The 144,179-nt window shown below is 40.6% G+C and overlaps 7 protein-coding genes across 17 annotated transcripts in view; 6 read left to right on the top strand and 1 right to left on the bottom strand.

Moving 5' to 3' along the window:
• Positions 1-24,194: 24,194 nt before the first annotated feature.
• On the bottom strand, positions 24,195-27,401 carry LOC120548084 (arginine vasopressin-induced protein 1-like). Of its 2 annotated transcripts, none has more exons than XM_039784045.1 (3): positions 27,165-27,401; positions 25,575-25,933; positions 24,195-25,470 (listed from the first exon to the last, which is right to left on the bottom strand). In XM_039784045.1, the coding sequence occupies exons 2-3, from the start codon at positions 25,922-25,924 to the stop codon at positions 25,215-25,217; spliced, it is 606 nt and encodes a 201-aa protein (XP_039639979.1). In that variant the 5' UTR covers positions 25,925-25,933; positions 27,165-27,401; the 3' UTR covers positions 24,195-25,214. The 2 variants fall into 2 exon arrangements, with proteins under 2 accessions (XP_039639979.1, XP_039639978.1); XM_039784044.1 differs by having other exon boundaries at positions 25,575-25,938; positions 27,165-27,396.
• A 569-nt stretch (positions 27,402-27,970) lies between these two features.
• Positions 27,971-32,207, top strand: marveld1 (MARVEL domain containing 1). The gene has a single exon (XM_039784046.1). It carries the CDS (start codon positions 28,316-28,318, stop codon positions 28,811-28,813), a length of 498 nt encoding a protein of 165 aa, XP_039639980.1. The 5' UTR covers positions 27,971-28,315; the 3' UTR covers positions 28,814-32,207.
• A 7,550-nt stretch (positions 32,208-39,757) lies between these two features.
• On the top strand, positions 39,758-43,315 carry LOC120548349 (phosphoglycerate mutase 1-like). The gene is made up of 4 exons (XM_039784563.1): positions 39,758-40,053; positions 40,981-41,255; positions 42,048-42,228; positions 42,427-43,315. Exons 1-4 carry the CDS (start codon positions 39,915-39,917, stop codon positions 42,594-42,596), a joined length of 765 nt encoding a protein of 254 aa, XP_039640497.1. The 5' UTR covers positions 39,758-39,914; the 3' UTR covers positions 42,597-43,315.
• Positions 43,316-44,269: 954 nt separating this feature from the next.
• On the top strand, positions 44,270-58,978 carry slf2 (SMC5-SMC6 complex localization factor 2). Of its 2 annotated transcripts, none has more exons than XM_039783995.1 (21): positions 44,270-44,435; positions 45,030-45,064; positions 45,376-45,905; positions 46,041-46,289; positions 48,253-48,298; positions 49,226-50,670; positions 50,791-50,870; positions 50,985-51,098; positions 51,197-51,364; positions 51,732-51,837; positions 51,922-52,009; positions 52,102-52,243; positions 52,370-52,457; positions 52,588-52,764; positions 53,952-54,046; positions 54,180-54,267; positions 54,445-54,567; positions 54,762-54,839; positions 54,963-55,049; positions 57,266-57,334; positions 57,509-58,978. In XM_039783995.1, the coding sequence occupies exons 1-21, from the start codon at positions 44,401-44,403 to the stop codon at positions 58,268-58,270; spliced, it is 4,605 nt and encodes a 1,534-aa protein (XP_039639929.1). In that variant the 5' UTR covers positions 44,270-44,400; the 3' UTR covers positions 58,271-58,978. The 2 variants fall into 2 exon arrangements, with proteins under 2 accessions (XP_039639929.1, XP_039639928.1); XM_039783994.1 differs by having other exon boundaries at positions 50,788-50,870.
• Positions 58,979-60,120: 1,142 nt separating this feature from the next.
• Positions 60,121-71,767, top strand: washc2c (WASH complex subunit 2C). Of its 3 annotated transcripts, none has more exons than XM_039783687.1 (31): positions 60,121-60,287; positions 61,928-62,053; positions 62,285-62,449; positions 62,601-62,669; positions 62,829-63,002; positions 63,121-63,214; positions 63,300-63,361; positions 63,470-63,526; positions 63,622-63,732; positions 64,002-64,086; positions 64,264-64,323; positions 64,450-64,571; positions 64,672-64,762; positions 64,883-64,936; positions 65,025-65,225; positions 65,325-65,473; positions 65,623-65,733; positions 66,214-66,306; positions 66,392-66,493; positions 66,600-66,713; positions 66,811-66,986; positions 67,134-67,257; positions 67,547-67,981; positions 68,101-68,229; positions 68,374-68,475; positions 68,668-68,742; positions 68,947-69,006; positions 69,469-69,696; positions 69,815-70,519; positions 70,626-70,797; positions 70,935-71,767. In XM_039783687.1, the coding sequence occupies exons 2-31, from the start codon at positions 61,928-61,930 to the stop codon at positions 71,078-71,080; spliced, it is 4,392 nt and encodes a 1,463-aa protein (XP_039639621.1). In that variant the 5' UTR covers positions 60,121-60,287; the 3' UTR covers positions 71,081-71,767. The 3 variants fall into 3 exon arrangements, with proteins under 3 accessions (XP_039639621.1, XP_039639620.1, XP_039639622.1); XM_039783686.1 differs by having other exon boundaries at positions 64,447-64,571; XM_039783688.1 differs by lacking the exon at positions 68,947-69,006 and having other exon boundaries at positions 60,122-60,287; positions 64,447-64,571.
• Positions 71,768-72,128: 361 nt separating this feature from the next.
• On the top strand, positions 72,129-87,763 carry zfand4 (zinc finger, AN1-type domain 4). Of its 2 annotated transcripts, none has more exons than XM_039783690.1 (10): positions 72,129-72,466; positions 74,127-74,435; positions 75,519-75,594; positions 76,662-76,729; positions 76,889-77,072; positions 77,805-77,952; positions 78,466-79,704; positions 81,301-81,355; positions 85,911-86,028; positions 86,652-87,763. In XM_039783690.1, the coding sequence occupies exons 2-10, from the start codon at positions 74,252-74,254 to the stop codon at positions 86,785-86,787; spliced, it is 2,208 nt and encodes a 735-aa protein (XP_039639624.1). In that variant the 5' UTR covers positions 72,129-72,466; positions 74,127-74,251; the 3' UTR covers positions 86,788-87,763. The 2 variants fall into 2 exon arrangements, with proteins under 2 accessions (XP_039639624.1, XP_039639623.1); XM_039783689.1 differs by having other exon boundaries at positions 72,130-72,466; positions 76,886-77,072.
• Positions 87,764-93,083: 5,320 nt separating this feature from the next.
• march8 (membrane-associated ring finger (C3HC4) 8) overlaps positions 93,084-144,179 on the top strand; it is an 82,059-nt gene continuing 30,963 nt past the window's right edge. For 2 of the 6 annotated variants that reach the window (XM_039783984.1, XM_039783980.1), the window contains exons 1-2: positions 93,084-93,203; positions 110,039-110,241. In XM_039783984.1, coding sequence (XP_039639918.1) covers positions 110,140-110,241 — 102 coding nt within the window. In that variant the 5' untranslated portion in view covers positions 93,084-93,203; positions 110,039-110,139. The other 4 variants (XM_039783983.1, XM_039783986.1, XM_039783982.1 and 1 more) reach the window with 4 other exon arrangements.

Below are 144,179 nucleotides of genomic sequence, written 5' to 3'. Positions count from 1 at the left end.
CAAAAGAAATAATGAAAAAATTGCCAGCTCAAAACATTGTGTGGAGTGCATTAATTCTATGTAAAGATTATCCTGGCTTTACTATAGCCAAAGTCCTTTTAGGCAAGTCATGCCACTCGGCCGCCATCTTGGCAACGCCTCCGGGCAGCTATTTCGGACTAACAAGACCAGGCTCCTATCTAAATGAATGGGCAGAGATACAGAACTGCATTTTCACTGGTCATCGGGACATAAAAACTACATGTATAGAAACAGCAGTAGAATATGATAAAAATCGCTGAAAAAGTTTAATGACTTTGCCCCAAAATAAGGTTTAAAACGCCTTTTTCCCCACAGGTTATACTGTTACTACGCATGCACAAGGGTTCACAACACCAACTTCATTTAGACGATAGGCTTAAATGTTTCCAGCGGGAGGGGCAGGACATGTGCATACAACCGCCATCTTTGCCGTTACGGTTTTTCCTTATATAGTTGTATTGAGGAAGTGGCATGTCTCTTCTAAATAGTATAGCGTAAATCATGTATTAAATCCATGCCTAACACACTCAGCAAAGCTTTGATGTGTTCTGACCTACTTCTCTAGGTCAAAGTCTAACCTTCACAGGAGACAAAACAGACTAGACCAGATGTGCATATCTTTGAATGTAGGAGATTGCTGATATGATTTCACATCTGATGTTGTCCCCACTTAATCTACTGCGATTCATTCTCACATTGCTCACCAGGTTTCTATTATTTACACATTTAAATATCATTTAAGCTTTTTTCCCCTATTTTGCTTTTAGTCTTTTTATCTCTAGGATCTGCCTCTTTTCCCTGTAAACCTTTCTTGCAAAGAGCTCATATTATTTCAGAGGTATTAAGAGTTTGGTTCATAAAACATCCAAGGACATCCGTGTGTGTGTGTGTGTGTGTGTGTGTGTGTGTGTGTGTGTGTGTGTGTGTGTGTGTGTGTGTGTGTGTGTGTGTGTGTGTGTGTGTGTGTGTGTGTGTGTGTGTGTGTGTGAGAGAGAAGGTGAAGACCAGCATGGTGCTGCAGAGGCCTAAATCTGTCTCTAACTCTTAATTAACTCCTGGGCTCCAATGGCCCTAACTTATTAAAGACCCAGAGTATGTAACATCGACGCACACACATGCACGCCAATGTACTCAAACACTTCCTTAAGCTCACAACATCCCACCTTAAAACTACCAATGATTTAATGCATCTCAATGTTTCACCTTCCGCTGCTGCTTAGTGACCCACTTGCAGAGAAATAAATTATTTCCTGGATTCTTTTTGTACGGAGCCCCGGAGGTGACATGGAGGAAAAAAAAAAAGAAGGAAAAAAAAAAAAACGAAGGAAAAAAAAACAAAACAAAAAAACATGTACTGGTGGCAAACACTAACTCGAGATCTCGACTTTGAAAAAAAAAAATTATGAAAAAGAAAAAAAATTATGAAAAAAAAAAAAAAAAGAAGGAGAAAAAATAAAATAAACACGTACTGGGGACAAACACTAACTCGAGATCTCGAGTTTCAAAGTCGAGATCTCGACTTTCAAAGTGAACAAAGTGATCCAGTCCAGAAGTCAGCGGGAGGCGGAGATTTCCGGCCGGGGGCAGCGTATCCTCCCCCGGGGAGGAACACAGCGTCGCCTCGTTGCTGCAGCGGTCCCCCGGTCATGTTTCGTCCCAGCAGGTAGGAAGCGGAGCAGTGAGCTCCAGATCCTGCAGCCGCAAACGGACTCTGCTGCCCCGGGGGGCAGCTGTGTTCTTGCCCGAGGGAAGAGACGCTGCCGCCGGCAGCTTTGCCTCACTGCTGCGCCGGTCCCTGCTGATCTAGATGGGACCGGACAAAGACACAGTGGTGATCGGGAGGATCGGGAGGTCGAGAACTCGACTTTGAAACTCGAGATCTCGAGTTAGTGTTTGTCCCCAGTACGTGTTTATTTTATTTTTTCTCCTTCGTTTTCTCGTCGCAAACTTCGAGATCTCGACTTTGAAAGTCGAGATCTCGAAGTATGTTGCCACCAGTACATGTATTTTTTTTTTTTTTCTTTTTTTTTTTTTTTCCTCCATGTCACCTCCGGGGCTCCGTATTTTTGCACTCGCTCAAAAGTACTGAAGGAGATTCTGCAGGATTGCTACATAGTGGAGTTTACAGTTTTAATGGAACATGTGCTTTATTACTACACAGCTAAAGTGGCAAAGAGAAAACAGAGATGTAGCGTATGTAACAACTTTGCAAAATATTATTAGAGAGAAATGCAATGCTGCTTACAGTAGATACATTTCTTCAACGTATCATGATCATATCCACCAAAAAAAAAAAAACAGTCATAACCATTTACCATAATTAATTACCATATATAGTACAGGAGAAGCTCGCAGGCAGTTTCGACTTAAAATTGGCTGTTTAAGTTTAATTACTAATGTTAACTAGCATTTTAGTTAGCAATAATTAGCCTGTACCCATGTTATCTCCTTACATATACCTACGCTCTCCATCTCTGCAAGATTGGGAATGATTGAGATTTCTCTTGGCACAGCTACCAGAAGACTTACAACTTTCAGACAGGTTGCTCACGTCACATCTACGTCTTCGAGCTCAGTTGGAGGCTGCGCAGTAACGCTCAGCCAGCACCGGAAAAGTGCTTCTAATATCCTTCACTGGTCTCCGTCCAGAGCAACGGGATTTGTTGGTCCATGTATTGTACCGTCTATGGAAAAACCAGGCTACCAAAGGCAAAAAGCTTATTTAGCCAGCCACAACTCTCTCTTTTTCTATGTCACCCCACTTCCTGTTTTGAAACTGAATGTCACTGTTTAGGTAAATTAACTACTACAGGAATACTTACATATGACAACAACTCATAGGAGACAGTTTTAATCAGTGGCCTCCTTAATCTACCCACAAGAGACACACATATTGGACCTTATGTCATACACTGTACATTAAATACAAGTTCCCTCTAATGTAATAGTGAGCACAGCATGTCAAAATAACAACATCCTTGCATACATCAATTTCCCACCAGCAAAGCATCAATGTTCATTCAAATATCATAGATTCCAACAATCATTGATCCTCAATGTGCTTCTTGACTGTCACTACAAGCTGCAGTCATTAATGACAACATCTCGAAATTGGAAAAAAGAATTATTTGCACACTGCACAACTACTTTACTAGCTGCATGTAATATTATTGTTTTATAAAAATGACAAACTAATCCACAGTCTTTGGTCTACTGTTTAACCAGAACTTTACTACAGATATTGATAATCAGTTTAATTCAAAATAGCTCTCACATTAACACACAAATTAGCCCGCTAAATACTACAGTCTAACTCAACAATTTGAAGGCCTATTTAATCTCATAAAACCGTCCCTAAGAAAGATAATACAATCAAATGAAATCATTGAGAATGCCCGCACAAATTAAATATAGCAGTATTAATTCACATTTGCAGCAGAATTTGCAGCTTGTAAAAAAAGTGTCATGTTCACACACAACTATAGATTTTGAAGAAAATACACACATGTACAAAACACGCAAACTCCAGCTGACCTAGCTAATGCCCACTTCATCTGCAGTGTCCATCTCTCCGAGGTTAATATAAGAGATGAGATTGCCATCAACCACAGATCAAGAACACACAACACACACATATAAACTATGAAATCTGCCAGTGTAAACACACATAGGCTATGTGTGGTGCAAAAATCCACTCAATAATGCTTTTAATACAGGATTTAGTAAATATATAGTAGGCTATTTACTAACTATATGGTAATATAGTAAAATGAATTCAGCTGCAGCTGGTAATCGAGGGAAACTCCATCGATGCACACTAATAATATAATGCATCCATGATGCACACAGTGAATCAACCACCATACATCTGTTGGTGACACCTGTCAAACCTGAATTAAACACAGACTACCAATTAGCAAAGCATTTATCACAGAGACAACCCGACTTTTGCTATTCTCATAAAACCAGCAATACACATTAATACAGTGTAACAGAGTGAGCTGTCTTACCTGAAAAAGGTGTTTGTTCAGTTGAATTTTTCATTACAGGCAGCCGTTAATTGCAGAGCTAAAGTTATAGCATCGTCAGCTCCAGCGTCTTGCGGTTAAAGTTTCTTCCACCGCCTCGCTGCTGCCATAACCTCCTCAGTGTTACAGCTGTACTCAGTTTGTTTCTTCATGGCTGTCTTTTTTTTTTTTTTTTTTTACAATATGCAAGTCTGTAGCTGGCATGTTTTCATCAACTCGGATTTGGTTAGCCCGCCAACTGAAATCAACCGGAAGCGATGTTCTTTTTCCCACTATGGCCACGCCAAGACCCGCCTTTCAATAGCATTCGCACACTACTATTGGCCAGGCGTCCATGCTTACATGTACAGGTCCTATCCCCTGACCAATCCCCTAACCCTAACCTTGACCACTCGAAGTGAAATCCCTAACCCCAACCAATCAAGCTGCTTCGTAGGGCGGGTCTTGGCGTGGCCATAGTTGGATTCGTAATTTATGCTGCGTTCCAGACACAGTTTTTAGCCCGTAAATTACAACTTCAAGTCACGACTCACGACTTGGCATATGACGACTTGGTAGTATTCCAGGCAAAGTCACCACAAACCCTTCTAGCTAGCGTTAGCTAGCGGCTACCTAACGTTGACCTGACGTGAAAACATGGAGGCCATAATAACAAAAGATTTGCTGCGGTTTTCTTACAAACAGCACATCGTCAGGTGTTTGTTTGTGTTATCTGCAGGACAACCAACGGGAAAAGACACGGATAAGGTGTTGGTTTTTTTTATACATAGGCCTATTTATGAATAATTTGAAACATGTTATGTCTGTGTATGTTTCTTGGCAGAAGCGTTTGTCCATAATAAACAGTTTATTGTCATTGAAATATGTTCAGTGACCCAAAGTCGCCTACATCAAACATCAGTTGTCAACAACGCGTCACCAACTGGGAAACTCATGTCAATGGGGAAACTCCGTTAGCAAAATTCAGCCCAAGTTTCCCACCTCTGATTCCCAGAGGAAGTGACGTGAATGGTGGCGTTTTCACTCTGAAAAATGTTTTTCCGATGTCCATGAATGCACGGTTACTACTCGTGAACTCGTACCAGAGCGTTGTATTCCCACTTATAGTTTTGACGTCACACACACATAAACAACAATGTTGACCCCTGTTGATGCTGTACAGACGCCAGTGATTAACAGTGAGAAATAGAAATAAATATACATAAATAGGCAACGTAAAGTAATTCCGCACATTGTAATCAAAACAATACACATACGACTACAGGTTATGTTTATTAAATGAAGCCCAAAATATGTTGCCGACACTAGAAATCGCTAGTATCAGCTAGCGCTAGCTAACGTCAAATGTAGGTAGCCGCTAGCTAACGCTAACGCTAGCTAGAAGGGTTTGTCGTGACTTTGCCTGGAACACTACCAAGTCGTGAGTCGTGACTTGAAGTCATAACTTACGTGTTAAAAATTGTGTCCGGAACGCAGCATTGCATGAGTTGGGGCGTAGTTCTAAAACGTCTCTGGAAAAACACAGGTGTAAATAATCAAATTAATGATGACTGATTTCCATGTAGCTGCTTTGGCTTCTGGGACACTTAAATGGAACAGAGCCATTGTTAATGTAATGAGGAACACCTGTGCTTTTTCAACCATGACAAGTCGTAATGTCTGCTGTGAAGCAAGCATATAATGAGGGGTTTGAATCCCCATTGGCTGATGCCGTAGCAGTCAGCTACTCTTCCTGGGGTCCACATTAGAAAACACAATACATAGGCCTACCCATTACATCACAGACATTCCATTACAAGATATAAAATCACATCGATATGCAATATCACTGATTCTTGAAACTTTGCCAAAAACAGGTTTTAATTTTGAAAATAAAAAGTTGGTTACAACATCTGAAGGTATATCCTTATAGACCAAGGTCTTGGCTGTTCAGCAATGTACCGGTGTCACCTCCCCATTTTGTATTTTTTTTCATAAAATAGACATTTTACAGTTATTACTTTGTTTTTGTCAACACCGTCAGACACAATAAAAAGCAAATATTTTTTTATTTATTTGGTCTAATATGTATTTAGAGTTTTTAAATCATTATCTGGCATTCTTAGTACACATATATGCTGTTAAATGTTGAATATTCACTTTTGTTCCTTTTTTATACTGTTTCACGTGTACTCATTTAAAAGATCTAACATCATACGTTTACTTTAAGCCTAAATAGAAGAAAAAAAACATATATTTGTATTAAAAGGGACTATTACTTTAATAACTCAACAGCACTGAAGAAACATATTGTAAGCATATTCATTTAAAACAAATAAAACTCCTTCTGACGGTGGTGACTTTAGAACTGACGGTGGTGACACTAATCTGTTGACAGTGGTCTCATAACAACAAACAATTCTGTCTGATGGTGGTGACAAAAACCTACTCTTTCACATGATATGCATGAGTTGTTCACATTAGCCATCTTGTTTCCCCTCTATTGCTAGCTACTTCAGACCTCTTCTTAAAAAGTATACATTTATGTCATAATCTAATCTAAAAAATGTTATACAAAAGAGACGGTGTTGACGTGTTATGGTTGCGACAGTAGCGGTGTCCAAAAATATGAACAAGTTTAAGAGAAAATAGCAAACTTAAGGGAGCTTGAGTGATCTTGAAGCATGCAGTAGAGCTGAAGGTTTGAAAATAGGGTCCTCAGGAATGTAGTTGACTTTGTAGTTGCCTGATTTTATTGTTTTTTGTAAATATCTGACGGTGGTGACGAATATGTGGGACACATTTTGAGCAACCACAAAATAATAGTAAATCTTGTTAAAAACTCACTGTTTGTAGTTTTTAAAACTTATAAGAATGTACTATTTCATGTGGTAAAGATATTATTCAATTCAATTATTACTTTATGTTTTTTTAATCAAGTTGAAATGATTATCTCTTATCCGAGGACAACTGATTTTGTAGGTAATGGGCCAGCAAATAATCATTAAATAAAAAAATAAATAAAAATAAACATATAAAAGAACCTTACATATGTGCAAAGGACCCCCTGATTATTACCTTGATTCTTTTTATTCATGAAAATGTTATTCATTTCCAACAGAATGTGCACTTTTCGTGGTGGGACATGTTTTTGGCAAAGTTTCAAGAATCAGTGATATACTAATCCACGCCCACATACATACACATGCATGTGTACACCCGCAAACATACGCACACATACATTTCCCATAAACAAGAGATCAAGCAGTCACACTCAACTATCACATTATAGCCTGAATAACCCACAATCTATAACCTGTTCGCACAGTTTTTTTTTTTATAGAAAAACAATTATAAAACACAATAGGACTGTTTAAAGTGTATTAGTTAAAAATAACCATAATGCAATACATTCTAATGCAAAGGTGTTTTAAAGCCCCCATTTCCTGTATCTTTCAATGGCAATACATTTGCAGGTGATTTTAAAGTCATCAAAACATCATGCCAATCAGCATCTGTGCTTACATAAATCACACTATTTTCTTCAGAAAGTGCCTGTCTAGTTAAAAATTGATATTTTACAGTTTTTATTTGTTGTCTTTATTCATTGACAATGCAAAATAAGAATAAGTAGGCCTCACAAATTTCAGCTGATGCCTTCAGCTGCAAACAGGCTCAATTCTTTTTGCAGTCCAACTTCGTTCAGGTGAACCACATCATTGAAATTAATCAAACACTGATATAAAAAAAAATAGGGCACATGCATGGCAATATGGTATGTCAGACAAGCTATATACAATCTGCATCACATGTTAAAATGATATGATATTAAGGCAAATAACAGAGAAAAAAGTAAATGGAAATTGGAATTTAAATGTAATGTGCCTCATGGTCTTATCAATAATGATCTCAGCTCATTTTAAAAACCAGACTCTAATCTCCATTCCAGGAATAACACAAACAGATTTTAGTATTTATTGAACTTCTGACAGATTTCCTGTCTCCCTGATAAATTACACTTTCTCAATTTAAAATCATAGTCACCAGAGAATGCCAGGCGGCAGGAGGAAGAACAGAGGAGTGTCAAAGGCAAAAGTGTAGACGGAGAGACGGGATGGGTCCACAGGGGAAATTGACAGACCCAAAGATGAATCATCTTTGCACAGAGAATGAGCTCTGTGTGTGTGTGTGTGTGTGTGTGTGTGTGTGTGTGTGTGTGTGTGTGTGTGTGTGTGTGTGTGTGTGTGTGTGTGTGTGTGTGTGTGTGTGTGTGTGTGTGTGTGTGTCATGCCAGTGCTAGAGGAGACATCAGCATTTGCCCTGTGACGAGGCCATGCAGATTAGTGTGAAGTGAGAAGCCAGTTCAGATCTGCGTAGCAGCACTGTGCATGTCACATTGGATCTGATGTCACTGAGTTAAAGGGGAAACAGCGGGGCCCTCACATTTAACAGCCCCTGTGTTCTGCTGATGATGAGGAAGAGACGAGTCCAGCAGCACACTCTGTCCACTAGGACAAGCCAGAGGTATGGTAACCTCTTCACACCTCAAGCTGAAAGAGATCAGAGTCATACCAAATACAATTGTTGAAAGCAGTGGTAAAAAGTAACTAACTACAGCTACTAAAGTAATGAACTTTTGAAGTGCTTGTACTTTATTTTAGTAATTTCCATTTGATTGTACTTTATTATTCTACTCCACTGAATTTAACTGACAGCAAGTTAATAATTACTTTGTAGATAAAGATATTATATACAAAAGAATGTGAATAGTATTAAGTTGTTATAATTAGCTCCCACTCAACCAACAATAATACAATATGTAATACACATAATAACACTTTGTAAAGGGTCTGTAATGAGTACTTTTAGGTTTCCTGATATTTCTGTACTTTTACATACAGATTGCCTCCAGACATGTATGAATATTCTGCTTTAAATAATAACGTGTCTGATGTGTTTTTTCACACAAAAAAGTTCAATAACTCTCACAAATAAATAAAACATCAACTTCTTCTCCCTCTTTCCAGAATCTATGAATGTGCAATTATTTTTTAAATTTTAGGTTAAAATAAAGGGTAGTTTAAATCATTTGAGAGATAAATGTACATCTCCAGTATGTATTACAGGCTTAGCAGTCAAAAGTGCAAGGCTGGGAAATTATGATGCAATTATGTGAAAGCTCACAGCTGTCAGTCATACCTCTGACAGTGAGAAACAGATATTGAGTTGGAGTTATAGGGAGGGAGACAGAAACATGGAGAGAATCTGATCAAAGAGGCATAATGGAAGAGAAAAGAGGTTGGAGGGGACAGAGGAGAGCATCAGCTGTTTTGTTGACTATTCAGATATGTGCAGTGGAAAATAACAGAATGTGAGGCTCTGTAATGAGGCAATGGGCCCTGCTGTAATGCAATCACATGCTGGTGAAAAGATACCACTGGCTCTGCTGGTGTCAATGATCAGTGCTTGAGGACTCAAAATCATTCCGACAGTATGAACCTATGGCATAAGTTCAGTCAGGAAGACTATCCTTTTGAATCCTTAGGCCTCCTGTAGTTTTATTTCTCAGGAATCCTGCCATTCACTCCTTTCACGCATTCTCACTCATCATTTCCTTGGTGCTGTCAATTATGATATTAGCTTTTCTTATCAGATTATCTCATATATCCAATAGCACAGCAACACAAATACATCGTTAGCCTATCATCCTGCTGCTGCCTCTGTTTCAATATGATTCTACCTCTGCCTTAATGCTGCAGGAGGTAGAATTAAAAAAATACAATTTGAAGTAAAATGAGACCTCTTCTTGCAGCTCTCGCTCTCCCCTCTCTGTCCAGCCCCTTCCATCAGACAAGTGGGCATGTGCCGGCTTCATACAGTACCCTGTACCAGAGATGGGGACGCACTTAAGTCGCACAAACAGCTGACTTCAGACTTGACTCGGACTCGACCCAAAAGACTTCAGACTTGACTTGTAACTCGACCCAAAAGACCTCAGACTTGACTCGGACTCGAGCTTCGAGACTCGTCAACAACCTGTTTTCATGCAATTATTGCTTTTTAAATCTAAATTTATTCATGTATTTCTATTTTCTTTTATTGGCACATATACGTTGGGGAAACATATGACGAGCTGCATGTCCCCTGCCCTTTGCCATAATGTGCAACGTAACGCATGCGTTATGCCTTATGTGCGCACACTCACATATAAAAAAAATGCATTGACGATGGCAACACCAAGTCCCTCGTGCACCTTTTTGTTTGTTTTGCTATTTTACAATAGCGGCGTAAACAGTGGCAGTAAGCGAACAGCTACATGCAAGGTGTGTGGCACCAAGATAAATGAGGCCGGATCAACAACATCGAACTTCATCAGGCATCTCCAAACGCACCCAGGCAGGTCAGTCACTTGCTAATGTGAAAGAGACGTTACATTTAGCATATATCGTCACAGGTAACAAGCTAACCATCGCAAATAGTGTTGTGCTAATGCTGGGAACAGGCAAATTGTATCTTTATAGTTAGTAGTTGCTCACTGAGAATCAGACATCCATGGCGCACAGGAGGCAGGACGCACGGATCCATCTCCCCAGGAACAAACGCTGTGTCGGGGGGGCAAACTCATGTGATGCGTAATTGATCCCGTGGATGATTTGTAGGCTATTAAGTGAACAAGGTGTACCCGCTCCACCAAACACTGGGCCGTCTTGACTGTCTTAATTCTGCACATATTTCTGTTACTGAAGTCCTATTTACTATTTCATTATTTCATCCATGCATGATGCAGCGGATCCGTGCACACTGTCACCTGCCGTGGAGACGTTGGCCTCACTAACCTCTCCTCCTCCGAGTCAGGTCTCCCTCGCGCTGGACTCAGTTTCACTGAGCGTACTAACACTTACAAAATGTATAAATTGCATTACATCAGTGAGTTCAAACTGCTTATTGTGCATAATTTGGACTGACACTGAGATGCATGTTGTTCTGTAACTGTTGTGGCGCTGCCACTATTCTCTTGATTTCCACTTCGACATTAGACATTTTTTGTGAGTGAAAGAGACGTTACGTTTAGCATATATCGTCACAGGTAACAAGCTAACCATCGCAAAGTGTAGCGCTAATGCTGGGATTGCCTGGGAACAAGCAAATTGTATCTTTATAGTTGTACCCATATGATGTGAAAGACTTAGGTTAATATTTCACCAGGTCCGAGGGCTAGAGGGATGTGTTAAGTAGACCCCATAAAGTTATCGTACGACTGATTTTGATACTGTACTGTATGCATGGTGGCTACAGGACATGAATTCATAAGATTTAACAATATAGTGTTAGGGACAGATCAGATGGCCAGAGACTTGAGACCTGACTTGGACTCGTGGCAAAAGACTTGAGACTTGAACTTGCCCCTCAAAGACTTGAGACTTGACTTGGACTCAAGCTCAAAGACTTGAGACTCGACTTGGACTTCCAAAAAATGACTTGTGAACATCTCTGCCCTGTACAAGTACTAATCATTCATTTCATTCCGATGGCATGCCGCAATATAGCAGCAATTCTATGAGAATGAACGTTTTGTAAAGCCCTTTAAGATGACATATTGTGAATCGAGGCTCCAGTTCTACCACGTTTACATTTCCTCTCACATCACCTCTGGCGTCTCCTCATTTGGATGGCAGCAGTAGGTGGTGCCGCGGCTTTGACCTCTGGCCCTCGTAGCAGGCTTCATGCTGCCATCTGAACAAGGAAACGCCAGAGGCTGTGTGAAAGGAAATATAATCACGACAAACAAGCCGGCCGGTGTTCCTGCTAGGCTAAAGGCTAACCCCAGCAGACCAGCTCTTCTGACTGTTTTCACAGCAAATGGCTGCTCCCTGGACAATAAACTGGACTACTTTTACACAATTTCTTTCCTTTATCTATGTACTGTGTATAGATTGATCACAATGAAGTATATTATCTAATAGTTTAGCCGCAGAATAGAATTAGCTGAAGCCCTGAGCCTTTAGTTACGATAAACAGAACTTTCACCGAAGGAATGTGCACACGCATCTGCATTGGCAGAACAGCCAATAGGAATGCTCTCTCTCTGAAATGACCTGTGATTGGCCAAAGTCTCCCAAGCTAGCTAGATTTACTAAAGCCTAAATACAAAGCCAAGGGAGAGATGCAGCAGTCTAGTTTTCTCTCAGGCCACTTGAATTACAATATGCTGAAAGATTATTATTATTTTTGCCCAACAACGCCAAAAATACACTGCCTCCCCCAGCTTTAGTAAGCTCATTCATGCTGCTGTTATGCACGGTACATTCACGGCTCTTATGCTATTTAAATCTGTTCTCTCTGTTGTTGTCAGCTGTCATATTAGTGCAAAGCGTTGCAAATGGCAAAGTGCCCCTCCACCTCCCCATAACTGCCAGTCTTCACTCCATCAGCCTCATCAGAATCTTCAGGCACCATCACCACTACCAGTGTCTGGTAAATTGAGATTTCCTGCTCCGCCCAAAAAACCTCCTAGAAACCCTGGAGATTTAATTAATCTTCATTTCCCTCCTGCTGGTTTGTACAGTGTCCCCGTCTCTCGCTGCAGCATCACCTCTTTCTGTTATTAAAATGAAACCTTGTGTGGAAAAACTTCCTGCTGAACGAGGTTGACACACTGTGCGTGCGCGTGTAAAAAAGAACCAGCCTGCGTGCATGCATGAGCAAACTGGTGGATTCACATCACCGATGCTGTGAAAATGAGCCATAAGTGTGAAGGAGTAATTTAAACCCACTTCTCAGGCAGAATTACAATCCTGGAGCCAACTCAAGAACATGAGGACTTTATGTGGTCAGAACAGAAGAAAATCTAACCATGGGATGAAGTTATTAGTCCTTGCTAACATACATTTAATCTGAGTGCAAGGGTTTAGTCACATTATCAATATGCATGTACATCTCAGCGGCTCAGTGCTTCCCACCACATTAGCTATGAGGATAAGCAGAGCAAGAGAACAAGATGAGCAAGTCCCCCCAATTCCTGTCACGCCTCCTTTCACCTGACCTTTCACCTGCGCTGTTCTCACCACCACATGTGATTTACATCCTCTGGATTCTCCCCTGCATCCTTTCTCTACCCTCTCGGCCTGTCACTGCCGTCTCTAGCATGGAACCAGACTGAATAATTGAACAGTGAACAGAAGATTCATGAAAAGATTGGCTGCCAGAGCATAAATCTTCAGAAACTGTGAGAGAAAGCACCAAACTCATCCATATTTATTATGTCATCACACACTCGGGGAGGAAGAGGGCTGTGTGCTTTAATGTATGAAGGTACAGGTCATCCAAATAAAACAAATAAGGCTGTGGTGATGAAGTGATGTTTTGCCTTTATAAGTTTGGAAAGTATCAAGGTAGGCAACACAAGAACATCGTGCATATATATATTATATTATTCCCCTAATATTTTACATTTATTTTAATCACAAAAACGAACCTTTGCATCAAGTGAAACAGGCCCATTGGCTAACTACATAATAAGCTGTTTTAAATTTAAAATGTTCAATGCCTTATCGCGCTGATGTGACAGAGCCCGACCCAAACCCAAACATCATTTCTAAATATCTGTCCAAACCCGGCTTGGCCCGTTGGGCTCGGGTCGGGTATCCATCCTTTAGAACACACACGAGGCAAAAATCAAGCACACCATTCACACAGAATCAGAGAGTATGTGTGTATTTTTTATCTGAATACCTAAAAGGTTAAACATCCAGCAAAACATTTTCAGTATTGTTTTGTTTTGTAGTTTTTTTTAGAGATCAGTGCGGGGCAGAATTGTTGGACGGAAGGCTAATATGAACGTACAACATCTCTTAACTGTCCTTGGGTTTCTTGAAAGGCGCTATATAAATAAAAGATAGTATTATTATTATTATTAATTGTATAAAATTTACTAAAATGGAAACACAAAAAAAAACACACATTTGTTGTTAAGAGGAAAAGACACACACACATACGATTACAAATTGTTGCGAGGCTGATCTTTTTTTTTCTTCACAATAACCAATAAACTTACCAGGTCAACAGAGGACACACATCCCACCAAGAGTAAGTTGTAACACTTGTGATGCAAATACACTCTGTGTTACGGCCGGAGAAAAAAAATGGAGGAGGACCCAAACACAGACAAACAGAATCATGGTGAGGCAGGTAGGATGAAACAGGTAGGACGAAGGTAAACGTGAGGCTATGGTCAGGAAAAGGGTTACAGGTGGGCAATAGGAAGGTAAATCCAAGAGGGAACAGGGGTGAGCAGGTCATGGACAGGCAACAGGTCAAAATCCAGGAGTGCCTTATCTAAAATGACAGGGGACTGGGACAGGTCTGAGGGAATCTGGTGGATGGATGGAGAATGTCAATGCAAGGGCCTGGGGAAGTGAGAGTGTGGCTAAAGGGAGGGGCCGAGGACTAGGTGGTAGTATGAACGTAAAACGTACTGGGGAAAAAAGAAACCAAGCCAATACATCAACAATTCCAGGAACATGGCACCTGTCCCTCGTTGCCTTGTGTATTTAAACTACATTTACCAGCCAGGCCAGCTATTTTCATAAACGGACATTTCACCCTCTTCGTTTTCAAAAGTAACATCGTGCACACCTGTCAGTTTTCAGAAAAGTGTTTGTTTACACAAACCCGTGTTTATATATGCCGTCAAGAGCATGCCAAACCTGTAGGTGGCAGTGTAACCAGAAGCTCAAGCCCACGTTAGCCAATCAGAATCCCGAAAATAGCAACAACAGCAACTAATCACTTCCTCTTTCTCTTTTGAACAAAGATGGTGCCAGGTATCGCGTCGGCGTCAGCTGCCTAAACCTCAGTTTTTCTCAGTTTACATGCAAACGTGCAAACAAAGTTTTCCAAAATCTCCACTCTGGCTGGAGTTTTTAGAAAGAATCGTTTTTAGAAAGAATCGTTTTCAGAGGCGAATTCTCCGTTTGCGTGTAAACGGATGGCACAAACAAAGGGAAATGTCTCAGTTTTTCAAAATAACCATGTATGTGTAAACGAGGTATGAGTCTGTGTGCTCCCTTTGTCTAGTGTCAGATCGTCATTGTACTTTATGTAACGATAAGTTAGCTCTCTCTGCTGCCTCCTTGTCTCCTCTCTGCACTTTGGGTCCAAATCTGCACCATCCTCATAATATGTTTAATATTTCTTCATCTTCTATCTTTAGTGAGTGAGCATGTTAAACTGACAGCTGACTGGCACTGAATATGGGCAAGTCTTTTCTTCCCCGCATTGTGTTTATATTCACGTTATATTATTGTTAATTCTGTTTCAGGCAAAGCGCACAAAGTCCTCTCACTACATTCCATTTTCTTTTCTTTTTGCGTGAAGCGATGTGCGAAAATCATCAATTGTGTTCTGCTCATCAGCCGCCTACTTGTTACTGCCTGAAAGAGGCCATCAATCGCACACTATTGTGTTTCGCAAGGCAATTCAAAAACATTCAATAACCATCACAAAAGGTTCTCTTTGTGGGTTTGTTGAACTGAATTGAACGTGATTGGAGTTTTGAAAATGAATGCGTTTCAGAGGCAAAATAAATTATTGTGCTGTCTGAGGTGGGAACGCAATTATTGCGTGAGTTAATCTGAACACAAAGAGCCATTTTCATAATAAACTTAAATAAATGCAGCATAAGGCTTAAGTGAATAGATATGAGAAGAAGCTGATAACTGCGTATAGTGAAAATCTGTTTGACATCACTGTGATATGGCATCCTCCCCACAGCCCTTCAGCCCTCATCTGACACTATATATACTGCTAATGTCCTGATATCTGAGTCTAATCATTGATTAATGCAGCTCGCTAAGAGCTATGATAAAATAATAGTCATAATTAATGCAAGGCTCTATTAGGGTCATCCTAAAGTGTCAAAACTAAGAGATCTGATGCCTTAAACCAATCCCACAGACCTACTCTCTTTCCAAACAATTCTCTGAATGACGAGAGACTCCTGTGGATCTAAATCCTGATGAAAAACGAACACCGAACTTTCTAACAAGGCTGCTCGGTTCAGCTCCAGCCCTTGTCCGTCAGTTATTTATTACACTGACTTTTTTCTCCTCATAGCACATCAGACCACTCACAACCGATTATGTCTCCTGTATTACACGTGACATTCTGCCAACCTAGGCCCTTTACTGTTGTTTAAAAGCCATTTTTGGCACCAACCACCAACTTGTCTTCTACATCGCATCTCAAATAAGTTCTCTTTCTCAAAGTGACAATGCCTGCGGGAAACTGTGGTCAGACATATTTGAGTTTGTAGCATTTAAATTAGCCCCTTTGAAGAGAGTAATGTGAATGCAAAGTGATGGGGAAGGAGACGTCGGCAAAGGTGCAGGGTTTTATCTGCCACACGCATTCTTTGTGTCCTCACATCGGATCGGGGAGGGCTAGAAGGCTTCAGGGGTCTTTTTCCATTAAGGATCTCATTCGTTTTAGCCCGTCATCATGTTCTCCCTGGGAGCTGCAGACTGACTTCAAAGCTGTTGGTGGAAACAGTCTTAACTGGGTTCTATTCTTGGGTCTCCATCCTTTAAAGTGCTGGCTTAGCTTGTCATGCAAAACACACTCACACTAGTTCTCATTTCTGAAATTAGTGGAAAGTCTGTGAGCAGAACATTCGTTATTATGTAGCTTACCTGCATTTGTGGAATTTACTGCTTAGGAAACAACAAGAATAAGAACCATGTTAGCAGCTCTGTTGGTCTGAGTTTGGGCATAGTTGTAGGTTTAGCTTAATGCTAACATCAGCATGCTAACATGTACACAATGACCATTGTAGCATGCTGATGTTAAGTAGCTTCACCATGTTCGCCATGTTCGCCATCTTAGTTTAGCATGTTAGCATACTAACATTTGCTTATTAGCACAAAACGACCAGCTGAAGCTGATGAGAATGTGATTAGTTAGGAAGTATTAGTCATAAACCAAAGTGTTGGACAAATTCAAAATTTGGCTACATGAAAAATCAGGATCAAAGTTATTACAATTCATCCTGAGGAGGACATTATTTGGGTGTACTAATGGCAAAGCATCCAATAACTATTGAGACATTTCACTTAAAACCACAAATGTGAACCTTGCTAGAGCTAATGCCAGGTCATTAGGATTCATAGTATGGCCACTATACATGTCTGGAACAATTCATTCAAAAGATGTTGAGATATTTTAACTAAAAGCAAAAAAATGTCAACCTGCTAGTGAGTGCAGAGGAAGGTTTGAAGGGTTCACCAAAATCAGTAGACTTAATCCAAAGCCTGACACCAAGCCCTCCCTTTCTCATTTTGTACATTGTCTTCTCATAACTTTTTATTTAATTTTTTAAATATATAAATTAGTTCCAGACTTGCCTAGTTTTGGCCGTGTAACTATGCTCTCTCAGTGGCACCTCAGAGAGCTGTATCTCTGGGGTTTATAGAGGGATTATGAGATCACAATGATGTTGTTAATCTTTCTTCTTTCTCAATTGTTTCTGTCTTTAATGTTTGTCTTTGTCTAATGTACCTCTGACTTTGATGTTTAGACCAGGAAGTTTGAGCTAGACATTAATATCTGGTGGTGTATTAAAATACTTTAGGAGGAGAAGGGGGATAAATGAAAAACAAAATTCTCTCAGGAAGTGTTTTTATATACTTCTTTTCCCATGAAAATATATTGCAAAAAAAGAAGAAAAAGAAGAAGCAATGAAAATGAGCCACCACACTTTATCACTTGTGTCTGCCAGTAAGCACTTTTATTTTCAACTATTCAGCACCACTTTTCCCTATGAAAAGATTTAAATCTTCACACCTACTGAACCACTGCAGAGCTGCTTTTGTACTTACAAGAGTTCATGTTTATGTTTTGGTACATTTTTGTCACTTTGTGCTCTGCATGCAAGCATCCTGAGGTTTTGTGCTACTGTAGATGTGACAGACTGTGAATTTCAAAAAGGTCACTGAACAAACTGCTGTCCTGTCCTGTGCTGTTCTCTGTCACACGTTTATTAACAAGTATCACCCTCCTCCATAGGAGAAAACAAAGCTTGAGGAGGGCTGAACTCTCTTACATATCATAAGGGCGTTTTAGCTGCACGATCCTAAATCTGTGCACCCATGCATGTTACTGCATGCGTGAGAGCAAAAGCACCAAGTCTGCATGCCACTTTCTTCATTAACTCAAGGTTACTGTGTGTATACTGTCATTGGTTCTGAGGTCTGTTTTGAACTGAATTATTTAGATGTGCTTTACCTCTTAGTTCCAACCCAGTGGTACATGTTAATGTGAAATTAGTCCCCCTTTACCCTGCTGATCTTTATGTGCGCATGCTGTTATTACACATCACAATAAACCAGCCCCTGCAAGCAGATCTCTGAATAAACCAAGGTTGCATCATGTCAAGTTGTGTAAGTTAATGGGATACAAGCGCAGAGTTTTCTCCTGATGTCGTTTAAAACTATTTGCACTGGGGCGACCTCTAGCTCACCCAGTGGAGTGTGCGCCCCATGTGGGCTGGATCCTTGGCAGCGCCCAGGGTTCGAGTGCGGCCCACGGCTCTTTCATGCGTGTCGTCCCCCCTCTCGCTCCCCTTTTCTGTCTTCGGGCTACCCTGTCAATTAAAGGCCATAAAAGCCCATAAAATAATCTTAAAAAAACAAAACAATTTGCACTGCACTGATTGCTGCGTTGGCAATGTTTGTTCACACACAGTGAAGTGCTTAACTAGTCACTACTTTATGGTTGAAATTACCACAAAAACAAACACCATGATTTAAGGTTTGTTCTGCTATCAGCCAGCTTGAGCAGTGCCATCCCAACCATAGATACACTGAAAACTTTCCCTCGTTTGTGCTCCCATTATATTCTTTTATCTGTTCATTTTGTGACAAAGGGATTTATTTAAAATTCAGTAATTTCAATCATTTATATCAATCAACTTAGCTGTTATTTCATCCAACTTACTCCATTTATTGATTTATATAATCAATCGATATAACGATTACGAATACAACCAGTGCTACTACTGTAGAATAATACCCAAATTGGGTTAGTTTACAGGTTTGCAATACTTTTTGAGATTGTCTTTGTTTTGTCTTACCAATGCATTGGATGTGACACTAACACCATGACCTTGCAGAGTGTACTGTACAGTAGAGAGCTGATGGCCTATGGCCCATCAGATGTGTTTACACCGTACCGAAACAAATGAATAAATAAATAAATAAATGAGGAAGATGAAATAACTGTCCTATTCATTTATTAGGCCAAAGAATAGCGAATACTGTAGAGGATTTAACTCCCGATTTCATAGTTGTTTTAAAACTTAAAAGGTCTGCTTATATAATTGTTGGTAGTACTTGGATGTGTAATAATTATAATCTATTTATAAACCAGGGAACAACAATGAAAACCCAAATGGGCTTTGGAATATATTCAACATATAAATTGCTATTGTTTGATCTGAAAGTAACAGACAGTTCTGTAACAAAAGGAACAATCGCATCTCTAATGTGGGTTCAGAGAAAGTACAAAGAGCAAAGCAGCGGCACGCGTGACCCTACCTATTAGGATACAAGGGGGCTGCTTTTAAAATCCCTTCCTCTGCTGCCTCTGCAAATGGTTCAGGCTGCTAGTGTGGGCAATACAACGTAATATGTGATGTGAAGATGGCTCTGCTTGTTTCTCCACTGCCCAGAAAGCAGCAAAGCATGAAGGCAAACGGAAAAGTCTCAGATGTGGAAAGCAGCTTGACCTTGTGCATACACAAGGCATCAGGTTTGGAGTATGTTTTATATGTTCATGACCAATGCCAGTATTTCAGCTTGAAGTCTTGTTTTTTTTATATTCAAGGAATTGATCTTTCTTCCATATAAAAAAAAATAAACATTTTTGTTGTAATTTTGTACCTAAGTCCCTTTAAACTGAGTAAACTGTAAAGGTCCTGGCCCCAGCTCAGCAGGACACTCGAATTGTGGTTGTATTTGTGCGTTCACCTCAAAGGGGGGGGGGGGGCTGAAGAAGCAAGTGAGAGCCTGAGTTGTACATTACTGAGAATAAGAACAAAGGCACACAATGACACAGAGGAAGGAATAACAATTAATGCCGTGCCGCAGTGTTGTGTGATTCTAGTAGCACAGGGGTTGTGCGTGTGTGCCGAGTTTGCGTGTTTGGGATTATTATCAGAGCACGAGGAGCATGTACTGTATATATCATTTCACTAATTACTGTTCCGTGCTCTAATTACAATGCAGCAGGGACACATTCGACTCTCAGATCCTTCCTTATGTAAAATCTCCATACGGCTTCTGTTGTCAATCATACACATGCGCGCACACACACACACACACACACACACACACACAACACACACACACACACACACACACACACACACACACCCAGACAACAACTTTGTTCCTTCTTCTCCCTGTCTTCCTTTTGAAAATACAATCTGCTCCATGTGCTCTCCATACAGCTATCACTCTTCTCTTTCTTTATCTTTTGTCAGCTTTACTTCAACTTATCCTTGCTAAAATGTCCGGAAAGCAGTAGCAAAAAAAATTAGATAAGCATATTTGAAATCTGCAATTATAGGTTTCTGTTAAAAGAACATAAAAACATACATCATAAAAAGTTATTGTCTCTCAGAATGACAGTCATTTGGCTGAGTTAGGGGACAGGCAGCAGCATGAATCTAATTTATGATCACCACAAAAGAGGATTTAATCAAGCTCAAAAGCTGCACCTCCACTACAGATTTTAAGGGATAAACCGTTACCTGGGCAGCCAGCCTGAATTTTATTCTGAAGAAGTTGTGCTGCATCTTTCATAACAAACACCATAGAAAGAACCTAATGGAAAATGCATATTTCACTGCACAAACACTGGGAAAAGCCTGTATAACTTACTTTATGTCTCTGTATTAATAGGTGTAAACAGGAAAAACACCTGCAAATACTTTGTCTGGTTTACTTTCACCTAATTTGGCCCAAAATAGCATTTTTTAAACACAAAGAACTCGACTAGACACTAAGTGCCAGAAATACCGGCCATTTACAAAACTATTGCACAGAAACCCCTGTCATTTTTCATTTACTTCTAAATTGACTTCATAATTTTGGAAGCATAAAGACATTCATTTATATGCACATAATTTAGAAAAGTGCTAAGATGTGCATGTTGCCTGAAAGGCAACAATGTAGCACAAAAGAATCTCAGTTTGCCACCGCGGTGCTGTTGTGTACTGAACTATAATAGCTATAAGTACAGAAGTCAGCATGATTAGATTTTTTTCTGCAACTATTATAATTTAACCTAGATTTAGATGCTGCTTTATCTCCATTCAGTGTTTCCCATTGCCACGTTTTCATTTTATTCTACATCTGACCAATAAAGTGATTATTATCAAGCACCATGTCTAAAGATGGTGATTATCTGAGGTATAGTCCACTATTACTTCATCAGGATCAACAAAGGGTCACTGAACATCCAGGTTAACACCCAGAAGCCTGGCTCAAGGTGTGGGTACTGGTGCCCTTAATTGTCTGTGGGTCAGGTTTTCACTAGTCTGAGTCTCTTATAGATTACAGAGTCACTTTGTCTGATCCCTCATCTAAGACCTGTTTGGGTCTCCCCATCATATCCAGGCTTACTGAGGCCCACGAAACTCACCACCATAACAAGTAAAAGTACCACTACTCCAGTACAAGTAAAGGTCCTGCAGTCAAAATCCTATTAAAGTAAAAATTTAGAAGTATTATCAGCAAAATGCTATTGCAACAATGTGTAAGCAGCATTTTAATGTTTTAGCTTATAGCATGTTGAGGTGTAGCTAATGTATCTAATTTTTACACGGTTAGGTAGTTCAGTCCAGTGGTGGTGATATGATTAATGGGATAGAAAAGAAGCAATCCCTCTTTGGTAGAACTGCTAACACTTCATTCACAACCGAAATGTAACAAGAGAACACATTGTTTTGTGTAAAGGGGTCATCTTTAACAATGCATTGTGAGCTTATCATATGTTTTGTTTAATGTAAAATCTGAATTTAGTATATATAGCTGCCAAATACATGACAGGTACAAAATCATTTCCCACTGAACTGTAGTGAAGTAGCATAATATGGATATTCTCAATAGAAGCAGAAGGACCTCAGAGTTTCCACCGCTGACCAGAACAGTGAAGAATGAGCTGAGGCACAAAGCAAACCACTAAATCCGGCTGCAGCTCTATTACTGCTGGATCATCATTCCACATCTATAGTCACAAGATTTATGGAGTGAAGGAAAAGTTAAGATAACCTATATAGGCACTAAAATGAGATTTTCTGTGCAATGAGCTTCCTTTACTCAGCAAGGTGAGCAGCTCAGCGAATTGAGGATTAGCTCAGAGCCAATCTGCTGCTAAGGTTTCCTCACGTTGTAACGCTGCCCTTCAGATGCCTCAGTATCCCACTACTGAGTAGATCCATGATACAGAAAGGACTTTATCTCCCATATCACCTGTGAATAGCTTTGCATCATCCAGAAGGAGATGGAGGAAGCTGATGGGGAAGAGAATATCTGTTGGATGCAGGGTAATCCTAGCCCTAATATCCAACTTCACATGTTATCTAGAAGATAAAGGCCTTCCTGTCTGTCCTGATCTACTCAGTAGGGCTTCCTCATTTCTCTTGTTGCTAACCTGACTGGGCAGTAAGAAATTGGATGGAAGGACAGTGACATTTTTATTGCATGTACAGATCAACGTTGTTAAAATAAACCAAAACAGCTTCTGACGTTGAAGTGGACGGACAGCAGGTCCATTCAGTACATTGTTCTGTTATGACGTGACGCTGCCTGAGGGTGTGGACATCATATTTGCAGTGGGGATAAATCTTTCTAATAAAAACCTTTCTAGACATCACCGCATATTAAGGTGATTTGGGAAACCTGGCAAAAAAAGACACGTTAAACACGACAAGCAAGGATCAACAAGCTCACCTATTTAGTTGTTAAAATGAGTCAACCCACAATAACACATTCTGAATTTTACAGTTTTCTGTGGGAAAGTCTGCTATGCATGACAAGTAGGAATCTTTCCTGACTCACTTTAGTGGTTTGCTTTCCCAAAACAAAACATTTAATGCCATCTAGTGGCTGCAAGCCAAGTTACACTACTGCATCAATTATCTGTGTGAATGATTAGTTTTGCTTTTTGTGTGTTTGTGTAGCCTGCCCAGTTTCCAGGTTACATGGTGGAGAGGACATGTGGCTCAGGTTCTAGCTGTTTGGCAAAACCTGGAAGCTACTTCTAGGGATGCACCGAATCCAGGATTCGGTTTTGGATTCGGACGAATATTGGGCTTTTTAACGGGTTTCGGTTTCTGACGACATTCTCCTGGATCCATATTTTTTTCTATGTACAGTATGTATGTATGTATGTATTGTAAGTTATTATGTTGGTTTATTCTGGACACACAATATATATTGCACATCTGGCCATCCTGAGACTGATCCCTTTGTGACTCTTCCTGAGGTTTCTTCTATTTTTTCCCTGAAGTGTTTTTGGGGGAGTGAGGGTCCCGGGCAGAGGGTGTTGTTTGCTGTAGATTGTAAAGCCCCATGAGGCAAAATTGTGATTTGTTATATTGGGCTATATATAAATAAAATGTACATGATTTGACATCACTACTACATATGACCAATAGAGGACAACATTTTCCCTAATACAGCTGATAGTGCAATTTCTTTGCGCATCATTTTGTAAGAAGCCACTGGAAATGCATGAATCGGGAAAGAAAATGTGCATTACTCTTCTATTCATCAAAAGCGGCTAATGAGGAGCCCTTGAGCAAGGCACTTAACACCCAACTGGTCCAGTGGATCTGCTCAGTGGTTAACAGTGGCAGACTGCAGTGCAAGCTGCAGGTCCTGGGTGTGAATGTGCGTAAACTGTATGTACAAGACATAAGACAAGAGTGAAAATGAGCATCCAAAAACTACAGACTGACGAATGCTTTATTTATATTATAAAAAAGTATATATAAATATGTTAATAAAAACTTGCACATACATATTAAGCCATTTTAGTAAACTGAAAAAATTGTTTAAAATGGTCAGTGTTATAACTGTATAAAGAAAAACATGACAAACTACAAAGACTCAAATCTTTATTACCAGAAATCTAAACATTACACAATATAACAGTATTATCCAAAGGCTTAATCAAGGTTAGTGACATTGACAGTCTTATCATAGGCAAAGTTGGTTTTCACACTGTGATAATAAACATTTTAATATGAGAACATTACTTTTTTAAAGTTTGTCTTTACCTGGACAGCGAGGGACATTTTTAAATTTGGCCTCGCAACTATTATTAATTATTGTTGGTCTTTAAGCAGCATTAATCACCTGAAACTTCACTTTCAAACCAGTAACTGGCAGAGGTTACTCTTATGTGTTGAATCATTAAGTTTGAGTCAACATCTCTGAATGTGCAGTATATGGATATGCATTTCTACATCTCATGACACCGACATTCCACCCATTGCACTCATAGTGTTGTGTAACCACAAAAATAAACTTAAACTTCACATATCTACATATATAGCTTTTTGTGGTACAGGAGGTGGATATAACTCTAAGTTCATCCACAGTGCAGCATATATTAGAATATTAATACTAGTCACTTTAATCATTTTTTAAGTGACTTATTTGCCATACAGTGATCATAATTAATAACTTGTTCACATCCACTGTATCAGTATGCATGGTTAGTGTAAGTGTTGGGATGAATTGAGGAAAACACATAAGGCTGTTGTTGAGAGGTAACCTCAATATAAAGTTGTGAGAAACCAGGGGCCAGTCAGAGGTTTGTGCTACCTTCAGTATCCAGATGGAGATGTGTCTGCAACAAGTAACAGTGCAGTGTGGGTATACAGCCATCTGATCATTTCAATGAGAAGGCCAGACATTATGGCATTATGAGAAAATATTAAATTCTTTCAACCTACAATATACTGTCGTTGTAACTGTTGCCTTTCCCAGAAGTTAATTCAACCTAGCTCCAATTTCCGAAAACATGAGATGTGCGTTCAGGAGAAACGATTAGGCTGTGCAGACTGAAGTGCTCTCACAGACTCAAAGTCAGTTCTGCATCTCAGTGGTTTTGGTCAAGTCAGTGGAGTATTCTGTGGAGGTATCTCTCTGGGTTGTTCTCTCCTCTCCTCATTCCTGAGCTGCTTCTAAGTGCTCTCTCAGAAGTCCCCGCATGGCCCTGGCTCTCAGTTAGTACCACTGTGGCCCCTGTACCTCTTCCTGTTGTCCCTACGGAGGTGCGCCGGCGTGGCTCTGGACTGCTGTGTGCTCCTGCCTCAGGATCACTCTCCTCCCCGGCATCCTTGCCCTGGCTGCTTGAAGAGCTCTCCCCGATTCTGAACAACGTAAATAGTGTTGTTGAAAACAATATGGATGACAAGTCACTATGATTAATGTTGTGAATGTATATGAAATCACATCAGGTCTGCAGTTTTTCTACCTGAGGTGATTGAAGGCTCGTAGCCAGTGTGAGCCCAGTGCCTCTCTCCCGTTAGCCCTCAGCCCTCTCCTGTGACCTCGGCCCCTCAGTCCTATCAAAGCCTGAGCCAGTTCAGCCTCATCTCTGTGACCCCAAACCAGCTGGGCCCTCTGTTCCGCATCCTGATCTCCCGCTGCCCTGAACAGTCTCTGGAGCTGCCAGAGATTCACGTTGCTGAAAATGTTCGCCGAGCCAGCCTTCCTGCTCCTCCTCTCAGCCAGCCGCCATAGCGAGGAAGGGCCCGCCACCACGGATGAAGGAGGGGAGGCGGGTCCGGGATCCATCCGTAGAAACACGCGAAAAGGTGGCATACACTTGTTCTACTCTGTGGAGAAGTCAGTAAGTGTTTCCACTCATTACGGTGTGTATTCAAAGTCATAGACGCTTAAAAAACAACAACAGAACACAACATATAAAGTACATGAGCACATTGTGCGTCACAACACCTATAGACAGCTGGGAGACTTCTGCTCTGATTCCCTAATCCTAGTTTAGGAAGTGAGTGACGCGCTGCGCTTTAAAGCCCATTAAACTGCAGATGGTAATTTTATCTCTCTTTACTCACATATGGTTTTAAGTGGGACACTCACAGATAGGTATTAGCTGAGTGAGTGACCAACATCATGACTGCATGTAGGTCAGGGACCTTTTCCCTGAAAGGACTTTCTTTCAGCTTGACAAAATAATCTTAAATAAAAGGTCCACTTACTAGCTTTCCCCAGAGCTTTCAACAGCAGATTATTTAGTTTACGCAGAAGAAATATCCTCTAATGAAGACCAAGAGTTGAGATCAATTCATCAAACTTAAATTTTACTAAGTCAAGAATGAAGTCTCACATTCTCTTTTAGTTAAGCTTCATTCTGTAAGTGTCAGATCTCTTACTTTCCTGATCAGAATCAGATTTATTGCCAAGTAAGTAACACGAGGAATTTGCCTTGGTGGATGGTGCATACATAAACATGGTAAATATAATATATTCCTAACTACACATTTACTATTTAGTCCTATAAATATCATGTTTTTTTCTCAGGATAGGTCTATCCAAAGAATGTAAACAATACAATACATCACTAATAACTTAATGAGCAAGAAATGACTTTGTCCTGTGCATAAATAACTTCAGTACTAAACAACAGTACTACACAGTAATTGATTTGGGTGACACACCTTTGATGTTCCCCACATATTATCATTTTGGTGTGCAGCTTTTCACAGAAAAAACACTTACACATTCACAGACCTATTCTTTTTAAGTATGTTAACATTGACCAAACGTCACAGGCGTCTCTATTATTTCCACCGGTGTCTTGCCAGTCTACTGTTTGCATAAACCGGATCCCTTTCAAAACTAAGCATACGAAGAGTCCGTGAAAAAATAAAATATGACATCATCTTTGAAATATTCGTGGTCTTATTATAGAAGATTAAATACGATGCAGGCTGAACAACTTACTGTAGCTTACTGTCTATGCTGGGTTTCATTGGCTGTGGCTAACAGTAAACAGGAATCCCGTGAGAGTCATGTTTAAAATGAAAGGACTTCTGCTTACCCGAAGATTAACTGATATATTCGGTGCACTTTGCTCCAAACAGCATATCCCTCTGCATCGCTGTTCCTCATCAATGAAAGCTTCCACAATGGTTGAAATGCAGCAGGAAAGTCTGTTTGTCCAACTTTTCCTGCACCCAATTTCTGTCCTTGAGCCAACCGTCAATCACAAATCAATGTCGTCAAACAACCAATGAGAATGGAGAGATCCTCTGGTCCCTCCTGTCGGGGTTGGGAAACCGCTTAATTTCGACTAATCACGGGTTTGGGGGAGGAGGGGGAGGAGGGGAGGGTGGTGGGCTCCGCCTCCTGGCCACGTATGGTGTGCATGCTGAAATCCATTGACGTCAATAAGCTTAGCTGGCACGAGAAGCGTCTGTCAATTATTTGAGAGGGAAGTAACATGTGAGCATGCTGCGCAGAAAGACGCAAACAGGATGACGCATGGGCTTCTAAATACCATGGTTCTTTGTTGTGTTGTATATCCTGTTGAATAAAAAAAAGTGTATTATTATTATTATTATTATTATTATTATTATTATTACAATTAGGCTATTAGTATTATCATTACAATTATCATTAGGCCTAGGCCTATATAATATGTTTGTTTTTTTTAAACATTAATATTGCCTATAGGTTGAAGCATGAAAACCTTATGATTATGCTTGTATTTTGCCACACATTAACATTTCGTCATACTTCACTTTCATAAAGCCTACTTCTCTTTTCTCAGCGAAAAGACAGGAGGAGAGAGGTCACACACACACCCCAGGGGAAACTACACCATGGAGAAAAGCATGAGCAGATGAGCTGCGGACATGGATAAATCTGGCAGAGGAGGAGCAGGCTTTGAATTACAGGCCGGCCCCTCTCCATCACCCAGCCCCCAACACAGACGCTACATTCAACAGAGGAAACGGAAAAGACGAAACATACAAGAAGGTTTTTCATTTCAAAACCCCGGGGCTGTGGAAAGAACAGAGAGTTCCTTTTTTTTTTAATAAACTTGTCCAGTTTGGGTTGCATTCTCAGACCACAAACCCGGCCTCCCATCACGTTATTTCCCTTCATTTCCCCAGCTGTTTGCAGCTGGCAGAAAGCACCCGCCCTGTTCGGGAAAAAGGGACCGAGAGTGACTGGAGGAGGAGAGAGATGCCACCCCAACCTTTGCAGTCGCAGGTGAGGAAGAATATCCAGAAGTTCCTCAAGAGTTTTTTGGGAATTATCCGCATCCTGCAGATTGTGTTCGGAGCCGGGTTGTGGGTCACCATCGCCGCAAACAAATACGAAGGATCCATCCACTTCGTCCTGTTCGTCGCAGTCCTCTTCTGGCTCCTCACCCTCGCCCTTTTCTTCCTCACCCTGCTGGACAAGCAGGACCTCGTCCCGCTGCTGGGAGGGGAGCGCTGGTTGTCCACCAACCTGGCGCACGACGTGGCCGCCGCCGTTCTCTACCTGCCGGCCATAGGTGTCATGATCTACAAGACGGATCGCAACTCGTACTGCAACCTGGAGCAGTACAAGCACCTCTGTCTGTACAAGGTCTACCTGACAGCTGCCGTGTTCGCCTGCCTGTGCTGCCTGGCTTACCTCCTGTCGGTTATTAATGGAGCGTGCAGGAAGTGTCGAGGAGAACAGACGGTCATCTGATAAGACTGAAGGGGGGTGATGGCAACAGGGAGGCAGGGGGGTATGGGTCCTTTAGTGGGGTATCCACAGCAAGATGATGAATAGTTAACTTCACTGTAATTTAACTCAACAGCTACTCTAATCACAGGTGTGTCTCTCTTGTCTCCCCACACCAAACTTTCCACTTTGGTAGTGAGGCATCCAAAATCATTCTGTCAGTGAATTTAAGTGTAGCTGACATGAAAATACCCAATCAGCTCCTGGTACAGAGGCCTACCCAGGATGGGAATCTGATTGGTGAGATGTGTTAGGAGGTCTGAGGCATTGTACCCCTTTTATTAAGGCATGTGTGTCTGTCTCCTAGTTGTAGTTAAGGCCATGCCTCCACCTCTTACGTTTGTTATCCACTAATTTAGGCTAATGTAATTTTTCTTTATAAAGAATCATTATAATAGTCCAGTAGGTGCTATTATAGTGGCAATATATTCAGTGTTTACAATACAATTGGCTTTACATACATTTGTAGATTTGTGTTGAGTAGCTGTCCATCTAAAACCCCTCATAGGATTTATTTTACAAGGGATTCTTTTCATTGCCCTTTTTTAATGTATATTGTTTTTACAGGTTTTTTTGTACGACAGCAAACTATACTGAACAGTTACTGAAGCGTGGTAGGCTACTCCTTTGGATCAGCTCTGTTTTAGTTTTGTCTCACTTAAAAGCTGCAAACAGGTTCATAAGTGCCTTCTTTCAGAATGCTGTATACTCAACCAGGTTGTGACAACAACATCTAACAATATATATGGATGTGATCGGTGCTACAATGTGTATGCTAAACAAAAATATTCCTCAAGTGTCCATTATGTAAAAGCCAAAGAATAAAGAGCAGTAAGTGAGAGCCGGTGATATGTTTCCTTGGTTATGAGCATGTATTGGTACGCAAAAGTGTTTAAACAAACAGCGTCAAGGAAAACTGTAAAATGCTTTGTTAATTTTGTTTGAGTACTTTGAGTTAAAAGTAGAAAAAGAGCAGGGCCACATTTGGTGTTTTTTTGAAAATGAAACACAGATTCAGAGGGACTATTGACGGAAGCCCTCAGGAAATTCCTGTTGGGAGATAAAAGCTTTGGCCAATCAGCAGGGATCATTTATATGCAATGCCACTTGACCACATGAAAGACATAGATCCTTATCTGTGTCTCTAACAGATGAGGAGAGAGACACACATGCACACACACACGCTGACAATCTGTATGCCTACGCTGTATGATAGAAAGAATGTGTGTGTGTTGCATGAGAGTTAACCTACTTTTGGAAACAACGTGTGCGTGTTGTGTGTAATAATCTGGGAAGAGGCTTGTTCTTACCGGAACAGTCTGTTGGGGTTCTGGAGGTGGGCTGACGTTCAGCCAATGAAAATTAAGCAGTGGAAGATTATTCAGTGTCTCGTCTATTCCAGTCGGCATGCAGTTCTTAAAAACACATGCTGCAGACAAGTTGGTTTAACAGAAACCAAAGCCACGCTGTGACAACTCTGTTTGGATGCCTTCATACAGTCAGCAGGAAAGTAGCATCACTACATGTGAACAGTTGTGTAGCTCTCTGACAAATTTGTGTTTATACTTTGCAAACTTGTTGTTGCTGGCCTGGGGCATATGGTGAAAAATGCTGCAGAATACTCGCACATAAACACACCCTTTACCTTTTTGGGCATTTTGCTTCACTCTTGTTCCGCTGCCAACTGAATGCAATTAGTTCTTCTGGGAAAAGAGCATTAGAGATCAAATGTTGCATTGTCACAGCTCCAGATTCATAATCAAGAATCCAAACAAAGGCAACAAAAATGCGAAAAAAAAAAGAGATTAGAATATAAATGCAGCAGCTTTACAATAAAGTAATGAAAGATAAAGATGTGAGAAATATCTTACAGCTTGCAGGGAATATCTGCTGTTACCTGATTTATACACGTAACTTTGACTTATTTTTTGGTTACATTTCAGAGGTGAAGTGAAACTAAAAAAGTGACCATATAAAGACAGAGACAGATCAAACTGCAAGTAGGGAAACTGTTAAATGCTTTGCCTATTTAGTGTGTAAATGAACAACTGTACAGTAGGCTATATCATCCTCTTGGTCAGCGGCCTTTCTATGCAATGACGACAGGAAAACTACAATGTGTGTGTGCAAGGTGACATCTGTGCCCAGAGTTACAGGAGTGTAGGGTTAATGTTGCAGCTGCAGGATATAAATCTAGCACTTCTAAAGGAGGAAAGGAGCCCCCCCCCTCCCTCCTCTCCCCCTCTGAGATTTCCACAGAAGTGTTGTCCTGTCCACGTGTCGGTGCCTGTGGAAACACACTGCTACACAACCAAATAGAGACAATACACAACAGCCCTGTGTGGTGCATAAACAAAGCAATGAATCCAGGGCTCAGTTTGATACTGAAAGTAACCATGGTGGATCATTTAAGTTTGGGATGACTCACAACTATAGCATATGCTGACAATTAAGGCCAGAAAATGATTCTCCACATTTACCCTGCTTCCCACATTAACAGGCTCCTTATTATTACACAGCCCACAGTTTATAGATGTCGAGTCTTTTCAGATTTGTCAGTTTTGTGTATAAGCCCATTTTGAATTTAATCCTCAAACAACACATCCATGTCCAAACAAGAAACCTGTGTAATTATAGGTAATAACACAAATGTTTGAATCCTACCTCCTGACACTATTAGAAGGGTGTGGGCACCACAAGAGTGAGGTTGTTGTATTTTTTTTCCAGCTACACAGACAGTTAGGAAAACCCAGACAAATTGGTATAAGGACGTATAGAGCCAGGCGCTTCACTGCAGTGCCAACTGTGTGATATTTCTTTTGGCCACTCATCCAAAGAGACATTTCCTGTATGAGCTCTCCCACCCGTCTGCAAGCGACCAACCCAACGTCCAATAGTCATCATAGCTCCTCGAAACGGTTCCTCTGGCGCTCCCTGAAAGTACAGTGTCATGCACGCTGATCCCATGGACTGATGTCACCTCACAGAAAAACTGATACAGAGTTTGCTGGCAGAAAATATGAGTTCTGAAGTCCAAATGTATAACAATGACATAACTGAGACTCATGGCTGTAATTTAATCACTACAGAGCGATTGTAAATCTATAGAGAAATGGTAGGAATGTCTTTTGTCCCTCTCAGTAAAAATTCTGATAAACTTGGAAACTTGTTTTGATTGGCTTCTTGCCTGCCAACATAGTGGTGTACAGAACACAATGTCAGCTGCAGAAAAGCATAAATGGAGCTGGTAGAAACATGTCTTATTCAGATCTATTTTACCAGGCCAGATGATTGCCATCAAAGGTATTTAATTCAAGTATTCTTGCTAAAATAAAAATGTATAAATCTTATAATTACACCACTTGCTTCAAGAGTCATCATTAGTTTTAGAAGAATTGATTGATTGATTGATTGATTGATTGATTGATTGATTGATTGATTGATTGATTGATTGATTGATTGATTGATTGATTGATTGATTGATTGATACACAACACCACAAATATTCACACAAAAAAGAAAAGACTCCTGATCTTAAAGGGTTCATATTTTATTTTAAGTCTAGATCTGTTGCTTAAGTGATTCCAATGTAAGTGGTGTGGGGACAAAATCCATAGTCCATCCATAATCCAAATGCTTTCTTAACCACAAACCAAAGCTAATATGAGACTTAAGCTCACTGAGTTATTCAAATCATTAGGTGCTTTCCAACGTTATTGGCTTTTTCCTTTGTACAAAACTTCCTCTTTATGTTACTATCCCGCCACCAAAGCTCAGCAATCAAATACTGTATAATTTGACTAACTGCTGAAGCCTCGTATTAGCATCAGCTGAACTTGAACAGAGAGTATTTGTTGCGCAAAAGGACTTTTCAGTGTACATATGTCAGTAGTGTAAAACAGGGTTATTCAAGAGCACATTTCAATATTTAAAAAATATCTACACTTTAAAACTATAACCGATACTTTTTGACCGTACACACAGTCCTGACTTTCAACTCGGTAGCCTTGATTTTGCAAGAGTTTACTGAACCAGGTGCATAATTGGTTGGTTAAAATCCAAATAGCAGCTCCCCACTGGAAGAGCCCCGTCTTTCTTACCCACCTAAATCCTGGTTGGGTAATTCCCAGTGGAAGTGCTTTATTCAATGCAAGTGTGTCTGCCTCTTTTGTTTTCCTGCTGACAGTCCTCGTCTCATGTCTTGCTTGGGAGGCTAGATGTATGCACAGACACATGAACACAGCAGCGCCCTTTTAACCCACACTTTTGTCAGCTACTGCTGAGATGCACATTCCACTGCAGATGAGAGGGGGAGATGGGAAAACAGATGGAGACTGACAGAACAAGTGAATGAGCAGCAAAAAAAGCAAAAAGTGATGTGCAAAAATACCTTACTTAAAGATCTAAGCAGGAATCTGGGATTGACATTTCCTGTCTGTGTAAGGCATGAATGGGCGCAGTGTTTCGGCATGCAGGTTGTGTAGTTTGACTCTGACACTCTCCAGTTTATAGTTTCCTAACATGGTGACTGGGATTACTGATTCCACATCTGTTGCCACAGCTTTTCCCCACACAATACTTCTGAATGGCTACAGTGTTCATGTGCTACGTGAGGGCAATGGCAGTCAGTGGTGGGAAAAGATAGCTATTTATAGAGCCTTGAAAATACCACCACTTCCTTTCCTCTGCCAATTCAGTTGAGAGCCTGTTACAGAGTTAATGAGTCTAAAAAGAGAGAAATGAAACTAGTCTGACATTAACTGTTTCTTGAACACTGATTAATGTAGAAATTAGCGACACCTCTGCCATTCATCGCCTGTTATTTTTACCTTACTAAAACACACTGGGGATTAAAACAAACATTCCTTCTTAAGTTCCTGATAACTGTTTCACAGCACCACCCAGATTCTCTCTGTTACATCACACTGCAGTTGTGAGAAAAAAACTGCACATTTAAAAGCATATTTTCCGTTCTAATCAAAACAATATCCCCTTTAGTTTATTCTGGTCATAAAATGAGCAAATGTATTGAAGACCCTGATATTTGCGTTATTTGATATTTACACTGCATTGTCAAAAGCGTGCATTAAAGCAAAATACAGTAAAGTCAAAATAACAATATCCAAATTTCCTGAAGAATAACTGTAAAAAAATAATGATATCTAAAGGTGATTAGAAAATCCTTACATATTTAATTCAATTCAATTCAGTTTTATTTATAGTATCAAATCTTAACACGAGTTATCTCGAGACACTTTACAGATAGAGTAGGTCTAGACCACACTCTATAATTTACAAAGCCCCAACAATTACAGTAATTCCCTCAAGAGCAAGCAGTGCGAAAGTGGCGAGGAAAAACTCCCTCTTGGGAAGAAACCTCGGACAGAACCAGGCTCTTGGTAGGCGGTGTCTGACGGTGCCGGTTGGGGATGCGATGACCAGTGGCAGTAATAGTCACATTAATAATGGAACAGTGACTTCAAATGGTAGTCGTAGTAGTTCATGTCATATCAGTGCGCTGCAGGGTGTTACAGGATGTAGCGTGGCCCAGCAGGGTTCAGCAGGACGCAGCATGACATTGCAGGGCACCGCAGAGCTTAGCAGGGAGTGCAGCAGGACCACGGTGACAGCTGCAACCAAGATCTTGGTTCCAACGTTCTCCAAGGAAATACGCTGGGTGAAAAAACATAAGGACTCCGGGGAGTAAACTCCCCAGAAGCTAGGATTAATAACAAGCATTTCTGGGACGGGATGTACACAAATGGTAATAGAAAGGGAGAGGAGAGAGCAGCTCAGTGTGTCAAAGGAAGGAAGTCCCCCGGCAGTCTAGAACTATAACAGCGTAACTAAGAGAGACAGGTCATAAGGAGAGGTGGCCTGTTCGGGCTTGAAACTCTCCCCTGCCAGATCGGGCTGTGCTGGCCTGCCTCCCTCTACTTTTGTTATATTATTAATCTAATGACTATGAAGAGAAGCATGTGGGCCTGGTTAGGCGGACGCTGCAACTCCTCACTCCCTAACTATAAGCTTTATCAAATAGGAGAGTTTTAAGTTCATTCTTAAATGCAGTGACAGTTTCTGCCCCCCAAACCCAGATTGGGAGCTGGTTCCATAGGAGAGGAGCCTGATAACTGAAGGCTCTGGCTCCCATTCTACTTTTAGAGACTCTAGATACCACAAGTAACTCTGCATTCTGGGAGCGCAGTGCTCTAGTGGGACAATAAGGTATTAGGAGCTCTTCTAGATATGATGGTGCTTGACCATTTAGAGCTTTGTAGGTCAGGAGAAGGATTTTAAATTCAATCCTGGATTTTACAGGAAGCCAATGCAGAGAAGCTAATACAGGAGAAATATGATCTCTTTTCTTAGTTCTTGTGAGAACATGCGCTGCAGCATTCTGGATCAGCTGGAGAGTCTTAAGGGACTTATTTGAGTAACCTGACAGTAGGGAATTACAATAGTCCAGCCTGGAAGTAACGAATGCATGGACTAGTTTTTCAGCATCGTTTTGAGACAGGAGATTCCTAATTTTGGCAATGTTACGACGATGAAAAAAGGCTGTTCTTGAGGTTTGTTTTAGATGGGCGTTAAAGGATATATCCTCATCAAAAATAACCCCTAGATTTCTGACAGTAGTGCTGGAGGCCAGGGCAATACCATCCAGAGTAGCTATGTCTTTAGATAATGAGGTTCGGAGGTGTTTAGGGCCCAGCACAATAACTTCAGTTTTGTTAGAGTTTAACATCAGAAAATTATAGGTCATCCAGGATTTTATATCTTTAATGCACGCTTGAAGTTTAGCTAGCTGACTGGTTTCGTCTGGTTTGATTGACAAGTATAATTGTGTTTCATCCGCATAGCAGTGAAAGTTAATTGAGTGTTTCCTAATAATATTACCAAAAGGAAGCATATATAAGGAGAATAAAATTGGTCCAAGCACTGAGCCTTGTGGAACGCCATGGCTAACTTTAGCGTACTTGGAGGATTTATCATTAACATTAACAAATTGAGATCGATCAGAGAAATAGGACTTAAACCAGCTTAGAGCGATTCCTTTAATGCCAACTAAATGTTCCAGTCTCTGTAACAGGATTGTATGGTCAATAGTGTCAAATGCAGCACTAAGATCTAGTAAAACAAGAATGGAGACAAGTCCTTTGTCTGCAGCAGTTAGAAGGTCGTTAGTAATTTTCACCAGTGCCGTCTCTGTGCTATGATTCTTTCTAAATCCTGATTGAAAGTCATCAAATAAACTATTGCTATGTAGAAAATCACATAACTGATTAGCAACTACCTTCTCAAGGATTTTGGATAGAAAGGGAAGGTTAGATATAGGTCTATAGTTTGCTAAGACCTCAGGATCGAGAGTGGGTTTTTTCAGAAGAGGTTTTATCACAGCTATTTTAAATGACTGCGGTACATAACCTGTTAATAAGGCTATATTGATCATATCTAGTAATGAAGTGTTAACCACGGGTAACGCTTCTTTGAGTAGTCTTGTTGGGATGGGGTCTAAGAGACAGGTAGATGGCTTAGCTGAGGATATCTTTAACATTAATTGTTGAAGGTCTATAGGATAAAAGCAGTCTAAGTATATGTCGGGAATAGTTGTTCTTTCTAGCGGTCCTGCGTTTAAAGGTGAACCGTTAGAAGTTGAGGGCAAAAGGTGATAGATTTTATCTCTAATTGTTATAATTTTATCATTAAAGAAGCTCATGAAGTCATCACTACTCAGAGTTAGAGGAATAGAAGGCTCAGTAGAGCTGTGACTATCTGTAGTTCATTATTACGCAGCTGTCCAAATATAACATTTCACTGCAATCATTCCTGACTGCTCAATATTATAAACATTTATTTAATTTACCCACTAGGAGGTGTAATAGCACTTCAAAAAACATAAATTTGATTATTTCAGGAACAGGAGTCTTTTTCTGCGTCTTTTTCTGCGCCCAGAAAAAGACTGAAATTTGGATTTTGAATATGTATGAATATGTTTTATATATGAATATGTGTGGTCCTCCATGTTTCCTTCTTCAAACTTGCCAGGGCCAGGAAGCTACGATACCCATTAGCAGCATTAGCAGCACCTGTGAGTTTATCATGTGACAACGAAAACGCGAAAGGCGGAGCAGTATGTCCTGTATGTCCCTTACCGGCTAACGTATTTCAAGATGGCGCATGAATATGAAGTGTCTACCCCAGTTCATGTGAATGCAAACGTAAAATTTCAAGCCAAAAGGAATACTTGGAATTGATGGTGGTGGTAAATATTCATGAAAAAGGAAAAAGTTTGTGAACGGGCAACACAGATTTTGATAATGAACAACTAAACACGTTACACTGGACCTTTAAACTCAGATTTCTGACTAATCCTCTTCCCTAAAATATACCATGTAAGCCAAAACAATCTGTTAGCCACAGCATACAAATATGTAGCTTCTATTAAGCCATTGTGTGAGATGAAGGGAGTGGCACAAATTATAATTTAGTGTTAAAGGTGCCCTGCCATACAAAACCGTTTTTACTTGCATTTTTTAAAAATATGTTAGGTCCATATGTGTTATGTTGTGAATGTGAAAATGAACTGCTGCCTCCTCTGTCAGCTCTAGCCACTGAAAAGAAATAAGAGGAGAAATCAGGCCAATCACAAAAGCTGGTCAGTCTGACATCATATTGCCTGAGCTCATTACTATTCATTAGCTTGCCCAGTTGGGCTAGGTAAAGGATTCTGACAGCCAGGCTCTCATTGGCTAGCTGTTAGCCAATCAGATTCAAACAGCTTAGCTTGTTGAATATTAATGAGAACTGGCAGAAATCGAGCTGAGTCTTCCTTTAGGCTTTCTATACCACACTAGAATGGTTTGAAACAAGGTAACCAAGGCATGTTTTCCACAAAAACATGTTATAGAGTCCATGGTAGAACTTCAGACATTACCACAAAGTAATGAAATACGTTTGGCAAGGCACCTTTAAATAAATCTATGTAGCAGCTCATATTCTGTGCAATGCTGCAATGCTATATGCCATGTAATAAAATAGATACGGTACAATAGCTTGAACGAGATTTGGTAATGTGTCAATAGAAGTTAGATAAATAATCTCAGACATGGTGAGAAGCAGAGCACTCAAGTCATTTAATGTTAGCTTGCAACATCAGAACGACTGCAGTTTACACAGAGGCCAACAGAGACATTTTTTTTGTGAGTCATTTTACCTAAGAGGCACTCACATGATTAATTTGCTGTGTGTTTTCCCCATTTTCCTTACTCAGCTATCCTTGTCAAATAGTTGATTTATCTCAGTCTAGTTCAAAAATGAAGTTTATAAAGTCCAGGAGAAAGCTCTAAAAAGGGAACAAGTGGACTTGAGTTGGGTTAGGTTTTGTCAAACCACTCTTTTTTAAAGAAAACCTTTAATTTAACTCTAAGTGGCTAAAGAAAACAGCTGAGAAAGTCCCCATATAACTCTTTTACCCTCTCTTGGAGTTCACCCTGTTTTATCATATAATGGGCTATATTATTTGTTGAGTTGTCTTTTCACAAATGCATGTGACTGCTGTCCCATGCAGAACATCATGGAGTGAAGAATGAATCCTTTCACATTCTGAGTGAGGAAAATGGCCAATGACATCATTCAGACATCATACAGTCAGCAGTACACCGTTCCCAGACGACCACAAAAACAACAACAAAACCCATCAGCATGAAATAGTTAAGTTTCCAGCAGATAAATAAAAAAGAATGATAAGAATAAATAATGACATTACTGTACATTACACGTCATTTAGCTGCAGCTTTTATCCAATGCGACTTCCAATTAAGTGCTTTCAACCATGAAGGGTCAAACTCCGAACAGCAAGAATCAAGCAAAGTGCAAGCAAATTAGCTTCAAATAAGCCAAACTACAAAGAGTCACATGCGAGTGCAACTGTAAGTGCAAGTTTTTATTTATTTATTGTTTTATCCAATAATAAATAAAGATTAATGCAAACATGCTAATATACTGTACATACAGAATTATAAAACTTTGTGTTACAAACTGAGGTTTTGTTTGCCAATATGCAATGCAAATGCAGTATTTAATACTCCAATAAAAGCTGTCCACATAGGGCCAAAAATGCATCCATAAATCTGAGTACTGGTCTTTCCTTTTATGAACCTGTCCCTGCTCAAACCTGGATCTTTAGTGCTCTTTATCACCCCCCATTTCTTATTTCAAATGTAGCTTACTGTTTCTTCTCAAATCTGTGTTTCTTTAGTAAATCTCTAAAGACGTGTTACATTATAATGACATGGTGCTGCTCCTGGTCATTGTAATTTGGTGTTTTCATATTTTTATAGTTACTGGGCTATAGCAACTAAAACAGTTGCAGTTAAATGTTTTGTGGCCAAAGTCACCACCTACAGATGAAAAGGAGGAAAAGCAACAATTGGTTCAGCTGTCCATGTAACAAGAAGTTATAATCACCTTTAAATTATGTATATATACTTTTTCAGATGTCTACTTTCTCACTAGTATTACTTGTATTATTTCAAACTTGTAGATAGATAGATAGATAGATAGATAGATAGATAGATAGATAGATATATAGATAGATAGATAGATAGATAGATAGATAGATAGATAGATAGATAGATAGATAGATAGATAGATAGATAGATAGATAGATAGATAGATAGATAGATAGATGTGGGGTAATCGTAGCCTGGCTCCGCCCTCCACCAGGCTAGGGTAATAGAGAAACACAATGAAAAGTCAATAAAGTGCAACCAAGTGAAACGCACAGTATGAAGGTCAGGGAACAGTCCCCGCCGCTGACGCCCACCGCTGTCATTGGTCGAGAAATGAACGATACGTTCTTTAGCGGAATCTCATTGGATATAAAAAGCAGGAAGTGGGTGAGTAACCAATCCACGGGATAAAGGCAAAAGTCCTCACCGGTTTGACAGCGAACGAGTGGAGTGGACCCGTTTTCTTCTCTGAAGTGGGGAATTGTTAATTTAAGATCTTCGCATAAGTTAAAAATAAATTGGTTAACTACCATTCAGGCATATTATAATCAAACATGGCTGTCTACAAATTAGTGTTGATTCGCCACGGAGAAAGCAACTGGAACCAAGAGAATCGGTTCTGCGGCTGGTTCGATGCAGATTTGAGTGAAACAGGGGAGAAGGAGGCGAAGAGAGGTGGACAGGCCCTGAAAGGTGAGGGGGAACTAATTTAACTTTCTCCTATCATCTACTGTACTGTCTCTGAAATACTGTAGGGCCAATACGATTGCATAATGGCCTCTGCATCAGACCGTCGACCGCCCCCTGAGCGTGTCGGGAATGGAAGATGTGCAAACGTGCAGAAGCGATGCTTAAATGTGGGTGCTCTGGTACAGTGGTAGGGCCGAGCAGGAGAGTTTATACAGGCATAGAATATCTCATAATAAAAGTAGGATCCTTTTTTTAATTACGTGATCCTATTGGTCTATGACGAACACCCTGCACAAAGTACAAAATAAATCCACTGGAAAGGAAATCAATTTGCATAAATACAATTAGCCTAAATGTGTGGGTCATTTTCTTAAATGGACATCACGCAATGCTTTTTCAGCAGGAGAACATAAATAAATCACAAAAGAGACATATAGGCCCACACTGAGAGTAGCTTCATTAAACCAGACTGCAATGAAGCTAGAGCTGCAACCATTTGTTGATTCATCAATTAGTCGATTTTACTAGACTAGAAAATCAATCAGCAACTATGATAATTGATTAATCGTTTCAGTCATTTTCAAGGAAAAATACCAACATTCTCTGGTTCCAGCTTCTCAAATGTGATAATATTTGACAGTAAATTGAATATCCTAGTATAGCTTTTGAGGACTGTAAAAAACAATGATATGATGATGTAAACGGTCTTTAGTTATTCCCCTAAATGCAGCCATGTAACCCCTTGTATTTTGAGTTGGGTTTGAGACTCCGTTGCTTCCTCTTAACACTCTTCATAGTCTCCTTTTATAAGATATGTTTAACCAAACACTGCTGAAAGAAGCAGGCACAGTATCCAAGTGGAATTTTTTATAAACTGTTGCAGTCAAAATGCATTAAACTCCAGTGTCTCTTGCTCCCTAAATCTTACAGATGCCGGCTTTGAGTTTGACATTTGCTACACCTCCGTGCTGAAGCGAGCCACTAGGACACTTTGGCTGGTCCTGGACAGCATTGATCAGATGTGGGTGCCGGTGCATCGGACCTGGCGGCTCAATGAGCGCCACTATGGAGGCCTGACAGGGCTGAACAAGGCAGAGACAGCCGCCAAGCACGGAGAGGCTCAGGTGAAGATCTGGAGGCGCTCGTTTGATATCCCTCCTCCCCCCATGGGCCCAGACCATGACTACTACAGTATCATCAGCAAGGTAAGATATAATATCTACAATAAATACATACAACCAAGAGCTTTGTTGGCCTCTTAGGAAAGCTGTGGTTTTGTACATATTAACCAACTAACTGCATACAGGCATAACAAAGAAGAGGCATGACTATAACTGATCTCTGCAGTCAGGCCCTATAATCAGCTCGGTCACCCTGAATGAGTGAAATCACCAGAAACGACTGGAGTGTTTAGAGTGTAAATAGTGTATAGAAGCTATTTTTTTCCACAGCACAGCTAGCTTGAATAGTTATATGTTTTACACATACAACAGTGCAAATTATATCTGACAGACCCTTACTGTTTGGTAGCATTTCCCCTAATGTCTGTTATCATACCTATCAGTATGTCCAAGGTGAGTTAATATATGACCAGCAGAAATGAGGTCTGCTAGGTTCAAGTTCAAAGTTCAGTCAAGGTTGAAACAAACTGTTCAGAAGTCTGCATGGACAGAGATATTCAGAAGTTAAGATGCAGTAACTCTTAGCTGGCTAATCGTGGCTGTCAAAACTAATTGATCAGCAACGTGTTGATAAGAAGAGTGTCACTAAGGTAGCTGATTCTTTCATTCCTGCAAATGAACACCATATTGCTTGACAATATTGCTTTAAAAGTGACACTCTTACTTACTCAATGCATTTAGGCCCTTTCTATTCCCAAATATGTGTACAATAAGTTTCTACGGAAAATGATTAAAGACAAAGAGATCCAGTATTTTTTTGCTGTCTCTATTCTGTTCTATTATGTTTTTTACAAATTGAGGTGGTGTTAATTGCAGGATCGTCGCTATGCAGACCTGACCGAGGACCAGCTCCCTTCCTGCGAGAGCCTTAAGGATACCATCGCACGGGCACTGCCCTTCTGGAACGAAGAGATCGCCCCTAAAATCAAACAGGGAAAGAGGGTGCTCATCGCTGCCCATGGAAACAGTCTGAGGGGGATTGTTAAGCACCTGGAGGGTGGGTGGCATTATGAGATTTTCCCTGAAAGTTTGCCAAAATAAAATGTATTATTGATGTCATTCACATACATTGCAACAGGAAATTAACTTGGGGCCATGTAGAATGTTTATGTTTACTACTGTGAAATGGTGTATATAGAGATAATTCACTAACTTCTGTATCTAACTGTTGTGTTTGTCTGGCTGCCACCTGTAGGAATGTCAGATGAAGCCATCATGGAGCTGAACCTGCCAACGGGCATCCCCATCCTCTACGAGCTCGACAAGAACCTGAAGCCTGTGAAGCCGATGCAGTTCCTGGGAGACGAGGAGACTGTACGCAAAGCCATGGAGGCTGTGGCTGCTCAAGGAAAGGCCAAGAAGTAAAGACACAGAAAAGCCATCTCTGTGTATGACAGAGTAGGTTGTCCCACACAACTGACAGATTAGTGTTTTTCCTAAATCCTCATTTATTTTGGATTGTCATACACGGTGAGTACACTGTAGATTGTTGTCAAAGGCAACCTCACTCTACTTGCACAGTCAGGGATAGTAGATGGTGAACAATTGCGATATAGAGCCACAGCTCTCAAGAGATTGTAAATAATTTTTGCTAAAATGTGTTATTAATACAACAACTTTTTAAGAAGGGAGCATTGAACTGAAATGGATAGCATTGTTGATAAAGGCAGTGTATTATCTGTGTAGTAAAGATCCCTATGTATCCCTATGTACTACTGTGTACTACATTAAGCTGTGGTGTCCTAGACAGGGATGTTTAATGTCAGGTTAAATGGTATTTAAACCAATTACAGAAAAAGGAGTGAACTTCTCGCTGTGGTCACTCTTCCACAGTCAGTAATAAAAATCCAAGCCACAGCACGTGTTTTGATGCTACACACACACACATCTAAGATAAAGAGTGGGGAATGAGAGTGAGACATGACCCTTGTTGTTGTCTCGGTTTGCTGATGGTGGTAAGGAAGTTATACCACCTATGTGTGTCTGATCATACTGACTTCATCATTACTTGCCCAGGACAAAATTATCTAGTATTACAATTTAATTAAAAAAAAGGCTTTATGAGACTTTTTTTTTTTTTTTTAAATGAAAGGGACTGTGAAGGATGGGCAACTTATTTTCCATGTCACTTCTTAAAAGCATTCCATTGATGAATTTCATTGATGCATTCTATTGATGAAGAGATCTAAGTTTGCAATCTCTTGAGAGCCGGATGTGACAGTTAGAACAATTAAACTAACAATTTGTTATCAGTATTGCACTGTATAAGTGATAAATCCATTATTTGGATTATAGTCCCCCAGTTTCACAGTGCCATTTTGAAACCTGATTAAACAGAAGATAAAAGGTCTAAATTTAATTATTATTTTTGTTACTCTGTTTTGCTGCCTTTGGACTGTCTTTGCCAATTGGTGTGCTTGGTTTCATATTTATGTGCCTCAAGCTCCTATTCCTACAGTAAATGCCTACAGTCTACTAGGATTTTGTTCAAAATGTCCCATTTTTGTCTTACACTATTGACATTTTTCTTTTTTAAATGTAATCCCCTCTGTGTTGTTTTAAATGTACCCTGAAAGCTCTGACGGTAATAAATATACAAATCTAATGCTGTTGTGTCTGCTTGTCTTGTTGGTCATAAATACCCGAAGGTGACAAAATGTATGTATGTATGTATGTATGTATGTATGTATGTATGTATGTATGTATGTATGTATGTATGTATGTATGTATGTATGTATGTATGTATGTATGTATGTATGTATGTATGTATGTATGTCCTAATATTCTTTAAAGAACTACAAAGTGTGATTGATTACTATTTCAGTATCTTAGACAAAATAAATTGAGAAGATATGAGTTTTTATTTATGATCATTTTTATTTGATTATTATTATTATTATTTAGAATATTGTAAATAGTAGATATTCTGATCCACACTCCATACCAGGTGATGGGGGTAATGCACCAAATCGTTGTTTCCCGACCACCAATAAATCTGAAGGAAGAAGAAGAAAAACTCCAACTTCCGCAATGCAATTCGCGTATTGTTGTTCGATCGGATGGGATGCAGGCGGGAGAAGATTATATTGATGAGATGATTTTTGCCTTGGACCTCTGAGTCTGTTATTTTCGCTGTCTGTGGTTAAAGACAGCTGGTATTATCCTCAAAATGAGAAGAGCAACAGAAAATCAAGGAAACTCTCGGTAAGAAAACCTACCGACTCTGTTTGCACTTGTCACTACCCAAGTGACAGCACTCCATTGCTAGTTGAACGCGCGTTAGCTAGCTAGCTAGCTAGCTAGCTAAACAGAGCACTTCCTGAAACAGGAACGACTTGCTAATATTCCATTTTATTTTGTTAGCCAGGCACTGTTAGTAGACTGTTATGTACGCTCTTAAAGTACAAAGCTACGTGGCTGTTAATGTTTGTTTTTTTCTGACAGCGAGTCAAGCACTGTGTAAATACTTAATGGCAACTAATAAGTTAGCACTTTACCCCCTGAAGCTACAACATATTTTCTACTCGACTTGTGCCGTCACTAACGTAGCTTACTATGATTGGCAGAAACGGACTAGCAGGTGTCTGCCTTGTATTGGCCATAGGCATATGTGTTGACTTTGGTAAGACAACTCGTGCTAGGTGTGTCGTTTCTGCAACACTGTGGTTCTTTATCTGACGTTACCGTTACTTATTTGAAAACTGCTCTGCTAAGTTGCATTATTGTCGTCTTGGTAACAAGACTAACTTTTGATGATGGAAACATGATCATTTCCCCTCCTCTCTGGCTTTCTTACAGAACTCTTACAGAATACTTTCCCCCGAGGAATAAAGGTGGGTCAAAGTGTTGTGTCTCGGAAAATAACTGTGTATTACTCCGTGATACTCGCCTTAACGCATTTGTGTTTTTCATGGTGTATTTTAACATCTAGACATGGCAAACAGTGAATGCAACAACATGCAGCTCTAAGTAAGAGTTCTTATGCATTGCCTCCTCCCTGGAGCAGATTCAAAACGGATATAAAATTATGTTGGCTGGCTGACATTTGGCAACATGTTAACCCTGTTCACACTTGATCATTCAGTTGCACTAAAGATATTAGGAGACATAGACCATAATTCACAAATGTTTCTTCTTTTTTTAGTGAAGGACCTTATATTCCAGCAACGCTTCCGACCCCCTTTGCTCCAGGAGACTCCAATGAAGCCTTCTCAGCTCAACCGGCTGTCTTACCCACCTCCTAGGAGAATGTTGCCACTTCAAAGCCCTGAGCTGCGTCACAGGGGCAGACTGTGTCCATCAGGGAACCCTCCTTATCCTCCGGGACCAATCCATTCATCAGGGTTTGTTCCAAGCTGCCCAACTAACATTGGCCCTGTAGTGAATAGGTTCAATCCCATACCAAGGGGCAGTCTGCGTCCTCTGCAGCGCCAACACCATCAACCTCCAAGGTCCTCCTACTCATCGTGGTTTGCTCCAGTCAGCCCAACTAGTAGTACTACAGCTAATAGGCCTCCCTGTGTCTTTTACCCTGCATCCCCTCAATTCAAGAAGGATTTAAGCAACCACTCCCCATCCTCTCACACCAGGAGAGATCAAGGGACTGAATCCAAGGTTACTTTGTCCTACTCAAGATTTAAAAATGTAACAGCACAAAGCCCAGAATCAAACAAGGTATTGTTTTCTCTTTTTTAATATGGCCATTAGTGAAATCAAGATTTGTTTAAAAAGTGTTGTTTGTTACCTGTACTACACTATAGCAATTTTGTGATGCTGAATTGTTGTGGCTTTTAACATTTACTTTGTTAGGCTCAATCCAGCGACGTGAGAAGTCCCATACATACTATCCAGCTCCACAGGCCCCCCCTGACCCCATCATTCTGCACCAGTGCAGTTCAAGACGTTTTCCCACAGCCCCTCTCACAATCAAAAGATTGGAGTCCTGAGAAGAGCCAGTGTCCCTCGTGGGGCTACCAGCCTTCTCTGAGTATCCAGTCTTCTGACAGGAGTAGTGGTTCCAGTTTACCCATCGTGCACGGCCCCCTTGCCCCTTGCCAGGTAAAATTTGGCACACGTTTTATAAAACCTCTAGTTCAAGTTTAGAATTTTGGTAATAGAATTTGAGCTGATCATCATTACTTTGCAAGCACAGTCTCAAGCCAGGCTTGTGGTACTGGGGCCAAAATAATGTTCACTTGGGGAGAGCATGGTCTGTTGTTCTCAGCCTTTGAAATATGACTTTTTAAAACAGAAATTCAGGTGATCTAGCTTAAAGAGCATTTGCCAGGTGTTTAGTAAATCAGTGTACTTATATTTATTTAACTGAGTGTCTCTTGTAAACAGTACAGTGTGAAAATTGAACAGCTAGTTATTTAAATTATTTACAGGGTATGTTAACTTACTCTGTTTGGTGTTACTTGAATGTTATACAACGGTACAGGTAAGGTTGACATCAGTGTTTTGCTTTATGCTCTTGACTGTGGAATTTGATGTAGTTGTCATTCCATATTAAATGCCAGATCTAACCGCGTCTGCTGTCTAGCATGGATAAGACTGAATGAGTAATGGAGGACTCGGACACATCATGCAGATAGAAATGGTTGAAAGGGCACAGAGATGCCCAAGATTCCGCTGTGCAGATGTCAGCGACTGTCATCCTTCTGAGGACGGCCGTAGATTAGGATAACACCTCCGTTATTCTTGTGCGTGGCACCGGCCTCCATAGATGGTGCACGTTATGAGCATGCACGGAGATGTTTATGTGCTCAACGCCTTGTTCGTTGCAGTAGTCTCTGAAACGCCAGGGGTGGGGTACAAACAAAATAACCTGTAAGCAAAACGTAGTCGAGAAGAAGAGAGACAACAGTAATAAACACATTCACTTTAAACAACGACGTATTATTATTATTATTATTATTATTATTATTAACATTCAGTCGTTTTATCTCCAAATTGAAATCACTGTCTGCCTCTAACTAGGGCTGCCCGATTTATAAGGAAAATATCTCATTGTGATTATATTGACTGATATTGAGATATGATTCACAATATTGGAGGGAATGATCATTTATGTATCATTATTTTCATTAAATTAAAGAATTAAAAAAATGTGAGGATCGGTACCAAACAAAGATTCTTTTTTTTTTTAGTCTACATACAATTTGTAAACTGAGATGTCTCCGCAGCACCACAATACTTAATTCAGAATGGTTTGACCCCCTGCAATTTGGATATTGCACTAGTTCATATTGCGATTTCAATAAAATTGCGATTAATTGTGCAGCCCTACCTCTACCACGGTTAAGAATACTTTCTTTTTTACCTTTGACAAAGCTCATGTTTTTTTACACTCTCCAGCAAAATGCCTCTTCTTTTTCCAGTGCGGTGTCTGACCCCATATTTAAGGCCGTTTGGCTCCCTCTTGTCTGTACATAAAAAATAATACATATGTTTGTACAGGCGAACCTGGTCAGCCAGTCTTCCCAGCCGACCATGTTGAATGAAAGCATGCACCAAGTTACAAAAACTGAGAGGTGCGCGACCACGCACCGCAGAAAGTTGCGGAGCCTTTTTGCACTGGAAATGACAGATGTGGTGACCTCATTTTAAACATGCCTTTACAATTATCAGCACAATGTTTTTGTTGAGGATACATTACACATTCACGTTATGAGATGCCCCACCTGTCGACAGAGCAGGAGTGCCCTCTACAGGCAAAAGAAAATTAAGAGTAGCTCTCTTTTCCTTATACAGAGTCATCTTACATTTACTTTTTCCTTGTTTGTTACTACTTTGGACCAAACTTGCAGGCTGTGCGTGTGGACTTGGATGAGTCCGCATTTTCATACTCTGTGTGGTCGCTAGGACGTTACTTGTTCATGTGAAAGTCTTAAATTTAACTTAGAGAATCCTGGGGGTACCTAGTATTTAACTCATGACCCAGGTGTAGCTCTGTCTTTGATGGTATGGGATGCAATATAACGCTGTTATTGCTGTTTTTTCACTGTTTTCTTTTTTTTAGGACCAACAACCTAAACAAGCACCTTCAAGTGAAAACTTAATTCCAGGTAATATTGTCAAAGTAAATTTTTCCACATTTCACTCATATAGCTGCGATCTTTTAACCTTGTTTGCATGTAATGTTTGCACTGCAGTGACAGGTATGGAGTTGCATCAGGTGTTGAGTTTGTGATGAGGTTTACATCTTGTAGTTTGATTACACTGAAATTGTCATTGACCGTTATGTTAATTCACTTTACTTGAGTGATGAAGATAGGTGGCTCTGGGAATTTTTTATTTTAATTTTTTTTTAAGCTGGAGTGTGGAACTTTTACATATGAGTAATTATCTGTTACATTCAAGCCCTTGCTAAACAAGTTCACGCAATGCTGATTAAACCTATCACTGCCAGGGAAAGCTCTCTGTATTTCTCAATATACCTGAGTTCTGGTGGCTGTCGCAACATTCCCGCACTGGCAGATACAGCTTATTTGTACTCGGAACAACATTGTTACATGAGCAGTAAACAAAGTGCCGTCAACCAACCTTGCTTACTAACTTGCAGTTCTTCACAGCGTAGCTGTTTTTTCTGGCTCTCTGATTGGTTACACGGTATGTCAGTCTACTTGTATGACCCAATACCTTGACAGGCAGGATGTGGGAGAGACCAAAGCAACACGGCATTATTATGAATCCTACTGCTTTGACAGTGTTTGTTCAATTACTTTCACTGCCAGAGCGGGGGGGACTGGCACTTGTACTCTCTCAAGTTGCTAAATACCTGGAAATATAGATGTGAGCTTCAACTGTTGTTAGTTACAAAAGAAGCTGTTACTTTTACATCCACCCATTGCTCCTGGTGAAAAAATGGCAGTATATGGGTAATTGTACATGGTAGAATAGTAAAATTCAGCTGAACACTGACATTGGTATTTATACTTGTGGATAATATTTGTAAAAGAAAGTATGTTTTTCATGTCTTTTTCTATTTCCAGAAGTGGTCTCGAATTGCTCATCTCAGAAGAGGTGCAGGGAGTTGGAGGACTGTGGAGACAGTGCCAAGAAACTGTGTCTACCAGATATAAACTCTGGCAAAGCACAGACACCAAAGCCCACTGTTGGCAGCTCACTCAGCACTTCGCTGTTGTCTCAGCCGTCATCGAGGCATTCTTTAGGCTTGAAAGTGTCACCCAAAACCACAGATAGCCATCTGTGCACAGAACCAGCACCTGGCCAATCAACACACTTGGAACTGTCTTCCACATTTAAACCCACCCAGTCATCCTGCGCGTCACTGTCACCAGAACCTTGTATAAGACGACCATCAATTGGGGCAAAGCAAGCCTTTATAAATTCCACCCAGAATCACAGTTTGAAGTTACTAGAGTTAAGACCTTCAAATACAGGTGAAGAAAGGAAGAATATAAATGAGGAAAACGATAAAAGGGATAAATCAAGCTCTTTCTTATCCTCTGAGGTATCCCAGAAGGACACTAGTAGCTCACGTCATGTTCAGGTAGGCAGACACCACGATGGTCATACTCACCGTACCTCCGTCTTACCAGTCAAGACCCTGAGCAGAGGTAATCATGTGGGGGAGAGCAGAAAGTCGGACAGTAGCACTCCCAAACCAGCCTCAAAAACAAATTCAGGTTCTCGGAGTTGTCGTACGGTAGAACGGAACAAGACTGCCCGCCCACGAAGATCTGTTGCAATCCCAAATGACATAGATGAGCTTTTCACCCCTGATCCCATGACCTATGTAGTTGGCCCTTTTCATAAAACCGCAAAGCCCAAGTTAGAGGGGATCAAATCCCCCACCTCGGAGAAAAGTTGGTCATCCAGCACAGTGACCAGCTCCAATACCTCAGTTGCTGGGTCCTTGTGTCGCAAAACTGGTTCTCCTCATGCAGTGGACGCCCCAGTCTCTTCCTTGCCATCAGCACAACAACCACAATTCTTGCCTTTTGTGGTTTTAAAGCGGGTAAAACTTGAGGACTTAAAATCTATTTGCTCTAAGAACAGTGATCTCAAAAACGGCCCTGTCAGTTCTTCAGGAAGGCAGTTTAAGGATGAGAGTGTTAAATCTGATGAGAAACGCACATCTCTCCTCCCCAACAATGAGACACCCTGCACTTTAGAGACTGGTGCAGAAACTTGTACATCTCATTGTTCTCAGTCTCCGCTCCTGGACAGGCAGGCAAGTGAAGGGCATACAAAGCTGGTGAATGAAGAGGATCCTATCGATGTAGAGGTGGACCTAGGCCTGAGCTTTGCATTAGATTTGGATCTAACTGAGAGCTCCCATAGCAGTGAGGAGGAGCAGCTACTTTCTTTGCAGGAGATTATGGAGCGTGTTACTAAGCCTTCAGATACGCCAGCGAAGGGAGCCCTCTCAGAGCCTAGTACACGTGGACATCGCAGCTGCCAGTCAAAAACTGTAAGCTTTACATGATTTGTCTTTATTGCACATAGAGTTATGAATGTATGATCAGCAACTTGCTGAGCTAAAGGACCAGTAAAACCCGTATTATCGTTTCGGTTGTATTCCCCACAGCAGCCATTGCCATCCACCACAAAGTCGGGCATCTACAAGAACAACCTTGACCAGATACTGAAGGAAATAAACACCAATAAAAAGTATATTATGCAGAAAATGTCACTCCCATTACCTTTTATAATATAAAGCTACAGTAGCTGCACATTAGATAATTTTGATGAGTTAATTTTCTCCACTTTCTTTTCATCCATCAGAGTGAAAGAGATTGAGACGCAACTTCAAACTGCATGGAAAGAGGACCTGTTGAGATTGGCTGAATACGAGGAGGCTGAGGAGAACCAGGAGGAGGGCGTCTCCGCTGAACAACAGTAAATCAACACACTGACCCATTATACCTCGTCGCTGGGACACAGGCCTTGCACAGTAGTTAATTGTAATCTGCATTTTTATGTAATTTGTTTTCTAGGGAATTCCTGCAGCGCTACTCTTTGATGTCCAATGCAATCAGGGAAGTGCCTCCAGGAGAACTAGTGTTCAACCTGGAGAAATTTGGCCAGATCTTCGACCAAGATACACTGCAGCTCAGACAATGCATGGTCAATCCACAAGGGACAGCACAGAAAACGCTTCTTTGGTGAGTTGTATTTGTGTGTGGATCCACACATGAAGGTTCAGAGCAAAGTGTCTCAACAACTGAAGACGTGATTGTCATGAAATTTGATATTGGTAATTATGGTCCTCAGTGATGTGATAATACCACATTCATGCTTCCCAGAGGATCAACATTTTCTGCCTCGTCACACTGCTGGCATTTGTAGCATAGTGTCGCGGCGCTCCCATTGCAAAGAATTTAAAAATATGCTGGCCTTAGAAACAAAAACTGCTTCGGTGGACACAGGCGCTAGATTGATTATTAGCAAAGCTTTAGACTGTTAGTTTTGAGTTAATTTGAGTTAATAATGAATTCCTCTAAGCTTTCTCTCTCCACTTACGTTCCCCAGGTCCAGCCCTGCTCAACTGCGATTACATGTAAATATTGGATTGTTCCAGGAAGCTTACGACTGTCGCTCACCCTGTCCAACTCAGGTTACCCGTTTCCTATTCAAGGTAGGCCCACATATGAAGCATGTCAATAGGGATTTCTGTCCAATTGTCTGAACTTCGGCAGTAATTCTTTGTTGATCCTGTTAGATGATGTCAGTCCATAGTGAGAGGATGATATCTGAAAATATACTACAGGCCCTCTGTGACATTGCGTACACTGCTGCGTATCAGATAGGTGAGTTCCCCCGCCCACCCACCCACCCAAGCTTTTGGTATTTTCTCATTATTGGTTTAACATGTGTCTTTTCTGTGTGTATGCTTTCTCAGTGAAAAATGGAAGCCAGCTGTTTAAAGTGTGGGTGCCCAGTTTGGCGGATGTGGCGCTGGTCCTGATGAATATGGGAATTGCGTTTGTTACTCTCTTCCCTTTTGAGAATCTGCAGCCTCCATTCACAGAGGGAGATTTGCTGTGAGTAGTGTTCCTGTTTCATTCATTGCCTTGTTTACTATGTAAAAGCTTACGTTGTGAGCTGAAAGTTGTTTATTTGATGTTTTTGTTTAAATCTCATGTAGTCAAATTTCTGTGTTTGTGTAGGGAGGACATCTACATCAATAGTGAGAGTCCTTCCAGTAACAGGGAACAGCGCACTTTCCCTGAACACAACTGCAACAACATCTTGAAGGTGAGTTGCAAAAGGAAACCGATGTCTGATAGGAAGAGTTTGTTGTCATGTCTGTGAGAAAGAGTTTGGCAGAGAGAGACAACTTCACCATTCAGATCATTCACAACTTCTCCTGTGTTCTCATCTGCAGTACCTGTCTTACTGTATGGGCCTCTGTCCACGGGCATACAGCGACGACGAGCTGCTGTTGCTGCTAACTGTGGTGGGAAGATTGGGCCTCGACACACGGCTCATCCTCCAGTCCAGTGTGGAACTGTTCCCTCTACAGCACAAAATTGTCAAGAACATCAGGGACTGGGACACCATGGTCAGTTCAGACATGCCTCGGATTCCTTAAAAGTCCTAAAATTTGCGTTTTCCAGGCTTCGAAAAGTTTAGGAAAAACATAAAATTTATAGCATACCTGCAAACTAGTTGCTTTTCGTCGAAAATCGCCGTTTTGAATGGGAAAATGTCAGCCACGTGAATCGTGTAGATCTGAAGAGTTATTATTTGGGGGTGGGGGGGCGTCCGAGACCCGCTGCTAATACGTCACTGGTGCCTTAACGACCGTTATCTACCGGACCGAATTGCAACACGGATTTCGGTGCCTTATTTAGGTGCCACTGAAATGCCTGCGCTTCTCTCTGATGCTAAAACATCGCCGCATGTCACGCTAGTTAACACTATACTTGGCAGCAGGTAACGTTAGCCTACCGTTAGCTAGCAGCTGGAGTAAACACGGTTAAAATGCTGACAGCTAAACGGTGTAAAAGTGTGTCTGTATTTCACTGTAACGTATGACAGTGTGCAGCTGCTGTTTTCGGAAAAACAACACAGATGTTGCGTTCACTTGAAATTCGCCTTGCCAGCCTCGTGCTGCATTCAAAGTTATTGTAAAATACCCTTTTCCCATCCAGTGGTTGTTTTTGTCATTTAACAGGAATTTAATGATGAAATAAGTTAGTTAGGTGACACATTTTTAGATAGATAGATAGATAGATAGATAGATAGATAGATAGATAGATAGATAGATAGATAGATAGATAGATATAGAGTCACCTTTTTCAGCCCTTCTGAGTTTGCAGGTATGTAATAGGAATATTTTTCCAATATGTACCATTACGTGGAAAATGGGCGCAAAATCATGTAAAATTATCAAATTGATTTAGAGTGAAGTGCACTGCGTGCCACTGTTATTCCTAACAGACAAAACTGTAAAAAGAGAAGAAAAAAAAGTAGTAAACGTGATATGAATGTATCATCACAATACACTCTCACTGGCAGCTGATAATATTGACTTATCGCCAATTTCTACTGTACAAAAATGTACTTGGGAATTGTTGTGGTTAATGTATTGCATGTAGTTTTTGTGCATACACAGAAATCGCAGAATGTTTGGACATGAAAACTTGTTTAAAGGCATGGAAATCCACTGGCCAAAATGTGTATGTACACTGTTCACCTTTTTAATTCATAATATCATGATTCTTTTTTTTTTTTTTTTTTTTTTAGCTTCCCAGAATTTGTCTGGCCCTTACTGATCTGACAGATGACCACCACAACATGTGCCTACTAGTTCAACTGCTGCCTGAGGACGTACATGGAAAGTAAGTCTTTTTTAATCAGTTTTTCTCTCGTCTGCTCGTCTATATTTTTTTCCTACACGATGAGACATTGTTTTCAGAGATTTGATTTCATGGTATTGCACATTGAAAAATGTATTCACTTTTGTTTATATAGGAGACTGCGTGGACATCTGAGCCTGTCCATGATCTCAAAACTGTTGGATGGAAATTGTACTTACAAGCCCAGAGAAAAAGAGTTTCAGGTAATGATCTAAAGGAACTATATAGGTTTAGTTTACACACTGAAACCAGTGTGTAACCTAAACCTATATAGTTTCCTTTAGATCCCAGCAGTTGAAATATGTAGTCTAAATGACCATCACAATGTAACATCTTCAGTAATCTATAGTTCTCTGCTCCTTGTTCTCTTCCATGCTTAGCTCTCTGACCTGAGGCCGTACCTGCCTCGAATGCAACCCTCCACCCTCCTCCGAGGCATGCTAAGCTCCTCCGGCAGAAGTCCGAAAGATAAAGATGAGTACATGGCCACCCTCGACCAACAGGTGAGCATGCCTTAAACTTCAAAATGTTCCATCCTGAAATTAATTTGATCACTCATGTCTTGTTTTTTATGTCTAGTTTTTTATTATGTTTTAAGTAATCACAGAATTTTAACTGAATGAGTTTGTGAATGACTTAAACACAACATATTCTTTTTTTCTGATGCAAGTTTCTTTCCACTTATCCTGTGTTGCAGTCCTACTACCTCTGCTATAGCCTTCTGACCTTGGCAAATGAAGCTTCCAAATTTCAGTTCTTCCCAGCTCATCAAAAGGTATGACTTTTTTTCTGGTCTCAAGGGGTTATTTATCAGCTGTATTATCATGGGCTGTTTTGATGTCTGAGCCTTTTTAAGCGGTGTGTCAAAGTTGTCTTGCCTTTTTCTTCTGGCTCTCAGGAGCAGCTGCTGTTTCTGTGCTGTGAGCTGGAAACGCACATCAAGTGTGACATCAGAGAGAGTGAGAAATGTCTTTACCGGAGCAAGGTGAGTTTGATTTAAAAAATAACTTCAGGTATGTGTATATCAGTGTGCATTTTGGTATAGATCCAGATGCAGTATTAAAATGTCTACATTTTCTACAACACATTTAAACGGGACATATCATGAAAAACTGACTTTTGCCGTACTTGTGCACATACATGTCGGTATCTGGAGTGCCTACCAATCCATAAACTGTGAAATAAGATAACGGCGTCAGTGTTGTGTGCTGCCTAGGTCAGAAAACATGGGATTCAGCAAGCCCTTTATATGTCACATGCAGGCTCATTAGATTAGAATATTCTGCCCTCCATTTGAGTATCTCAACCCACGGCTTGAGAACTACCTTTGCAAAGGTGCGCCATATTTTTCTCGCAAGCCAATCAGAGCAGACTAGGCTTTTTCGAGATGGAGGCTTAAAGAAACAGGAGCTAAAACGGAGTGTATATAAATAATAATAATTATTAATAATTGATTGTATTAAAATATTCAGACTGATTACATCGATGAACATTAAAGCATGTTAACGTGTTCTAGTAGAAAACCTTAAAATTATCATAATATGGGACCTTGTGCAGCCTTGAGAGAGGTTTGTGCTTTCTGAATGCTTTCAAGTTTAAACTCTATTATCCTGAAGGAAATTTGGTTTGCAGCCAGGCATTAAAGTCCAAATTCGAAGGGATTTATCAATACACAGCAGAAATCTATAGTCAAAAACACACCAGTAGTATAAAAAATGAACAATTTAAATATTAGGAATATTAAAATATGTCAATAATAAAACATGTATAGGTTAGAAATAAAAACAGCCAATGATAGACCCACTTCCATCCTGGATTAGTGAGCCAAATAAAGTGCACTTCTTGGTAAGGTAAAGGTGGAGGGCAGATGCTGCAAGTCTATTTATTGTATTAACAGATTTTTGCCTTGTAATGGCTACAGGGATAAGATGGAATCTAGTTATTATGTTTGCAAAATTTGTGTACAAGATAAGAAGGATGGGAGACAGAATATAACCCTGTGGAGGAATACTATTCACCCTAACACCATCCAGTCAATGAGATTTACATTTATTGCGATATAGAAAGCAGTAACTATGGCTGGGTTGTGTTGAATCCTGAGGAAAAGTCAATGGATAGGAGCTTAGCGTTGCTTTCGGGGGCCTCCAAATGTACGTGAGTGTGGCACCTCAATACCTCTACCTGCCTGGTAAACGAGATGAAGTGCACCTCCCTGATGTTCCTCCGGCCAGTATCTCTTGTTTAACCAGTTTCTCAAGGCTTTCCATTACCAACTAGTCTGAGGTAATTTAGGTTAAAAACCTTTCCAACGCTACATTGATGTCCGTAGCAGCAGTGTCCCTGACAAATTCAGTTTTATCACAGACATAATTCCTGTTAAATCTCAAGTAGAAGCAGTTTGAGTCAGAAGTAACAGAAGGGATTCCTCGTCAGATACGGAAGGTCTTACTGATACAGACCCTAGTTTCATGTCGGGTTAACTCATTTGTTCGCCGTCTGTTATATTGAATGTGACATTATTGTTGTTATATTGAATGTGACATTGTTGTTATATTGAATGTGACATTATTGTTGTTATATTGAATGTTACATTATTGTTATATTGAATGTTACATTATTGTTGTTATATTGAATGTTACATTATTGTTGTTATAATGAATGTTACATTATTGTTGTTTTTTGGTCAACAGTTTTCATAAGAACTGCAATTGACCATTTAACCAAATTACATTTAGAAGAATACAGTAAGGTTAGAACTGATAGACATTTAGTGCTATCACAAGTCCCATTTATATGTACATTCTGTTCCCATATCTATATATGTATAAGTGTAGCACACAAATAATGACCAACAGTTTAATTACTAAGAATTGAAACCTAAAACCTTTCTCTATCATTTTCTCTAATATTCCTTAGGGCTGCAACTACATTTTCTTTTTCAATTATACTGTATATTAATCACCTGATCATTTTCTTAATCAATTAATTGCTTAGTCTAAAAGAAAAACTCACACATTTCCCAGAGCCTAGATTTTGAAGATTTATTCTTAAATAATGACATAAACAACGAATCAATTATATTTGTCGATGATACATTAATCAATCATTGCGGACTTGATTTCAAGATGCAGTCATGCAAGCCAATCATTACAACTAGAAGCAGTGTGTTTGACAACGTCTAACTTCCTCCTCTCCTTCCAGGTGAAGGACCTGGTGGCCAGGATCTACACCAAGTGGCAGATGCTCCTTCAGAGGACCAGGCCTCTCTATGTACAGTAGTCTTATACATACTTTTATATGAATATTTTATTTAGTTTTTTTTTCCTTTTTTAAAAGATAAAAGCAGTATTCAGTTAAAGAAAGCTTAGTTCAGTTTAAGAGTCTTCTAATAAAGTCAAAAGTTTGTATAATTCTCATATGTATTTCTATGGTTTCCTCCCGTAGGGTAAGCTGTATGACTATTGGCAGCCTTTGCCTGTGGATACATTGACAAGCAGCCAAGAAGAGCAGGAGATGGACAACAGTAATGATGGAGAGGGGCCTGTGATGGAGGAGTATGAAGAAGAGGAAACCAATGAAACTGAAGATGTTATAATGACTACTGAAGACAAGAAGAAAAAAGAGGGAGACGACACAATAGATGACACAAACAAGAATGGGGACAACATGAAGCCAGAAGGAATGGAAGGAGACGGTTCAATAGATGACACAAACAAGACGGGGGACAACATGAAGCCAGAAGAAATGGAGGGAGACGGTTCAATGGATGACACAAACAAGACGGGGGACAACATGAAGCCAGAAGAAATGGAGGGAGACGGTTCAATGGATGACACAAACAAGACGGGGGACGACATGAAGCCAGAAGAAATGGAGGGAGACGGTTCAATGGATGACACAAACAAGACGGGGGACAACATGAAGCCAGAAGAAAAGGAGGGAGACAATGCAATGGATGACACAAACAAGACAGGGGACAACATGAAGCCAGAAGAAAAGGAGGGAGACAATGCAATGGATGACACAAAGGAAACTGAGGAAGCGACAGAAATCGTTCATGGGGAGTTGAACCAAGAGATGCCAGAGACGGAACCTCAAGTACACGAGCTGGAAAAAGAGTGTACTGAGGCAGAGACTGAAAATCTGGTTGAGACAAAAGAAATGTCTCATCACAACCAGGTTCCAGCATGTGATTTAGTGTCATAGAGATTTGTATTTATCAGCTTTTGCCTTAATGTTAAGCTCAATTTGCACTCAATCTGCGTATCCTCCTCTATCCCTAATCCCCATGTTTCATTGTCAGTATAAATACTAATTGCATATTTATGAAAAAACTTTTTTTTTAATAACTTGATGTTAAAATCTTATGTAAATGACTTCTCACTGCACCTCTGTTTACACTTCTGTGTGCATTGTGTAAAAATGTGGGTGCGTATATGTTAAATACATTACTGTATTTGAGTACCCACAAAAACCTGTTTAATTGGAGGGACATTTTTACATCCTTGTTGTCTTTCGGCTATGTTCATTTGTTAAAATTAATAATAGTTAATAATTCAGTCTGAGTAACTGAAAAGCTGATGTACCAACAGTATGTACGATATGCTGCAAATCAGCCTCAAGTGGAAACTTGACACAATGCTCAAAATCTACTTGACTATGCAACATGTTAAAAGTTTTAATCTTAAGAACATTAGCTTGCAATGATGATTCTCATTATTGTTTAATTACCTACAGTAGTTTTATAAACGATAGGCCTTTTTCACAGTAGACTGGTCATAGTAGAAAAAGCACAGGTGTTACAATAACATTAACAATGTCTCGGTTCTATTCAAATGTCTATACACCTGTGCTTTTTTTCACAATGAAAAAGGCCAGGCCTATTAAATCAACATTCTAAAAGGTTTCCAGATACATACTTTCTTGTTTGTTGATTTGTTATAATTGTATTGAATGTTTGCATTTTGTTAAATTCCCCGTTTGGGAAAATATTTTTCTAATGATAAGAAATACTTTTTTATAGCTGTTGCCAAATAGCAAAATAAACTTTGTTTACAAAAGTCTTTGTTGCCTTTATAAACCAACACTATTAACTGAATAGTGTTGACTGGGTGAAAAAGACATTAAATAAATCTTAATATTACCCAAATAAAGGTTGTGACAAGCCTTGAACCTTTGCTATACAAAACCTAACACTGTCACTGAGCTATAGGATCACCACACATCCAGACTGTTATTACTGGGGAGAGAGAGTCCCCTGCTGGATATCTGTGTATATATAATTTCCAAGCAGTCAAGCGTTGTTTGCATTAATTTATTTTACAAACATATTTTCATTATAAGTTAACATCATTCTCAATAACTGAGAGGTTATGTTCTTCCAAAGTTAACATAACTTTTGAACAGTTGTCTATTTAACACACTGCAGTGACCATTGGCATTATTATCCCGCCTGACGGCGCCTATAGCCTATAACAACTGATGCATTAAAAACGCAATTCAGTATTGCATTTACGTACCAGTTCCTTTTCTTCAGACACTTCATGATCAAACAATACCACATAATATATGTTGTGCTGTTTAGGCTAGACAGTGTGACTTCTATATAACAGTGGATTTGACATATGTTTTCTCGCATTTAAAACCCTCTTTACGAATAACAGTTTAATATAACTTTCGGATATGCTTATAAACACAGCAAAAAAGAACTCCAAAGAGTTTGCCCTCAGATATATCGAATGATTAATCAAGGAAACCTTGCAAATTCAGACCAATTGTATCAGGGAAACGCTACTCAGTCTGACTTCAGTTAATTTATTACCATTGCCGAAACCCCTAAAAAAATCGTTTGAAACAGTAACGTTACTTTAGCGTAGAAATCATTACAATGTCTAGTAGTTTTGTGCACTCTCCCGCGAGCCGTATGCAAATCGCCAACAGGCTCAAATCGGCACAACAGCTTTGCCTATTTGATTTTGCCCGATTTTGCCTCGGTTGTTGGCATAAACAGGTTGTTGGTCGGTTCCACTCACTCCGACTCCGCCCCACTTTCGTTTCGTTGCTAGGCGACAGTAGTCAGGTGACTGTCTGCAGACAGAACATGGCTGACCTGTCAGAAGACCAATGAGAGAAAGGCCAAATTTAGCATAATCGATCTTATTTTTTACGTCGTTTGTGACCACAGTTGACAGTCGTGGACAGCGATTGACCAGAGGTATTCAAGGTAAGCACGAGAGCGCTCAAATTCGGGTTGATATATTACTCTGTGTTGCTTGGAACAGCTGTAGCTAACGTTGGTGTTGGCTAGCTAGCTAGCTAAGTTAAGCTAGCTAGCTACTAGCCAAACAGTCCCCGCTTTCTCTAGCTAGCTAGCTAGTCTTTCGCCATATCTATGGTCTTTCGCTAGTAGGAGGAAATAATTTATGTGGACGCAACACGTTGTCTTCCGCAATTTTGTAACTTTATTGCATTGCCAAAGCCAAAGGTAGTTTGTTGTATCGGTAACTCCAGTGTAGCAGTAAAACTACAAAAGTTAAATGGAAGATAACGTTACAAGTTAATATGTAATTTATCGTGTGGTATTTCAGTGACCCTTTAAACTAAAGTCAATATCTGCACACACAGACAGTCCCCCCCCCATGAGAAGGAAATCAGATCAGCTGTGAATTTATTGTCTCATCGGTTAGTTTTCCTTTATTTTTATTCGCAATGAATCTGACTCTGTGGGAAATGTCTTCCAATAGAATGGGCTCTGTCATACACACAGTAATGACAAAAAAACATTGGGATGAATGATTTTTGTGCCTGGTTTATTTTACAGAGTGGAGGTTTTAAACCTTTGACCAGAGGGCAGCACTTCATACTGGTTGTTCAGTTGGTGGGAGGCATCTTTTATGATTTATTTGTCCTGTTTGTGGAGTAATGTCACATAACTTACTTTGTATGCCAACTATTGGACTTGTTATGTTAGGGCTAAATACAGATTGTCAGAAATATGAGCCGAGATGACCAAGTTTTAGAATGCTTCCAAAGTAGGTTTCTTTTTTTAACTGATGCAGTAGTTTGGTGTTTGCACAGTGTTTGTTTTTTTAACACCTAAATACAGAGCATCCATAAGAAATTGTTCCTATATCCTAGTGATCTCACCATCTGTACTGTGACTAGAGCTGGGCAATATATCGATATTATATCGATATTGTGATATGAGACTAGATATCGTCTTAGATTTTGGATATCGTAATATGGCATAAGTGTTGTCTTTTCCTGGTTTTAAAGGCTGCATTACAGTAAAGTGATGTCATTTTCTGAACTTACCAGACTGTTGTAACTGTTCTATTATTTGCCTTTACCCCCTTAGTCATTATATCCACATTACTGATGATTATTTATCAAAAATCTCATTGTGTAAATATTTTGTGAAAGCACCAATAGTCAACACTACAATATCGTTGCGGTATCAATATGAAGGTATTTGGTCAAAAATATCGTGATATTTGATTTTCTCCGTATTGCCCAGCCCTAACTGCAGTGTCCTGAGAGTTGTTCCAAATGCTCCATGACTTGTTTGTAGATGTCATCGCTACATCACTACACTTTATGGTTTGGGCTTTGGCAATATTGTTGCAAATTTACAAAAGACATCTTGTTGTTGCCTTTTAAAGTTACCTAAATGTTATTTCCTCCAACAAGCTTCCACATTCAAATAGTCTCTCAGCTGTTTACATCCAGCAGAGACTGGTTCAAATATACAAATTGAAACAGATATGTGAGCTAAATTATTACACAAGAAGAAAAAAATCTTTTAAGTTGGGTTTTCCCTTAATGATTTATAAATTCCAATAACAACAAGGGATCTGATTGCAGATGAGCGGGTTGCCGGAGGGAATAGCAAATGGCCCAAGCACGAGTGAACAGATTTGGGAGAGACCCTGGACTCTTGAAGAGATGCGGCAGAGCAGTGCCAACTGGTCCTTGGCAGCCGACTCAGGGGTAAGGGTCTTTGTCCCCAGCTCTGTAATAGGCCAAGTAATTCATCATAATCTGTTCTCAAATAGTCTGAAACATGCTGAAGGAATCTGAGTAGTGCGCATTCATTTATTTTACAAAAAGATTTTCATTACAGGTTAGTGGAGGGCAATGTCAAAGGTGTTCTACTTTGGTGTAATGAAAGGAACTCTGCAGGTGTTGCTGGTCTTTATAGGTCTTTTTCTTTCTTCACAGCTCTTCCTGTTCCTCCAAGACTTCTCCCAGAGAATGCTGTCAAAGACGCATGATATTGAAAAGCAGTTGGACAGTCTGATCCGTGACACCAAGGCCACAGATAGCTGCTTGCACTCTGTTTTCAACGACTTTCTCATGCTTTCCAATACACAGTTTATAGAAAATGTAATGTATATAATTACACATTGTTTGTTCTACTACAGTTTTGCTTGTTGTACTATAACTGTGGCAATTCAGTCTACTTGTTTGTGTACTTTTGGAACTAAAATGTTTTAGTTTACATGATGTAATCTCTATCTGGTGTGTCCTGTTACAGAGAGTGTATGATGAAGAGGTAGAAGACACTATTCCCAAGGCTGATACTTTGGAGAAGCGGCCTGAGCAGGTATAAATAATTCATCCTTCCTGCTCCTAACTTTTGATGGCATGGAGTACAACACTGACCAACCAGTATAAAACTGCATAACGCTTTTCAGTATTATTATTATTATTATTTCAAGGATAATATGGCCAATGTCTTTTTTTTAAATTTTTTTTCCTAAAGGAGAAGACGCGAGAGCAGAAGGAGGCTGAGATGATTCCTAAGATGCAGGAAGCTGTAAACCATGGTCTGAAAGTGCTGGAGTCAGCATTCGAGCATCTGGACATCAAAGCTGGAAACTCTGATTCAGAGGATGAGGAGGTCACAGACCGAGTGGAGGCCATCCTGGAGCCCAAGGTGTGCTCTTAATTATGACGCAGTAATGTATGATTACTGCAATTACTGGAGAAATGCATGTGATACCGCATCTTTACATACATGTACTTTATCCTGTGTGTCTGTTTTTGTCTTTTAGGATCTTTATGTGGACAGGCCACTTCCATATCTGATTGGTTCCCACGCCTTCATGGAACATGAGGACGTTGGACTTGGTGACCTCTCAAGTGATGGTAATATACTTATGGCAGCTTCTTCAGGCGCTACTACATTATACTGTAAATTTTCTCATGTATTTGTATCATTTTTTTGTTTTAGAAATGTCAGTTGACAGTGACAGAGACAGTGTTATTGAGAGCGAAGATGGCAAAGAAGCAATTGTAAGACCTTTTTTTTTTTTCTTTCACTGTATTTTTCAAGGTTTTTAATCTTGAACAGGAAAATAAAAACCTCCATTGTGTGTATGTATTTATTTATTTATTCAACAGCATTCAGATGAGGACTTCAATCAAGAGGAAGATGAAGGTCACAATAATATTAGAAAGGTAAGCTTGGCTGCCTGCCTGCCAAAACACCTCAAAGATTACATTTAAACTAAAACAACTTTTTAACTTTGGATTCTCTTCCCACACTCACCTAGAAGTCATCCATGTTAAGTTATGAGGAGGAGGAGGATGATGAAGAGGAGGAGGATGACGATTCTGACATATTCAGAGAATCAGACAGGGATGATGATGACGATGACACAAAGGTATACCTGTTACAACTTTGCTAGAGTAAAGCGGCTGTACGTTGCCTCTGCGCAACAGTTCCCCAATACGTGCAATCTATATGTTTTCATGGCCACATGCACTACCGGACCGGCTATCAAAACAAAAACAGAGCGGCTTGGATTACCACACACACTGAGGGAGTGTGACTCTTTTGTGAATGGGTTATTTGTAATTTCAGTCTGAAATCATTCAGATATGATGTATCTCAGGGACATTGTTAATCTGGTTGTTTTTATGTCACATTCAGAACACCGGCCCATCGTCTTTTGCTGATGAGCTGGCAGCGCGAATCAAAGGTGAACCACTTAACAAACCGGAAGGAGATCGTGCATGTAAGTCATAATCGACGAACTGATAGTATATCATCTCACTTTTGTTACTCCCACTCTTCATGTTTAATTTAAGGAAAACACAGCATCAAAGTTTACATTTGGGATTTAAGTATTGTTTTTATTGTTGCATGTGCATGCTCATGGCTTTTGTGTTTCCATCATGTCATGTCTTGGAAGCATTGACATCTAAGAAGAAAAGTAAAAGCAGGAAAGAACCAAAGCCTTCAAAGCCACAGGGTAGGACTTTCATTCACCAGCAGTGCAATTCAAACATTTGGTTTAATTTTGCATTAGTTATTTCCACAGCTTGCCCATTGTTCCCAGCTTGCTCCTCAGTATTATTTATGTACATTGTAACAGCAGCTGAAGAGGACCGAGATGATATGTTTAAGCCACCGAAGATGGATGATGACGACTTTTCCCCATTTGGAGGGAAAGGAGGCCTCTTCAGTGGAGGGAGAGGCCTGTTTGACGATGATGACGAGGTATACTAAACTAAATGATTTTTTTAGAGCTTATTCATTCCCATATACTCTGATCTTCAGCAAGGATTTGATTTGTGCTGTATTATGTTATGCCATTCAGGGTGATCTTTTCTCCGATGCACCAAAACCTCCTGTGTCCAAAGAGAAAAGGGTGCTGAAGGAAAGCATAAATAGCCCAGCTCAAACTGCAGGTGAGACCTAACACAGACTTTCTAGACAAATATGTACAAAGACTTATGGATAAGATGGGTACAAACGTGCAGAACAAACTAGACTAGCAGATGCCACATAACTTTTCTTTTCCATTCAAGAATCTGACAGACCTGGAAAGAAGATTCCAGCAGGTGCCATTTCAATTTTCCCAGGTAGTAGCATTTACTTGTATGACAGCTAATATCATGTCCTTGTCTGCTTTATCATCCTCCACCAAACCAAATCACTTTCTCTCCACAGATAACAGCCTCTTCACTTCAGGGAATGACTCTGGTTCAGTGGAGAGCAAGGAGAATGGGACTGCAGCTCCTAATACCAATGCTGCCTCCAAACAAGTTCCTACAGGAGCTAGTCTTGGTGGAGGAGTAGGTGGACTGTTTGATGATGAGGATGAGGATGATGACTTTTTCAGTGGTAAAAGCCTGAAAAAGTCTGACTCTGGTAAGTGTGTGAGAATAAGCACTTTAGTTCAACAGTCCAGGTTCAGGTGGGATCCTCACCCTCAAACCATGTGTTGGTTGTTTTTCCTTTTTTTTTCAGCTGGACAGGAGAAACCCAAGAAAGCTATTGACCTTTTCGACGAAGACTATGAGGATGGGGATATTTTCAGTGAGAAGTTCAGTGTGCCAACTCCAGCCCAGAGTAAGAAGGAGGTATTGGAAGAGCAGGTTAAACAACCTGAGAAAAGGGTAAAGATCAACATTCAAGTTTCTCAATGCGGTTGAACAACAGTATTATTTTTTTTAAAGTTGTATGACATATTTTGTTTGGTATATCTACATAGTGTGTTGTGGCCTGGAGAAGCGTTGCTATGCTGATGATTCATTGTTATGTTTAGATGCCGGCAGGGGCCATCTCCATGTTTGGACCCGGGACTCAAAGCTTGCTCAGTGAGGGCCTGAAAAAACGTCAGCCGTCTACCAGCGAGGAGTCTGAGAAATCAGAGGAGGTCTGAATAGATCATTGTGTATCAATATACTCCTGACAAAATCTAATTTGCTGTGTTTTCACATGCAAATTGGCAGTTTTTTTACCAAAAAGGTTTTGCACTGCCTCCTAATACACCATAAACTGGTTGAAGGCCTGAAGTGTATTTTCATTTGTTCATACTCTTCACTTTTTGTTTTGAGGTCGTGCCTGCTCCTACATTGACTCACAAGCTCAGTTATCAGGCATGGATGCCATTAAATGAACAGACTTTGTTGCAGTCATTATATTGATGTTTACTCAGAGTATTTAAGTGCAGTCTGATAAAAGGCCAAATTTGATTTAGTTGAGACTGCACTGCTGGCCTTTACTCCCGTTGATACAGTTCAGTTCTCTTTGCCCTTTACCAGTATTTTCTTTCAAGACTAAAACTTTATACTTTCAAAAAGGAATTTAGAAAGTTAACTACCTTACATTTTGATCTTCGTGTTGTGCATTGCAGAATGGGCCGGCTCCGGATGCTACGAAGGCTGCTGTCAAGCAGACTCAGAAACCCCAGACCAGAGGCCTCTTCTCGGATGATGAAGACACCCAGGTAAGGCTCTGAAACTTCGCTGGAAAAAAGTGATAACAGTAATAATACATTGTAATTACATTATATATGTATTTGCCTTCCATAGGGTTCTCCAGCCATCCCTAAGAGCCAGTCTAAGCCTGAACCTACGAGCCAGGGCAAAACCAGCAAGGCCCCTTTGTCATTATTTGATGATGAGGAAGAAGAGGTGAGAGTAATAAACTAATATTTCACACACTTCTGAACACAACTGAATTAGGTTTGTTTGTTTTTGATGGGAGTAAATTACAATAATCTGGTTCTTCACCTTGCAGGATCTGTTTGCATCTGCAGCTAAATCTAAAGCGAAACCTAATCAAGCCAAAGCCTCTACACCGCAACCCAGTCTGTCCAAGGCTGTGTCCAGCTCCCTCTTCAGTGATGATGAGGTATGAGAATAGAAAAAGTCATATTTTACTGCTGCATACCAATATTAAATGGAGCATACCACATGATAGATTATTCTCCTGAATATTTGAATGCCAGGACCAGTGGTTGGGTTCTAAAAGTAGTGCGGGGAGATCAGAGGTCAAGACAGGAGGGATGAAGCCCAGTGCCAGTGCCCCCTCCAGTCTCCCCAGTGCCAAACTGTCTCACAAAAGCAGCCTCTTTGACAATGATGACGATGTGGATGACCTGTTTGCTCCAACAACACAGTCAAGGTATGTACACTTGTAAGGAGGAACAGTGCAAATGCATGTCTGCTCACTGTTTCAATTGCATTAAAATCACTTTCACGATACTTTTTAAAAATGTTGTATCGCCAGGAATTCTTACCTATCCTCTTTATTCTGTCGCTCTTCATATAGTCAAAAGAAGTCTCAGAGAGTTGCTCTCTTGTTTGAAGATGAGGGTGATGATGATGAAGATAAAGGATCCCTCTTCGGCATCAAACCTGCTAACAACATAAACACTGCAGCCCCAGCTGTTAAAGTGAGTACACTAAATAATCTTTTGTATTTTTACATTTCTCATGAAAACAATCTCTTGTTTTGAAGATAACCTCCAGTGGGCTTTAAAAAGATTTAATAAGCTCAAGGGGTGAAAGAATTTCCCTAAGCCCCTACAGGACTAGTTTAGATCCTTCAATTAAACAGAAAACACCAAATTTGAAAATCAGGTTGGCACTATGAGTTTGCCCACAACAGTGATATTTATGTTATAATTACCTATATTATTAACCTATATAATATTATGTTTTTGTAATACCTGTACTCTTCAGAAACCTGCTGTGGCCTCTCAGTCATCGTCCCTGTTAGAGAAATCAGAGGAGGTTGTAGTTTCTAGGACAGCAGCAGAGGACGAGCCTTCAGAGCAGGAGAAGCCAGCAGCAAAGAGCCCTGAGGTGCTCCAGTCGGCGACCCCAACACAGATCAGCGCAGGTAAAAAGAAGCCTGCCGGAGCGGTCGATCTTTTTGGAGGCATCAACGTTCTTGCCAGCAAGCAGACAAAGAGCCCGTTGGATGAAGTTGACAATGACGACAGCTTCCTCTCTGAGGACAGCCCACCACCAAGTGTCAAGAAGAAGGAGGAGAAGAAGGAAGAGAAAGTCAAAACAAACGCTGTTAGTCTATTTGATGACGAGGAGGAAGATGATTCTGATTGGAATGAGCCGATATTCACACCCAGTAAACCCACAGCGAGTAACACACTAAAGGTGTGTGTCATTTACAGTAAACCTAAGAATAGTGTGACAAAATTATTGAATTGCATTCCTATGCTGTTTTTCCTGCAGTCGAGGTATTAAAATGTTTGTCTGTAAAAACATTTTTACAGCCAACAGAGGAGCGGCCACAAGCAAAGAGCACAGGTGTGTTCCAGGATGAGGAGCTGCTGTTCAGTCAGAAGCAGCAGAAGGACAATGACCCAGATGTTGACCTGTTTGCCACCTCTGAGAAAGCTGCGGTCAGTATATTAGATGTGCTCATCTGTTTGAAGATCTGTTTCTCTTCTCTCTGCAAGCAGCATGTTTTCCTCAACTGCATGCTGTGTCTAAATGCAGATGTCTTTCACTAGATGGTAAGGATACATCACTGTTTTACTTTTTAGAGCTCCAAGCTCAGCTCAGTGAAGCCGGCAGCACAAAGTCTGTTTGCAGATGAGGATGAGGAAGACCTCTTCAGCTCTATCAAGACAAAAGCTCCTCCTCCGGTAGCAATTTGATTATTTTCTAGTGATTACAATTATGCTGGAACGTTTAACTCTCCTCAGATATGACTTGTCTTTGTTGTGCTTGAACTGCCACTGACAGCTGTGTTAGTCATAGATTTGAACCACACATGTTATATCAGCGGGAGAACTTTGATCCCTCTCTTATTTTTCCTCTTTCAATTTCATTTTCAGAAAGTAGCAGAGAAGCCCAGGACACCTAATGACAGTGCACCACTAGCAAGTCCAGAATCTTTATCAGAGATTCAGGTGAGTCTACAGAAAACACATACTCCAATAATATCATGGGCTGTTTTGTTTCTTTGAGCCATAAACACACATACCTGTGTGTCCATGCAGTTTTGATTTAGGGTTTGCTGTAATTAGCTGTTAAACACATTGCTGTTTCTAGATAAACACAAGAAATGCCTTCTTTGGATACAATTCTGAATCTGCTGTAATCTGACCACACAGAAACCTGCACCAAGCCCTGTAAAACCTAAAGATTCCTCATCAAGGATTGGGAAACTTCAAGTAATATTTCTGTTTTATTTAATCAAAAGTCTTCATTCCTGTCATTTCACTCTGATTCCTCCTGAGGAAAGACTTTTCTATTCCCTCTTACACCTTTTTGTCTTTTAAGGTGTCTTCTGTCTGGGCTTTTTCATATTCCGACTTAAAAGCTTGGCTACGATACACCAGCATGACTACCAAAATGAAGATAATTATCTGTTTTATTTCATTTTGCTAAACTGGGAGAATTTGCTCGCTCTTTCTTTCAGTGTTATTGCATCTTGCTCTTGCCTCATTTCCATCCACAGTCCTGTTTTGTTTTTGTTTTTTTCTCTGAATGATCTGCTGCGTGGAACTACTCTGACAAACGTCAGAGAGTAGAGTAGTTGGTAGTTATAAATGTGTAGTTAACTGGGAAAAACTCCATGGTGTCTTTTTAGCCTTGATAAATTGTATTGGTGCCTCTGATCTTATCATATTCAGGCCAATCTGATGATCAACCCCGCTGCGTTGCTCCCTGGTGCTGTCCCCAGTACGCAAGGAGCTGTAAGTGTACTCCCTGGCATGGTTTTTAGTTCCTCCTCTGGGGTGTCCAGCTCCAGCATGAGCCCCAGCCCCGCCACAACTCCTGTAGAAGCCCAGACAGACTGTGAGAGAGGAGTGAGCTTCGACGCCCCAGTCCAGGCTACAACACTGCAGAGCGCACACAAGGTGAGTTTTTGATCCCTGGCTTGGAGAATAATATAGGTTATCTACAAGTCTTTTAGTTGCTTTTCCATCCCTTGGATTTCTGACGTGATATCGTGAGTGCAAATCTTCTGTCATGCAGAGTCGTGCCAAAGGTTCTGTACAACGGAGACCCCAGTCCAGAGCAGCGAGGCAGCAAGCGGCCCAAAGAGCTTTAAAGGATAAAGAAGAGACTGTGGGTGGAGATGTTCCCGGGCCGAACCCCAGTCTGTCTGGTTTAGCCTTACCGCCACCAGACAGGTCCAGCCAGACACGTGCCAGTCCGACACTACCTAACTCAGCTGCACCCGCAGCCTTGCCCGCCTCCTTACCTCAATCCTCTCTCTCTGAAATCTCCCCCAGACCCTCTGTGCTGACACTGCCAGTATCCACAAACGCTGGAAAGAAAGAATCCAGTAAAGACAGCAGCAATACCAAGGTGCTGCCGTCTTCTCATGAGGATGACCTTTTTGGCTCTGCCGGTCTGTTTGGGGCCACATCAGTCCCTAACACATCCTCCACCAGACAGACTACCAAGACTACACAACCTCATGCCAGTAGTGGGGTGGGATTGAAGAAAGACAAAGACAAAAGCACCCCCCCATCCATTTTTGATGCCAACACTGATGACCTTTTCCAAAAGGTCAAACCAAGGTCAACTACTAAGAAAGCAATGGCCTCGTCCTTTTTGGAAGAAGATGAGGATGATGATGACATCTTTAGAGTGAGCAACAGCTCCACTCCCATATCACCAAGTAGTAAAGAAATCAAGAACAGCAGTAGTTTTTCAAAGCAGGGCATCTTTGAGGTACCTTTTTATTTTACATTGATGGTAATACTGTCAAGGTTTTATTTGACATCATTAAGAACAGGTTTCATTTCTTTCCTTATTGGCTGAATTTCTTTGTTCTCAGGATGAAGTAGCCACTGTGCCTAAAGTTCACAAGAAGCACAAAGAGAAGACCCTTGATGCCAGCTTGTTCGATGACAACATAGACATTTTTGCTGACCTGACGGACACTTTAAAACCAAAACAGAGGTCCAAGACGAAGGGAGAGACCAAGTCAATATTTGATGATGACATGGGTAAGAAACAATAAAATGCATGCAGGCATTCTTTTCTTTTTTTTGATACTGTCTGTCCTATGCTCTACCTTTTTTTTTTTTTTTTTTTAATTGGCATATTTAACCAAATATTTTGTCCTTCTCTCTGTTCTGTAAAGATGACATCTTCTCACCAAGCACAGTTAAACCAGTGACGAAGGCTGCCCATAAATCAAAGAAAACACCACTGTCTCAGGAGACCAATACAGCAGCGGATTCAAGCGACATATTTGATGATCCACTTAATGCTCTTAGTGGAAAGTGAACTGTTGTTTCTGAGAAGCCAGATTTGTACAATTGTGGATTCATTCTTTTGTTATTTGGATCGCTGAAAGATTAGAGATCAGATACAGTGTTGATAGAGTATTTATTCATATGAATTCATATAAATACTGGGGCTTATTTTTGCCAGATAAAGACTCAGATGAAAACTAGTCCAGTCATCTTCTGACAGCACTTCCAAAATCATCTCGGCATCAGATCATATTATGTAACATGTATTATATACTGTTAATCTTTATTATACATAATAGCACTTTATAAGCATATCCTATGCTTACGCTCAAAGCCTGCAGAAATTAACAGTAAATTGTTTTGTTTATTTTGAAGATGTTTATCCTTTGGCTTGATCATGTTGAGATTCCATTTCTTTTGGGTTTGTGCCATATCATGGTTATGAGAAATCATTGTGTTTACTTACTGTCTTAGGCATTTTGACAATGTTTTTATTAATAAGAAATTCATCAATTTCTTAACTTTGGCTGTGATGAAAAATGAAAAATTAATTTTTAAAAACTAAAAAGAAACATATTTTATGCTATCTGAAATGAGTGTGATTATTTCCAAGTCACTTGTTTTCATGTGCGTTTTGTCTGTCTAGACTTAAGATATCGATCAGTGTCTGATGAGCAGGAAGCCCATTCCGAATTAAGATCTGTGATTATTAACACCATTTCTGTTTCATTTTTGTATGATTAAGCTAGGGTTAGTGTTTTTGCTTAGGTATTATTAAAGTAAAAAAGGAAGAATTGAAGCTGCTCCCTTATTTGCATAAGAGAAAAAGAGAAGAGAAACCCACCTGGCTGCTAGAAGTTATATATCCTTCCCCACAGTAAGTGGGACATTAAATTCTTCCGTTTGTGCCTTGAACATGATATTATCTTTTTGCTGGCACGGGGATACAAATTGGCACGCATTTGAAAACAGACATTTTGACGGTATATCATTTTTTTAACGTGTACAGTAAAAACGGCTTCGTGTGAACAAGGGGTGTGTATTTTCCGCGCATCCCCACCATCCCTGGCGCTAATTGGTTCCTTTGTCTGTCAATCAAATGAGGTGACAAAGGTGTTGTTTAGACGCCTTTGACAGGTATGTCGCCAACAAGGGGGCCACGGCGACCTATAACGGATGACATGTCTATTTTGTTCCGTGTGTAGTTTTTAGGGTTAAACATGATGAAATGCTGCCTAGATGTGAAAGCAACGTCGACAGCTAACGTAACACCGGACTGAAGCCCATGGATGTAGCATAGCAGCCTGCTAGCCAACCACTGAGAAAGGTAGCCATTGTTTGAGTTGTTGGCTAACATGGCAACGGAAGCTAACAGCAGCTAGACGGGATTCACTGCCGTGTTACTGGTAAGATACTGGTAAGCAGGTTTTAATAATACGGTACCAACGTTAACCAATGTTTTAAACTACTTCGTGAAAATTGGGAGGTATAGCTAATTACTGCTTGTGTGACCTTTCTTTGCTAACGTTAGCCGGATTGAGGCGACTAAGAACTCCATTCACCTCCGTTGTCAGGCAGCTAGCTAGCTTAATGGCTAGGTAACGTTAACCTATTTAGTCTCTTTTCGCCGACCTGGCCTTTGGCTTCTACTGTGGTGGTGCGGTCAACCACCGTTGTATAAAAGGTTAAATGTAGTCAGAGGCAATCTGCATAACGTCATTTCGTCGCCTGTAACATGACAACCTAACCGCTTTCTTCAGAGACAGGCCTGTTTTGACAACCCTTAATTCTCTGAATGGGTTCACCTCAGGCCTCGTATGCTAACATTATAGAGCCAACAATCAGAGAGACAGTTCATCAATAGTGTTGTAAGTTACGCATTTTTGGGCATAAGTGGTTAACAGTTGAGCTCCTGTCAGGCCACAGTGAAGTGGAATATCTAATTTTAAAGGGTTAAATGTGGAATATAGCCTATGGTCTAGACAGCAGCTTGTGGACAACTGTACTCCAAAACACAAAGGGACAAAATCATATATAACGTAAATAGCTAATCAGTCACACACCCAGAACATATATATAATGGTTCCAAGGAGAAAAACTTAAGTTAATTAGCTCACTTAAATGTAAGTAATGGAAGGACACATAAACTAAAGTGTCGTGGGTTGTATGACCTAACATTATTTCAAATGTTGAATTCAGCTTGCTTCTTTTTTCAGAATAAATAAAAGCATGATTGGATTAAGCTGCCTCTCACATTCAATTTTGTAAGATGTTGGTGAGTCAAGTGATCTGTCAGAGGCCGCGGTCAGGCACAGGACACTTCATACCACTGATAGGCTTATGTAACACACCTGATCCTCTTGAATTTTGGCCAAGGCCTTATATGCTTCACTGAATTTTTCATGAGAGGATTGTGCATGTCTGTTGCCACTGATACATGCCCTTGTTCTAAAATAATTGCTCCTCCATATATTACAAGACAGTTTCAGTCTTGTGGACAGTTGTTTTTATTACTATGAGCATATTTTTGTCTATTACCACTAATAATAATAATAATAATAATAATAATAATAATAATAATAATAAATTGAATTCATGTAGCGCTTTTCACAAACTCAAAGTCGCTTTACAGGGTAGGTATAGATAATAAAGACAAACAAGCAAAACAAAACACTGGTCCATCCGAATTGCGTTGCCTACAAAACTACCTCATCGTGTACATAGCTCAGGCTTTAACATTATGTTATTCATTTTGTCAGTGCCCCACACGGGTGTGCAGTGTTTCCCATTTATAATTTGCCCAAAAATATATTTATGTCAGCAAAAAAATGCAGTTGCATACATGGATTTATTGAAAAGTCTGTCAAAATGGTGCATTTCATGTACAATCAAAAATGACTTGGCTATCAGAGGTTAAGTTTTGAATGCTATGTGAATTCTGAGCCGACTTCCAAAGCGTAGATTATCACAAATAAATTCCTCGACCTGTGGGAAGCTAGTTTGCAGGGAATGGTTAAACTAATCAAACCTTCTAAAAAGTTCTGATAATCATGCAGTGCTTTTGTTTCTACTCACAGCTGTGGTCATCCTGCATGATGTGTGATGGTCATGGGGCTAGTGAGCAGTGCCTGTCCCTCTCTCCGTCTTGGGCCAGCCCTCCCATTTAACCATATCCCCGAAGTCTCTCTCCCATCCTGCCAAGATGACCGACCGGAAGGAGCCACCCTTCTTTAATGACGACAGTGTGGGAGCTTTTCACTATAAGCTCCCTTTCTATGACTCTATGGAGCTCTTCATAGAGACCCTGACAGGGACCTGTTTTGAGCTGCGCGTGTTGCCCTTTGAGGCTGTCATTTCAGTCAAGGCAAAGATCCAGAGGCTGGAAGGTACAAAGCACACCAATGTGTAGTTTGCATGTTTTAGCCTACTGGGAATGGTGTCCATACTTTATAAGTCAAGGTATTGCACTGATTGAGCCAGCAAGCTGTATACATTTTTCGACCGACTAGGAAGATGAGAAGTAATTTGTTTGACCATTTTGTATAGTCTATTCAGTCTCTTGCCAGTTTTTCAGTCATGTGTGTTGCTCTGTGGAGTCAGTTTTGCAGCACAACTGTATCTTCTCAAAGTTTTAAGTTGTTTGTGCTGTTGACTTGGAGCAGAACTACTTACCACACTTAATGTAACATTGTGGGAAAAACAATAGATGCAAAAAAGTGGCAGGAAACTCATGGTTACACTCTAAATTAAGAGCACTTAGACTTATTGTCACTATACACCTTGATCATTGTTAGGGCTGTCGGTTTTTATTTGTAATTCAAGCTGTTGTGCGTTGGTAAAAAAAACAAAAAAACATTTGGGACCTTTTCATATCGTTTTCAGTTTTGATCAGAAAGGCCTCTCTGTGCTCTGTGTGTGAGGAGGTGTGACAGCCAGGCCAAATGTGTTTGTGATGGAGAAAACCACTCTGCAATGAAAGGACCAATGCTCACTCACTAACACTGGCTCACCTCCAGTGCCGGGTCAGCCAGTTCACTCATTGTGGGGACAGAGAGCTTCCTGACTACACATACACTCCATCTCATTTCAAGGAGTAGCTCTATAGAGCATCTGTATTAATTAGGCTGTCATCCTTCAACTGGAGTCTTATTATTTTAGTCTAATTTGCAATATTAGATACATTTGTAGACCTATAATAGTCCAACCAACCTCATGTATTTTACAGTTTTAGCTGTAAGATAAGCTGTCTTTATCGTGAGATAACACAAGATCATTTTTTTTTTTTTTTTTTTATGATTTGCCCTTTTTCATCAATTAACATAGTTCTGTCTTTAGGGGGCATACATGAATCATATTTAGTGATGTATGGATGCTTCTTTTGGCAGCATTCACAACTTGCCTGTCTGTCAGATTAGTGAACTTAGTATATGAAATATGAACAGGTCTTTGTCAATTTTGCTTGTTTAAAGGTATCCCTGTTGCCCAGCAACACCTTATCTGGAACAATCTGGAGCTGGATGATGAACACTGTCTACATGACTATGGGTAACTATATTCCTGCTGAATCTTTGCTGAGGCAAAATCACAAAGAAAACAAGACCAATTACTAGCAATATGTTGGAAAACACCTTGTGTACATTAAGAGTAATTTACATGTGCACTTTTAAAGCCTTCCTGCTGCAGTGGTAACTCCGTCTTAATTCAGTTCAACAAATCGTAAATGAGCCAGAGATGTAGACATGATGCGGATGAGAAATGTTGCATACTGGTCCTCTTTAGATAACTTGCCCCTCCACTCTTGCCAGTTCACGGGATGCAGACCTCACCCTCCAGTCCTCTGCTGACTGCAGATGGTGGTGTATTGTTATGAATGCTTGTCACTTAATTCTCCACATGAACAGCCTCTGGTGCTATCTTGCTAGACTCACCTAACACTATGCAGCATGCTTTTGATTTGATTTGATTTATTTGGATCTCCATTAGCTGGGGCCGTAGCCACAGCTATTCTTCCTGGAGTCCACCCACAACTTGTGCAGCTATACATTGACGTGCATCATTACATTAAAAACAACCACCAAAAAACAACATTCAATACATACAAGAAAAACAACGAAAATAATAACAAGACATAACAACATTCAACACAACACAGGACCTAGTTTAAATTATTCACAAACCGTAGAGATGAGATTATAACATTGTTCACTAATAATATGACCAAGCAAATGCACACAGAGAACCCTCAATGATACTAACGGCATTCATTAAGTATTATCCAATACAGAGTTCTGCTCAGCTAGGAGATGTTCTTTAAGTAATACTTTGAATTGAGGTTTTCTATTTTCTTGAATGACATGACTAGGCATTGTATTCCAATTAATCATGGCTCTATATATTACAGTGTTTTTCCCTTTTGTTTGTTCTTACTTTAGGTTTTTAACTTTTTGAAGTTTTAGAATCAAGAGGTGTAGAGTAAGGTAATGAAACAAGAAACAAATGTTTCAGAGGAATTCCCAGTTGTGCCAGTTACAATAACAATAACACTGGGGAAAAGGTTACAATACTCTTCACTTATTCTGCTGTATTGATCGTCGGTCTGTTTGTGTTTGCAGCATTGCAGAGGGCTGCACTTTGAAACTGGTCTTAGCTATGAGGGGAGGCCCAATTAATACCAGGAGAGGTAAGGAAACTGGAACTGTACCAAGGAACTGTACACTCACATGGCAGCTGGACATCTGTTGTTTACCATTATATCAAAAGATTTTTCATAAATTCGCTAACACATTTGGGAATTTAAATCGTTTTAACCACAGAACCCTCTCTCTTCTGTTGTCAGTAGCCATGGAGGATCCTATCAAAGAGGTGACTGACCTGATGGAGAGCACAACGGAGGAGGGATGTGAGAAAAGCCTGGCTAACAAGCAGGTTACATTTGTGGTCTATCGTGAAAATGACCAGCTAAACTTCTTCCGGGTGGTCGACAGGGGAGATGGAACCCTGACCCCTCTGTCTGAATCTCTGAGGTTGGGATATTGTCATACTGTCCTTGTTGTTGTTGTTGTTGTTGTTTTTTGTTTTTAAATTGTATTTTTATTGAGCACTGATAGTACAGCATATGTACATAGATACATTCACAAAAGAACTATGAACCAATGCTCACATCGTTATTTTGTATGAATTATTGCCCCCCCAGAACACATAGGACACCTATCCAGAAAGTAGAAAGGATAATAATAGTAACAATAATAACAATAATGATAATACTAAAAAAGGTAAAAAAAATATATATATACACACACACAGACACGCACACAGACACACACACACACAAAATAAAAACAAACATAGGCTCACTATTGTTGAAGTTGTGTACTGTCCTTGTTGTTTTTAAGCACAAGTATTATATCATTGTATTATCAGTCCAAATACTAAACTATGCATATAAAAGGAATTGGGCCTGGGGTTAGCTCACATTGGTCATCATTAAAAATACAGTAACATATGAAATATAAACTAGACTATTGCATTAGGTTCTGAGTACTCAGAATGGTGCAAAAAAAGGCACAAATAGGAAAAAACTGGATAAATAAGTATAAATAACGAATTATACATCTAGTGTGGAGTTGAGTAATAAACATTGATTATCCAGTGGTAGTCGTAGCACTGAGTTAAGTGAGCAGGGCCACTGAAGAGACTGCCGACGGCTTTGTTCAATCACTAATCGGAAGAGTGTTTTTGCCCCTCATATTTTCCAGTGGTGGCTCGGTGTACAATGTGTGTGCAGAGGAGGAGGAGGAAGGTGCGAGTTCTGCAGTTGAACAGCAAAGCCTTGAGAACTCCATCACCATGAACAAAATTAAGCTACTCAAAGCCAAGATGGAGGACATGAACCTCAACAAGAAGGTTGGAAGAAACTGCGATCACAAAAACCTATTAAAATTGTACGGCCTATCAGAGAGGGCAAATGTGGCCTCCACACATTATTTATTTTCACACCATTTTGAATGTAGGCATGCTATGAAAAACGGGAATTGTCCTCTTTCTGTGAAAGCCATTCTTCAAGCCATTTTTTTTTTTTCAATTCCTAAAATAATAAAAACCAAATAGAATCCTGCTTTTCATAATCATAGACTGAAAATGGTAGCCTGCAACAATTTTGCATAATGCAGATGTACTGCGTCAAACAATAATTTGCATATGTTTGTAAGAGGATAGATCTTTTCATGATTATAGGCTCTTTAAAGATTTTTTTATGCTTTATAATTAATTTATACAAGCAGCCTAAATCAAGTGAGGAGATAATCACTATGATTTTATAATTTTACAGAACGGGGAAAAATACTGAAAATGTACAGTATGTTTGAAAGGGTGCTGTGGTATAATCTAACTGCCTCTGTCTGTGTCTCTGTCCTCCAGCCGAAGAAGTCGGCAAAGGTAAAACCACGGCCCCCCGTTAGCCCACAACCCTGCGGTGGCTCTCTAGGACTTTCCAACACACGTCACCATCATCGCCTCTTTCGTTCCCACCCCCAGATCAACCAGCCGTGGCAATCAAATGCACAACTACCTCCAATCACAGATCATGAATCTATAGACCCCTCCCCACCGTCTTCTGCTGCAACCTCTGCCCCTTTTTCTATCCCTAGACGACCCCCTCCCTCTTTGTCCTCGCCTTCTTGTTATATGCTTCAGGAGGAGGAGCCATGGGAGACATGCCCACCATTTGCAAAGATCCGGCCCCCTCCTAAAGTGTCCCGGTTGGACATTGGCAGCACCAGATTGATGAGGGACTGTGTGTACCCTCAGCTCCCTCCGCTGTGTATCAGGGGGCCACCTGAAGCCACCTTTGACCCCGCTGAGCCTGCAGGGGAGGCAGTCGGGCTGAGTTTATTAGAGGAAGCTCCTGGGCTGGTGGTGCCAGCACAACCTGGAGCTCCATTTGGGGAACTGTTAGACCCTCTGGGTCTGGATGTGTCCACACAGCCAGAGGGAGGTCGTCGGTCCCTCGAGGTTGGGGCTCAGCACCAGTTTCCGCTCTCCCCCTCCCCACTCAGTACCTGGACACTTGGGACAAGTGATACTTTCACCAGCAGAGGTCAGAGGACACAGCTCGGCACACCATTTCATATCAGCCCCCCCTCTCCTTTGCCCGTTTCCACCTCATCATCCACTTCTACCAGGCCGCTGCCTCAGGCTTTTGATTCCACTCTCTCCTGTTTACAGCCCAACCTTCAAGCACAATCCTCAGCACAAGTGAAGCCAGCCAGCACATCCCCTCATCCCTCCACCACCTTGTCAACTCATCCACCACGCCTTTGTGGTGTTAAAGTGGAGTCACCTGGCAAAAGGCCAGAGCTTATCTCGAAGAGGGAAGCAAGAGGCATCACTAAGATAGCCAACCAAGCATCGAAGGAGCCACTGGGTACCCTAAACGACTCTGAACTCTTAGCGTCTCTCTCCACAAGGGCTGCAGATAGCAGCAGCAACAGGAAGGATGGCTTTGGAGAGAGTCTGGGACTGGCATTGCCCCCTGCCACTGCCTCAGGACTGAGCAGCCTTGGCTCCAGGCTGCCATCCATCCCAACTAACAGGCTTCTTCAGGATGATCTGATAAGACAAATGTCACCTTTACACCGAGCAGCAGCCTCTTACATGGTGAGTACAGAGAGGTGTCAGTGTTTGCTGCTCAGATTGGATCTGTGGAATAGTTTTTAATCCTCAATTTGTGTTTTATTCTCCGAATAATTTGAGTGTTTAAGTATTTGTACTGTTCCAAGGCTACGCTAAGCTGGGCTCGTAGAACAAAGCTTTCCAGGGTCCTTCGTCAGCGTCGGGACTCCGTGAGCCCGTTCTGAGTTCAGGTTTTAAAAGGTGTATTTATAAAAAAAAAGAAATTCAGTTTTCCAAAATGTTTGTCTCCAGCGTGTGTGGCCTTTAGCGTCCGTCCGCTTCAGGCTCTCCGCCTCTGCTTCCTGAATCAAAATCCCCACACGCCTGCAATGGCTGGGTTAAATCAGATCAGCTACATCACGCCCCCTCATGTGACGTGTCAGTCTGACCCTGTCCATCAGCTAACCACGCCCACTTCTCTAAAGACTCTACACTGATATCATAACAGTACTTTTTTTTCTTTTTTTTTTAAACAATGTATTCTGTAAAGTGCATTCACTAAATATTAGTAATAATGACTACCAGAACTTATACTATGCTCATCCCAACCCACAAAGGTAGCATATGCTTAAAAGTAAAGTAGGAGTGGTTGATGTGAAATTCTTTTTGATATAATTGTCACAGCAATGTCTTGATATGACAGTCACTGAATTGTTGAAGAAGATCGGAATCAGTTTAAAGGTCCCATGACATGGTGCTCTTTGGATGCTTTTATATAGGCCTTAGTGGTCCCCTAATACTGTATCTGAAGTCGGTTTATACCTATCACCATTTCTAGCCACTGGGGGACCATAGGCAGGCTGGGGAAACTCATATTAATGTTAAAAAACCTCATAAACTGAATTTTTCAGGCCATGGGACCTTTAAACACAGTAACTCAGATTGCTTTATTTTTTTAGTAGCCCGAAATAGATTTTTTTTTAAATCCAACTGTCATTTAGAGATGAAAATTGTCGGTCGTGATAGGAGTTTTGCCCCGAGATGGGGTGATAATAGAAGCTTCAAGCTCTAGAGCAAAAAGAAAGAGAGAAAATACCCATACATAGCTTTTCATTTTAAATAGGTTATAAAAATGCTGTAGTTGGACTTCATCAGACATTAACCCATATGTGACACGGTATACTGCATGTAAGGTTCAATTGATACAATGTGAAAATGTAATGTATCAAAATGTATCAAGCAATATTCACTGCCTTGTAAATAAGTTTGATGCACAAGGAGAAATGCAAATATTATGATTCATGGGAAATGGCTAAGGTCTATCAAAAATAACCTTTGAGTCCATCTTGTAATGATCTCCCCTTCTGTTAGGAACATCAGTTCTCTCACAACCATATTAGTTTTCTCAGTGTCTTTTTGTGTACATAAACACCTGTGTATAATTCAGATGATATACACCTCTTGTTATGTATGGTTCATCCCTAGTGATACTTTGTATTACTTCACCAGTAATAGTGACAACTTAAAGCTCTTTTCCAGCTCAACATTGAGTAAAACATTTAGATTTTTCTCAAGAAAAAGCAGTGCTATTGTTGTATTGTTTTGCTCTAAACATATGTCATGTTGCTGTTGTTTTCTCAGGCCACCAACACTCTTGAATCAGCCAGGGGAGTTATGACTTCATTCGGGAGATTAGGTAAGGGAGACGCACAAAGAAAGTGTTGAATTGTGGTGGTAGGATTGCTCATTTTAGTTGTGGATTTTACAGCCATCTGCTGTACCAGAGTGCATTGTAGCCAAATGGTTCTGAACTAACGATGCAGGTCTTGAGAGGTGCAGTCGCATATGGAAAGGATGTTGTTATGTGAAATCCTTCAGTGCATGATGTGTGAGCGCTACAACAAAGCACCGCAGTGGTTTTAAATATTCATTATTGCTATAACTGCAGAAGCAGAACAAACAACAGAAGGTGCCAGGCCTACACACAAGCACACTCACTTATTTATGTCATCCACTGATATGCTTAGGCTATAAATTAAATTTTTTTATTTAACCTTTACTTATCCAGGTAAGTCGATTGAGAACAAATTCTCATTTACAACGACAACCTGTCGCATTTACACAGTTACACATTCATACCTGGAAGCTGCCCAGTACAACCACAGTCTGATCTACTGGCCACTGAAGCGGTTGGGGTTAAGGGCCTTGCTCAAGGGCACCTCAGTGGCGGTAATGAGGGAGGGACAAGCGCTGCTCTTTTCACTTCCTTACCCAGATTTTATCCTGTCCTTGGGATTGAACCGGCAACCTCCCGGTCACAAGCTTGCTTCTTTAACCTTTAGGCCACTACTGCCTAAAATATATATCAAGTAGTGAGTCAAGCTACTTTTTTTCTAATACTGGACATTTGTTTATCAGTGTTTCCCTCAGGCTGAGCATTTACAGTATTGATGGTGTTCAAAGAATCGACTCAACAACCCAACTAAAGAAACTATGTTCAACTGCATTTACACACAGAAAGGAATAAATGATATCTACAGAAATTATTTTGGTATTTGAGTGGCCTTCCAAAAGACATACCATCTATCAGAGCCACTAAGTATGCTGACTATGGTATTCACACCTCAGTGGGTCATTAAAAATAGATTAATTTAGTCCTTAAAAGATTAATTTGAAACTCTTGGCAGTAATTACAGCTTCTGGTCTTTTTGGGGTTACCGTTCCTCGCTTTACACAGCTACACTGTTCTCTCGTTCTTCTACATATTGTAGATGCTCATAAGCAGTAGGGGTGTAAGAAAAAATCGATACACTTGAATATCGCTATATTTTATTTTGTAATACTGTATTGATTTTCAAAAAGGCAATATTGATTTATTTTTTTAATGTTCAAAAATATTCATGTAAGACAGTGCTTCACGTTGATGTTGTGTTTAAACCCCCTAACGCTAAATGGCTATGCTGAGACACACCACTAGTGTCCTTGCCTAACAGTGCCTAGCAGTGCCTGACTTTTTGCTAGAAGCTAACAATGTAGCTATGGCTGATCTTTAGCCTACTTTAGCATATTCAAATTAGCTCACTAAGAACCTGTGAACCACAATCCCAAACTGGCAGTTTGATTTTCTGTGTACGAACATAATGTCTTTTTTTAAATATTAGTTTTAATAAAATTATGCTTAAAAAAAATCCCAATATATTGCCTTATGCACAGTATCGAAATATATTGAATCGTGACCCATGTATCGTATGGCCAGATTCTTGCCAATACACAGCCCTAATAAGCAGTCAGAAAATGTGGGCATTCTTGGAAAAACTCAATATATATTTTCAGTGGGGTTCAAGTCTGGACTCTGGATATAACTCTGGCTCTCCTTGAGTGGCCTCTTCACTCTGTTATTGCTCTGACTATGTTGTTGTGCTGATAAGTGAGGCATCCCTCCACTGAGATTTTCATGTGCTCTCTATTTTTTTTATATATTGTAACATCATTTATGGTTTCCTCAGTCAGGACATAGTCCACTTCAGTCTGATATAAGAAACATCCTCATAATGATGATGCATGATGTTCCGCTGGCTGTTTGCCAGTTTTACACTGTGGACATAATAGCACTTGGCATTCATTGCACCAGACCAAAGAGTCTTTTCCTTCATACTTTGAGTTTTTTAAGTACAGCTTGATAAGTTGTTTTAGTGACTTCTCTAGGATAAAACTAAGGAAAATAAAAGGAAATGCATCTAAGATCAATCTGGTCATAACAATCTGAATGCACACATTATGTAAATGAGACTGGTTTTGTTCATAGACTGTATAATATTAATGGACAAAGCATCCAGTTCAGCGAAGTGCTGCAATGCGGAAGTGCCTTAAACCTGCATTCTATCTGAATTCCAGCAGGGGGCGACACGTGCGGTTGCAAAAGGAGTTCGGTTTCTGTAGAAGTCTATGAGAAAGTGAAAGTGATCCACTTCTCACTTGATTTATTACCTCAGTAAACATTTTCATAATGGGTTTATGGTCTCAATAGCTAGTTTTAAGTCTCCTGCAATACAGAGTGATGTAAATGTTTTGAATTTTGGTCTCGTTGATTTTAAAATCGGCGCTAAAGCAGGGGCTCGATGGTGTTTTTTGCCCCCAACTGCTCCTTCCAGGCAGCGCTGCGACCGCTGCCTTCAAGGCACCTAACCCTAACCTGAACCTTAACCCTAACCCCAACCAGTGCCTCCCAACGGCGCCTTCCAGGCAGCGCTGCCTGGAAGGCGCCGTTGGGGGCAAAAAACACCGATAAACAAAGCAGGGGGTGTTTTAGGGCATGGCTATGATGTGATTACCAGTGAAAGTGTGTAACGTAACAGAGTGTAAACAGCTCCTCCCTCACTCTTCCCTCTTGTCTAAAATCGTCACATCTGCAACCAGGATGGCTGCGCCCGTAACGGCAAACTTGACGACTCATAGCAGATTTCCACAAACCGATGGGTAACGTCACACATGCTCTGTCCATTAATATTATACAGTCTATGGTTTTGTTGCAAAAATGGGTTCTCCCTGTGTCACAATTGGGTAATGTCTAGGTCAAATCGGGATGTCCCTAACTGCTCTGCCAAATCTAGTTGGTAACTCTTTATTTTACAAGTCTGTTTTTACCATAATAATTTCCCAGCGTTTTCCTGAAACAAACTGTATAATTTGGTACTAATTATAGAAAAAATAGACACTGTGTTCAGTTGGATAGTTTCCATTAGTAAAGAAATGAGAACTGATTATTTACATCGGTTTAAATGGAGCTATTTCAAGGAAGAAGTTTTTCCCTAGAATAATTACTACTTCGTAACTTCCTTGGAAATTATTAGAAAATGCAGCTCTATTGTTCATAGAAACCCATTGTGCTCCTGGTACACCAGCTTTGACAAACTTCTCAATTAGCTCCATTAAAACATTGGAACCTTTTCCTATGTTATCAGTGACTGAACTGCAGAGCAACACAAACAAAACACAACCAGGAGTTTAAATGAAGATATCAACATTGACAGCAAGTGTGACACAAGCTGGGGCGACCCCCTAGCTCACCCAGTAGAGTGTGCACCCCATGTAGGCTTAGTCCTTGGCAGCGGCCCGGGTTCGAATCTGACCCACAGCCCTTTGCTACAGCCCTTTCCTGTTTTCAAGCTATCTTTTCAATTAAAGGCCATTTAAAAACCCAAAAAATAATCCAAAAAAAAGTGTGACACAAGCTGAGGTACCTTTTGTCTCTCAGTGCACCATGTCCCTACAGTGCTACTGTGCACATATCAGAACAATCCTAATCCAACTCATTTAATACGGAGGGTATTTAATGAGATTAGGATTGGGAGCAAAGAAAACGTGATTTGGACAGCCCTTAATAAAAATGTAATCAAATTCAAGTTAAGTCAACTAAATGAGCATGTGGAAAATGGGCTTGGGTTTGAATGCATTTGAAACCACTGTATTGAGTATGGCTGCAGGTTAAAGTGCACAAAACAAATAAAAATCCAATTCCACGCCCAGCTGCTTGACAGCGAGTTTCCTGTACCTTCGTCACAGAGCTGTCAGTTTTTTCTGTACGTTCCCGTATCCCCACGGCTCACAAACCCTGCCGAGCTGCATGCTTCCACAGACACGATTATCACGGGTACAAGCTGACATAAGCCAGTGTTCCCTAACGTAGGAAATTAACATGTTTTCTAAAATATTTTCTAACATTATGACTAGTAATTGTTCATATGAGGACATGATGACGTCACTAATTTACTGCTGTTTACATCTAATTTAGTTGACTACAATCATTTTAAAATGTGCACTGTATCATAAACCAAGCTTGAAATTAATTGTCAGAACTCACAAGAAATCCTAGATGAAAAGACATGAATGGGACAGTGTGAACACTTTTTGACAGATTATTTTCTGGCAGTTTTTTCCCTGTTGGTGTCAGGTGACAGACATTCATTTTTTTTAATGGCTTCATGATTTCTGTGATGGATCTTGCATGAGCAAATTTCTGTCTGTGAAATGCTAAAGAAAGCACAAATGAAAGCAAAGTTTGTATAATGTTCCTAAAATCTCCAGTTATGCTGTGTGCAGACATCAGGGGCCCTTGAAATTATTTTATTTTTACAGAAGAGAGCCAAGTTACGTGACTGGACTGTGTGTACATTATTACAAACTTTTTCACTACACGATCAGTAATTCCACACTGACTCCTATGAAGTAAATATTTCTATTTCTATTCTCAGGCACACCAACATACCACCTACCTCCAGTCAAGGCTCCCACAGGCAGCAAGAAGAAGAGCTCAAAGCATTGCTTCCTCTGTGGCAAGAAGACTGGCCTGGCCACCAGCTACGAGTGCAGGTACAACTGCCTCCAGCATTTCCACCTGCACGCACGCACGCACTCACTCACTCACTCACCCCACTCGCTGCCTGACTCTAAATCAAATCTCCCCCTATTTTTCATTCTTGTCCTTGAAGCAGCCATTTCAGTAGAAAGTGGTCTTTTCCTAGTTCATCATTTCGTCTATCTCTCCAGTGAAAACGCTTCTCTGTTATTAACATTATCAAAGTTTCTCTCTACGACATCCGTGTGGATCACTTCCCCCTCTCGGGCCTCGTCCTGGGCACACCCTGAATCTGACGCAACAGTGTGTAACGTAGAGCTCCCAACTGTGTTCAAAAGACTAACTCTGATGTTTCTGTGATAAAATGAGTAATGTAATTTACTCAATATTAGTGCCCATAAATGAAATAAATTACAGAATGTAAGTAATAGAAATAGTGTTGCACACGAGGAGGCTTTCAGTCTGTGAAAACCTTGCAATGGAGGTGTCCATTCATGCTCAGCAGAATAGCTGGATGATTGAGCAGATGATGTTTGCTGACTGTGAGGTCTGTCAGGAAACACACTATAAATATACAAAGTATTGTTTCTAGATCTTTGCATAAATACCAAAATAACTGTTTATCTAAATCTTTCAGGTGTGGTCACAATTTCTGTGCCACCCACCGCTACGCAGAGACGCATGACTGCACTTATGACTACAAGAGTGCCGGACGGAGATTTCTGCAAGAAACCAACCCTCTCATTAGTGCTCCCAAGCTGCCTAAGATCTAGACCCGACAAACACTCGCCTCTTCATAGAGGAAGACCAGCCTGAAGAAATACAGGTCAAACCGACTGAATGGAAGAGATTCTGCAAAATCATTTCTAGTAGAACGAAGGAACTAATTCACCACTGTGTGCTTTTTTTTTTTTTTTTTTTTTTTTTTTTTTTTATCTATCAGCCAGGTTTGCTTAACATTTTAATAAAATAGTCTGTAAATCCAAGTGTGAACTGACACGTAGACTGAAATGGCAAAGACCTAATGATCTCTAATTGAAAATGTGAAGATGTTTATCATTTTTATCTGTTACCTTGTTCTTTTTCTATTGTGTCAAAACAAAACAAAAAATACTGTGCTTGTATGTAGGTCGTTTTTGCTAAATATATCTGCTGCACATTTTAGTTTTGTCAGCCTTTTGTTTTTAAAGATAGGCCCGCTGATGACTTTTCATTCGACAAGTCTTTGACAGATGCACTTTAGAACTATCATATTTATACGTTTGACTTTCCTTATTGTGGGGGGAAGGATACTTAAATTTCTGTTTGTGTTATGAAGTGTTTAAATTGTCGTCATCCAGATTGTTATATTCTTCACCTCTAAATGTCTTTCTTACATGGGCACATACATACCGACATCACTAACAATATTTCCTAAAGATAACAGTACACCCACTTATTGATGAAATACTTAATATTTATTATTAATAAATCGTACTTATTTAAATTTAAGGTTGGTTTTAAAATAGCAAGTATGCAATGTGTGTAGGTGTGAATGTCAGTTGTAATCTGTAATCCTATCAAGTAAACGTTATTAGGATTGGGGGGAGGGGGTGCTTATGGTATTTATGTCTACAAGTAAGGTGGTTGCCATAAAAAAATCTTTTTTAAGTCTTTTTTTTTTTTTTTATTGCTCAGCTGTTGCAAAAATGTTAAATACTGTTTATAATATCTACAGGGGTTTGATCTAATAAAGTTTCTTTCCATGCATACTGTACATCACTGTGTTTTGATCCAACACCTGTCTAATTTTATTTTTTATTTTTACAGATAGCCCTGCACATTGAATGTTTGACCTTTCCTGCTGCTAGCTCTTAATAGTTGTCATACATGTATCGCTGTGAAGTAGATGAGAAACTGTTTATCACAGACTCATTTTTGCGGCTTGTTCCTTAGCACCAAGATTAAATTATTTTTGCACCTGTTGAACATGTAGAACCTGTAGACCCCCCCATCTGATAGGACTGTCCACAGGTAGATTGATCCCAATAGGCCTTATGCCAATGGTTCATTTGAAAATGCAGTCGACATATTAATAGTTTTTTCAGGGAGAGCACAGGTGCAAAATACAAACTAATACAGGAAGGTTGAGTGCATATAATGTTGCAATCAGTACATTTGAGCAACACTTAGAAATGTAAATATTTTAGTTTTCTTTGCTGGTGAGTCACTGAGTAGAAAGGTTCAAATGAGCAGTAGAGACTTTGCTCTCACTTTGGATGCTGTTCCTGTGCAACAGACAAACCCTGACCTATGTCACGTCTCAGTGTTTGTGGCTTTACTTTTTCCCTTCATGTTGTCTGGCTTTGATCCAAGGTAATTGGGCTGTGCAGCATATACAGCTGAAACGCTGCCTTCTCTCATGGCAGATAAATGCACCTAAACATGGCAGGGGCTTCTTTTTTTAGGAGTGAGTTTATAGGCATCTACAGATATTTTAGAAAAATACATCATGCTGATTTTATTTCAAACTCCTCAGTGCAGCAGCAAGAAGTACTATTTTTATTTTGCAAAGTTTCTGTCAATTTGAAGGATTTGTTTTGACAGCTTGTCAAGTGGCCTCTCAAAAGTGGTGAATATATATTTAAAAAAAATAAACACCATGTCAAAGTAAATAATACTATAATAATTCTAATAAAAGACTCCATGGTGACCATTGCCACTATATGGGAAAGCCTGGCCACTCCATTGGCTATCACACACACCAATGCTTTTCGTTTCAGTTTGTCCAATACTTTGGTTTATAACCAAATACCTGCAAAACTAATGACATTCCCATTTACCTAAGATATACTTTGTGTTTAGTGCTAATTAGCTAAGCATGCTAACGTGCTAAACTAGGATGGTGAAAATAATAAATGTTACATCTGCTAAACATCGGCATGTTAGCATTGTGAGCATGTTAGCATTTAGCTCAAAGCACCACTGTGCCTAAGTACCACCCATAGACTGTATATAATGTATATAAATGGTAAAGTATACAGAGCAGCTAGCATGACTGTGAATGATTTTCATTTCCCCACAAGATAATAGGGGCTTATTTTAGATAATTTACCCAAATGTTGGCATCCTCTAACCTTTGCTAATTCAGGGTTACATCAAAAAGCCATTAAAGCTATGTATGATTCCTGATGGTGAACTTGGTGCTTATCACTGTTGCATGAGTGAATGAAAGAGTGAGTGACCTACAATTGTGACTATGCTGGCCTCCGGTGCTGCACCACACAGAAAAACACTGAAGACACAAATGTCTGTGCTCCCCTAAACACTATTCTCATTTTGGCCGCCCCTGTAAAAGTTGTTCATGTCCACCTCTGGGACAACTCAGCCTGTGATAAGAGTTGCTTACAGTTTTCTGTGGCTCAGCAGGAGCCTTGTCAAGTCTGACGATACAAGTGGCATCAAATATGTCTTAGCTTGCTCTTGGAATCAACACATTTTTAACAAAGCCTACATTATAAAGGGAGACCTGGAGTTGTGTAGGATCCAGTGTTTTTGGAGCCTGAAAGTCAGAATTTCTCGACTTTTGCTGCATTAAGAGACACCCAACTTTATGAAAGTGCAATACTAAACCAATCTTTTAAAATTGAATTATTTTTATTCTCATAACACAGTGGGATATATACAGGTTTTGTCTGAGTATTTGATTTGGTTTCCTTGAGCTCTTTCTCTTCTGTGGAACAACTGTTCTTTTGCAGTGTGTCATAACAAGCCAAATGCCTCTTTTCTACTTTCTGTTTCAGGATTATTCTGCTTGCCTCTTGCAACTCTGCCAAGTTCTGCAAGTCTATTTTTCACAGACCCAAAAACAATGCCTTTTTTTTCTTTATCTAAACATGGCTTTTAGAAGAAATCTATACAGACTAAAATTTGTAGTGCTGTAATCAGAATCTGCAGTCATAAATAACCACTAGATTGTTTCATGATTAAAAAAGAGCTAAGTGAAGTTTGCATGCACTGGCATAAACAGGAACAGTGACCACAAGTTGAAACTAAACCTACATGAATGTGACAAACATAAAGTAACCAGAAGTTATGACAGATACATAATATGAAACATCAAAGTCCTTTTTCATCAATTATTAATAGTATTTATTCCAAAGGTATCTCGCACTTTTTCTGGAATCGAAACACAATCCATTACCATTCAACATTGTGTGTTTATCTGTGTTTGTATGAAATGAGAGTGTCAAAGCTACTGAGTAATGTGTACACAGGGCTGAAGGGATCAAAACACAAGACAATCCAGCACTACCAGTCGGACAGGTTCACTACTCCAGGTAAGGAAGGACACACACCAAGAAAAATACTTTGAAAACAGAAGGCAATCTTTTACCATCTCCCCCTCTCTTATTCCTCTCTGCTTCCTCTTTCTGAACCCTATCTTGTATTCGTGTAAAATTCTTGTGTATGGGACTTGACATGTCAACATCCTGCTCTTATGTCTTCACAGTTAAACTAACACGCCATGCTCCAATCTGTTCGGGGTAAATTATTGTTGGTAGGGTTGGGTACACCAGTAATTCCAAAGAAAAATTAGCATTTCTAAAGTCCTGTCAATTTGGTGAAAATGCTGTTTTAGTATCACCAAGACAGCTTTTTTTTTTTACTTGCCTGCTTCTCTGCACATTCAACACAACAAATCACACCCTAATCTTTCCATGCCACGCAGCAAGACAGCCTGTAGCCTATCTCGCTGACGCAGAGACACATGCATGACAACTTAGTAGACTCACTTCTGAGGTGCCCACTTTGTCCAGACAGAGCACAGAGGCTCCGTTGTCCCACCCCAAGGACGGAGTGGTGGACTGAATCAGTAATAAGCTCAAACACAATGACAGGTTTCAGAGATAGAGCCGAGGCTTTGAGTCAACAGAGGATACATTCCCTCGTTTAATAAGCAAGCCTCTCCCAACATACTGCACTGCTCTTTTGGTGTAGTTGCAGTACATAGTGTGATATACTAGAGTCATAGAGTACACTGCAGGCCATTCATAATCTGAAATAATGACCATTGTAGCAACATATATTATTACATTCTGACTGAATTGGAGCTGGAGTTGTTTTCCATAGGCTAATAAAAATCTACTATGTAATTTCCATAAATTCTACTGTTATACAAGAAATGTCCATAATAATGAATTAAAAAAAAACTATATATAAAAAAATTTGGGCGGTCCCCTTCCTTCAAGCTCAATCCTCTAGCAGAGGCCTGGGAGCCTAAGGGTTCTGGGCAGTATCTTAACTGTTCCTAGGACTGCACTCTTCTGGACAGAGATCTCAGATGTTGTTCCTGGAATTTGCTGCAGCCACTGTCCCAGTGTGTGGGTTACAGCCCGAGTGCTCCGATTACCACTGGAACCACTGTTGCCTTCATTTTCTACATCTTCTCTAGCTCCTTTCTAAACCCTTGGTATTTTTCAAGCTTCTCATGTTCCTTCTTCTTGATGTTGCTGTCGCTTGGGATTGCTACATCTATCACAACCTTCTTCTGCTGTTTGTTGACCACCACGATGTCTGGTTGGTTAACCATCACCATTTTATCAGTCTGGATTTGGAAGTCCCACAGGATCTTAGCTCTGTCATTTTCTGCCACCTTTGGAGGTGCCTCCCACTTTGAACTTGGGACTTCCAGCCCATACTCGGCTCAGATGCTCCTGTACACCATGCCAGCCACTTGGTTATGGAATTCCGGGTATGCCTGCATTTTACGTCATATGCTGGACTGTCTCAGGGGCATCTTTACACAGCCTGCACCTGGGGTCCTGTCTGGTATGGTAGACCCCGGCCTATCTATTCATCTTGTGCTCAGAGTTTGTTCTTTCATTCTCGCCATGCAGGGGCTTGTCCTTCCATGATGGTTCCTCCTCTCCCCCTGCCTGCCTCATCATCACTGGGTTTCTGCTGCCTGATATACTGTATTTACTTAGCAGGTAGTAATAATAATAATAATAATAATAATAATAATATAATAATAATAATAATCCCCCGATAATAAACACTGGCCAGTGCACCCTAAAACCTTATATAATTTCCTTTACATAAATAAAGACATTTGCACCATGAATTGATGCAGAAAAGGCCCAAATTGTTAACCTGACTCCGCCAGATGGATTGCTTCGCATTTGCTCGGCATATCCATCTGGGAACTTTCCGTTGGAGAACTTTTGGGAAGGGGCGAAAATACTGGTTAGCTGATTGGATAAACCATCTGTCTATCACCTAGCTATGATAGACGGGCCAAATCAGATCAATGAAGCGTATGAAAATACAACCACAAGCCCCTGCTGCTGCAGGCAAAGCATACGAGAATTTACGAATAAAAGGCACCCTTTCAGGTTCCCGGTCCATATTCCAAAAGAAGGATCCAAGAGAAAAAAGCATTAGCTAGCAGCTAACAGAATTAGGGCTACCGCTGGCTGAAAATACTGGTTAGCTGATTGGATAAACCATCTGTCTATCACCACCTAAACCCAAAACCAACGCTGATTGGCCCGGTCGTTTGGCGAACGGCTCAAAATTTTCTCTATCTCAAGATGCCAGACTGAGCTCGCAAGATCAGGACGGTCTCACGAGGCTAACGAATTGTAGCAGAACATTTTTACTAGAATGCAGAAAATGAAGTAGGCCTACATGTTACACTTTAAAACATTCTCAAATCATCTCCAGGAACTCCTGAGGGAAATAGCTTTCTCTTTTTACTGAAAACAGCTGGAGAGAGTGGTAGGCCTAACACTGAAGTAAAACCAGTTAACACACGTTAACGTTGATTTAATTTAATTTGGGGAACTTCAGATCTGGATAGGCCTAACGTTAATGCTTTGTAGTCTGTTACTGCCATCAACACATTACATTTCACATAGTCACGAGTAGGCAAATTCATGTAAAAAAAAAAATATAAAATGTGGAACTTAATTAGATACTGGTATTACATTTTATCTAACGTTTTGTCATCGTCCTCATCATAGGCTGCTATTTCTACCACTCCGTGAGCCCGCGTGCGCCGCCTGTCCTTAAAAGCATTATTTGCCTTGCATTTTTTTTTTCACTCCCATCTTAACGCGGAAGTCAGTGACGCACCACTACACACAGCTGCTCAGCGGGGGCAATGAAATAAACAAAACGTCGTCATTCTGTGCCAAACACAGCGGTGAGTGTCTTCTTTTTTCTGTAAGTTGGAATATGGAGCAACATTTGGTCCAATACTATGCGTCCGTTCACACTGAGGCTCCTCTGTCTCCCCTGCGCCTCTCGCTTTATTAAATCCAACCGCTGACGGTCGGTCGGACGGACGTGCGTCTGGACTGTGCTGGGATGTGAACGTGTGACAATTTGCTTTTTTTAATTTGTTTTGATTGCCCGCTGTAAAAGCCAAGAGTCGGTCCCCAGCGACGGTCACCGTAGCCTGTTGTGATTAAGGTAGGCTATGACGATTCAGTTTAATGTCAGCGAGTGGTGCACTCTGCAGCAAAAATTAGCGACGCGTTTGTGTCAGCTCAAATCTCTACTGTTTTAATGTTAAATTAATACATTGCTTGTGTTTGTCCGTTCAGCATTTGATTGTGAGTCAAGAAAAGACGCAATGTTGACCGCGTCGACCAAGCCTTTGTTAGTCTTCCCCAAGCCTTTTGTAACGCTCAATTTGATGAGATATGGGACACCAGGTCATGGAAAGCTCACAGCTGCTTCCTTTGTCTCCCAGAGCATCTGCTGATGTATTCCTACATTTAAGCCTATACTGTAGCCCTCCGGTCTGAGGCGTCCGACCGGATGATCCTAGCCAAGCGGAGCGCTCTTGCTGCACTGCTTCCACAGGCTACAGCTGCCGAAAACATATCAACCGATTCATCAGCTTGACATCAACAATTCCACATTAAGTTTAAACTGTAAAATTGTGCTTTGCCTGATAAGTAGTGATGTTTGTACCCTATTCTGCCATCATTAAATTGTTACAGTGGCTCTGACATTAGGCTACACTGTCTTCTCATTGGCTGCAGGATCAGCTTTCCTCAGTTTGTTCCACCTTACACTCCAGTCCTGCTGTGTGCCATGATACCCACTGTATAGTCCATGTGTGCGTATTGCAGTTGGAGCTTGTTTACATTATTATTATTATTATTATATATATATATATATATATATATATATATATATATATTTTTTTAAAGCAAATTGTACTCTTGTATACTCGAAAGCTTTCTGTTCTCGCTCCCACTGTGTGGATGCCTCTTGTGGTATGTATTTTTCAGTGGGAGGGCAACATTTTCACTCCTTTATTCCATGTAGTGGCGTCATGTCAAAGATAGCTTCTTATAAAACCACCTTCATCATGATGCTACTGTCAGGGTTAGAGGAAAAAACATAGACTGAATGGAAAGAACCAGCTGTGTCCTTGTGTTACATCACTATAGCCTTTGGTTACGTTTTTGCTAGTGTTGTGAAATACTGAGGGCTTGTTGTGATAAGAAGCCTCATTGTCCCGTTGGTATCTGGGGAGTGTGCATGCATAAACTTGCAGATAACACAATGCAAATTCTCTCTGTTGTGCTGCTGTGTAACTAATCCTGCCTCCTCACATGGGATTACCGCAGAGACCATATAGATTGGCTTCTTTTCTGCACAAACGCTGCTTTTAAGTTTGTGACACAGTTGAGTGTTTGAACAATAGTGACAGACGGTGCCCTTTTTGTAGGCAAGCAGTTTTAGCTCTAATCTGGGTTTTGTTCTTGAGTTGAACAAAAGAAATATCTTGACTTTGAAAATAAATAAATTGGGAACACATTTAATCTACAGTACCAGGGGAAAAAAATAAAAGCAAAAAAGACAAGTCAGCCTTTTTATTTATGAGCCATTTTCAACTTGTCAAAGTTTTCATGTTTGAGTGCGCAGATGTTTTTTATTTTTTGTTAAATTATAGCAATGATATCAAATGTTTGATTTTAATCATAGGAGACCATAATAAGTAGGAAACCATATAAAGTGACTTTTAAAGTGCTATATTCAGGTTTTCCACACGTTCAACTGCAGTTGCACAAACTTATTTGCTGTATAAAATCCTTTCATATGACCACATCCTACACAGTCCACTCCTCTACCTCTGGTTTTCGCTTCCTGGCATGGTCTTCTGGCATGACTGGCTGACTTTGTGCCCTTTGACAGTGAAGGATTTTGCAGGTATCGGCAAGCATTCTGCGGTTATGAGAAATCCCATCTATTCAAGACCCCGAGCTGTCATCAGACTCTGAAGTCGTCAGTCGTCCTGTCAGGACTGACTGCAAGGAGAAATGAGAAAGTAAGCTATGATTATGATTCCAAAAGGGAGAAAGAGGGTGACTGAGAATGTGTCTGTTAAGCTGCTCAAACTGCGAGTGAAGGAGCTTGCAGTCTTAATGGACTGGGCCATTGTGTGCTTGCAAATTAACTCCTACTTTCTGTCTTCAGAGATAGGTTCTGAGGAAAGTAATTGGAGGGCGGAAAGAATGCAATCAAAAGTATCTGAAGGCTCGGTTGTAGCTTTCTGCCAATTAACTGCCTACATTGTTTGACACAATTGGTTGTGGGGAAATGTGCCTCACGCAGTATTTTGCAATATGGAACACAGGATGTGTTTGACAGCCCTTATTGTTCTATTATATAGAGGTTACATTTTTTTATTTAACGCCCAAACACATTTCGACTTGCAGAAGAGTTTTAGAAATACGTTTTTAGCTCTGGTTCAACAAGAGTAATCCACATCTTTATTTTGCCTAATTAATTTGTTCCAACAGCTGATGTCAGTCCTTACTAATCACATACAGCATGTTTCACATAGAGCTGAAAAAGAAATATTTTTATTTGTGTTGATAATTATTTCAAGCCTGACTTTTTGTTGTTGTTGTTGTTGTTAAAGCAAGCAGTAATGCAGTTATTTTTATTTGTCACATTGTTTGAAGTAAGTAGATTATCACACACACACACACACACACACACACACACACACACACACACACACACACACACACACACACACACACACACACACACACACACTCACTCTCACTCTTCCTTTTTTGTATTTCCTGTACATTAACTCTGGAGGATGTGATAACGTTCTAGTTAACCACATCACATGTGATTTGCGCCCATACCAATCAACAGCAATCCTCTTTAGTCTCAATATATTTGAATTTCTGTTTTTAATGTCAACCTGTTTCAAAATGGCACTTGCAATGCTGTTCTCTGCCTCACTCTGCATCTCTGTCAGCTGCTTACCCCTGTCTCCTCACTCTGGTGCTTGATCTGTTAAATAATATTGATTGCATTTTGCAAAGAGACAGGATATGGATCCAGCCAACAAAAATCAGTCTTCATACGTATCCTGATCCCTTTTAGGAGACTGTGTGCATGCGTTATTCAGGATGTGCGTTTTCCTGAACTTCTGTGACTGTGCGGAAGTCGTGATAGTGTCAGATCATTACCTCTTTTTACCAGACTTCCAGCATAGCAAGTTTTTACTTTTGTTTTCTTTTGTTTTCTTTTTTTATTGTTTCTCAGCTGAACTAATTAAAAGTCTATTGACAATATTATCACCATATGGCAGCTGCAATCGTACCACAAGGTTTCCAGTGCCTTGTAGACTCTGTACAGCTGTCCCATACTGCATGGTTATCTGATCCTGGACTATAATTGTATGAACATGTCCCCTGCTAGTCTTGTTGTATCAGCGTCTGGCTGAGCTGTAATCTAATAACATAATAAAGGTATGATACTGTGTTGTTTCTCTTTGCCTCACAGTTGGCAGAGCAACTCATTCCTGGTCTGCCCTGCTGCTGTACCCCACTGTGGCTGGTCTTCATCTGTAGGGAATATATTAGAATTTTATTGATCCAACCTAATGCCTTCCTCTTCTGGATGATGTCATACACCCCTGTTTACTTAACCTTACTGGAGTAATACTAATGGCAGTAGTTAAAAAAAGAAACACATTGGTTATAGGACAATGGAACAGTGTTCTTACAGATCTTAAGTAGCCTCTCTCACTCAGGCAGTGTGTGCGGCTGTATATGTGTGTGTTGTGCATTGAAATGATAATGTACCGGATGAAGAGGGGGAGTGCTCGACAGCTGCTATACATCAGCCGAGCAGAGGTGCTGGCTCAGCTCAATAGACTGTCGGATGGCACTGCTGCAGGTAGTGGGCTATGGTTGATGATGTCATTAGGGCTTTCATGGTCTCTCAAGGTTTCTGTCTGTTAATGGCAACGAATCAAGAAGATGGTGTGGGGAAGGAGACGCACAACAGTACAGTACTGTGTGCTGCCAGACACAACACACCCTTGTACAAATACAATGGATTTGATCCTGTTTGGGGTTTTATATTTGTATCAACAATCCAAACATTCCAAATATGGTTCGGAGTAATTTCACCCTAGGGTTCTTTGCACCATGACCTCGAGCCAAACTTCTGGTGTACTTACAAACTTTCCAATCCATCGTTTTATGAGTGCATAACCTATTTGTACTAGTGTAGAAGTTTGGTATCATTTGGTACCATGTACACACTGTTGTTCTAAATCGAAAGCTCTTTTGTCTTTCATAGGCTTATATCAACATTTATAATGTACTAGAGAGAAAGTAATCTGCTGAGAGTGGTTGAAAAGTGCACTGTGAAAAACAATGTAATGTTACAGTAAAACAGAAAATATTGATTGGGCAGAACATTACGTTTGTAAGAGTAGCACAGTGTTGTATACAGTAGCATGAAACAAGAAAAAAAAAAAAGTACAAACATATGTAAACCAAAGGTATAATTTTTACTATAATGTGTGTGTGTGTGTGTGTGTGTGTGTGCTTGTGTGTGTGCTTGTGTGTGTTTGCTTGCGTGTCGGGGTGCAATGCTGAAATAGTCATTAGATGGTTGCATGCCTGTTCTCATTTCTGAAGGTTTGAAGTATGGAAGCCACTGTAAAGCTATTCAAGATGGGCTTCTCTCATTGGTGAATCTGTGGTTGGTCACATAATGAATAAGTGTGACCCTGATCTCATCAGAGATGACTCTCCTTCTTCCTATTCTTCCCTCCTCCTCCTCCTCTGTGCGTGCCCTGGTAAATAAGTGTAGCATTTTGTGTTAAGAAAAGGAAAGCAAGTCACTTCCTGTTAGATTTTTGTGTCTTAGGTAGAGAATTGTGTGTAATGTTTTGAAAAAAGTGTTTTATGCAATTGAAAACTGAGTGAAAGACTGAGAAATAGCTTATGGTTTTGGAGATTTGCTGTGTAGTTTTGCAATTTGAGTGAGAGGTTTCAAAAATCGTGTGACATGAAAAGATTTTGTGTGTAAGCAGTTGGAAAAAACTGTATTGTAATTCCTAGCATGTTGAACTTTACGGTTTTCCTGAACTTAGATTCATGTGAGCAAAGCTTATCTGAGCCCCCTCTTAGTCGACTAAGATTGCTGAATGACTTATTTCCAAGAAACTAATGAGCACATCTCTGGTAAATGCAAGATTTAAAGGAACACGCCGACTTATTGGGAATTTGTTCAGTCCCCAGACAAAGTCGATACATACCCTCTTCTCCGTAGTGCATAGGTTAAGTTCGATCGTCTCCAGCATTAGCTTAGCCCAGCACAGATCCTGCAGGTAACTGGTTCCAACTAGCCTACTGCTCGAATTATGACAAAAGTGACAAAATTATTCGCCAATATATCCCTATTTCGTGATTAGAATACACGGGTACAAAACAAAACGTAACATGGAGACAGCCGTTTTATCCGTAAAACAAACCGGGAACTATATTCTCAGACAGGCTTGCTGCGAGCATATCACTCCGCTCAAGCACTATATTCTTCCGCCTGTGAATATAGTTCCCGGTTTGTTTACGGTTAGAAGATGGCTGTGTCTCATGTTATGTTGTTTTTTTGTACACGCTGTGACTCTACAAATCACAACATGTAAATAGGAACATGTTGGCGTTATTTTGTCACTTATTCGGAGCAGTAGGATTGCTGGAACCATTCACCTGCATGTTCTGCTGGCCTGATGCCGCTGGAGCCGTCAGACAGCGTTACAGCACGCACGGAGATGAGAAGGGTATGTATCGACTTGTCTTACTCTGGGGGTTACGGTGAATAAGCTAAATTCCCAATAAGTTGGCGTGTTCCTTCAAAGTGGTGCTTTTGCATGATTCTTTGTAGAGAGTCAGTTTTACAAATCTGTCGATTGAATCAACTAATCGATTAGTCGACAAAATCACGAGTGTTAATGGAGTATGAAATTATTTAGTCAAGGACAGCCCTAGTTTGTAGTCTTTTATACTGCATGCTTCCTTACATCTCTATCAACTAGATGTACACCAACGACCGCACCAGCCCCTCACCCGCCAACACCTACCTCAGTACTCAGACGACACTGCCATCCTCGCTCTTCTAACGGACAATAGCTCCGTATCGGACTACCACAACACTGTCGCACATTTTCCCCAGTGGTGTAAGCAGAACTTCCTCCATCTCAGTGTAGCCAAAACAAAAGAAATAGCAATAGGTCCCCCATATGCCCAGCACCCCATTCTCATCAACAACAAACCAGTTGAAATGGTTGACCGCTTCAAATACCTTGGACTCACACTAGACAACAAACTCACTTTCGACCAGCACACAAAGAACCTTCAGAAAGGTGTCATCAAAGATAGTCAGCCATCCGTAAACTCAGAGGACTGTGTCCCCCCCAAAAAAATCTCCTTCTACTGTTGTATCAGAGTATTGTCCAGCCCATCCTGCTCTACTGTTACACCTGTTTCTTCAACATGCTTTCTGTCACAAACCGGGTCAAACTGTATGTGTAACCAACATTGCTGCCAAATTAATCGGTCTCCCCACACCCACACTCTCAGAGCTCAATTAAACCCTCTGAGGTCTAAGGGCATTTTCACATATTTTCTTTAATTTACCTTTTTTAAGGTATATTTGCATATAACTAATCCCCATGTGTTTCACATCACAACGTTCAGCACAAACTCAACCCAAATCTGTCCCAGAGCATTGTGTAAGGAGATAATTTGGCACTAAAGCTGAAGCGTTGATGTTGGCTTTTTGAAATTCCCACAAATTTGTTTTGTGAATTGTTTCAGTGCTTGAAATGTGTTTACGAAACTCTTAGGTTATGATTAAAACAGTAGATGAATGTCTGAAATGAAATTTTATATCTCTTTTTGAGTTGGTGTTTTGTCAAACATTGCGCGCCGGTGTGTCTTTTGTCCTCCGAGGGTTAAAGGCCTTCACACACATCGCAACCACAATAGCGCAGGAGAACACACACACTCAACTGCTATTTCACCATTCTGCTCTCTGGACGCAGGTTCAGGTCCCTGAGGTGCAAGGGAGCTCGCGATGGCAAAAGCCTGGTGCTTGCAGCCATAGCAGCCCTTAACAAAACACCCAGATTAAAGACATCGGTGCCACTTCGTCTGTGTTATCGCTCTGTGTTATTTTCCTGCATGTCATTCTGTTATGTTTTCTGTTTTTCTGTAAGCATGCTACCCATAATGTACAATGTTGTGAAAAGATTTTCCCCTTGGGGACTAAAGCTACTACATATCGTATTTGATTATATTTCTAAAAGCCAGTCAGCCGTTCATTTTCATTCTTTTTGTTGGAGTAAAAACTCTAATGCAGAAATGCTTTTGATAGCTAATCCATCAGAGCAAACTTGCTTCCAGAAATTAATTTTTGTCAAAGCTGCAACTTAATTGATACACACTGATTTCAAAAGTGTTAGTCTTCTGGTGTATTCATGTGGTAGTGATTGCCTTACAAATGCCTGTCCACATTAACTTTTTTTTTTTAAAGCGAATGGAGTTGACTAATTGTTATCTTTGGAGTAAAGAAAGTATGGGATGCTTGATTGATAATCTGTGACCTTTCTGTGTAAATGCATTTCGTTTTTTTCGTCTGTCCCACTGATATTATGCAGGAGCGACTCGTCCAATATGCATCTCATGAAATGTATGTGGAGGATGCTGGGGCGCTTTAGTCAAACCAACCTAACATCTTCATTTGTTCCATTACCTTGGACATGGCTGCTGGGAGGCATATGGTGGCTGGGAGGCAAAGTGGGAGGATGAGGGTCTAAATCAGCAATGTCTTGATGTCAAAGGTTGTATGATGAATAACTCACTATGTGTGACTGCACCGTGTCTTATTGCCCCAAACATCCACGTCTGATCTCCAGAGGCACATTTTCCACATACCCCGAAGTTGCATGTGTTCAAGATGTTTTGGAAGTAGAGCTGAAATAATTTGCTTATTAATCAAGTGGCCAGTCAACAGAATATTTATCTGCAATTATTTTAATAATGTAATCATTTCATTTGCAGGGATAAATGTGGAACATTCTCCTGTTTCAGCTTCTCAAATGTGAGGACTTGATGCTTTTCTTTCTTCTTCTTTTTGTCATATAGGCTGTGATAACAAACTGAATATCTTCTTGTTTCAATGAAACAAGCATGTCGAATTTGTCAACCTGGCCTCTGAGCAGCAGTTATTTCACAATTGTCTGTCTGACACTTCAGAGACAACATGATTAATCAGTGAATCGAGTAAAGACCAGATCAGCAGATTCGTCAAAGATTATAATATAAGTTGCAGCCCTAAATGGAAGTGAATGGCTTTTTTGGCATATTTTCCTGTTCTTGCATAGAGAAGAATAGAATTGACAGGAAATGATAGAGAGCGGGGAATAACGTGTAACAATTTCCTCAGCCAGCCTTGAATGACATGGTCAGCTTTTAAACCCTAGGCCACGAGGATGTCCTGAAACTGCTTTCTTATGAAGCAATAGTCCCTATAAAAAGTGGTTAGATACCACTAGCTGTAAGTGAGAAAATAGGTCTTAATAACTTTAATGTAATATGGGTGAACTGGCCTTTTTAATATTAAGACTGATTCTCTTCCACCAGTTTCAATATCACATTTTTCTAAATTTAGTGTGTCTATTAGTTGTGGGTGAATTCACCATTAATCCTCAACTAAGTTGTGACATTTTTCATTTATGGTTCTGCAGCTTACCTAAGTGGCATGAGGTTTTGTGCGCTGGTGTCTGCGTCGTTTTAGTGTATCTCTTTAAGAGAATAGCAGAGCCGGCGTGTGTGTGTATGCTGGGGAGTGTGTGGTAGAGCGAGTGAGAGAGTGACAGGGATTAGCTTTGGAGCGAGTACCGACTCTTGAGGCATAGTGAGAGAAACAAAATGTCTCCCCTGTGCCTTCTGACCACGGTGGGAAAGCTGTAGCAGGAAAAGTTAACCTTCTTGATTTCATGTTTATGGAGAAGGAGAACCAGGAAATGAGTAGGGGGAAATGCAACCCTACCAAGCCACAGCCAAGCTGACCAATTGCAGTTGTCTGCCTCATTGTGATGTGTAGTTTATATTTTTTGAGAGGTGCTTGTCAGGGTACGGCGTAGGGTCCGTATCATCACGTACGTACCTACGCCGGGGATTTAACGCAGTTTACAAAAGTTATTGTAAACTGTATTAGTAATCTCTGGCTGTGACAAAAGAAATGGATCGCTGTGACTCTTGTTTAAAGCCTTACAGTGAGCATTTAGTCTTTTACTGTATCCTCTTTATAAAGACTTGAAGAGCTTGGAGGTTAACAAATGGCTATGCAGTATGGACATAATCTATCTTGTTTTTAGAATGTTGTTTTCACATACTGTAAAATCTAACGTTTTCCTGGGTATTTCATATGACCGACACCCCCTTCGGAGTGAAGCAATTCAGCTGCACAAGCAAAAATGTGAAAATTCAGGAAGCAAGTCCTAAAATTACAGCCAAATCAACAGAGAAGGCGCTCAGTAGTCTAGTCTTCAATGCTGTTGCGAACATGTGTCAGTAATGAAAGCCACTTGCTTTTACTTTTGATTACATTTTATTTTCTTGTGCCAGAGAGAGAAGTGTTATCGGGGCTGCAAAAAAACATTTGCAGGTTTGACTTTCGCAACAGCTGGTGTTCAACATCCAGAGGCTGCACCTGCTCACTTTCCGTAACTCAATTTGGATCTCAGCTTTGGCTAAAATCCCAACATGTAAATGTAAATCTGTGGGTTTAACCTGTGGGTTTAAGTTTGCATCTGTACCTACCTGTGTATGTGTCTGCCTCATGATCACATAAATGTCCTCTTAAGTACAAGCTAATTGGGATTAGATGTGCAGGAAAGAAAATCTTTTGAAATTGAGGTCCGTATGAGGTTAATCAAGTTTGCCTACATACAGTTTGCATCTCTGGCTTCCTCTATGCTGTGTTCTACTTCCCCTTCACAGTAGCCTATTACATGTAAGAAAGATTACAAAATATGTCTAGTTAATCTACTCTGTGTGTGTTTTGTGGGGTGTATCTACAATGCAGGTGTTTTTAACAATTTCAGTTCCTGATTTTTTTTATTTTTTATTTTATTTTATTTTTTTACTCTTTAGATTTCCAGATATATTATTCTGTTACTTCAGCAAAATCCGTACGCATCCTTCTTGCATTTTCTGTACACACACACACACACATCCACATCCACATCCTGTCAAAACTCTAATCCAAGTTCTCTTTAAGTCTGCCTTTTTTAAGTATTTACATTTCTTTTCTGCCATGGCATCTTGTGAGCATATCAGAGAGAGAATAACATTTCCCCGTGGATAAAAAAGGACATTTTCCTTTCCAAGAAAAATGGCAGACAGAAAGAACCCTACTTTTCCTGTTTGACTTACAGCTGGTCTGGTGGCATTATGCCCATACTACTGTACAATCTTCTGTTTGCCATGTTGTGTTGTAATGGTTAGGGATAGGGTTCTCTAACATTTGATTTAATCTGAATTCAAATCCCTTATCAAATCTATTTAGGTTCAGCTTTCAGCATTTCTGTGGACGTGAAGGCATACACTGCAGTTTTGTGAACACAACAATTAACAATAACCAAACTTTCAGTTTGGCCTTTGGGTAAGGTACTTAGGGAATTAGTGTTGATCAACTACAGGATGCAGCTGATATAATCTGCTGCTGGCAAGGTTTGTCATTTCAACTGGTGAAACTGACATTGCCGGTAGAAAGGCCTGCGACCTGACATTTTGGGGAAATCCGTCTAGTTGCCTTTTTGTCGAGATAAGAAGATTGTTACATTGTTATCAATAAGCTTAGTTTAGCAAAAAGGCTGGAAACAGCCTGGCTCTGTCCATAGGTAACCAAATCTAGTGACCATCACCCTTTTTAAATGTTCACTAATTAACACATATGTTGTTTGCTTAATCTGTACTAAAAATGAAGAGCCGGGTTTTTATTGGGAGTAACGTAAAATGTCTTTGGCAAGCAGTGTCAACCTAGTGTCTCTGCTGGCAGTCCAGGAAGTCACTGTTAATGGGATGGACCAAATGCTTTACATGTAGTAATAATAAGGGCCCATTCAGACCAGAAAAGAAGTTTCACTTAAATGGCCCATTTACGTGTCTATGTTGTGTTCTTTAACCACCAAATGTGGCACAATTAGACTTTATATTTCACAATTATTGTTTTCTGTCAGATCGTTTATGGATCTGGACATTTCCGACCGCACTTGAAGGCAGCTTCATTTCACTAAGAAAGTGAAAAAGAAAAGAGACGGAGGGACTGTGCTCAAGCTGGAGGAGTGGCTTAATGAAGTTGTATACCTGCATGATGGTATGCAGGTATACAACTTCTGTCTTGTGTCATGCTGACACAGAAACTTAACGAATGAAACCGCTCTTCTCTGGCCTTTTGGGAAATCGATGGTGAGCTGAATTATGAATGATTGAACTGCCTTCAACCATTTCTTCGTGTGTCTGGAAGTCTCTTCCCGGCACTATCCTAATCTGGGGAATTCAACAAGGATTCATTGAAAGAATTGCTCCACATTGACCCGGAGTCACTTGTCACACTCTGTTGGGGACAGAGAGCAAGAAACTGATTTCTGTGCACCCAGGGCAGTATCACTGTGTCTATTCTGGTAGCGGTACTGAAAATGAAACGTTTACTGACAATGAAATGTTTACTGTAAATGAATGAGTCCTCCTTCCTTTTTTTGAGATTTACAGTCAAAGAAGTTTAACAGGATCTAATGTGTATGTTTGGTAATACCGTGTCATCCCTTCTTGGTCTATTTTTGCTCTAGCTGTCCTTCACACTTCCTTGGCAGTCTAAAAAGAGTGTAAAAAGTAAATGTAATTGTGTTAAATGTTGGTAAAATCCCAGAGATGTTGGCGTGTGTAGAAAGCATCAGCTCTCGCGTTTCCCCAGAGTCTGTTCAGAGCTCATTTAGCCAACCACACAATTAATCACATCCAAACTGGGACTTGTTAACGTATTATCAAATGGGACAGTTAACAGAGGTATTATGAATGCAGTTAACTGAAATATCATGTGCTTTTGATTATTCCTGCATATAGGGTAAATAGGCATGGAGACCTTTAGGAGGCAGATAAGAAGTAAATAGTCAAACCGCACTGGTGCCGATGTATGATGCAGCTACATTTGAAATGACAATGAGCTAAAAAAAGTGTGTGTGTGTGTGTGCGTGTGCGTGTGCGTGTGTTCTCTTCAACCCAATGTTTTTTATTCTTTAATCTTTTTGATTTGTGTGTCTCTTTCATAACTCACCGATGCTCTGGGGAGGCACCCCTTTAAATCGAGTGTATAGTTGTAGTACAGTAATGCTAGGATTGATTGGTACACAGCCAAGTTTTTCTGCCTGGTTGCGCATCAGAACCAGAGAATTGGTTCTCAGCCATATCTCAGGTCTGATCTGACAGCAGGGACACAGAGGGGCTTCTTGGCAAACGGAGTAACAGCAGAGCTCAGCTGAGCAGAACGTAGAGACAGGACTGTCATTTACCTGGCGCAGAGGTGTGGGAGAGAGTTGGCCAGAACGGCGGAATTGTGTTTCTTTAGAATAAATTGACTTCAGTGGGATAATAGGAGCTCCTGTAATATTTTGATGGGCTTGTCTCTCTGTAGACCTTCTGTTGTCAGGACTCTCCTCTGGCAGATGTTAATGATGTTAACCTCTTAATGATGATTAACTAGGGCTGGGCAATTAAATGGGCCCTTAACTTCAATATAACTATAACATAATAATAATAATAATAATACCGGATGCCTGTATTACCACAATACAACTTGACCGCCATCAGTTTGGTCAGAGATTCAGATGTGTTAAGCTAGCAGCAGACCACCATCTACTGTAGGTGTAATACACTGGCTGATGGATAAGTACCTCATACAACCCTACTTCAAAAATCCGAACTATCCCTTTAAAACCACCTTCACTCTTAGTTTGACAGTTTCTTATAACCAGTCAGCTGTGCATCTGTTTATTTGAAGCTGTTGTCTCCTAACAGCTTAAACTGACCCCTGGAGATGCTGCCATGGCAACAGGTTAGCGTCAAATTGGAACCACATGAGGTCTTTGATTGGTTGGAGTGCAGTTGGATTTGTAGCTATTAATATTGTTGCAGTGAACTCTTTGACTGGCAGCAAGCCTGGAGGACGCGCGGGCGTGTGCGCACACACACTAAACTGGTGATCTCACATCCAAGGGACCTTCTGACAGCCTGATTGACAGCTTTAGTTTAGCTTTATTAATCCTAAAAATATTCTCGATTTAGCACGTACAGGTGTGTGTGTGTGTGTGTGTGTGTGTGTGTGTGTGTGTGTGTGTGTGTGTGTGTGTGTGTGTGTGTGTGTGTGTGTGTGTAAAATGTATGGAGAAAGTGTAATCCTGACGTCTATTACATCTCTCGCCTCCATTAGTGCATCCCCGGAGTTAAACCCTGAGGCTTGAAACACGATGCCAATTAAGAGTGGAGAGTTTTACTGCAGTTGTTATTCTTTCAAAGCACATTAACGACCTCTCTGGCGCAGCAGCGGTCAGTGATGGATGTTGTTTCATCGGACTGCCGCAAAAACATTTGAGTGAACCACAGCTCTGCAAATGTAGTGCACATATACATGACCCAGACCTTCTTGCTGTATTTTGTTTATCCCTCATATTTACTTTAAAATCTAGCTCGGGAAATGACACATGAATGACCACTGTTAATTAATACAAACCTTTTTGACGGAATACAGTAGGAGCGATAATGATGTGATGATGCTCTCAGGCAGGTAACTTTGGCCCCTGACCCACGCTCATTTACAGTAATTTTTGAAGGTCTCTGCCTTGTCTCGGAACCGACTGCATTTACTTGGTCTCGGATAAAAAGGACTCAAGATTTTATTTTAAGGCCCGTCAAGACCTGGCTGCAGGGATTTCGCTAAATTGCCTGTGCATTGTCTGAATTAGGCCTATGTGTAACTAAATGCAACTAATAACTTGACTCATATCTTTTTTGAAATTTTGTTACCGTAAACCCCTCTCTCCCTGCCCCCACGCACTCTCAAGAATGTGAATGCGGGACACAAGAGAAGCTCTGGCTGTGTAACACAAATCTGGTCTTTGTCTTGACTCGGTCTTGCCCTGCCTTGGTCTTGGTCTTGACTCTGTCTCAAACCCTCAAAGTCATGGTCTTGTTTCGGTATTGATACACTCTGCTCTTGGTGATGACTTGGTCTTGGTTTAGGTGGTCTCGACTTCAACGCTGGTGCTCTATGTCCATCAAAGTGACCTGTATTCTGCAGCCATATCTTACCAATTCACAGTGAGGTCACACTGATGATACAGATGGAATTACCAAAAGGGAGTAAATTACTTTACTGGCTTTGCATTCAACTCCCAAAATCCACTTCACTTTCACCGATGGCTTCGGAAGTAAGGAATCAAGACATGCAGACAAAAGAGTTGAATAATTATAGACTGGATGTGAACAGGCCATCCCCAGGTTTTTATTGATTTCTAGTTGCCAACACATGCAGCTACAGTAGCATCATAACACACTTCTTTTTCCTTTAGGAGACTGCTGTGTAACTTAGTTTGTGTTTCACAACAAACCAACACACTGTGGGTTTTTACTGTCATGTGAAACGCGGTTAAAGACATACAGACAGACAGACAGACAGACAGACATATTTCGGTTTTGAGTAAACCTTGCTAAACAATTATATTAGCTACTTTGTCAAGGTTGATGTAGGAATGGGTGACAAATAAAAAAAACACCACAAGCATCCAGAAAAGCTTAAGTGCTCCTTGGCATACACTCTCAAGTCTCTGAAGCCGTAAACCATTTACTAAATAGTTATATACCTCCCATAATTGGTATGAGATAGGTTTGGATAAGAAAAGCTTTCATCAAAAATATAACCAGATTAGATTAATTGATAATTAAAAGAAATGCTAATTAGTTGGAGCCATAATGCATGCAATTTCCACTGATAGTGTTTTCATTTTTGTTCCTTTTCAGTTACCAACAGGATATTGCTGGATATCTAAAGGCATCATCAAGGAGTTGTTTTCAAGTCACGTTGTATGAATTCATTCAGTCTTTTTAGTAGTCTGTGAGGATAATCAAAATTTGATTTGATAAAATGCTTATCTGTGAGCAAACAAAGTGGTGACTAATGCTCTGAATTAACAAAACTTATTCTATTTGTTTTAAATTAGTTTTTCCTGTGATGCAGTTTGTGATTCTCATTAACCCTTGACTGTGTGCCTGATACTTCCACCGTGTAATCGACTACTTTACAATTTAGGTTGAATGAGAAATGTATTTGAGTGCTGAGGTGCTTTATGGTTGGTCTTTAACACATGATCCCCCATCCTCTTTGGCACCAACCTGAGACTGCCAGCTTTTGCACAAGAAGCTCATATGTCCGCTAACTATTTGTGTTTGTGAGATTGTATCCGCATAATCATCATCTTGATAAATACCGTACTTATCAGAGACAGATGAACTGAGGTGGCAGCTCTGACTGTGCTGGTCGGAAGCTTCTTAGTGGCCCTGTGTGCCCCCCCCCTCCCGCCATCAACGCTGGTTTGTGATTACTGCTGTTTCACTGACCTCCCATCTGTCTGCTTGCTTTTTGGTTTCTTAATCCTGTGATTTTCATACTGCGGAGCTTGAGGGTTTGCTTGGCAAAACAGATCTTCGTGCAAACACACACACACTGCCTAGTGGTGAGAAGGAGCTAAAGCTTAATTGCTGTCATTGGTAGTGCAGATGGCTGCGTTAACTGAAGTTAAGACGACCCTTATGTAAAACCTCTTGTGTAACTCCCCAGGACAGCCCCATACTGCCGCAGCTTTCGTGACTCTTGTCTGTCTGAATCTATCCAAGAACAACAGGGAAATCATGTGATCAAGGGATCACCATCCCTTTAGTGGAAATCATGGTCCTGAATCTCCAGGTTGTTGGAAACAAGAATTCCTGCACACACATATTCACCTCCTGTAGTGATTTATTACACACTTTGGCAATCACCTCTGTGATAATTTATTACAGTCTGTGCTTGTGCTATTCTGAGACAAACTTCTGCTCTCCTGTGGAAAATCGCATGCATTTGGTTGTTTGAGAATGGCTCAAAGTTTTCTTACTTACGTACTGCAGGTCAGCACCAGGAAATGTTCATGGGCTTGCTTTTGTAGAGTTTCTAATGTGATTTAAAAAAACAAAAATTACTCATTTTGTTTATTTTTTTGCAGACATTCTATGCATCCATTTTTATTTTATTTTTTTGCATTTCTTTGCATTCTTAAACTGTTACCCCACATGTATGGCATCCCCCTTTTTTTTATTTATTTATTTATTTATTTTTTTTTAAGCCCAAACTCATCTATAACTCTGACTTATCATTTTGTCAATTTTTAACAAAGAATAAAGCTGCCAAAAGAAAAACAACCCAGGCGGCTATACATTTTTCATGACTTTCATTTCTTGTTTCTTATTGTGAACTTCCTCAGTACATATACATACATACATACATACATACATACAACATACATACATACATACAGTATATTCTTATTTGAATGTAATTTCTATTCTCTAGTAGCTAATCTGTCTGTTCTCTGTTCCTCCTCTTTAGGGCAACGCGGGCAAGGTGTCACAGTTCAGACCATCATGCCCTTTGCTCTGGCAGCAGGACAGGAAGTGTGTGTGTAAGCGCCCCTGGTTGGCTCTGCTGGGATGAACATGCCACTGCACCAAATCTCTGTCATCCCCCGTGATGTCACCTCATCGCGGGTGTCAGGCAGTGGGAAAGCTAAGGACAAGGACAAGGACAAGCAGGTATGTGAAGAGTTAAATGGCTGGGGACACAACGGATTATTATGGGGTGGTTTCATCCCATAAAGTATAGTTTTGATCTTATAGGGATCTACAATAGCAAGGGGGTTCTGATCTTAGGTTTGCAAACTGAGTTGCAGGCTAATCTTATGCCACACACATTTGTTTACTTAACATCTGCACATGCCCCAAACAAATCCAGTAGAGTTTTGTGCCTTAACCTAACCATAACCATCACAACCTCAGTTTTTACCACAGCAAAAAAAATTCAGTTAGATTTTTGTTTTGTCATTGTTTCAAGTGGCAGAAATGATTCTTTTCGTATCCGCTCCACATTAAGTCATGCTCTGCTTACTGTCACTCACACCCACAAGAACAAAAAATTTGCCATATGCCTAAACCTTTTAATGTCTCTTCCTTTTTTTGTTTATTTTGTTATAAACTCATTTTGACAGGTCGAAATTTGTATTAAAAAAAACAATTCTTTGTTTCCTAGAAAAAAAGAACCTATTGAATGCACAAAGATCAGGGGAAATGTCAACTAGATATAGACAAAAGCAAAAAGCTTTAGATCTAAATTACATGAGTTAAATGCAGGTGGAGAAAGTTACCCCAGCTGTACTGTAGTCATTCACCAGAGAACAATTAAAAAATAAGTTCTTTTTTATTTTCCAAGGGTGTCAATCCTAACACAGCAATATAAATTCTGCATTACGATGTTTCTCTCACGAACAAATTATGTCTGTTGCCTGTGGGCTGAGCAGAGGTTTTGCATCTAATGAGGCTGGTCAGAGTCTGGTCTGCTTTTCCATTTGTGCCTAAAACCGCCTGTAGGCCATCTGGTTGCAGTTGAATAGTGGGTAAAATACAGGATTTGGTACTTTTTTTTTTTTTTTGCTGCATTTTGTAAATCGTTTCTACTTCAAATTTACAAAACTACTCCGTAAAATCACCAAAGCCAATGAGAGCACTTTTATTTTATCATCTCTGCTGCTTTTAAAGTTTTATTTTACACACTCAGGATAGTCGCACACAAAAACCTGTGATTTGGAAACCAGACCTGCCACATCTGAAAAGTTCATTTGAGCCAATCACAGATTTCTGATTTTGAGGAGGATTTGACTTTTCTCAGAATTAAAAGAATTACTCTCAGAAATTCTTAAACCTTTCACATCTGAATGTCGTTATGAGTTATCAGGATTTTTCTAATGTCTGAGATTGTTATCACTTTTGATTTGTCAATAATAACAAAGGTCAGGTGCAAGATCATTACCAAAATCTGTACTCAGTCTCACAAGCAGCTCATCAATCTTTACTTTCTTTCCCCCCCTCTCGGTCTCTGTACTCCAGCAGCATCAAACTCCACAGTGAAGTGCTCTCAGAGTGCAGTTGCTTTTTTGAGCTCATGAACAAAGCAAGGTGCTAAGACAATATGTCCGTGGCCTGCCCTTTTTACTCTGCCTCATCAGCTCACAATAGATCCTGGGTGCTAAGTGTAACAGCACAGGTGTTCTTAAGAGGTTTCTTCATGTTGCATATGGTGCTGTGTTTCAGCCTCCTGTGCTGTAGAAGTGATAGTATACACAAACTGTAAACTGCCACTGACATATGTGTTTTTACTTTATATACACACACACACACACACACTCACACACACACACACCCACACACACACACACACACACACACACACACACACACACACACACACACACACACACCTCACCAGTGATTCATGTGCTAGCCTAATCTGTGTTCACTATGAAGTTCAAAAGCATTCCTTGTCATTGCAGAGGTGAAATACTGAACTGGGATTCACTTTTAACTGGTTTTATTTTGTACAAATTCCGAAGTTATATAAAGGTGTGCATTTGTGTTGCTGAAATACCTTTTTGTACAATGCATGGTTAACAGGATTAAGGGGTTTAAACTTTGAATGCAGTTGTAGCAAGGTTACCTTAGTCTGCTGGGGAATAAAAGTGAAACTATAAGCTGTATAATGTCTGGAGGGCATTTGGGCTCCCTGCCGCCATGTTTGCTAAGTGTAAAGATCCACCCCTGCATCTCCTGCTCAGAATCACTCTCTCCCTCTGTGTGTCTCCTGCTGGCTGGCTGAGCCTCCTTTTCCCCCCTGAGGAATAAGTGGATAAACACCAGCGACTCCCGTCTTCCCTGTGGAACCATCAGCAAAGTAGAGGTGTGTGTGTAGGTGTGTGTGTGTGTGTGTGTGTGTGTGTGTGTGTGTGTGTGTGTGTGTGTGTGTGTGTTCCCTCAAGACAAAAAGCAGCACTATTTAGAATTCTGAGTTAGTCAGCTGCTCCTTCAGAGAGCAACACATCTTTAACTGTTGCTGGCCCCTCACTAGCCTCTCTCCTACAGCTACACTCAAGTTCATTTGTCTTCTTCGAACTCCTCTTTGGGTATGTCCTAGTGGGCCACTATGGTTCCTCCACTTTGAACTCGTGTTTGGATAGATAAATTGAGGTTTAAGAAATATTTATAAAAATGCTTCAAAAGGCTTGGAGAGGAAGAGTTTTATTTTGTGGAAAAAAAGAAAAGTTCTCTTACAGTTCTTAGCTTTGGCAAATAATACGGTCAGATTTATTTGAGTCTGGGGTTTTTGATAAGGCGAACAGTGAATGGATTATGCATGATTTGACAATAAAGTAAGCTCTGGCAGATAGGGAAAGAGTCTTGTGGTGTGACTGGGAAATGCATACTGAGCTGCCAGTGTTTGATTATCATACATCTTTAACCCCATCTGCAATGTCACTTGCTGGTGTCTTTTACTATAAATATAGTTAATGACATTAGCAGCATGTGGTTAGTGTTGAGAAATATAGCAAGGTTTCAGTGGAAACAGCTGTAGCTTTTATTTTCACATAACACGTATTCACACCAACATGCATGGCCTTGCTTACAAGGATATTATATTTAGCAGTATATCTCGGTGACTGTGCACGTACTGAACACTGTGATACTTGATACCCGCCTTTCTGATGCTGCACGTATTTTTTATGAAAGCACAGAGAGCGCTGAAAGCTTTGTCCTTCATGAAGCACGTGTCAGAGTCCAAGGACAGTCAAGACTCCCTGTCTCTCCTCTGATGTTTGGTGGTTTGATAATAACTGCCGCCGTAGAGCTCCCGGGCACTGATTTTGGACTCCACAAAGCCCGGCTCCCCTAAAAATTGACCACCATAGCTAAATCTTTGAACACAGCCTCCAGGCTGAACAGGGACTGTTTAATGTTGCTTTCCTTGCAGGATTTTAACAAGGCACTTCTAGTATAGTGACATTACTGGTTTACTTTAAACAGCGTTCTTGCACTTTTGGTGTAGTTGAAGCATTTTGGCTGAGATGGCAGATAGCCGTGTAGCCTGCTGGTTTACACCCAGTATGACTTAATCTGTAAAATATTTTCACAAAAAATACTGTTTGATAAAATGTGTTTGAAAAATATTTGAAATACCTTTCTTAGCCTTGAGACAGAGACAACATTTTCCAAAAATGTTGTGGCTCTACAGTAAATTGTCCAAATCAGTTCCCTCCAGATTGCTGTGCCGAGGGGCATGCAAATGGAAATGCCATCATAGTCCCACAGAAAGCCTTGGAGCTGGGTAAACTAGGCATGACATTCTGAATTATCAGCAAAAGAGTGTTTACATGTGTGACTGGAGTACATAAGGTGGTCACTTCTAGTCTGAAGCAAAGAATGTGATCGGTGTATTTTGCAGACTTAGTACAAAAGAGTCATCTTTGTGTTTTCCCTGCCGCATGTGTGGTACATAAACAAATTATCCAGTGTTCCCAGTTAATATTTATGTTACACAAATGTGGACATGTGTGCACATCATTTCTCTTTTTCTTTCTCCCACACATACACAAGCGCACACAACCTGTATGTTGATGCTGGTGTAGATGTTCTGAGGCCACACATGTTCCCCCGGCCTGTCTACAAAGCAGAAGCTGGAGAGAGAAGATAACACTTACGCAGAATGGGATTCTCTCTAGTCTGGCAGATGTTTTCATAAAGGTATGAATGTTGTGTGTGTCAGCAAACTAACCTACTTTGCATATGCCACTCATGGAATCCTGAAAGATTTCACAAACTTGGCAAACACCCTGTCTTTAGCTGCTTATACAGAAAATACGAAGTCATTACTGACTGAGAAGTGCAGAAAGTTAAAGATTAAATGTTTTTCTGTGGTGCTTCTGTGTACTGGTTTCAGGCAGTAGGGGTATAACTATATATTAGTGTTTAAGATATCTTTTATCTTTGTCTTTTATCTTTTTGATTTATATTTTAGTCTTTTTTTAATTTCAGAAACCTAGTAAAAATGCCCATTATGATCCCAACAATGATAGATACAGTGAAAAGCAACAAATTCTCACATTTGAAAAGCTGAAACCACTAAATGTTTACCATTTATGTTTTATAAATAACTTTAATGCCCAACTAGTTCAAGTTATTTAATGCAACAGAGAAGCTGTCATTGGCAATAAAAATCTAAGTCTCAGGCTCCCCCAACAATGCTAATTAAATATGTATGAAAAAGAAGAATATCACAAAAGTATCAAACAAAACGAGAAACTAAACATAAAATAGTGCAAGTTAAAATAAGTGCTAAAATATAACAAATGCAATACGTACTATAAATCATTTGCAAATTAAGAAACTGAATGTAAAAAGGAATGTACAGTACAGGCCAAAAGTTTGGACACACCTTCTCATTCAATGCGTTTCCTTTATTTTCATGACTATTTACATTGTAGATTCTCACTGAAGGCATCAAAACTATGAATGAACACGTGGAATTATGTACTTAACAAAAAAATTTGAAATAACTGAAAACATGTCTTATATTCTAGTTTCTTCAAAGTAGCCACCCTTTGCTCTGATTACTGCTTTGCACACTCTTGGCATTCTCTTGAGCTTCAAGAGGTAGTCACCTGAAATGGTTTTCCAACAGTCTTGAAGGAGTTCCCAGAGATGCTTAGCACTTGTTGGCCCTTTTGCCTTCACTCTGCGGTCCAGCTCACCCCAAACCATCTTGATTGGGTTCAGGTCCGGTGACTGTGGAGGCCAGGTCATCTGGCGCAACACTCCATCACTCTCCTTCTTGGTCAAATAGCCCTTACACAGCCTGGAGGTGTGTTTGGGGTCATTGTCCTGTTGAAAAATAAATGATGGTCCAACTAAACGCAAACCGGATGGGATGGCATGTCGCTGCAGGATGCTGTGGTAGCCATGCTGGTTCAGTATGCCTTCAATTTTGAATAAATCTCCAACAGTGTCACCAGCAAAGCACCCCCACACCATCACACCTCCTCCTCCATGCTTCACGGTGGGAACCAGGCATGTAGAATCCATCCGTTCACCTTTTCTGCGTCGCACAAAGACACAGCGGTTGGAACCAAAGATCTCAAATTTGGACTCATCAGAACAAAGCACAGATTTCCGCTGGTCTAATGTCCATTCCTTGTTTTCTTGGCCCAAACAAATCTCTTCTGCTTGTTGCCTCTCCTTAGCAGTGGTTTCCTAGCAGCTATTTGACCATGAAGGCCTGATTCGCGCAGTCTCCTCTTAACAGTTGTTCTAGAGATGTGTCTGCTGCTAGAACTCTGTGTGGCATTCATCTGGTCTCTAATCTGAGCTGCTGTTAACTTGCGATTTCTGAGGCTGTTGACTCGGATGAACTTATCCTCAGCAGCAGAGGTGACTCTTGGTCTTCCTTTCCTGGGGCGATCCTCATGTGAGCCAGTTTCGTTGTAGCGCTTGATGGTTTTTGCGACTGCACTTAGGGACGCATTCAAAGTTTTCGCAATTTTCCGGAATGACTGACCTTCATTTGTTAAAGTACCGTATTTTCCGGACTATAAATCGCAAAGACAACTGAGAAAGAAAAGAGATAACAAACTGCAGGTAGTAAAATATGCAGCCGAAAACTGTAATCGAGCAGCAGAAAGAAAGTTTGAAATGAGGGAGAAACTTGTGAGGGACTGGCGAAAAGGTGACTCTTACTGGAGGAATGAGTCGGGAGGGGCTCGTCAACGGTGCAGTTACGTCTCCACGCCTTTTAATACATCCATGCTCCACGCCCTGGTAGCTAGTTGTTCTGTGTGCTATTGTATAGTTCAATAACTGTTAATGTGTTACGTTAACAAACCGGACACCTACCGTATTCAGCCTGTTGTTCTGTGTGCTATTGTGTAGTTGACAGATGGATTTATTTATTCTAAATAAATGTGACTTATAGTCCGGTGTGACTTATGTTTTTTTCCTCTTCATGACGCATTTTTTGACTGATGCGACTTATACTCCGGAGTGACCTATTGTCCGGAAAATACGGTAATGATGGCCACTCGTTTCTCTTTACTTAGCTGATTGGTTCTTGCCATAATATGAATTCTAACAGTTGTCCAATAGGGCTGTCGGCTGTGTATCAACCTGACTTCTGCACAACACAACTGATGGTCCCCAACCCCATTAATAAGGGAAACAATTCCACTAATTAACTCTGACAAAGCACACCTGTGAAGTGAAAACCATTTCAGGTGACTACCTCATGAAGCTCATTGAGAGAACACCAAGGGTTTGCAGAGTTAACAAAAAAGCAAAGGGTGGCGTCTTTGAGGAATCTAAAATATAAGACATGTTTTCAGTTATTTCACAGTTTTTTTTGTTAAGTACATAATTCCATATGTGTTCATTCATAGTTTTGATGCCTTCAGTGAGAATCTACAATGTAAATAGTCATGAAAACACATTGAATGAGAAGGTGTGTCCAAACTTTTGGCCTGTACTGTATATGCATAATGACAAGTGATGAGCTCAAAAGTCTTTATAGTCCTGTTGGATTGAGCTGTCCCTGAGCCCGGTGGTGCGGGACCCGATGCTGCGGTACCGTCTGCCGGACGGCAGCAGGCAGAACAGTTTGTGGCTTTGGTGATTTGGGTTTCTGATAATCCTGTTGGCCTTCTTACTGCACTGCTGGGTGTAGAGGTCCTCCATGGATGGCCGCTGTCCTGGTGATGTGCTGGGCAGTTTTCACCACCCTCTGTAATGCCTTACGGTTGAAGGCGGGGCAACTTCCATACCAGGCGTTAATGCAGCCAGTATTTCGATAGAAGATGAAGAGTATCCTAGAATCCTTGTTTAAGTTTCCCGGAGGACCCAGCTGCGTGAAGCCACTTGAGGTTGAAGCGCTAAAACACATAATTAAATGTGGAAGGGCCGACATGACGGACGGGCCTTTTGATTGCCTTGACGGTTGTAAGGAAGGACAATGGTTCACCTTTTTTTCATCCTTTTTTTCATTAGCCATTGTGATGACTCCACGGGTTATTTTACTTTCTTTGGTAGCTGTGTCACTCTGTGCGATATTAAGTTTTTATTTTTTTTATATATGCGATTACCTGCTCTATATTCTACTGTAGTAGACATGGCATAATGTTGCATGTTAGTCGCAGTTGAGTTTGCTTTGTCTTCAGTGTGAGGGGGCACTGTGTGTGTATTTCAGCACTTGGTTTTAAAAGAGCAGCTTTTAGCAGAGGGGGAGACATTCAGAGGAGATGGGGTCGTCTAATTAACCCCTGCCCCATCGCCCTCCACCCACACTTTCACAGCTCAATATTAACACTTTTAATGTTAAATAAGAAGACTTTGCTGTTTTCAAATGATCGCATAATTTACATAGTTTGTAGGATGTTGTATAACCTAATCTGACAGATGTATAGCTATTAATTTACTAACCGAAAGTACACCTGAACTCAAAAAAGCTCTCAGCTGTGAAAGCCACCAATTTTGCCAAAATGAATTTAAAGGAACTAATTTATTTTTGCGAAGGTACATTTCTCATATTTTGAAGGTCTTATTTAAAGGAGCGACTGTAGTTATAGTGCACAGACACGAGACCCAAGTGAAGAGCCTGCAGATAACCAGAGACAGAAATGTAGAGAGACGGAGATGGACAAAACACAGATGAAGTTAATGAAGTTATTTCCAGGAGAGAGCACGCTGCTGCCTCAGTCTTTGCTATGTTTTCCATCCACAGTGCTTTTTTCACACTTCTGTTCACTGTAAGGTGTCTCTGCGGGGTGTCTTTAATTTCCAGTGACTTTCTGACCTGACTCCTGTGACTCGCCCTAAACATTCAGCCACTGCCAGCCAGATCAATGGTGGAGGCTCTTTGGGCTTTCCCACAGCGGCCACATTCATCTTCCTGAGAAGACCCTGCCGATGTTTCCCCCTCTGCAGCCTGTCTGGTTCTGTGGAGTCTGACGCACAATGGCTGCCTGATGTATGCTATTCATATGCAGCCGTACACCCCAGCTGTATAATGAGTCTGATATGACTCATAGTTCTGCCATACTCCATTGTGGTGGCCAGTATGTGGTGAGAGCGCAGGCACATAATAAGTCTCTTGTGCATTCAGTGAAAAATAGTGGGCAGTCGGACACTTTCCAATAAGATATGATAATGAGATTCACAATTGTTGATCATTTTGAGGAGGATGAAGTTTAGGCACAAATATACACTAGAGTCTTTTAACAATGAGACTGCATCAAACTTTTGTCCAATCACCGTCTCCTTAAATATCTCTCCCATATGTTCTCCTTCTCGCTCTCCTCCCACCACCTCCTCTTTTTCATCCTCCATCATCCTCCATGGTGCTGTGCAGTGGAAGATTAGCAGTTAATCTCTCCGCCTATGGATTCACTCGTGTGACCACACTGTGAACTTCTCCTTATTGTTGTCTGGGGAGGCAGATGTTGACTCAACTCAGACGAACTTCTCTGTATAAAATGCTATGACTGCTCATACTGTAATTGTGCTGCCATGAGCTATAGTGAGCACATAGTGGGCTCATCACCTCAGTCAACCCATGCTCGTGTATTATTTTGTTGTAAAAAGTGCCATTTTAGTCACCTGACCTGTGTATGAGGAAGAACATTTTAGCCATGCCAGAAGCATGCCTCTAGATATGGCAATGTCGGTCTGTTGATCCTAGTGACTTTGGTGATCCACTGACTTTATATCTAGCGCCATCATCAGGTCAAAATTGGAATTTTTGTTCAATACTTGGTTTTATGACCAAGTAAAACCAGTACCTGCAAAACTATTCCTATCCGCCTCAGCTGTACTTTGTGTTCACTGTGACTCAGCAAATGTTTGCATGCTAACACGCTGTACTAGAGATGGTGAACATGGTAAACATTATACCTGCTTGAGACATTAGCATTTAGCTCAATGCACCACTGTGCCTATCCTTACAGAACCATCAGTGTGGCTGGTTAAAGAATAAATCTGGTTCACAGTTTTATCCATCATTTCTATTGGTTATGATAGAATCAGCTCACCAAAGTTACTCTTGAGTTCTGGGAACACGGCAACATCTGTACAAGAAAGTCTGACGGGACAAGATACTAGTGGTCAGATCATCAGACAGGTTGGCAGTGTTTAATATAATTCTTTATTACAAAAAATGGTTTGAATGCACAACCATAGCAAGTAGGGCAGCGGGTCAAAGTTGAATCAAATGGTTAGTTGATGGAAGACCACTCTTTTACCATTCACTTTTGTTTTCTCCAACAAGAAAGTTTGGCCAACCTGCCCGCACTATGGCTTGTTTCTGGTGATGTAAACAGATCTCAACAATTAAGGTGATGAGTGTGATTATTATTACCGAAACAAATGATGGCCAGAACTAATCAAATGAGACTCAAGTTGTCAAACTGTTTCTGCCTCAGTTTTTTTTTTTTTCCCACGTGTATGACCAGAATGACTTGACTGTGACCTTAAACCACAGTACTGAGAGCCTTAAATAGCACAGTGGAGTAAACGGTCATTACATTTGATTTAGGCTTTAAGGACTTTTTCTCAGGATGGAACAAAATAGGACAGATTTGCTCCAGTTGTTTATACTGTAGCCAGAGAGCCAAAGAATGAAGGCTATAATGGGCATGTCCAGACTCTGTCTGAGAGACTGGAATAAGGCCTGATTTAGACATATTTGAATTTCAAGATATCCCTTAAACTTAGCCCGATGTAATTCCCATCCTCCGAGTAAATTAGCACATTGTCTGTGTAGGCTTCCACGTGGGCGTCACAGATGTACATTATACTCGACTTTTGTCAACAAGACACATTTTCAGAAGTTAAGGTGCAACTAAAGTCTGGAACTATCCAGTCGGCTTTCTTGTTAAAGTGTTTTTGTCTGTTGTTGTTGTTGTTGTTGTTGTTGTTTTAAAATGGGGAAAAAAAAGATCTTTAAAAAAAAAAACAATGCCACTATAATAAGTTGCCTAAAAATAAAACCAAGTTTTTACACGTCACTAAGACAAAAACACTGCTGTATTGATTTCCCTCCTGACAAGACATAAAAGAAAACCATACAATACAGAGGGTAATATTTTGCCAACTTTTTAGGATGTTCTGCGCGTTTGGTTTTTGTATTAGTGACTCCTATGCTATTTTAATTGGTTTGTTCTGTTTTAGAAAATGAAACCATCAAAGCTTTAAAAGCTGCACAAACTTTTTTTCACTTTTGAAGAATATCTTCATAGGCGTAGTTGCTTTCACTCCCTTTTTTAAGTTAAGCTGTTTGATCTAAAAAAAAAAAATTATATATATATATATATATATATATATATATATATATATATATCTCACATGAGAACATGGTTTTGGAAGGTAATATTAAATGATCTTGATCAGGGTTGGGAACATTCCTCACTAGAATTGCCTGCTTGCGCATTTTATGTTAATTTACAACTTTAAACAATTGTGAAAAATGTCACTACAAAGAATTATTCTCAGGGACATTGTTGCCCACCTGTGCTGCGCTGATCTTAATCTGGGTAAATTAGAAAGTTTTAAGTTTTTATAAATGTGTGAGATCAGATGGGAGAGCTGCTAAAGAGCCAAATAAGCATTAATCCCTTTCAAAAATGTTGAAATCCTCTCTGATTTAAAAGACAGACCATTGACAGATCCATTAGTTTTGTTTCAAAATCAAATAGAGCCCAGTGTACACAGAGAACATTGAACTAATGGACAAGGCTGCTACTTTTCCTCTATTTGCTTTACAGGAGGGGGGAAATCTGTTCTTGTTATGTTGAAAAGAAAGAAGAAAGACAGCATTCACAAAGAGCTCCCATAGGCAGAGTAGAATACCAGATGTTTGTTGCTTGGAAATGTCTGCAGCTTGAAGCCCAGAGCACATTTTGAAATCTAACGATCCATCTTCAGCAGGCGTGCAGCAAGTGTCTCAACAAAGATTCATCTTATGAGGCTTGTTTAGGGAGAAGAAATCTACTGTCTTAGATCGGTGCTTTACTTTCAGACATTTTTAGACGTCACGTAGAGGTTTTTATGTCAAGGAATTGCTATTGCAGGTATAATGTCGTTTGAGACAAATGTTGCCTTTTAACCCTGGGAAGTGAATATAGTATTTTGCCATTATTGCACCGCTGGACCAGTTCAAGACAAGAGTTGCTGATAAAGATAATAGGCAGCTAGAGTCATGATGCCATGTATCACGGGTCATAAGCCACTCTTGAACCCATGAAATTGTGTTCGCAGTGCTTATCTTATCACTCCTCAGCCTCTGGATGGCACAGCTGCATGAATGCACTAGTAGCTGGAGTCTTGATGAGGCTTTCAATGAGCTCTGCAGAGTGCAGAGGACTGCAGCCCGACATTGACATTCACCTCCGTCTACCATGAGGAGAAATTGAGTACTGGTAGAGTGCACTGAACAAGCACAGCGAGAGGGTCCAGGTGAGAGAATAAAAATATAAGGTGAAAGAGAGCACAATTACACTCTGTTGTAAACAACTTGAAAGCGAGTGAGGAGCATGTTGTTGCTGTAGAAACGGAGCAAAGGCAAGACTGAATAAGAGTACTATTGGCAGGACCGACGCAAAACAGGCAGACTGTGGAGAAGCCTGCTGTTGACCCCAACATGCTTCAACTTTGCTTCTGTCAGAGCTGTCAAATAGTTTACGTGCCAGGAGAGCTTTGGTTTTCCATTTTGCCACATCAATGAGTATTCAGGTAGTGGCCCCTCCGAGGACCAGTGCCATCCACCATTTAAACCAATGTCCTGATCTCAAGCCTTTTGCAATGGTCACCTGACTCAGAAAAATGTCTTCTCTGTGAAATCGAGGTGAAGCCTATTTGTAAGAGCAGGAGCTGTGGATTTTCGCTGTCAGTCCTCCGTCATTTTGATTGATGTGTTTATTTGAACCCACAGCACCTTCCACACCTGCCTAAGGAGGCTGGTAGCTACTCCATTATCCATTGCCTCAGGTCACGCTGCCAGGTATGACGGCAATCAGACTGTCTTTTGAATGCTTATATGCACAAATACTTTTTATTTTTTTATTTTTTTTTTCTCCTGTAGGGCTGTGGCCTCCCTCAGGCTTAACTCCCAAGGACTTTGTGAAGCTGCTACCTAAACCAGCGTTGTTTTTATCTTTTCACCTCACACCACAAAGACTCCTTTTTAATACGTTTCATGGAACAGACTGCATCTCTTAACCATTATGCAGTTTAAGGTTAACGGACTCAGATTAACTATAATTTGTTTTTTTTGACACACACACACACACACACACACACACACACAGACACAGACACAGACACACACACACACACACACATACACACGCGCGCCGAGAGCGAAAAGCACACACACAGGAAGAGAAAAGCACACACACTGCTTATATTAGCACTAATGTCCGGGAATTGTTTGTTTCAGCGTTGTCTACCAAACAACTTGAGGCCAGGGTTGCAGTTGCTCAGCTTCTTGGAAATACAATCACGGGGCAAAAACATTTTTGGATGTTTATGAGAGAACACACTTGTCTCTTAACTCTGACATTGTCGGGAAATGATTAATCTGTTAAAGCAGCACATGTTGAGCAGTATCTTCAAAGCACATAGACCCAGAGTCTTAATTTAAATCTTATGTTAGTGTGATTTGACGGAGATGACTGGCTTTGTTTAAGCCTGCACGCTCCAGGAAATGTGCAGCCCTGGGTAAGGGAAAAAGATTTTTGGATCGGCAGAAAACAGTTGAGCATGCTCACAGCGTGTAAATGTTTGTTACACATAAAAACAAAGCCAGCCACATGATTGAAAGCTGAAACTGCTACGCTATGATGGACTAAAATGATATGATGATGCAGAATTAAGTGAGGACAATGGTGCATTAGTGGCTGCGTGGTCAACAGGAGCAACGCATCAGATCCTTATCCACCAAAGTACTCTGACTGAATACAAAACGTATAGACCGCTGTTGGTCTCCCAGGGAGTTGGATTACTCCGCTCAACACAACTGAAACTCTAGCTACAGAAAGGGAGCACTTTGTATGAATGAGGAGAATGTTAAAGATGCTGCTTCAATACAAATGTTATCCCTCTTTTCCTGAGGACATTTGATACCTTTATTAGCTGATTGATGTCTTTTCTCCCTGCCATCTCTCACAAATCCTAAAAAGATGCTTATGTCGCTGAAATGTGCAATACAAGCCTGCTTATCTAAGTAGAATGAATGTGTAATCACCACTCAGTAAATTTACTGTGACATGTAAATAATGCATTTTTGTTTTTTGAGCTTGGAGCAGAGCAGTCCAGTCAGTTTAAGTTTTAGCATGAAAAGTAATTCCTTTGTTTATTGAAAGCCACTTCACTCATATAACACTGTTGACTGAGGGCTGAGATATAAAGCAAGCAGCTCATACTTTCAGGAAAGGTTGTTGAACTTGTTGTAAGGCCTCTAGTGTCCTGAAAGAGTAAGGGATGATACAAGTGGTGGAGAAGTGCTGTAAAAGCCAAAAGATGTCATCAGGAAAGTATCACCATCTGCTCCCTCTTTGAGAGCTGATTTCAGTCTCCTTTCATTTGGAAGCGCGCACAGACGGAGAGCTGACCAGACAAATATTGACAGGGTGGGGGGAAGATTGTAGCAGTGATTGGATGGAGGTTTGAGTAAGTGGAGAGTCAGTGGAAAATGAAGATGAAAACTAGAGAGAGAAAATGTAGAGGAGGATGAGGAATCTCAAAATGTGTTTCAGATGGCAGCAGTGGGAGATGGAAATGAAGAAAAAGTAAAGGTTGGAGTGTGGAGCAGCTTGGAGCGATGGGATTTTAACTTAATGCTTATCACTTCAAAAAGCTGTAAAATGCAGTCTGCTCCTTTGCACACCTTCCTCCATCTATCTCTTCCTAACCCGAGGTGACCCTTTTGGAGAATGTGAGGCCTAATAGTTTTGGTTTAATATGCTGTGCAGTTTTCTTTCACATGCACAACCCATGTCCCGGGGAGCTAGCTCATTCAGAGATGCATGTAAGCTTCAGCTATGCGCTCCCCTCTACTTACTGTGAGCAGCAGTGGTCATGGATTACAGCATTTTTTGAGTGTGACATTGCTGCTGTATCAGTTGAAGCAATCCTCCAGGGGGACAGGTGGAGTTTGAGACCATCAAAATGCAGCATATTGGTTTCAAATCCGGCTTTGTTTTTTTTTTTCACTCTATGATGTGCCTCTCATCCATTTCACCATCACAGCTTGCTGCAGCCTCATTGTGAGCCCTTCACAGCTGTGTCATGTGGCACGGACAACCCTGACCCCGTAAGAGTTTCAGCCATATGGAGATGAAAATATGGGGCACACTTGTTGATGAGCAGTGGGCTAGTTGGCCAATAGGGTTGTAGTAAAGGGATGTTAGTGATCGCAGCAAAGGAGAATGATTAGTTTAGAGAGCATGGAAGCATCTGAGAAGCCAACATGAGTCAACCGAAACCATCAATGCTGTAATCATGTTGAAATAACTGAATTACATTACATTAGTCATTGCATTTCACTCTTGAATATGCTATTTTTTCGTTAAATCTCTAATAATTTCCTACCTAGTTTTCTTAAACAAACTATTTAATCAGTCACACAATTCATTTGTTCACATGTGTGAAGAATATTAAATGCAGTGTTCTTTCAAAGAAAATTCCTCTGTAAAATAACAACTTCTTTTAAACTCCACTATCTAAACAAACGAAAATAACAGTCTCAGACCTTTGTAACTATTATTTCTATCATTAGTCCCAAATGGTATAGTTCTTTTCAGGAAACCTTCAATAAATATTTAGAAGAATTATTAGGAAAATAATTGGCCCATAAAATAAAAAGTTAGCCTCACTCCTTTGACCCCAAAGAAAGTTGTATTGTTTTGTTTTTGAAGTTGAGTTGAGGGTATGTGCAGGACCAATAGGGGTCAGCAGGGAGCAGTAGAGCAAACGGTGTTATCTGAGCTTAGAGTGCAGCTTCATGTCCCACTTTATTAAACAAGAATATATAACAAAGACAGACATTAGTATTTGACAAGGCAACTTCTCCTCTCATTGCATTCCTACAAGCCTTAACGCAAGACCGGTGGTTTTGAACCAGGAAGTGCCTTTTGATGCATCACAACACTCACTTGTTTCATCTCTCTTCTTGTTTTCAGTAAAACTAGCTTGTAACCAGCCTCCAAACTAGTACAATGGGTTCTTAATGTCTGTGGTGCAGCCTCAAGAGAGATTTTGTCCTCAAAGTGACCTGTTTCCTATTCAAACTTTGTGAACTTGAATCTAACTTGTCATTTTTGTGTTAATTACAAGCAATAACAGCACTCAAATTCAAAATATTTTATCTCTCCGGTTTCCCCTTCTGAACTTTTGAGCATTTTTAGGTATTCAAAATGCAAATGTACCTTTTCAGTAAATTGCAGGCATGAGGCATGTAAGACGAACAGTCTTTAAATGCAAATTGCTGCTGCTGCTCTGGATCGTATTTATCTGGGAGCCAAATGAAGCTGGACTTTAAAATGCAATTGGAATAGGTGGGTGGGGGACAGATTTATTGTTCCATCCTTCATCATCAGTACACAGAGGGGGGAGAGGAAGAGGCTGTGTAAATTCAAGGTTACTCTCCTCAGCTAGCTGTAGTGTAAAGGAGTGAATAGTGTTGCAGCCCGCTGGTACACAGAACATGTCTGAAGAGTTTCTGTTTACTGTAGCCTTTTGTACATCGGCAAAACAACACACCTCTGAGGATGCTGTCCTCTGATGGTAGCTCTTAGAGGAATTATTTATACTTCCTATTTGTGCAGTTTGCTTTTGTGTGAAGACATGCATGCTGTGTTTCTATTCAGCTGGATCAGAGGTAAAGCAGTTCAACTTCGTCACTGTCATTAAACAGGGTCTAATAGCTAAGACTCTTCACTTAAGTTATTTTGACCTGTTTGCTGTGGGTAAAGGCACAGATGGAAGGTTTAGATGTGAGAGAGGTAGCTTTGTAACCCTAGGGGTGTTTGTGTGCCAGCAGCCCCCCGCTTAGGGTTTGAATACTGCAGAGAAGCTGCTTACAACCCCAAAATCCTGATCAGCTCTTTGAAGGACAGGAATAGTGCTGCTGTGGTTGAAGAGGATTTTGAGTGTATGACAGTGTTTAAAATTCCCTAACCTGTAAATTTGCAATGCAGACTTCTCCACCTGTCCAGGGTCAGTAATGGGGCGCCATCTGTTTAACAGCAGGTGATGGTTGATGATGTCATAGCTAGTGGACAAGGGCCAAAAGTGAGTGAGGTGGGTACTGAGGAGGGGGATGCACTAGTGTTTCTTATTTATGTACATATATACTTGAGGTCATTCCTGCAGTGATGCACATTTCTAGCAAAAGTTCAGCACAAATGATGGATCTAGAGTTTTTGAAGAGATTGCTGGATGGAGTATGCCAATCATTTTCACACAGCCTTTGAAAAATCCTCTGTTCTCCTTTGCTGCAAAGTCTGAACAAGTCTGGGAATATAAACACCAGAGTCTAAAAACTGTTATTGCTACCTTCTTATCTGAGAAAGACACGATAGCAATCCTAATTACCTCCATCAGGCTGCTGATGTTTATAGGAGACAGAGCTAAAGCCAGACGCTAGAGACATTGATTTTACTTCAAAGAATGCATACAACTACTGTAATTACTTCACTGTCAGTAAGAAGAACTTAGCAAACTGTGTACGGTTGTGGTCATTCAGTTTTAAATTTGAATATCTGTGCTGGTGTTTAAGCCTGTTCTGTTCATCTGTGGTTAGAGACGAATTGTCTGATGCCGGAGACATCAGGTCAGCCAGGTCGAGAGTTGAAAAGCACAATGAGGTCTGCCCTCGTGGCTCTATGCCACTGTCTGCATCTCAATAGCTTTTGAGGACTCGTCTCATCAAACGCTCGCATGCACACGGTGGTGGTTTAAGTAAGTGACAGAGATTCTCGTCCTACCTAGTAGCACTCTGCTGCAACTTGAGAAGCATTTAGGATTCATTGATCCATCCTGCTGGGAGTGTTGCGCACGATCTACGTCTGTCGTCAGCTTCTGCTGTTGTCCCGTGTTCCTCATAAAGCCTAATGCACTGGTAAAATACTTATCTAATTTAGAAGGTTATCACTAGCCCCATGTGCTGATGTGGAGACTGATATGCTGATATTTCAGTCAACACAGTGAATGCTGAAGGTGCTTTTTTTTTTTAAAAATGCTGATAAACCCAGATGCTGTCAGATATTAAATAGAGGGCTGTTTGGCTGCTGGCTATTGCACATCTTCTGTGTGTGTGTGTGTGTGTGTGTGTGTGTGTGTGTGTGTGTGTGTGTGTGTGTGTGTGTGTGTGTGTGTGTGTGTGTGTGTGTGTGTGTGTGTGTGTGTGTGTGTGTGTGTGTGTGTGTGTGTGTGTGTGTGTGTGTGTGTGTGTGTGTGTAAGGAAGTGCATATTAGATAACAAGCGTGAGCCAGTACATCAACTCTATGTAAGGAAATCATTAAAGAACCCAAGATCAGTCTTTCAACGATTGACCATCAGTTTGTGGTGCTTTATACCCTCTATATTTGCTGCAGTTTACAATACATCATACTGTGACTGAAGCAGCAGGATAAATGTGAGATATTACGGTTCAGTCACATGCAGTCTCTACTATTGTCCCACTGTATTGTACTACAGCTGCTGCTCTGATAGGACATTGACCCTGTCTATCACCATATTAAGTACAGTGTGTTCTGCTTGATGACATGACAGTGAGTCACTCAGTGATACAGAGCTTCTTCTGCATTAACTCTGCATTATGTCTGATATTTGCAGATTGCGCTCTCAGAGAAGAACACTGCGTTCATATTTTCCTCAGAGTGGACTGATTGGGCTCCAGTCGTATTAAAACAGTATGCCTGACATAATCAGATGTGTTTGTGGCAAAACCAGGAAGTGAGAGATTCAAATCCTTACTCCTTGAACTCTGTAACTTATGCTGACCTGATCAACTGTACAAACATCTATTTCAAACCCTTTTTTAATTTATGAAATCTTTATTTTAACACAAAACAATTACAAATGTAAATTGTTTTCTATCATGGCCAGATGTTGATGCCCTGTTGGCCCCTCTACCTACCACATGCCTTATCACCTCTAACTTTCCATTACATCCAGTATATCCGGTACTGAAATAAAAACTTAATTTGTGTTGGAATGAGGTAAGTGGATTAAATACTGCACAACTTTATTAGGATTTTAGAATATGCATCATGTGAGCACAATCTAGTTTTTTTTTTTTTTTTCATGGATAATACAGTACATACGTACAAAACTTGGGCTAATAAAGTTTGGGTTTGGGGGAATGACACTCTTGATATCCCCCTCTTTTACCCAATTCAAATAATTTTTTTAAATCAATTTATATAGCAAAGCTCTTTTTTTCAATTTCCCCCATGAATAGGCCATGTAGATTTTGTTATTATTGTAACTTTTACATACACATGAGTGCCTGAAGCTAGTTACACGTTTGTACACCCTCAAAGTTACCCTTTGAGCACACCTCTATCTTTCTGGACTTCAAAATGAGTTGGCCAAATCAAGATTATAATTCATCTTTGAGTTGTGCAGTGTTTCATCAGCTTGATTAAACTCCCCACTCTTTTGCTTTGATGAATCATTTATTGTGAAATTTCCATGGGGAATTGTAAACGTGCCGCTCCATATTGTTATGATTCCCTCCTACATTTTTAGTTATGGTTTGCATGTGTGTCCTCTTGCCACCAGTGTGAATTCCTATATTGTGTCTGTTAAACAGTAATTGGGTCCATATACTGGCACGCTCCACAGTCTAGTTCCCCGCTGAAGTACTCTCATCCCCATTCTACAAATTCATCGGCTTTCACAGGTCAAGATGGATGTGTCCATTGGGTGTCAATATTAAAGAGATGGTGAGATATTGGGCAAGAGGACAGTGGGTGGTGAGGAGAGCCACAAATCAATAAAGCTACTTCAGTCACCCCCTTGTTATTTTGGGATGGCAAATTTCTGGCATTGTGCCGTGGTTGTGCTGCTGCAGAGACGGCCCACTCAATGTTTCTGCTTGTGTATTTTGGTCTGCAGATTATGTACCATGAATACACAAGGCTCAGAAACCATCCTCCGCTGCATTACACAGTGATATGTAAATGAAAAGCAAAGCTCCAGATCAAAGCGTTGTATACAGTTACAGCAGATAAGTAGCAAAGGATCCCAGTTATTCAACATTTTACAGAATATTAAACAAGTAAAACTGCTTGAAAGAATAATGAATAATTTCCGAAGAGTTTTTTGATTTTTCTCATGGACCATCTCTCTCCTTCTTTATTTCCGTCTCTCTCCCTTCATCTAATTCTCTTAATTTGAGGTAGATTTGATTGAAATGTGCAGCAGGCAGACAAGCTGTAGTGTTGTAGTTACCAGTATGCATGACTGTATTTGAATATGAACTGAGAAGGCTATTACAGCTCAATTTCACGCCCTGTGGGATATCTTACATGTTTCTCCCTCAGTAGAAATCAGACTGTCAGTTTTCTCTTTACTTCTTTCTCTGTCCCTTCACACTTTACCTGAAATTTCTGTCTTTACCCCTCCATCCAACTTTTAAATATTTCACCTCCTCTCCTCTCAGGTCTCTGAGTTTGTACGGCTCCGCTTTCCTGCCTTAAAATCAGACTGTTATACTTAAGCTGTGATTGATATTTTCTGACAGGGGCGGTGATCGGTCCAACTGCTGTTCTCAATAACCCACCTTTTTCCGTAGCTATACACTAGAAAGCCCTGCAGTGGTGCTGTCAACCTGTGCTGAAAGATCATCAGCTCATTATGTGCTTAGCTGGCTGAGCGACCGGAAAGCTACACTGGCATCATCTGTAGTTATAGCATGCGCTCACCTCAGTTTAACAATCTCTGCTTTTTTTGTCCTGCTTTATTCCCTTGATGGCTAAATCATATTAATTTGTCTTCAAACATGCAAATTATTAGTTTTGCTGAATCAACAAGATTGGACACATTTCTTCACCTTTAGAAACCATGTCATTCTGAATGGATTCAGAAGCTAGTTATACAAACCTCCTCACTCGGGTAAATTAGTAGCTCATTTGCTCTCTTTTTGCTGACTGTTGCTTCATCACTTAACTGCTGCCTGGGTCCAATTTCACACTGTTCATTTACAACCACAAACTGCCGGGGTTTGTACCAGCTCTCGTTTAGCTCATGAGCTTATGATTTTGAAGTACACCAGAGAAAATGGCATGCTCGAATACCAGAGAGAGAATTTTGCTTTGTGCAAAAAGGCTTGTGTAGAGTAGAGTTGCAAAGATCGTCTGGATCTGTATCGCTGCCGATACTGATCCTGTAAGGCAGATTGGTTATTTGTCAGACAAGGCTGTTCCACATCAAATACAGTTTCCTTGTCAATGTCTTTGAAACATTCAGTGTTTTGACTATCCGTTGCATTCATTAAGTCAAACATTATCCAATAAGTTGTAAGTAATGTTGTATACTAGGGATGGGCGATAGGGAGAAAATCAGATATCACGATATGCTTGACCAAATACCTCTATCGATATTGCAGCGATATTCTAGAGTTGACAATTGGTGCTTTAACAAAATAACTTCACACTTAGATGTTTGATAAATAATCATCAGTAATGTGGACATAATGTCTAAGTGGGGAAAAGGCAAATAATAGAACAGCTAGAACAGTCTGGTAAGTTTAGAAAATTACATCACTTTACTGTAATTCAGCCTTTAAAACCAGTAAAAGACAACACATATGTCATATCACTATATTACGATATCCAAAATCTAAGACGATATCTAGTCTCATATCACGATATCGATATAATATCAATATATTGCCCAGCCCTATTGTATACATAAGGCATTTAACATTTTGGGAAAAGAGAGCATTGATATTATATCGGGAATCTGTATCAGCAGAGGTATTGGAATTGGTTTTGGGGAGAGAGAGTCATCAATTGTGGAAAAAATATTAAGATGCTTTACTGAAGTAAAAGTAACAACACTGCATTTAAATGTATTCCATTACAAGTAAAAGTTCTGCATTCAAAATGGTACAGAAGAATTATAAACAAAAAAAGTTAAATTACTCATTATGCACAAAGTGTTTTATCATATTACTGATAAGTGTTACTGAATAGCATTTCAATAATTTGAAGTTCAATAATAAAGTTCAACTGGAGCTCAGTTGAACTTTTTTAAACTGACTATATATAACTTTTAAATGTTTCTGAAACTGTGTAATTTTTCACCATAAATGAACTGTAACCGGAAACGAGACTTGCAGTGATAAGAACGCTATTTTTATATAGTTTATTAGTGCCTTTGCCTGGGTCCGATTTAATTTTTTAATTTTATTTTTTTTCCCTCCCACAAAGTCACAAAATTATTTATGGCAGGTAGACGGGGCTACAGAGCACACATTTTGATGAAAAGCCTGTGTTAGTGAGTATCTAGCCAGGTAAAAGGTAGCAGGAGATTTCTTTATATAGGCCTAATTGTAAATCAAATTTTATTTTAGAAGTTATCTGATGTTGCTATGGCTGATACTGGGGCAGGACCATCACAGAAAAAAGGAAATTAAACGAAGAACAACTAAAAGCTAAAAGGGAAAGTGAAAGACAATGGCAAAACCCTGCGTCTATCCCGGTCGGGCTTTCAACAGATGGAGACAATTACGGGATTTTAAATGATTCAAAAATGTCCCCGAATTGACCCTCAGGTATGTAATAAGTCTATTTCATTCATAAAATAACTTTACAGTGCGCAATGTGGTTGTACTATTTTCTTTTCCCCTTGTCCCCCTGTACTTGTGTAAAGCATCTGTGGGTTTCATTAACTGCGCTATATAACTCTTAAGTTATCATTACATTCGTTGCTACAACAATCTCACAGCAGGTGTGGTAAAAACACTACCGCTTTTGTCCAAAGCGGCTGCTGGAATCAACACAAACTGAAAATTACATATAGCCACTTTAAATACTGTTGCAAAGTAAAGTTTAAAATTACATAATATCACAATATTTTACACACTGTAGTATTTTATATACTGTTCATAAAGTGAGTTAGTAACATAAGTAAAATCATTATCTGCAAAGTAAGTAGTAACTAATAGCTGTAAAATAAATTAAGTGGAGTAAGAAATACAATATTTCCATCCAAAATGTAGTGGAAGTATCAAGTTGCATAAAATGGAAGTAAAGTACAAATACCTCAAATCTGCATTTGAGTAAATATACTTGGTTACTTTCCACCACTCAAAGTTAGATTCTAGTATAAACACTGATGTGGCAGTTGTTGTTGTGTTTAAAATGTAAAATCGCTTTGTTGTGTTAGCTGGCCAAAGTCCACGAGCCAGTGGACCTGCTGTAAGACTGTATTTAGAGGCCAAAGCCGTTCAAGCAGTGTTACTCAATGAAAGTAAAGTGCTGCTCAGCTCATGATCCAATTGAAGTGTGTAGATAGAAAACAGCAACTCTCACTGCTTCATCTGTCTTTGGCTATAAATAACATAAATCGAAGCAGAATGACCTGGAAAAAAACATCAGCTGTTAAAATGTCAAATAAAAGATTATCCATTGTCACTAGAGAAGAGTGACCTCATCAAGGACAAGCAAAAATTATAAGATGACTTTCATATCAAAGTCCTTATTGAGCATTCTATGAATCCAAAGTTGTTTTTTATCATCAATATTGACCCTTCAAACAAGGTCAAAACTGTAAAAAAAAAAAAAAAATACTTTATACTCCACAATAACCCAGGGGTCTGAATGGTTTCTTCACGTGCCTGTACATACTGTATGTGACGTGCTCGTGGCCAGGGAATGTTCACGTTTCGGTGTGTTTAACATAGACGGCTGCAATTAACACACTATGTTTGATGTTTATCTCTTTCCTTCATAGCAAACATTCCTATCCATCAAAAGTTGGTAGAATCTTGCTCCTTATCATCTTACGCTCGATGGTGTTTTAAGTCCCCAACGCCGACTTCAAAGCAGGACTGCAACCGTCGACTTTAAGGAACCTAACCCTAACCCTAACCATTGCCTAATCCTAGTGCCTTCCAGGCAGTGCTGCCTGGAAGACGATGTTGGGGGCTTAAAACACCAAACACCGTATCTTACTTTCTTAACAAACAAGCATAATTATCCTAAGTGAATTATAGCTGTATTAAAAGGTTTAATTGTTTCGTTTATTTGTGGACTTCAGCCTGTAATGGCCTGTAGTATTGCTCATTATTTGAGCGATTATGCTGTGCTGTTACTTTGCCCTTGAATACAGCTGTGAGGATGTGTGTAATTAATTACTTAATACTTATCTCTGCTCCACCTTGTGTCCCTCTGTTCCTGCTGGGGATTGGTGGAGCCAGCAGTAAAGGCCTCTCTGATTGGTGGGCAAGGTGGCTGACTCGTTGTCTTAAAACATCCAGGTGTGGGTGTGTGGGTGGGTGTTGCAGGACAGGCTTAAGTAGGGTTAGGGAAAGGTACTTTAAAGTTAAGCTCAGTGTGCAGAGCAGAGGGAGTCTATTTAAAGGACACCACCTCCCTCTCATGAATGATTCAACAGTTTTCCCCTCCCCCACCTCTCAACAAGATCAGCTGGAGGAAGTGGTTGCTCGGCGAATGAGATTAATGTGTGTGTGTGTGTGTGTTTGTGTGGGGAGAGCAAGCCTGGACAAGTAGCAGCAGCAGCAGCAGCTCTGCCCTCTGTTTTTGTGTGTGAAGAAAATGTAGGGCAGCTGCTTGTTCTCCCTCCCTCTGCCATTTCTCTCCCTATCTTTTCCTGTGTCTGTCTTTGTTTCCGTGCTGTGCTGCTGTAGCTCCACTTCCGTATTGGTTTGTTATCTCTCTCTCTCTCTCTCTCTCTCTCTCTCTCTCTCTCGTTCTCCGTCTCGGCTCACCTCGAGGATTTACAGAGGGGGCATGTAACCTCCCTGAGGAACCATTGTCTGCGTAAGGGTGTGTGTGAAAGAGAGAGAGGTGAGGTGGCTTCAGGATCCAGACATGAATTCCTGTTGGAAAATGAAGATTCAGGTACAGATATTTTGTTCTCGATTATGTTGCTCTTGTGGATGTTTGTTTCTTGTGTTTGTTGATGGTGCTGATGTCGATGTTGTCATTGTTGTAATTATTTTTAACGCTGCAGGGTGTAGGCTCTACATCATGTTTTAAAAAAACAGCTTTACATCATATCTAGATGCATAGTCAATCCTATAGAAGGCGTGTATGAAGAAAAGAAGATGGCATTGAAAGGAAAGGGGCTCATTGCTTTTTCCATTCAGTGGTTGTTATGGTGAGGCCTTCTGTCTCCGTGGTGATGGCAGAGCTCTTCTGGTGCAGTAGCCGAGAGATGAAAGAGTTGCCAGGAATGTGTGGTAGAGAGCGAGAGAGCGAGAGAGAGAGAGATGCAAAATGAGCAGAGATAGTAAGAAATGGTTGTCTGTCCCTCCTGTCGAGCAGAAGTGTCCGTATCACAGTAATTTCGGAGGTTATGAATGTGTTCACATTATATTTGTTTTGCAAAGATGCATATCTGCATGTGTCTTTGTGTATTCTGTGCTATTTATTGGAGGTAGTTTTTTGCAGTCAGTGCATGTGCCTGGGCGTGCATGCATGACATTATTGTACATGTTTGTTTGTGCAGTTCAGAGGAGCATCTGCCACCTCTTCAGTGTGAAAGGTTGACCCACTTTCTCCTGTGCCTCTGCCCTTTGTTCGGGATGTGTGGGGATAGAACAGAATACTGTATGTGACTCGTGAACTTGAACACCCCATGAGTATTCTTGTTTTTAATCTCTTCAGGCTATTTGCGTGCTGTCATAGTGACAGATTGCTAAAGTACAGGACATTCTAAAATACCATATCTGGTCAGATTCAGCGCACATGAACTCACCAACCCATCTGCTCTGTCATCTTGAGTTTTTTTCTATTGTCTTTTTGCTCATGTGCTCTGGCACACAACTCTACTTCTGGTGTGAAAGGGCAACGTTTTACATGCAGTTTAAAAAAACGAATATATTTGAGTTAAGGCAATACCCCGGTTTCTCAAACGCCATGTATTCACCTTACCCCAGTTAAAATCAGAGTTCTCATAACCCAGTTAACAGACCTAGAGAACTCCTTTAGTAACCGGGGTATTCCTGCATGTATATACCTTAACCGGAGTATGATCCAGTTAAGCGCCTGCGCATGCTTTGTACTGCCCCTCGTTACTCTGCTGGAGTGGATTTGACTCTGAAATAATCCGTCTGTGCAACCTGTTGCTATGATGCAACAAAACAGCATTGCTCAGATCAACAGCAGCGGCAGCCTACGGTCCATCCGCCGAGCAGCGGACACCGGGAGACGGCTAAGCGGATTGTCAAACGCGGTGTCCGGCAAAGAAGTGGAGGGACCGACTACCCCGATGCGACCGCCGGCTAACTTATCTGGCTTGAGCCCTGTGCTTTCCTACGCTATTTCAAGAGTGTATGAATGAAACATTAAGTTGTTAAATTTGACTAATTTAGTGGCCAGTCGGTGTAATTTTCACATAGATCAACCGGAAGAAAAAGCCTTATTATTCTGTTGTGCGTTGCCAGAGCTACACCTGCTATACCGGAGGTAGAGTTACAGCCGTCATTCTTCCCATTCTTCTCCGCTCATGTATACGGGGAGAACTGGCATAACCTGGTAATTCACTTAACCTGCAGTGCATGTAAACGCACTGTGTGGAGTGTGATTGTCTGCTAATGGGTGCACACAGAAACACACAAGGCCTTAGTGGCAGAGTGACCTGATATTAATACATTTTCCCCTCTCGGGTCTACGGCTTGGCATATCACATCATCGACTGATGCACCAAATCACAGAGCTTTGTGTCAAATCTGCAGCTGGGGGGGGGGGAGATTAATGCAGTCACATGTCATGGCAGAGCTTAAAACCTGTTGGAGAGGGGAGGAGGTGAGGACAGAGGGTGAAATGAGAAAGAGGAGGGAGGAAAGAATGAGATGTGACCGGACAGGAGCAGGAGTTTGTGATATACTAGTGCAGTGCCCGTTTTGAGTGCGTGCCTGTTCAGAGAGGGCGGATTACTTGGTTTCCAGTATTTTTCCCCCCACAACTTTATATAACTAAGCACGGTTCACTCAGTCACAGCTCAGCTGCGGCTCATGTAGAGATTCGGCATGTCTTTTGTTCTGTCTAGCCGTCGCACATCCATGTAGGCAGCGATGTGGGCAGGGGAAGGAGGGAGCCTGGCTCAGCCTGCTGGAGAAGCCGCTACAGCACGTAACTATGGTCCGGCAGGTAGGGTTGGGTACTGTGCACAGTTTTACTGGTACCTGAAATTCGGTTCCAGTACCCAATGTGTAACTACACTTGCAACCACTTTACCAGGATAGCCGTGACTCAAACAAACTGCTGAGGCGACGTAGCTTTGCTCTGTCCGCACCTCTGCATGTGTTGGAGCCCCACTCTCTGCCAATATGCAGAGGACAGAAATGCTTGCAAGTACTGCGCATGTGTGGGGACACACACAGAGAGTTCCAGATTTATAGATAGATGTTTTTCCTGCAGCCCTATCGAGGTTTCACTCAGTTGGGTATGCAACATGCCCAGAGAAGCATCTCCATTAACAGTGTTCTCGTCGTCGTCTTGTTTTTCCTCGGAAAGAGTTCACTTTTAAAAAGTGGTTTTAACATCCAACAGTGCTGAGAACTCGGTTAGTATTCAGCACGCTAAATGCTGAATATTTTATTTATTTTTTTATTTAAAGAGGAACTTGTTTCAAATGTTCCTACACTTCAGATAGGGTGTTCATATTTCCAGAGTGTGACAGAGCTAATGCTTCTCTAAGCAGCTGCTGCTAGCTATAAGAAGGGCTCAAGCTCTTGGTGGGCTCACCAGTTAAAGGCCTCAAGTTGTTACAGAAAGGACTAGGGTTGGGTACCGAACTCTGTACTTTTTTGGGTACCGACCAAATTACGTCGGTACTACCGAGGACCATCCATCCATCGTCGTCCACTTATCCAGGGTCGGGGGGGGGACCCGGTCATACGCCTTCTCCAGATCCGCAAAACACATGTAGTATGGGCATACTCCCAGGATCCTTGCGAGAGTGAAGATCTGGTCCGTTGTTCCACGACCAGGACGGAATGTGCATTGTTCCTCTTCAACCAGAGTTTCGACCATTTGCCGAACCCTCCTTTCCAGCACCTTGGAGTAGACTTTACCAGGGAGGCTGAGAAGTGTGATACCCCTGTAATTGGCACACACCCTCTGGTCCCTCCTTTTGAACAGGGGAACCACCACCCCGGTCTGCCACTCCTTTGGCACTGTCCCAGACTTCCACGCAATGTTGAAGAGGAGTGTCAACCAAGACAGCCCCTCCACACCCAGAGATTTCAGCATTTCTGGACCGATCTCATCAATCCCCGGGGCTTTGCCACTGTGGAGTTGTTTGACTACCTCAGCGACTTCCCCCAGGGAAATCGACGACAATCCCCCATCATCCTCCAGCTCTTTTAACGTTGAAGGCGTATTAGTCGGATTTGGGAGTTCCTCAAAGTGCTCCTTCCACCGTCCTATTACCTCCTCAGTTGAGGTCAACCGCGTCCCATCCTTACTGTACACCACTTGGATGGTTCCCCGCTTCCCCCTCCTGAGGTGTTTTCCTTGGTGCCGACCGAAAATCCTTCTCCATGTCTTCTCTGAACTTCTCCCACACCCGCTGCTTTGCCTCTTTCACGGCAGAGGCTGCAGCCCTTCGGGCCCTTCGGTACCTTGCAACTGCCTCCAGAGTCCTCTGGGATAACATATCCCGGAAAGACTCCTTCAGTCGGACAGCTTCCCTGACCACGGGTGTCCACCACGGTGTTCGTGGGTTACCGTCCCTTGAGGCACCTAAGACCACAGCTCCCCACCGCAGCTTCAGCAATGGAAACTTTGAACATTGTCCACTCTGGATCAATGCCCCCAGCCTCCACAGGGAGGCACGAAAAGCTTTGCCGGAGGTGTGAGTTGAAAGTCTGTCAGACTGGGGCCTCATCCAGACGTTCCCAATTTACCCGCACTACCCGTTTGGGCTTACCAGGTCTGTCCAGAGTCTTCCCCCACCTCCTGACCCAACTCACAACCAGATGGTGATTGGTTGACAGCTCCACCCCTCTCTTCACCCGAGTGTTCAAAACATATGGCCTCAGATCAGATGAAACGATTATAAAATTGATCATTGACCTTTGGCATCCCTATGTTCGAACATGGTGTTTGTTATAGACAATCAATGACTATCACAGAAGTCAAACAACAAATAACCACTCGGGTTTAGATCAGGGAGCCGTTCCTCCCAATCACGCCTTTCCATGCGTCTCCATTATTGCCCATGTGCGCGTTGAAGTCTCACAGCAGAACTATGGTGTCCCCCACTGGAGCCCCATTCAAGACTCCATTCAAGGTCTCCAAGAAGGCCGAATACTCCGAACTTTAGTTTGGTGCATATGCACAAACAGTCAGAGTTTTCCCCCCCACAACCCGCAGGCGTAGGGAGGCGACCCTCTTGTCCACCGGGGTAAACTCCAATGTACGGGGGCTTGTGAGTATGTGGGTCTGGTCCGTCAAGGCCCCTGACCTTCACTGCCACCCGTGTGGCACTGATTCACTTTAAATCAAACGGTACCAAATTTCGCTACCTGATCTGTCCTCTGCATATTGACTAGGGGTGACACGGTTCATGAAAAAACAGCCGAACCGGATGGTCCACTTGTCTTCGGAGCGTGTGTGCGTCACACGCATGCACAATGTACCCTTGTGCCCGTCAGGTGCCCGTATGTAACCTCAGACTGTGTGTTTCCCTTTAGTGTGAAAGAAGAGGTGTGGACAAGTCCAATAAGTACTTTATCAAACCGTATGAATGTGTGTCCCGGCCCAGGCCAGGATAGGAAATTAACTAACAATGTAAAGATCAACAAGCCACTGACAGACATGTTCAAATTTGATTCATTCAATAAATTATTTTTGTCTTAAATCCACCAGCCATTTTCCAACCATTATACCAACATTTACAGCATCCTGAGCCTTTTTGGTAAGGTTACTAGGAAAACTCCGCCTAGAGTAAATGTATTCTCCCCCAAACAAGTTTAATTTTTATTTTTAAAGAACCAAAAAAAAAAAAACACAACTTTCTTTTTTTTTTTATGTTTTCTGACTTATTCAAAAGACAGAGCTTTAAGAGTTCCTCTCTTTTTCTTTTAAAGAATAACATTTTTGTAAGAGCTACATTAAAGTTGGCAACTTGATAAAAGCAAGTTATTTCAATTGATATTCTGTAATATTTCAGTCTTTGTGTGCTAAAAAGGCACATAACTTCCTGTAGATGGCAATACACATTCTCCTTTTTTTGCCAAATAAATAAAAAGCATGTTGAAATCATCCATGTCTTCCCTCTTGCTGTATCAAAATCCCACCTAGCTTTCCTCAGAGATGGTCCCAATGTGCTTAAAGTCAAGTCAAATTCGGTTTGTGCAGGATTACATGATATAACTACTTTTTAATACTGTATCCTACATTGTGGATAATTAAGCTATATATCATATGCTGAAGTACATTTCTGAAATGTTAAAAATGTAAAAGAAAAAATAACAAAACCTAAAAAACGTGACCCTAAAACCGTGATACGAAACGAACCGTGGGTCAGTTAGTTCTCTATTAGTTCAATGTTGACAACAGGGCAGTCACCAAGTTTATTGTTAAAGGTTTGTCATTATGCAGTTTGCACTAAAAAAGTCTGTTTACATTCCTTAGCATTTTAGTTAGTTCAATATTAGCCTGTACACAATGTCATTTGATTATTTATTTATTTATTTATTTATTTATTTATAATATGTAGGGCTGCAACTAACGATTATTTTAATAATCGATTAATCTGTCGATTATTTTTTCGATTAATCGATGAATCGGATAAAAAAAACAAAAGCATTAATTTACATCAACTCAATACATACATACTTGTTGTTTTAGTTAATAGTTGTGTAAAGGTAAGTAACCCAAATAGCAGATACAGAGAAGACACACACACACACACACACACACACACACTTATTCATTAAATTATTACCATCATTGTAGTAAGTGCAAGTTATACATTACAGTTATATTCATACACCACACACTAATATATTTGTCAACAATAACTGATATGGGACAAAGAACAGAATATATATGACAACAGATTGAAAAATTAATGGGCCAAAAAAGGCGGGTGAATAAAAACGTGTCTTTAGTCTTGCAAACTATACCACCCCTGCTTTATTACTGTTATTAACGAGCTAACGCTAGCTTGTCATGCTAGTCAGCTGGATAACGAGTAAACACCAGCACCACAAGAGCTACTGGAGGGACGGTACGTTCCTCACTTCAAAACGGAACAGAAGTAGGATTGTGTAGTGACTTTACCGTGCTGTTGAACTCCCTTCCTCCTTGTCAAGGACTCCAATGTTTACGTTTTAGGTGCTGACTCATCACCGTGGTGCGCCCGTGCCATGCCGTGTCGCTTTTGCTTATCTTGCAATTAACATGTTTTTGATTTATTTAGTGTGAAATGCTTCCACACCTTGGATGACTTAAGTCGTACTGATTTCTCTGCCTCCGCCGTGTGTTTCAGAACAACGTTACGGGTCTCTCCGGTCTCTCTCCGTATTTCCTCTACCCCCGCTCTGCTCTTTTTCTTTTCTTTCGTTCCGCACTGCGCCGCTCCACGCTGCTTCTCTCTGCGCTCAACAAAAAAAAAAATGTATCTCCGCGACTGAGTGGCGTAATAGTTGCGCGACACAACAAATCGATAATGAAATTCGTTGCCAACTTTTTTAGTAATCAAATTTTATCGATTTTATCGATTCGTTGTTGCAGCCCTAATAATATGTTCATGTTGTGGCAAAAAGGTTTCTCCTTTTTTTGTTAATTTTGGCCAAGTTCAGATTGATACCAATCCTGAGTATCTGACTGGCGCACCCCTATCCAAAAGCACAACCAGTTTTATTAATGTTTCTGAGTGAGCAGTGTTAGCAGAATTTTTTTATTTTGATAACCGTTTTGATTCACAATTTAAGGTGGAAAATAAACGTTTTGTGTTTAATGTATTTTTGTTGATTTTCAAATGGATTTTAAAACATATGGTATCGAAAAAAGTATCGTTAAGGTACCGGCATCGAAACTGAGGTATCAAAATTGGCACCGGATCGAAAGATTTTTGAAAGATGCCCAGCCCTAGAAAGGACTCTTGCTTTTACAGTCGGCGATAGAGTCTGCGAGTCCCTTCTTACCTGAGTTGAATTGGTGTGTTTTTTTTTGTTTTTTTGTCATTTAATATGAATCTTGATCAATAATTCACTCATTCCTCTCTTGTCTATACAAAGGTGACCACTTGGCCATCTGTAAGCATTTCATTGTTTCTGTGAGTTATTGAAGGATTATATGAAAAGGGGACTGAGGGTTCACACACTAATAACGGAGCTAATATAATAGGAGGCACTGTGCTGAACTAATTATCTGTAGCTTGACTTTTTCCCACAAGTCATAAATAATTACTTATGTCATGGGGAAGAACAGCCTGACCCCAAGTGCAGCTAATGAGGAAATGTGAGGGACATACATACTTTACCATATCTTTGGATCTCTTACTCTCTTTATAAAGCAATCACACCCTACTGGTACTGTAATCTTTCCATTCTCCTTCATGTTCCTCTGGTACTTTCCTACTGTAGCTTTCATTATTGTTAGATTATGGCGCTTTTCCATTACATGGTACCTACTCGCCTCGACTCTACTCGCCTTTTTTGGTTTTCCATTACGAAAAAAAGTACCTGGTACCTGCTAACAGGTACGTTTTTTTAGTACCTCCTCAGTCAAGGTTCCAAGCAAGCTGAGGCGAGCCGAGAAACCCTGCAGGCTACAGATTGGTCGGAAAGAATCGTCACTGATCACTGCATTGCTAGCGACAGACGGCATTTTTAAATAGTTTAGCCAGCGGTGTTTTTTTGCTGTCGGAGGCTCCACGCAGAGCTTTCTCCGTAGCGTACAAGTGGCCTGATGTTTATACCCTGGTGTGTGTGTCGAGTCGCACTATATGACTCTAGAGTCATATAGTGAGAGAAACAAAGTGTCTGTTCTTTCTGACCACGGTGGGAAATCTAGAGCAGGAAAAGTTAACTATCTTGTTGATTTCATGTTGTTTACGGAGAAGGAGAACCAGGAAATGAGTCGGGGGGGAAATGCAACGCTACTAAGCCACGCCCACAGCAGTCGCTATGACGACCAGCCAAGCTGAGGCGGTACTAAAATCTGCAATGGAAAAGGGACACACAGTGCGCCAAGGCGAGTAGAGTCGAGGCGAGTCGAGCAGGTACCATGTAATGGAAAAACGCCATTAGGCTCTGGTAGTGCATCTATAATACTGCCGTATAGCCTTCATAGACGCACAGCCGGAATAGGTCACTGTCCACATGGCCCTGCACTGAATGTGATGGTCACGGTCTCTCCTCTTCCATATCCTGTTTGGACATACTGATGTAATTATGCCTGGGAAGAAGAAGAAGAGGAAGAAGAAGCTCACATCCTGCCCATGAGAGCACAGACAGACATGCTTTTTCACAAGCAAACAAATGCTGTGCGCAAACACAGAGTATGGGGGTGTTTCGTGCCTCCCCTGCAGTCTCTCTTTACATGTCAGTTTGATGTGGTTTTATGATACACACCGAAACACATGCAGAGTTGCTGCAGGCTGACACTGTGAGGCTGTTGTTTTGCTGAGCTAATGCCTCTCGTGTAAAAAGAATATACCCTCAAATAAGACTGCCACGTTAGACAAATGTTCAATAGCTTTGCTTAGCTTTGTTGGAATCTAAACAAAATGCTGTAGCATATCAGTCTGCTTTCCCTTCCCTAGACAGTCATCCTGGGTCTGGCTAGACGTCTGTGGTCAGCCAAGCTCTTTACCGATGGTGTTACTGTGCATAGTTGAGATTTCACATCTGCTGACGCTCTCCTGCCCAGCTGCCCACTCCTGCATTTCCTCCTGTAGTGGCCACTGGACATTGAAAGAGAAAAACCACATAAATGTCAACTTTCTTTTCTCAAGGGACTCTTTGCTGTGGAGGTTTGATATCGCTCTTGCTGCAAGGATGTGTGCCTGGAACCTCTGCAGGGGGAGGAGCTAGTCAATGCAATATTTACTATGTATGTGTGCATTTTAGTGCATGTCAGCTGTATTTTCAGAGGAAGTGTGTTTTCAGTGGCCTACTTGACATCGCTGGCATTTAGGGATGCACCGAATCCAGGATTCGGATTCGGCCGAATATTGGTTTTTTTGATGGGGTTCGGTTTCTGCCGAACCTTAGAATTATTTTCCACCGAACCCTACGCTTGCACTACGCACGCTGCACTTGTCAAAGTAATGATGCCGCCGTTGATTACGAGAAGGTGTTTACGTAGGTGGAGCGTTCAATGCAGTAGGCTGTGAGAAAGTGAAAATGGAACTCGCGAGCAGAAAAAGTGCCGCCCGACAGCACCCCCAGCCA

The sequence above is a fragment of the Perca fluviatilis genome, chromosome 19 (genome assembly GCF_010015445.1).
Source record: "Perca fluviatilis chromosome 19, GENO_Pfluv_1.0, whole genome shotgun sequence".
NCBI lineage: Eukaryota > Metazoa > Chordata > Actinopteri > Perciformes > Percidae > Perca > Perca fluviatilis.
This window is presented reverse-complemented; position numbering and strand designations above follow the sequence as displayed.

Excerpts from the sequence above, each read along its gene's own strand:
- LOC120548084 (XM_039784045.1), bottom strand. The coding sequence starts at position 25,924 with ATGCCACCTTTTCGCGTGTTTCTACGGATGGATCCCGGACCCGCCTCC. Across the intron at positions 25,471-25,574 it reads CGAGCCTTCAATCACCTCAG|AATCGGGGAGAGCTCTTCAA; the intron begins GTAGAAAAACTG and ends TACGTTGTTCAG.
- marveld1 (XM_039784046.1), top strand. The coding sequence starts at position 28,316 with ATGCCACCCCAACCTTTGCAGTCGCAGGTGAGGAAGAATATCCAGAAG.
- LOC120548349 (XM_039784563.1), top strand. The coding sequence starts at position 39,915 with ATGGCTGTCTACAAATTAGTGTTGATTCGCCACGGAGAAAGCAACTGG. Across the intron at positions 40,054-40,980 it reads AGGTGGACAGGCCCTGAAAG|ATGCCGGCTTTGAGTTTGAC; the intron begins GTGAGGGGGAAC and ends TAAATCTTACAG. Across the intron at positions 42,229-42,426 it reads GATTGTTAAGCACCTGGAGG|GAATGTCAGATGAAGCCATC; the intron begins GTGGGTGGCATT and ends TGCCACCTGTAG.
- slf2 (XM_039783994.1), top strand. The coding sequence starts at position 44,401 with ATGAGAAGAGCAACAGAAAATCAAGGAAACTCTCG. Across the intron at positions 48,299-49,225 it reads AAGTGAAAACTTAATTCCAG|AAGTGGTCTCGAATTGCTCA; the intron begins GTAATATTGTCA and ends TTCTATTTCCAG. Across the intron at positions 52,765-53,951 it reads TCAGGGACTGGGACACCATG|CTTCCCAGAATTTGTCTGGC; the intron begins GTCAGTTCAGAC and ends TTTTTTTTTTAG.
- washc2c (XM_039783686.1), top strand. The coding sequence starts at position 61,928 with ATGAGCGGGTTGCCGGAGGGAATAGCAAATGGCCCAAGCACGAGTGAA. Across the intron at positions 62,054-62,284 it reads CCTTGGCAGCCGACTCAGGG|CTCTTCCTGTTCCTCCAAGA; the intron begins GTAAGGGTCTTT and ends CTTTCTTCACAG. Across the intron at positions 66,987-67,133 it reads GCTCCAACAACACAGTCAAG|TCAAAAGAAGTCTCAGAGAG; the intron begins GTATGTACACTT and ends CTCTTCATATAG.
- zfand4 (XM_039783689.1), top strand. The coding sequence starts at position 74,252 with ATGACCGACCGGAAGGAGCCACCCTTCTTTAATGACGACAGTGTGGGA. Across the intron at positions 76,730-76,885 it reads CCCAATTAATACCAGGAGAG|TAGCCATGGAGGATCCTATC; the intron begins GTAAGGAAACTG and ends TTCTGTTGTCAG. Across the intron at positions 86,029-86,651 it reads GCCACCAGCTACGAGTGCAG|GTGTGGTCACAATTTCTGTG; the intron begins GTACAACTGCCT and ends TAAATCTTTCAG.